The sequence below is a fragment of the Hemitrygon akajei genome, chromosome 8, assembly GCF_048418815.1.
Source record: "Hemitrygon akajei chromosome 8, sHemAka1.3, whole genome shotgun sequence".
In the NCBI taxonomy this organism is placed as follows: domain Eukaryota; kingdom Metazoa; phylum Chordata; class Chondrichthyes; order Myliobatiformes; family Dasyatidae; genus Hemitrygon; species Hemitrygon akajei.
Window position 1 is genome coordinate 153,163,861 of NC_133131.1, and position 144,179 is coordinate 153,308,039.

The following is a 144,179-nucleotide window of genomic DNA, read 5'->3' on the forward strand; positions in this document are numbered from 1 at the left end:
TATCTTGGACGCGATCAGAAACGTCCCGGACCCTGGCACCAGGGAGGCAAACTACCATCCGGGACTCCCGATCACCTCCACAGAACCGCCTGTCTGAACCCCTGACTATCGAGTCCCCTATCACTATGGTCCTCTTTCTTCTATCCCTACCCTTCTGAGCTACAGGGCCGTCCTCTGTGCTGGAGGCCCGGCCACTGTCACTTCCTCCAGGTAGGCTGTCCCCCCCAACAGTACTCAAACATAAGTACTTATTGTCAAGGGGTACAGCCACTGGGGTACTCTCTAGTACCTGCCCCTTCCCATTCCTGACCGTGACCCACCTATCTGCCTCCCGTGACCCCGGAGTGACCACCTGCCTGTAACTCCTCTCTATCACCTCCTTACTCTCCCTGACCAGGCGAAGGTCATCGAGCTGCAGCTCCAGTTCCCTAACTCGGTCCCTCAGGAGCTGCAGTTCGACACACCTGGCGCAGATGTGGACGTCCGGGAGGCTCGGAGACTCCAGGATCTCCCACATCCGACACCAAGAACAACAAGCTGCCCTCACACACATACTTCCCGAATAACTGAAAAATAACAAGGAGAACTAAAAGATAAGCCTACTGTGCCCTCTTCCGCCTAAGCCCTCTGAGCCCAAGCCCTACACTCTGCTCCCGGCTCACTCTGCTGCCCGCAAACAAAGCTGCCTGCTGCTTAAGGCTGCGTTCTTTTTATATCTTCCCTCCCTCCCAGGCCTCCTTCACGCGCCTGCGCAGTCCCGCCTCTCAGAACTCCGATCTGAGAAGCAATTTGAAAATGGCCGCCGCCGCACTTCTTCTCAAAGCCTCGCTGTCCACTTCCAAAAGAGCAACCTGCTACCTAACTTGTAGCAGGTACCTAACTGCTACCTGACTTGTACTCAGGTTGAATTTTTCTCTTTAATAGCAATGCTTGAGCTATTCCCAGTAGCTGCATTTGCTATATTATTTCTGTTTATAACACTTAAAAAACACAAAGCACTGGCAAAAGAAACCAGTATTCGGGAAGGTGGGAGCTGTTCCAATGGGATGGGCTCCACCTGAACCATGATGGAACCTGGATCCTAGAGAATCGCATAACTAGGGCTGTGGATAGGGCTTTAAACTCCCTGATGTGCCGCAGTGTTTGAAGCTCAGATTCCAGGTCACCAACTTTGAGCCTGAGTTCCTCGAGCAGCCAACACTTGCTGCAGATGTGGTCACCAGGAACCACAATGGGGTCCCCCAGCTCCCACATCATGCAGCTACATCACCTGATCCTGCATCTTCCTTCCTTTATTGAATTAGTTGTAGTTTGGTGACTTTTTATTCAACCACTACAAAAGCTTTACCTGCTACTCAACTGTGCCTCCTCACTGAAGCCTCTTGAGCCAAAGTTGATAAACTCCGCTCTCTCCACAAAGTCGACATACACTCTTTGCCATATTGAAGACAGCCACTCCTGTAGGTGTAACAGCTCCTGTGGGGTGCATTTTAAACTTCTTGGCATCCCAAATGGCTTTTGGCCAAGTCTTCAATCTGTTTATTTATTCCCAGCCACCACACATAGCTCAAATGAGACTCTTCATCTTGACTGTACCCATGTGTCCTTCATGCAGATTTTCTAACACTCTGGTGCGCAGTTTGGAGGGACCACAACACAAGATCCACACATCAGCACTCTTTGACATACTGACAGTTGGTCTTGTCTTGCTGAGAACTCTGGAAACATAGGATTACTATGAGCTGGTCATCGTTGCATGGTGATTTCATAGACTTTTGACAAAATCGGGTCATTCCTTGTTTCCCTTTGTATTTCAGATTTTGTTACCAGCAACTGGTCAACACTTCTGCTGGGTCACAGTATGAAGACTTCACTTCTTCAGTTGCCAACAGTAGAAGATGTGATAAGCAAGCAGCATTGTTGTGTTGTTTGGTGCCCTTGAACTCTATGTCATAAGAATGAACTCTTAGGAATAGTGCCTAATGTTGTAACTGGGTAGCAGCATCACTGGAATTCACCTCCTGGGATTGAAAATGGACACAAGAAGCTGGTGATCTGTCACTTTGTCTGTAGAGGTAACCATAACCATATAACCATATAACAATCACAGCACGGAAACAGGCCATTCCGGCCCTCCTAGTCCGTGCCGAACTCTTAATCTCACCTAGTCCCACCTACCCGCACTCAGCCCATAACCCTCCACTCCTTTCCTGTCCATATACCTATCCAATTTTACCTTAAATGACACAACTGAACTGGCCTCTACTACTTCTACAGGAAGCTCAGGTAGTGATGGAGATTCTTTGTTCCCCATATAGACTAAGGGCCTCTCAGTCAATCTGTACACAGTTGCATTCTGCATTTGTTAATGATCTTGAAATAAACACAATCAGATGTTCAGATCCATCTTCCATAGTATGTGGCAAACGGATCCAATACCGTAAAGGGACTCATCGCACACCAGTCTGATGAGCAGATTGGGTCATAATTGGTGAGCAGTTCATCAGATGTTATTACTCTCTTTGTTTCCTTGAATGCTCTTTCACATCCTACTGACCACTCCCACCTTGCTTCTGTCTGTAACAGTGCATTCAATGGATGCAGCACTGTAGCAATGTTTGGGAGAAACCAGTGGTAGTAGTTTACAAGGTCCAAGTATGACCTGAGTTCTGACACATTTTCCAGTTTGGATGCCTGTAGCATCATTTCAATCTTCTCTTGTTACTTCTGTAATCCATGCCTGTCATTGACATGGTCACAATATTAGATTTCATTCTTGAAAAATTCATATTTCTCTCTCTTTCCCTGCAGACCATACTCACTCAGCCTGGTAAGCACTCTACCAAGGTTCTGGAGGTGCTCTACATCATTTCTGCCAGTCTCAATAATGTCATTAAGGTAACATTGTGTTCCTGGGATATCTTGGAGCATTTGGTCTATTGCTCTTTACCAAATTGCTGGAGCCAAAATTGCTGTGACACCAAAACAAGATGATTATACTGGAACAGTCCCTTGTGAGTGTTGATTGTGAGGATCTTCCTGCTTGACTCCTCAATCTCCATTTGCAGATAGGTTTGTGAAAAGTCATTCTTTGAAAACCTTCCCCTGCCCATTTGGTCAGCTCAACCTTGGCAAGAATTTCAGATGGCTCCAAGCTCTGAAGTTCAGGACATGGTATGTAAGGCACTGGACAAGCTTTATGGAATATTGGTGTTGCTGTTTCATCCAGTTCAATTCTGGCCTTCACGACTATGAGTTTACCAATCCCCATCTCAAACACCTCATTAGCATTGAGCAGCTGTAACAGTCTCTGGTTAGTGCTACCATTTGGGCTGCAGTTGCCTGTTGATGCCACACTGAGAGCTTTGATTGAGTGCCAGTCTTATTGGATTTTTCCCAACCATTCACACCCAAAAAGTGTTGGACCTTTTCAACACATAAAGCTCAAACTGCAAACAAGAGAAAATGTGCAAAAGCTAGAAATCCAAGCAACACACACAAAATTCTGGCCAGGCAGCTTCTATGGAAAAGAGTACAGCTGACGTTTCAGGCTGAGTCCCTTCATCAGGATCGGGGGAAAAAAGGTGAGGAGTCAGAGTAGGAAAGTGGGGGAGGGGAGGAAGAACCACAGGGTGATAGGTGAAACCAAGAGGGAGGAGGGGTGAAGTAAAGAGCTGGGAAGTTAATTGGTGGAAGAGATACAGGGCTGGAGAAGAGGGAATATGATAGGAGAGGACAGAAGGCCACAGAGAAAGAAAAGGGAGAGGAGCACCAGAGAGAGGTGATAGGCGGTAAAGGAGATACAGTGAGAGAGGGAAATAGGAATGGGGAATAGTGAAGGGGGGGGGGCATTACCAGAAGTTCAAGTAATTGACGTTCATGCCTTCAGATTGGAGGCTATCTTGATGGATATATAAGGTGTTGCTCCTCCAATCTGAGTGTGGCCTCGTCACAACGGTAGAAGAGGCCATAGACTGACATGTTGGAATGCGAATGGGCAATAGAATTAAAATGGGTGGCCACTGGGAGATCCTGCATTTTCTGGACCCTGAATGGTAGTGAGGGAGGAGGTGTAGGGGCTGGTACAGCATTTGTTCCTCTTGCAAGGGTAAGTGTCAAGAGGAAGATCAGTGGGGAGGGACGAACAAAGGAGTCATGTAGGGAGTGGGGGTGTGGGGGAGATGTGCTTCGTGGTGGGATACCACTGGAGATGGCAGAAGTCACAGAGAATTATGTGCTGGATGCGGAGGCTGGTGGGAAGGTAGGTGAGGACAAGAGAAATCCTGTCCCTAGTGGGGTGGCAGGAAGATGGGATGAGGCAGATGTGTACAAAATGAAAGAGAGCTCTGACTGTTGAGTTTGGCCTGCAAATATCACATTTACTTTCAGTTTGCCTTAGGGAAACACTTTTTCAACTGTGCAGGACTTTAGTATCTCTGATGGTATCTTAAAAAAAAGTCTATTGTGGTCAGCCGCTGGAATTATAGACAAAGCTGACCCTGTATCCAGCTCCATTTTCAGTTTTACACTTGGCATATCTATTGTGATCCATATTATATTGTAATCTACTTCTGTAATACTATGCATTTCTAAGCATGACAGATCACCTTTGTCATACTCTATGTTGTCTGATTCTGTTTTACATTCAGTAACTTTATGCATTTGTTCAGTTTTGTGTTTGAGACTTTTCATTCAGTTGTGCTTTTGGTCTGCTTTGTGCACTCTCTATGTGACCTTGTCTGTGACACTCTCTGCGGGCTTTATCTTTGAACCAAGTCATTTGCATCATGGGAGAATTTGCCATATCGTTAACATTTTTGGCTTTTTGTACCATTCAGGGACATCCTGTGCATTTCGCATTCTAACCTCCTTTCATGCAGTTCTGCTGCATCCTTTACTGCAGTTTCTTTTTTTTTGTAATTTATTTTTTTATTGAAGTTCATCATCAAACAAACATTTCCATAAGATGTATTTCAGACATTGTACGTATAATCACATATATCACAAATCTCCACAAAGTATTTATCTGAGGTATAATGATTTTGCAATGGTCAATGCCTGTTGGACGGTTAGGTATCTTTCTACCAGTAGCTTTGTTTGAGTGCTTTGACAATGCGTGCCACATACAAGCCTGTCCCTTAATGCATTAGAAAGTCCATTTCAAAACTCACTGCAATGCATTCAGAAAGGCTATCATCTTTTGACTGATTTCTTCTGTAAAATCTAAATCTCCCTTAAGTGTAGGGGCTTTATTTTGCTCCTCCACGTTGTTCATGTTACAATACAGTTCAACCCTCTCAATATACAACTCTCAGCCTTCATTAGCGCTATCAAATTTGTCAACTTTCCAGATTGAAGCCATCGCCATGTTATTTTCACTTTAAATTCAGTGTGGCTTTATCACTATTACTCACACATCCTTCAGATTTCTTGGGCTTTTTCACTCTCACTGTTTTATCTTGCAACAGTTTGCGATATTCTCTGACATTCAGGTGTGTACTCGTCACCAATTTGTCGCACAACTACATAGCAATTAACTACATACCAAAGCTCTGCTATCTCCCATGTCGCTTTATTTTACTTTATAAGAGGGAAGTCCAGAACGAGGGGTCACAGTTTAAGGATAAAGGGGAAGCCTTTTAGGACCGAGATGAGGAAAAATTTCTTCACACAGGGAGTGGTGAATCTGTGGAATTCTCTGCCACAGGAAACAGTTGAGGCCGGTTCATTGACTATATTTAAGAGGAAGTTGGATATAGCCCTTGTGGCTAAAGGTTATCAGGGGGTATGGAGAGAAAGCAGGTATAGGGTTCTGAGTTGGATGACCAGCCATAATCATACTGAATAGCGGTGCGGCTCAAAGGGCCGAATGGCCTACTCCTGCACCTATTTTCTATGTTTCTATGTAAGAGGTGATAACACTCGAGCTCTGCCACAACTGCCATTGCACTGTTTGCTCTCTTGTGCACGTTGGTTGGTTGTCCGTCCTGTTGGGTGCAGTCTTTCATTGATTCTATTATGGTTTTTGGATCCACTGAAAATGCCCACAAGAAAATGAATCTCATGCTTGTATATGGTGACATATATGTAGTTTGATAATAAACTTACTTTGAACTTAATCTGCCCAGCACTTAAGTATCTTATGTTTCATTAAGATTTCTATTCATTCTTCTAAACACACCCAACCTATTCTACAATCCGTCTACACAAGATATCTTCTTGTCTGAATTGCTTATAATATCTTCCCTTCCATAACCAAAATTGTTAATAGATGTGACTTCACTTGTGTTTTCTTCTGTGATAATAAGACTTCCCCTGAACTAAAAGCCATCACTCCATTCATTTCCCGATTATCTATTTTACCTGTATGTCACGTTTCTTCATTTCATGCATGAAAATACCTAAATCCCTCTGTAGCATTTGCTCCTTATTTAAACAATACTCTGTTTTATCATTGTTTCTCCAAAATAAATCACTTCACATTTTCCCCACTGGCCAATGTTTTATTCATCTACTTGGCTACTAATATCTCTGTAAACTTTTGATATCTTCCTCAAGGTTGCCTGCTCACTTTTGCATTATTTGCAAATCCAAACCCAGCACTGATCTTTTTGGCACTCACCTGAAAATGACCCCCTTTCTACGACCCACTGCTTCCTGATGGTTAACTAACCCTCTAACTCTGTGAGCTGTTATCTTGTAAAGAAACCTTTTGTGTAGTACCTTATGGATCACCTCTTGAAAAATCTGAATGTATTTTATCTATGGGCTCCCCTTTGCCCACTGAATGATATTTCCTCATTTTGTCAGGCATGGCCTCCCTTTCATGAAGCCATGCTAACACCCTTGATCAGGTTACCTTCTGAAAACTGATTCTAATATTTTTCCAAAAAAATATGTTGTACTAACCAGGTTATTGTTGCCAGCTCTGCCTCCCATTCTTTGGAATAAGGGTTCCACAGTGGTTGTTCTCCGAACCTTAGCTGCTTTTCCAGAATGAAGAATTTTTGTAAGATTGCAAGCATCACACCCGGCACTGGCAGCTACTTCTTTTGGGATGCTTGGACGCAACTCATCACGTCCTGAGACCTTCAGCTTTTAACACCATTAGTCTTCCCAATATTGATTCTGTTGTCGTTGTCTGAACCCTTAGTGTCTAGGTGGCACATGGGGCCTCCAGAAGGGTCTTCCGTTTCTGCTGGTCTTTCGCTCTGTTCTGTAGCTGTTCTTTAATTCCATTCTTGTATTTTTTTCCCAGTCTTAATGAGGCACTCATAGTTTTTTCTACCTCAGCCATTACTCTAACTCTAACCTTTAACATTCTGCCTGCTTTCTCTTTAACTTCTGGTGAAATATCATCAGAAAAAAGCCACTAAAGCTGCACCTTGGGTAGATGGCAGGAAGCGAGCAGAAACCCACATCATCATAGGGGGAAAAGCGTGTAAACATCATACAGTCAGCACCTTAGGTTAGGATTGTATCTGGTTGCTGGTGTTCTGAGGTAGCAGCACTGCCTCCTCATAACTCCAGCACCCTATCTACCTCACCCTAACACTGGTAGATAAGGTTGTAAAGATAACTTTTGCTACATTGTGTTTATTGAGGACAGGATCTGGGATATTCGTTGCTCCTAATTGTTTCTATAGTGAATGGTATCTTATAGATACTGTGCATTCATAGGTGTAAAAGGCATAGCAAACTTTTTTTTAATTTTCTCTTGATGTTGACACGGAGCAGAGAAGTAATCATTTGAAAATCTGTCTGGCATGTTCAATGAGCTACAAAAAGTAGAGTGGATTCCAGTTAATTGGGACTTTGGGACCAGTACATTTTGACCCAATTAAGCGGCTGCCCCAAATAGCAAAGTTTCACAGAAGTAGTTAAAAAGGTATAAAAAAGACGAGGCTAATTTTAACTGAGTATTAAATTATGTATTTTAATGATATATAGGACAACTTGGAACGCTACCAACACTACAGCAGCACTAGAAAACTCTATTGGGTCCTGTGTATTGGTAACTGTGTAAAAGTTATTGACAGAGGAATTCATCCAGTGTACGCTGCCGTATTCTTTTGATTAACTGTAATAAAAACAAAACCAGCGCAGACACCTAGTGCATACTTCAAATCTTCATTTTCATTGTAACATTCAAGATGATTGTTGATACTTCTAAATTCTTTGTTGTTCTAAAGTAGTGAACTAACTCCTGGCCATTTCTGGCATCTCCAAGCCTGAATGCTTGAAAACACAGTGAGCAAAATAGCTCTGAATTGTCTTACTGCTTATCTCTCACCAATTATCAGTGATAAAAATAACTTTTTCCAACACACACAAAATTTAAAAACTGGTACCACTAAGCACAGTGTAGTGTCTAATGGCCACACAAGTGCATGCGACTGATATAGTTAGAACCTGTTCCGCAACAGTCTCCTGTCCCAACTAAGCAGCTGGCCCAATTAAGTGGAATCCAGTGTAATTTGCATTTCAATGGAAAAAGCATACAAGGCAAATTGTTTCATAAGTACTTTATAATTTTATTTGATATTTACTATAATAAAAATGTTTATAAATAACTTGTACAAAAATCTATAATTTTTACATTTACAAACCAACTGGAGAAATGCTTACCATTCAATGAAATGATATATTTCCTTCCATTGTTTGTATACAATTATACAGTTTTCTGCAAAAGATAGTGCAACGTTTCTAATTCATTGGCATGAGGTTCTGACCATTTCTTCTGTAGGTATTGCATCTCAATTGCTCCAGACCGCTTCGCCAACATGAGACCTGAAGATGCAGTAGGTTTCTCTGGATCACCTAGGATGGCCATGGCTGCAATTCTGGGGACAGGGGTGGGGGGTGGGGGACAAACGATAAGGAAAGGGAAATGGGAATATTTAATGGAAAAGCTTATTATTAATTATAAGGATACAAATACCATCAGCATGGACATCAAAGTATCATTGACATCTAGATATTCTGTCCAGGGTGTGGTTCATTTATTTTTCAATGTAGTATTAATTCAAATGAAAAATCTCAGATACAGAAATCTAAAAAGTATGTCATTTTTTGTTAAAGTTGCTATTTTCTTTTAAGACAATGAGTTTTATATGTTGGAAGAGTGGTTCATCATGAAAATACTGTTTCCAAGATATCAGCAGATCACAGATAGATTAATATACCACATAGCAGCATCAGATTTAAACAAAGTGACTGATATTTATTACTGTCATAATCTTTGGTATAAACTATTTTCAGAAGGAATACCATTAACTCATTTGGCCACATTTAACAAAGGTGTTTGGGAGGTGTCGACTTGTGGACATTGGTGAAGTTCAGTTCTGGTCATTATACTATTGAAAGGATGTGATTAAGCTAGAGATTTAAGCAGAAAAGATTTACAAGGATACTGCAAGGACGGGAAGGCCATAAGCTATAGGAGCAGAATTAGGCCATTTGGCCCATTGAGTCTGCTTCACCATTTCATCCTGGCTGATCCGTTTTCCCTCTCAGCTCCAGTCTCCCACCCTCTCTCCGTATCCCTTCATGCCCTGACTAATCGAGAATCTATCAACCTCTTTCTTAAATATATCCAATGACGTGGTCTCCACAGCCACCTGTGATAATGAATCCCACAGATTTGTCACCCTCTATGGCCTTCATGTATACCATACTACTTCTATGATTCCATAGAGGAAAAAAACCAATATTGATATCGGCTGCACTGATTAAAATCTGGATTGGGTGTGGTGACATCTTACCCCAGCTGTAGCTTTCCCATTTGCCTTTCACCACTTCATTTGACCAGATCATGAGATGATGAAATAAAGCACATAGACAGTCTGTCTCCCCACGTCATCTGCCAATTTCTCCTTCTTAAGGCATCCCATTTTATTCCATCCCTCTTGTCCCAAATTTAAAATCAGAGTCTTGAATTAAAAGGGAAGATTTTATAGATTGGGATTGCTTTCTCTGGAGTGAGGTTTAGAGGGATATGAGAGTGGCATGGCTTGAAGATTAGCAGGCTGACAAAGTGCGAGGTGTATGTTAATGTAAGACAGTGTAATGGTACTGGCACTATTATGCTGTCTTACATAAACAAGCACCTCACACGTTATGTTAATCTCCCGATCTTCAGGCCATGCCACTCAGGGACTTGTGCTAACATTGATTTGTGATTGTATGTGCTGTGTGTGAGAATTATGTACTGTAGAGGAATGATGTTTAATTTAACTGTATACATATACATGGGTGAATGACAATAAGCCTGAACTTGATGTGGTTCCAAGATTCCAATTACTTCTCAACAAATCTATGTCAGTTCTCAGAATAATCCCTTCAGGCTCATTCCCCCTCTTAATTATTTTTTACCTACTCTCTTTCACTTAGCCATCAACTCCTGGCTGAATTTTCTGCCATGCACCTACAACATCACACTTATCATTTCCCTCCTTGCTTTCCATGCTATCACTGGCATTCTTCATCAGTTCCTTCCTTTTCCCTTTCCCTGCATTTTACACTTTTTACCATAAACTTGTTCTGATAGACAGCTGTTGAATGAAAAATTAACTCTATTTCTCTCTGCAAATATACTGCCTAGCATGCTGAGTTCGTACATGACTTTCGTTTTTAGTTCAGATTTCCAGTAATTTTTCTTTTATTTAGTCTTGGGGAATTCCATTCTACAAAAACATCTATCTCTGAGGACAGCCATCGTCAGCAGGAGGTTATTACCTATTGGGGTTTTCTTTAAAGAAAGTTTTGTCAACCGCATTTGATCTCTTTGTAAAAGATTAGGAAGAGCTATGACAACCAGGCAAGAAAGCCGAATGTCCAAATCAACCATGATCTTACTGAAAGGCAAGACAGACTTGAGAAATTGTTTGGATTAATCCTATTCATAATTTTAATGCTCTTATGCAACAACATAAAGGGTAATTACCGTGCACACAAAATGCTGGTGGAACACAGCAGGCCAGGCAGCATCTATAGGAAGAAGCACTGTCAATGTTTCGGGCCAAGACCCTTCCTATAGATGCTGCCTGGCCTGCTGTGTTCCACCAGCATTTTGTGTGTGTTGTTTGAATTTCCAGCATCTGCAGATTTCCTCGTGTTTGGTAATTACTGTGCATTAGCTACTCAGGAAACATAGTCCTGGTGAAATAATTTTACTCACTTATCATGCTGAAGATTCTCCTCTGCAACCGGTTTAGAAACGTCTTGCAACAAGTCCCACACATATACATGTGATGCTGCATCAAGGACAAAAAACATTCCAGGTCGTGTTAAAGCCCACAACACGTTCTGGATTGGACTGGCCCGAGTACTGTCATTCCACTGCAGAATAGGGCACTCATTTGTCACTGAGTGCAGTCTAATCGTTCCATCTGAACACCCAACCTGCAAGATCACATGACAAGTTTTTGAAACTAACTGTGAATAAAAATTTACACTTATCTTTTTCTGCCACTTACTGACAGTTACACTAGCTGACATTTTTCAAAGGTCACGTGTCACTGAGTTTTGTTGGTGACTCTAATCAAAACTATCTCTGACACTCATAAACTACTGTTCATTAATTTCTGAATGTCAGAGTTATTAAACAGCATTAAAATCAATTATAGCTTTCACAGCTTGAAAAGATCTGCCCGTTGCTTAAAGGCAAAAGAGACAGGAAACACTGGACCTTTGAACAAAAATCAGAATACTAGAAGCGCAATTGTGGAGGCGAAAGGTGCCTTTCAACACTCTAGGTTGAAGCAATGTACAGGTCATGGGCCAGAAATGCATTAAGACAGAAAGAAAAGGAAAGTTTGACAGTATGAAAGGGGATGAGATGGAATCTGATTAGTGATAGGTGGAACCAGATGGGGAGTGGATGTTTGGTAGATAGAACAAGGCAGAGAGAGTGGGCAGGAGGATGTGAACAAAGGTAGAAATAAGAAGATAGACAAGTATATCTATACTTGCGTGCGAGTGAGGCAAGGAACAGAAGGATTATACAGATTAATACGTGGCTGAGAGGATGGTGCAGGAGGGAGGGCTTTAGGTTTTTAGATAATTGGGCTTTGTTCCAGGGAAGGTGGGATCTGTTCCGACGGGACGGTTTACACCTGAACTGGAGCGGTACTAACATTCTTGCAGAAAAGTTTGCTAGTGCTTCTCGGGGGGGGGGGGGGGGGGGGGGTTAAACTAAATTTGCAGGGGGCAGGGATCCAGAATGCGAGAGAGGATAGCGAGATGAAGAATAAAGGACAGGTGGGGACTACACGGTTCCGGAATATTAAGTGTGTAGTAGAGAAAGGTGAGGCGGAACAAGTGATAAGGAGGACACATGTACAGAGGGATGGTCTGACGGAACATGGAGTTAAATGTGCTGAAAGAATAAGTAAATTTAGAAAGGATAACAAAATTCAAGGGGCGTATAGCCCGAAGGGAGTTCGGGGATCTGGGTTAAGCACAATAGGCAGCGATTTAAACAGAGAGAGGAGAAATGGGCTAAAAATTCTATATCTGAATGCACGAAGTGTCAGAAATAAGGCGGATGAGCTTGAAGCTCAGGTGCGAATGGGTAACTATGATGTTGTTGGGAAAACGGAGACATGGCTGCAGGGAGATCAGACCTGGGAAATGAATGTACAAGGGTATACGTGCTATTGTAGGGACAGAAATGTGGGCAGAGGGGGTGGGGTGGCCCTGTTGGTGAGGGATGAGATTCAGTCCTTTGCAAGGGGGGACATAGGATCAGGAGAAGTAGAGTCTGTGTGGATAGAACTGAGGAACAGTAAGGGCAAAAAGACCCTAATGGGTGTTGTCTACAGGCCACCAAACAGTAGCATGGATATTGGGTGCAAGTTGAATAGGGAATTAACATTGGCATGTGGCAAAGGTAATGTCGCAGTAGTTATGGGGGATTTTAACATGCACGTGAACTGGGAGAATCAGGTTGGTGCTGGACCCCAGGATAGGGAGTTTGAAGAGTGCCTACGGGATGCATTCTTGGAACAGCTTGTACGAGAGCCGACCAGGGACAAGGCTATTCTGGATTTAGTCTTGTGTAATGAACAGGATTTGATAAGCGATCTTGAAGTAAAGGAGCCATTAGGAGGTAGTGACCATAATATGATGTTTTTATCTGCAATTTGAGAAGGATAAGGGCAGATCGAAGGTGTCAGTGTTGCAGTTGAACAGGGGAAACTATGGAACCATGAGGGAGGAGCTGGCCAAAGTTAACTGGACGGATATCCTAGCAGAAAAGACAGTGGAACAGCAATGGCAGGTATTCTTAGGAATAATGCACAAGGTGCAAAATCAGTTCATCACCTGGAGAAGGAAGGATTCAAAGGGGGGAAAGGGGCCACAGTGGTTGACAAAGGAAGTCAGAGATTGCATAGCATTAAAAAAAAAAGGAAGTATGACAGAGCTAAGGTGAGTGGGAGGACAGATGATTGGGAAATTTTTAAGGAACCACAGAACTTAACTAAAAAGGCAATACGGGGAGAAAAAATGAGGGACAAACACAAGCTAGCCAGGAATATAAAGGAGGATAGCAAAAGCTTTTTTAGGTATGTGAAGAGAAAGAAGATAGTTAAGAACAATGTTGGGCCCTTGAAGAATGAATTGGGTGAAATTGTTATGGGAAACAGAGAAATGACAGAAGAATTTAATAAGTACTTTAGATCTGTCTTCACTAGGGAAGACACAAGCAATCTCCCAGATGTATGGATGGGCCAAGGACATAGGGTAACAGAGGAATTGAAACAGATTGACATTAGGAAGGGAACGGTGATGAGTGGACTGATAGGACTGAAGGCTGACAAATCCCCAGGTCCAGATGGTCTGCATCCTAGGGTACTAAAGGAGGTGGCCCTGGAAATTGCGGATGCATTGGTAATCATTTTCCAATGTTCCTTAGATTCAGGATCAGTTCCTGAGGATTGGAGAATGGCTAATGTTATCCCACTTTTTAAGAAAGGAGGGAGGGAGAAAACAGAGAACTATCGACCTGTCAGCCTAACATCAGTAGTGCGGAAGATGCTAGAGTCAATTATTAAAGATGAAATAGTGGCATATCTAGATAGCAGTGATAGGATTGGGCCGAGCCAGCATGGGTTTACCAAGGGCAAATCATGCTTGACTAATCTATTGGAGTTTTTCGAGGATGTAACCAGGAAGTTAGACAAGGGAGATCCAGTGGACCATGCTTTTTATTTACTCCTCTTGTGCCTCCTTTCACCTTTCTTCAAGTTTTCCTGCTGTTGAAAGGTAGTCCAGCTGAAGCATTAACTTTACTTTAAGCAGACTTACATTTGTTAAAGTTTAACAAACTCTATATTATTTTTCTCATGCTGACCCAAAATGTTTCTCCTTAAAAGTACCTGTGCTAGCTGTCTCAACCATTCCAAGAATCGCTCAAATGGCCATACAGCATTTAATACCATGAAAGTCCAAATGGAATACAACTGAAATTCCCTATCATGAAGGTAAATTCTTTTGCATTTGTACAGGGCCCTGGTGAGACCACACCTGGAGTATTGTGTACAGTTTTGGTCTCCAGGGTTAAGGAAGGACATCCTGGCTATAGAGGAAGTGCAGCGTAGATTCACAAGGTTAATTCCTGGGATGTCCGGACTGTCTTACGCAGAGAGGTTAGAGAGACTGGGCTTGTACACGCTGGAATTAAGGAGATTGAGAGGGGATCTGATTGCAACTTATAAGATTATTAAGGGATTGGACAAGATAGAGGCAGGAAATATGTTCCAGATGCTGGGAGAGTCCAGTACCAGAGGGCATGGTTTGAGAATAAGGGGTAGGTCATTTAGGACAGAGTTAAGGAAAAACTTCTTCTCCCAGAGAGTTGTGGGTGTCTGGAATGCACTGCCTCGGAAGGCAGTGGAGGCCAATTCTCTGGATGCTTTCAAGATAGGTATCTTATGGATAGGGGAATCAAGCGATATGGGGACAAGGCAGGAACCGGGTATTGATAGTAGTTGATCAGCCATGAGCACAGAATGGCGGTGCAGACTCGAAGGGCCAAATGGTCTACTTCTGCACCTATTATCTATTGTATATGTGGTTTACCTGAAACTGGAAAATCCTATGAGACATTTTCCCTCCAATTTATGTTTGCCCTCTCTATGGCAATGTAGAACACCAAGGACAGACAGGATAGTGTGGGTGTGGAAGGAAAATGAAAACCATGTATAACCAGAAGCTCAATCTGGCCACTGCAGAGAAAGTGCTCTGCAAAATGGTCATCTCATAACACTTTGTTTCACTATTATAGAGAAGGCCAAGTTCAGTAGGTCATGTTGATATAGGTTCAGGTGAACCACTGTCTCCCTACAGACCATTTTTTTGTGTCTTTCTGGTCCACTCACACTTGGCACCCCACCCCATTCCACAGGCACTTTCCTGGAACTGAGGGAGGTATAATACTTGTCCCTTCACCTCTTCTCTCAACATCGTCCAGGGAACTAAGCACCCCTTCCAGATGAGGCAGAGGTTCCAATTTTCCAGTTTCACATATTCCACACCCCTGGTATTTTATTTGTACACATACCTAGTTTATTTCCTCCCTTTATTGACCTCTTCCTTTCCTCTCCTTTCACCTGATTCCATCTACCCATCATCATCTCCCCAAATGGTTTCACCTTTTACCTATCAATGTCTATTTTTTGCCCTTCCCCTGTATTATTATCATTCCTTTCAGAACACAGGAATAAGCCCTTCACAATGTCTGTGCTTACCATGATACCAATTTAAACTAATCCCATCTGCTTGCACGTAGTCTATATCCCACCGTTCCCTATCTGTTCATGTTCTTGTCTAAACGTCACTGGCTCTGGAAGCACTTTCCCAGCACTTACCACAGTCAATGTAAAAAAAAACACTTCCCTCGTAAATTTTCTTTAAACTTTTCCCCTCTCACCTGAAAGACATTCCCACCTTGAGAAAAGTGGTATTTACTACTCCAGGTGTCTCTTTCTTCTCGGTCCTGATGTATCGGCTCAGCTGAAAACACTAACCCCTTTCCCCTCTACAAATTACTGAGTTCTTTCTCTCAGCTTTGCCAGCTATAAAAGCCAACTGGTAGAACCATGGTGTGCTATATTACTTTGTCCACATTCTAGATGCCACTCAGAAGTTTCTATTGGATTGGAGGGTGCAGAAGGCCACCTCTTCATCCAGCTCAAGATGGGACATTATTTCTGGCATCGAGCTCAGTCCAATGTGACTTGGCTTAATGTTTATCCAATTACTTTTGATATTATTTTGTCATTCCCCAAACTGGAGAAAAATATGTAGCTTTATGGTATTTCCAACAGCAGAATAGCATTCATTTGTCATTAATTGGGGAAATGCACAGTTTAGTCTTTCGTTTGCATCCTGTATTGAATTATTATATATCAAGAATAGTAGATGGGCCATACTCACATCTTAGGGATAGTCAGCATGGCTTTGTGTATGGTAGGTCATGTCTAACCAATCTTATAGAGTGTTTTGAGGAAGTTACCAGGAAAGCTGATAAAAGCAAATCAGTGGATGTGATCTACATGGACTTTAGCAAGGCATTTGACAAGGTCCCACATGGGAAATTGGTCAAAAAGGCTCACTTGCTCAGCATTTAGGTTGAGGTAGTAAATTGGATTAGACATTGCTTTTGTGGGAGAAGCCAGAGAGTGGTAGTAAGTAGATGGTTGCCTCTCTGACTGGAGGCCTATGACTGATGGAGTTCTGCAGGGATTGGTGCTGGCTCCACTGTTGTTTGTCATCTATATCAACAATCTGGATGATAGTGTGGTTAACTGGATCAGCAAATTTACAGATGACACCAGTGAGTGTAGTGGACAGTGAGGAACACCATCATGGCTTGCAGTGGGATTTGAACCAGCTGGAAAAATGGGCTGAAAAATAGCAGATGGAATTTAATGCAGAAGGTATTGCACTTCGGTAGGACCAACCAGGGTAGGTGTTACACAATGAATGGTAGGATACTGAGGAGTGTGGTAGAACAAAGAGATCTGGGAATACAGGTCCATAACTCATTGAAAGTGGCATCACAGATAGATAGCGTTGTAAAGAAAGTTTTTGGCATATTGGCCTTCATAAATCAAAGTACCGAGTACAGGAAACAACAGACACAAAATGCTGGAGGAACTCAGCAGGCCAGGCAGCATCTATGGAAAAGAGTACAGTTGATATTTTGGGCCGAGACTCTTCAGCAGGACTGGAGAAAAAAAGCTGAGGAGTAGATTTAAAAGGTGGGGGAGAGGGGAGAGAGAAACACAAGGTGATAGGAGAAACCTGAAGGGGGAGGGATGAAGTAAAGAGCTGGGAACTTGATTGGTTAAAGAGGTACAGGGCTGGAGAGGGGAAATCTAATTGAAGAGGACAGAAGGCCATGGAAGAAAGAAAAGGGAAGAGGAGCACCAGAAGGAGATGATCGGCGGGCAAGGAGATGAGGTGAGAGAGGGTAAAGGGGATGAGGTATGGTCAGGATAAGGGGTGGGGGGAGGCATTATCGGAAGATTGAGAAATCAAAGTTCATGCCTCAGGTTGGAGGCTACCCAGATAGGATATAAGGTTGGAGGAACAACACCTAAGAGTGGCCTCATCATGACATTGGAGGAGGCCATGGATAGACGTATTGGTATGGGAATGGGAAGTGGATTTAAAATGGGTGACCACTGGGAGAACCCATTTTTTTTCTAGCAGACGGAGCGTAGGTGCTCAGCGAAGTGGTCTCCCAGTCTACGTTGGATCTCACCAATATACAGGAGCCCACACCGGGAGCACCAGGTACAGTATGTGACCCCAACAGACTCACAGGTGAAGTGCTGTCTCACCTGGAAGGACTTTCTGGGGCCCTGAATGATAGGGAGGGAAGAGGTATAGCACTCGTTCCGCTTGCAGGGATAAGTGCCAAGGGGAGATCAGTGGGGAGAGATGAATGGACAAGGGAGACATGTAGGGACCGATTCCCGCAGAAAGCAGAAAGTTGGGGGGAGGGAAAGATGTGCTTGGTGATGGGATCCCGTTGGAGACATCTTGGCCCAAAACATCAACTGTACAATACTCTTTTCCATAGATGATGCCTGGCCTGCTGAGTTCCTCCAGCATTTTGTGTGCGTTGCTTGGATTTCCAGCATCTGCAGATTCTCTTGTTATGGAATACAGGAGATGGGATGTTATGTTGAAGTTGTATACGATGCTGGTGAGGCCAAATTTGGAGAAGTGTGTGCAGTTTTGGTCACCTCCTTGCTGGAAAGATGTTAATAGGGTTGAAAGAGTACACAGAAAATTACAAGAATATTGCCGGGTCTGGAGGACCTGAGTTGTATGGAAAGATTGAATAGGTTAGAACTTCACTCCTTAGAATGTAGAAAACTGAGAGGAGATTTGATAGAGGTATTCAAAATTATGAGGGGTATAGATAGGGTAAATGCAAGCAGGTTTTTTCCACTGAGGTTTGGTGAGACTACAACTAGAGGTCAGCGTAAAGGGTGAAAGGTGAAAATTTAAGGGGGAACATGAAGGGAAACTGAGTGAGCTGCCAGTGAAAGTGGTGCATGCAAGCTCAATTTCAACGTTTAGTTAAGGTATAAGGATGGTAGGGCTATGGTCCCAGTGCAGGTCAGTGAGAGTATGTAGTTTAAATGGCTCAGCATGGACCTGATGGGTTGAAGGGCCTGTTTTTAACTCTATAAATTGCACAGAAACTACTACATCAACTTCTGTGAAATTCTCTCTCATTGCTCCCCCTCTATGTTCTCTGTTGCTCTCCAGCTCTTCACTGCTAGCTCTCCCTACACTCTTTTATTCTGGCCCTTTTCCTCTTCTTTTTCAGTCCAAAGCATCAACTGTTCATTTTCCTTCATAGATGCTACCTGACCTGCTGAGTTCCTCCAGCATCCTGAGTATGTTGCTCCAGATTTCTAGCATCTCCATTCTCTCTTGTGACCCCATTATAAAAATGTTGAGATTTATCTGTGTTGTGAAACTTGTAACTGAACCTGTGATAGAAGTGTATTAAGCAAGCAAAACTGGAATTACAAAAGGGATATCCTGTGAACCAAGTTTCTATTCAGCAAATACCAGATCATCCCTCCAGTCGACGGTAATACTACATACTTCTAACAAAAATCTTTCAACAGAATGGAGAATGAAAAGTACTATCTTTCCTGCCAGGCACTGTTGAAAAATTCTTAGATCGACTGTTTGTTATATGTAGTTTATCACTTAATTATCTGCTTGTATTTTAAGTAGTTCTTATATGTATACAACAGTTTAATATGCTCCTAGAGGCTATACAAAGTATAATTCTGGAAAGCTCTGGAAGCTTCTTTTCTCTGCATTATTTAAATAAGTGCTTTCACATTGGCTGACATTGGTTTATTCCAGCTTGAAATGGTGCCGGTAAGCCCCAGCAATTTCTGGCTGGTGACTAACAAGGAAAACCACTACTTTGTTATCACACTTTTTCTGGCAAAAGATCATTGTAAGTAATAGTCTGTAACTTCCCTTTGCACGTGGAGGCAATTCAGTGTGGTGAGACAGTGGGCCTGTCACCAAGAGCAAAGAAGACCCGCGGTTCGATTGGTATGAGCGCTAGGCTAAATTGGAAAAGTCAGGTACAAGCCAAATCGAGGAGGCGGGGTCCAGGCACCAGAGTATCAAAGTGATTAAACACGACGGTTAGATGATGATTTTAGTGCAGGGCCAAATTGGAAAGAGTGGGTACAGGCCGAACCGAAGCAGCGAGGTCTAGGCCCCACAGCTATCGAGGCAATTGAACCCAATATTTGGACGTTGATCTAGGCACCGGGCCAGATTGGTAAAGTCAGGGTATCGGGGCCCGAGGTTCAGCTCGCTGCTCTGCAACATTTACTCGGCTCTGTGCTGAAGTATGGGTCTCCATCTCTCTTTGTGGACTTCAGTTCAGAATGCTATTTGCTTGTGTTTATTGTTTGCATGATTTGTTTTTTTCTCTCTACACACTGGGTGTTCGATCGTTCTTTTTTATGGGCTCTTTGGGGTTTATTTCGCAGCTGTCTGTTAGGAGATATATCTCATGGTTGAATAATATATACATACTTTCATAATAAATGTTATTTGAACTTTGAATTCTGAATTTTTGATCTCAAAATGTTAATGAAATTTTCCTTATATCTATGGGTATAAAATAGCTAACCACAAAGCATCTTAGCTTTCCAGTCATTTTGTAGATCTGTATCACTGTCTGTTCAACTTTCCCTTGTTCTACCAGCATTTAATAATGGTTTTGTGCCTCCTTCCTGACTTCTGAAAGAACTTTGGATTAAGACACCAGAATCTAACCGCACCAAATTGACTGTGGGCAGCTGAGACCGGAATGTTACAACTGAAATCTCGGAAGAGCTTAAAAACAAAGTTCCCACTGTATTGCTAATCACTTTTCCTACTAGAACTACAGCTATAGAAGTCAAGTAATGACAAGACTATACTCCTGTGTGACACTATTAATGTCAAAAGACTGCTAGCTATTAGCTCAGACAATGAGCTAATGCATGCCAACAAAAAGTCAATGCTATGGGAAAGGGGGCAATAAAAACAAGGGGAAAATCCTTGTAGACTATAAAGTTAAAGACAAATAATTCATTTGATAAAATCAAACCAACTCTTACCAAGAACAGTGTTTTTCCAAAGTGACACAAGTCAATACAGGTGACTTGAGCAAATCTGGCATTATTAGTCTGAGGTTTGTATAGTCTAGGAGATGCTGGAAGGCCGTGACGTGTACCATGGCCCACAAGACCCTGTTAACAAAGCAGAAATGATTACATTAATAGTGTTATAATTTGTACCGATAAGAGATTTAGTAAAACATTTTATTTAGTAGAACAAAATTTCCCTTTTCACAGAGTGCCAGATTTTGTTATTATCAAACCAATACTGTCTTTTACCAAGAGAAATGGTCAGGGAGGGTATCTGAGTTAGACTGGAACAAAGAACACACCTCACAGCCAACAGAAAAGGAAGACATAGCTATGATTTGTGTGGAATTTCTCACTGACTGGAGTGAAATTAAGAAATTAAGAAATTAATTAATTAAGACCCAAAGGTCTGTAATGGCTCAAGAAAGTTGCTCAACATTGCTTTCTATAGTGCAGTTATGGCCAGGGATTAAAATACATGCCTCTTGGCTAAAGCAGGGCAAGGGTGAAGCCAAGATTGTTCCTGAGGACAGCATAAAGAAAAATGGGAAAGAACTAAAATTGTACTAAGGCATTAAGTCAGAAGCAGAATAGCAAGATTAATGAGGAGTGGCATCCAATCATCAAAGTTTATGATCCTTGTCACCTTTTAAAAATACTAGATATGAAAAAAAGACAAATCAGAATAGCAAATTAGGGCATTTATGAAATAATTGGTACTATTGAGGAAGAACAAAACTACTCAATATCATCAAGATCACTGTAGATTTGATGAAGGAAATGTGAAAACTAAACCAAACCCCCACGAGGCAAAGACAATTGCTGAGAAAAGAAGAGTCACTTCAGAAGGAGAATTAGCAAATAAATTATCAAACCAACACAACACAAAAATGAGGAAATCTGCATGATGAATTGATTTTTTTATTATTCTTTTCTATTTTTCTACATAGAGAGGAAGATTTCACTGAAAAGGCCTAGATTTTAATTCCCATCTCTCATTGCTGTTGAGAAGGTGAAACACTGCTATCTTTCTGATGAAGATGCTCCCCTAGTATTATTGGATAGAGTTTCAGATTTTCCAGTGATAATATCTGATCAGAAATATTGAACATGCCTTCAGATTTGCAAATGTAGGTAACAGAGTTATGGGTTCTTAGTGCCATAGTGTCAAATGCAGCTACTTTCACTAAAGCTTTTTGACCTTGCTTAGACTAGGGTTATAAGGGAATCAGGGGACGCGTGTCCCCTGAAGTATCCAAATTATGTTTGAACGAATAGGTTATTGAAGGCACAGCTTTGACAGCGTAGTCAATAATGCCTTCAAATGCTTTCCAAATGATTATGTAGATAGAATGGAAATTGGCCAGATCAAATCTTTTTTGATTTTTGTGGACAGATTCATCTGGATAACTTCCCACATTGGAGGTAAAGCTTGCACTGCTTGTCTGTTCAGCCAGTCAGGGCAGAAATCTCCAACAATATAGGCTTGCAGACTTAGTTTCAATGCTCTCAATTCCTTTTTGTTTAAACAAAGAATGGAGTGAGACAGTTAACTAATGGCTATGAACTGTGATGGTAGGAACATTAGGAGGAGGCCAGAATGGATCATCCACTTGGCATTGGGACTGAATGTGTTTGCTAACATTCCCGTCTCATCTTGGGCACTTGTGCTGACTTTGGCATTGACTGAGAAAGGGAATGTTTCCTGCACCTTACTTAGATATTGATTAGCATTCATGACAGGGCAACAGAACTTTGAAGTCAAATTGATGCAAAATCTGTTTCCCTGTTCACAGATGCTGCCAGCATGTTGTGTATTTCCAGTATTTTCTGTTTCTAGCATGTTGCTTCTTCTATTCAACAAGCTTACGGCTGCGTATTGTAGCTTCATCAAGTAGCCTTATTTGGGCCTGCTGCTGCACCTGGAATATTTTAAACTTGTCTATCTTATTTTAACATGAACTCAACCAGATGGAACATGATGACTAGGCCTGCATTTCTATAGGTTTTGATTTGTTTCAAAACAAAAGAATCAATACTCACAATATCAGTTCCAATAAAGAAATGATTAGGATCTGATGGCAGAAACTTAATATTCAGAGTCCGAGGACGTCCTAATTGTATGAAATTTCTTGGGAAAAAGCTGAAAATCCCAACAGAAAAGTAGAAACATCAAAAACATTACATATTAACATATCAGAAGACCTATCCTGGGCCTAGTGCATTGATGCAATCACGAAGAACAATTGCCAGCATCTTACAAAGAAATTCAGCATGTCATCATTGATTCTGACAAAAGTCTTCAGAGGTACAGTGGAAAACATTCACAGTGGTTATGGAAACTCCAATGCACAAAAAATGCAAGAGGCTGCAGAGAGTAAAGGACTCAGCCAATCCCATCAAGAGTACAGCTCTCCTCATCATATACAAGAGGCAATGTCTCAGGAAGGCAGCATCTTTCATCAGAATCCTCCATGAACCAGACTATGTACTATTCTCGATGCTGCTATCAGCATGAGGTACAGGAGCCTGAAGACCTCAAAGTTCAACACCAGTTTCTCCCCCACAGCAATCAGGTTCTTGAACAATATGAGAAACTAACACTACCTCAGACTACATTTTTTTGCTCTCTCTTTCTTGCCCCATGTTTTTATTGTTTATTTTTGTACACGGTAATGCATAATTTATGATAATTTAAGTTTGTTATCTTATGTTTATCACGTTTGTTTTGGACTGTCCTGCTGCTGTAAAAACTAATTTTCATGGCATTTATATCCTATATTTGTATGCCTAAGAAATCAAGTTTACATTTAGTTTTTTTGTACAAATTAGGTTATTGATCTACTGAATGGTACAAAAGCAGACCAAAAGGATGTTATCAAAATGCCATTAAATCAATTCAGTGAACCACATGATCCAAATCCAAGGAACTAAAAGCATGAAGGTATGTAGCCATTGTTAAGTCAAACTCTCAACAGTCATCCAAAAAGATAAAAGATAATCTTTTGAAATTATCTGTTTCATTTTTAAGTGAAATTATGTCTGCACTGCACATTAACTTGGGAAGTAAATAATCAATCACAAAAGGACTGCAGGATTATAGATCCCAAAGTAGCTTAGAAAAACTATAAGAAAAGAATGACAACGAAGAAGCAAGTGCCTTTCAATAGATAAGGGGAATTCAACAGAAAAAGAAATAAATTAAGCAGATGAGACATCAGTGAGTTCAACAAAATACTAACAACAGTCAAAGTGTTCAGGTACATAAGGAGCAAGCACATGATAAAATGAAGTACTGGTATAATTAGAGAATAGTCAATTAGCGAGTAATTATCTTCCATCTGTCTTTTTACTCAGCAAAGTAAAAACTGTTTTAGGAATGACACAGCAGGTAATGGCAAAAAGATTCCACGCTCTTAAATAGAGTCAGTTAGTTCAGACCATTTGTGTAAAAAGGCAGATAACCTATAAGTAGTACAACTTCAAGTAAAAGACAATAAAATTTACATCATAGAAAGAATAATTTGGTTCATCAAGTCTTTGCGAGCTCCATAATAGAATAATATGGACTACAAATAGCCCAAGTAAAGTCACATCAGCCCAATTTAGCAATTCCAATTATGGCTTAATTATAAAAATAAAAACAGTACTGGGTATATTATGTAAATGGCTGAGTATCTACAGAGCTGCAGATGGATTGGGTGTCTCACTGCACGATTCGGAGAACTAGTATGCAGGTAAAAGTAATTAAGAAAGCTCACAGAATGACATCATTCATTGCTAGGGAATCTAAATGCAAACAGGAAAGTTGTGCTTCATCGAAAAAGAGTATTGATGAGACCTCATTTAGAATATCATTAGAGTCTCATCGTACAGCAGTTGTCTCCTCATTTAAGGAAGGATTTAAATGCAGTACAGGCAGCTCAAAGAAGATTTACTTAGACTATGTCCACATTAGACCGGATAATTTTGAAAATGTCAGTTTCGCGTAAAAATGATAGGCGTCCACACTACGCGTTTTTAAAAAAATCTCTATCCATATTGAAACGGAGATTTTGGCGAATCTCCTCCTCCTGTGCAGGACACATCTACCAAAAATAAGCGACATGTTTGGTGTCAAATCTCGCCGTAAAAGTGCGCGTTTGTGTAGTTACAGACTAGAAAAACTTAAAATGATGGACAGCTGTTGGCTCTCGCGCAGGAGAACTTAAAAGTAAAAAAAATCAAATACTGGAGCATACGGAGGCAACCGACAGTGAGTTCACGGACATATTGACCCGGCTGATGACGAACACTGAAAAACTGACTAACTCTCTTGCATTAAAAAAGCACCTTGTTAAATGTATAAAACATGTCTGCATCAGTATTATCTTGTATTTCCATACTATGTTACATTAGGCTGTTACACATCTATTGTCAGAGAAGTACTTGCATAAATAGGTAAACCACCTTCATACGAGCAAGGACAGAAAACAGGGCAAAGTGAGTATACTTATTCATTCAGTAAGTTATGGGTCAAAGTATTTGGTGAATACATTTCTAACTCCTCTGGCATCAGTTTCGTTGCCGTCTGTTCTGAAATTGTTAGGTTGTGTTCAAGAAAACAATGAAATAGCGCGCTGCCGTCTGACAGCGTTTTCAGATTTCTCTGGTTACCCCGTCCACACTGATCCAACCATTCCGGCGTTTTCAAAAATACACACTTTGGAGAGTGTTTCTGAAAAGGTCCGGTTTTGGGGGATGAAAACGCCGTTTTAGTGTGGATGAAGGGTAAAAACGAAGAGAAAAAGCATCAGTTACGGATTTATCCGGTCTAGTGTGGACGTAGCCTTAGTTAATACCCGAATTGGGCTGGTTGTCTTGTGAGAACAGGCTAGCCTTTTGCTAAGAAGTCTTAAATTAAATGTAAAATCCTTAGGGGTCTTAACAGTCTAAGTATGGAAAGGATGCCTCCTTTTGTGGGAGATTTTTTTCTCTCGCAATGGGTCATGAACCTTTAAGTCTCTCTTGTTCAGAATGCAATGTAAGTATGATCTTTGAATATTTTTTAACAGCAAAGTGAAATAGACACTTGATAAGCTAGAGGGTGAAAGTGACCACAGGTGGAAAGGAATACAGAGTCCAGATAACAGTCAGATCTTCCATGACTATACTAAATGGCAGAGCAAGCATGAGAGGCCTATTCCTAATTCTAATGAATATATGTGTTGCTTGTCCATTAAGCCTGTTTTAAGTAAAAGTGAAGTCACCACCAAACACATCTTCCCCATCCCTCTCCTTTCAGCATTCAGAAGGGACCATTCCCTGAGAAATGATCCTGTTGATTTTTCCAGATCAATCAATCCCTTACTCATGGCACTTCAACTTAAGATATTCAACATCTAGCCTTTACATCCTTTCTTCCTTCTATCCAGGGACCCAAACTTTCCTTTCACATCTTTTGAATGCTTTTCTTGCATCGTACCACAGAGGTACCTCACTTAGCATTCAGGAAGCTTTACCAGGAAATAGAGGACAAATGGAATCAGCACTAAAAAGGACCAATTGTATACATTTTTATGGTTACAAAAAATTCAAGCGGTTGCAGGCTATTGAGCTTGTTACCATATTGCCATAATGCCTGGCTAGGGAGAGCTGTTCAGCTAAAATAAAAGTATAGATGGACAACAGCTTTCATCAGATACAAGAGGCGATGAGAGAGACTGCAGAGTGCAGGAAATCTGTTAACACATGAAGCAGGTACTATCAGTCTCCAGCAACATTTATCTAAGCCTTAATTATGCCCAAAGGATTTTTCCTCCCCAGCTGTTTGTGGATGGAATTTCAAAGACTCAACCCTGAGAAAAGAAATTTTTCCTCATCTCAGACTTAAATGGATGCCCTCTGCTTCTGGATGGAAACATCCTATTGGGATTTATCCCATCTCACCTCTAAGAATCTTATACATTTCAATGAAATCACTCTCTCATTCTACACTCTACTGAGCACACTATTCAATGTCTCTCCCTTCAGAAAACCACTCCATACCTTGATCATCCTACTGAAAGTTCCTCAAATAGGAAAACAAAATTGTTCACTCTAGATGTGATCTCACTCGTGCCCTGTACAGTAGCAACACACAGCACACTGCCCATAGCACAAATAACATATATGGTTACGATAGCAGAACAACACAGTCACAAAGAAAAAAAAAACTATCATCTAATTCATTGAGTGGCATAGCCTGTAGAATGATGGTAATTGTCCTGGTCTAGCTTGCTCTTCCATTGAGCAAACAATGGAGAGCAGCACCAATGGGAGGGGCCAGTCCCCAATGCAGAATGAATTCCAGCTTCCCCACAGAAACCTCTGCTCTCTCCCACACTGCCTTGGTGTCCCTTCCCCTGGGTGGCTGCAACAGGCGATTCTGTGGTCCAAGGGCCTAGTCCTCACGACAACTGAGGCAATGCAGCTCACCCAGCATATGTCTCGCCGATGAACCAGTTAACCGGGCTTGCCGTATACTAGATAACCAATGTCCAACAGGGTCTTGCATCCAAGACAAAAACTCACACCGTCTCGGCACAACAACTGTATGCAACAAGCCCAGGTGACAACATAACAATGGTATGCAATAAGTCCAGCTCCATCATTATCCTGTAAGTAGCTGATGGCATAGATCCTGCAGTACTTGATGTTCTTAGCATCCAACTGTGATGGTAAAAATGGCGTGAAGGATGAACAATTACACCTTTGATTGGGCTCAGAGTGGTCACTGCATCCGAGCATGCCACCATTCTACCAGAAGGTGAGATTCATTTGGCTCTTCCTACTTATTCTACCTGAAGGATACTCTTCACTAGTCATTTGCCATTACCACGTGGTTTCAGCTCACAATAACCCTATTGTATTACGCACTCTCTATTGGTCTACAATGCATCACAAATCTTTCCTTTATTTTCTCGCTTCCTGTCTCCACTTCCTCAGTAATTTTAAACGTGTTTTATCTCCAACATTTGCCAGTTCTAATGATAGATCATCAACCTGAAACACTTGCAGCTCTCTGGTCCGCTCTTTCGTCTCTATCAACCACTCTCATTCTTAAGATATTTTCCCATGCAACAGTTAGAAATGCAATGCCTTCCTTTCCCATCACATGGGGCAGACAGAGTTCTCCAGGTGATGCAGCAAACCATTTGTACTTCTTCCAATCTACTGTACCACATTTGGAATTCACGATTCTCCTATAATGGAGGAACCAATAGCATATCAGGAGACTTGGAGCACTTACATTTAACTGAGCTTTGTTGCCATCAGCACTGGCCAGTCCATCCGTAAGATTGGCTCAGTTTTAATTTTTCCATTAGCACTGTGTGATTGGCTGGGCATAATTTGCACTTCAATGTTTTGCAATCTTTAGCTCCTTTAGCCAATATTTCATAGCTTTTATATTCCTCCATTTAGGCTTTCTCTCTCACCCTCCATGAATCAACTAGATGACCTCATTTATAATTTAACCCCGTGACAACCCTGGCTTCCCTTTGTCCCCACCCCATCTTCTCTGCAACTACAAGTCAAATTCTTTTCTTCTTTTTTCTCCCATTCTGACAAAAGGTCTTCAAACCTAATGCTTGATCTAATGGTTCTTTTCCCACAAACATTGTCTGATCGTCTCAGTGCTTCCAGATTTTACTATTTTTATTTCAGATTTTCAACATCTACAGATTTTTTTAAAAAATCAACATGAATGTTTTGTCTGTTTCCTGCTCCATACAAGATACTTGACATTCTGGGTACTTGCTGCATTTTCTCTTTTTATTTCATATCTTTACAGTACTCCTTGTTGGATTACTATTTAAATCACCATGAAGAACACAAAAATATTATAAATAGAATCAGGAAACCTAACGTAGGGTTTCAACCCAAACTGTTGAAAATTTCTTCTCCCTCCCTGCATCGCAATGTAGATTCTCTTCAATTGCAGAATTTCTCCAGTAGATGGTAGGCTGCTCCAGATTCCAGCATCTGCAGCCTCTTGTATCTCCCATACAATCTTACCTGATAACGTCAATAGAAGAGCTGTGGATCAACTTCATCTTCCCACCAGGGATCAGTCCTGCAAAAAAGATAAGATTAACTTAACACAACCATCAACCATTTACGTATAGAGGTATTAATATATCAAGCTAAAACCATCCACATCTCTCCTAAGATTTCCAAGAGAGCTTAGATGAAACATGACTTATTTTCTTCACCATCACTTAATTTGTTAAGTTCTTCTCTTTGATTCCTCTGCCTTAATTGAATAGTAAATAATTTTGCAATCTTCCATTCTACCTTTTACCCTACTAATTTCCACTTAACTTTTGCCAGCAGTATAGTCTAAATGCTATCGTTGTACTATACAACATCAAGATCTCGATTTCATAGAGCCTATTATCAGTAAAATTGAAGCAATCTCTTTGCTTTAAAATTGAATTTAGATCCTCCTGTGCTAAATTCAGCTGAACAGGTGGAGACTATATCTTCATTTGCATTATAATGTTTCACACTCTCCATATGCATATGATTGCCTAGATTGAACCAAAGAATCTCATCCCTCATATCAAGTTCTTCCAAGACCTCACCTTACTACTTTATATTCCAGTTTTTCCTATTTTAAAGATATTTGTCGCATGTATATCGAAATGTCAAAATATACAGTAAAATGTCATTTTATCTGTTTTTTTTTAATTTTCAACATGAACTGTTAATCTGTTCCTCACTCTTAAGATGCTGCCTAACCTGCTGAGCATTTTAGTATTTTCTGTTTTCACTTCAGACCTCCAGTTAGCTTGTGTAGTGCTTATTCTTTAATCCTCTAACCGCAGATTCCTTGTTCTTTACTCCACTATGTGTTCAGCCAGTATTCTATAGCTTTACATTTCCAACACCTCAGCATCTTTCTCCCCTTTATTTCACAATATCATCTTCAAATCCCCGTTTTGAATGATCTTTGTTTCACTCCCCACATCCTTGTGTTTCTTTTTTGCTTTCTCATGTAGCAATTCATGTCCTTAAGACGCGAATGAACATACTTAAACACGTTTGCTCAAAACTTGTTAAGGGCTTCAATGTTTACAGGGAGAAAGCAGGAGAATCAGTTGAAAGGGGAAATCTATCTACCATGATCAAATGGTAGAGCAGACTCGATGGGCAGAATTGCCTAATTCTGCTCCTGTTTCTTATAGTCTATGGTTTACAGCCAACTAATTAATGTCAAAGTATTTCATCCCCCAAATACTCTGCAACTAATTTCTACCAAGCAAGGTCCCACAAACAAAATAATAACAATTATTGTGTCACTTCAAGGATAAATGTTGATCATGGATGAGGAGTAACTGTCCTTCTCTATTTGGTATGGTGCTTTGGAATTTTTTTTAGCCCCCTGTAACAGCAGATGGGGTTATATACTAACATCTTATGTTCAAGATGAGCTTGTTCTTCAACTGCATAAATTTAGATTTTGTGCTCACATCTCAAGGTTGGCCTTGGACCTGACTTCCTAACTCAAGGGACAAGAACTCTATCAAAACAGAAAGGTGGTATTTTAATCTAGTTTTCTGTTCAATTAGTTTTCCTATTGCATTATATGTATGCCAAACGTACCTAAATCAGTCAGAGAGCCAGCAACATCTGCCTTTTGAAGTTCAACCACAACCTGAAAGAAAGAATCTGCATTTAAAAAGCACATTTCACTTCCTCAAAGCAATACTTTGCATTTATACAGTGTCTTAATATAAATGAAGTATTGTACAGGAATATTACCAAACCATGTGGAGATACAAGCTCATACACAAAAGCTAGGTGGCAGCACAGGCTGTATGAATGTAAAAAGGTTTTAAGGGACATACAGGCTAAGTGAACAGGCACAGACATGGCAGATGAAATATAAATTGAACAAACAAGAAACCAACTTCGGCAGAATGGGGAATGGACAAAGAGTGAAGGGGCAACAAACTGGAAGTTAGAGAAATCAGGTTGGGGTCTAGCCAGACACAATATGTTGTGTTGCACCTCCAACCTGCAAGTGGTTTCATCATGGCACACCTCATAGCCCTCAATCTCTCCCCTTAAGACATGCTCTCCGATCCAGGCAGTATCCTGGTAAATTGGTTTGGACTTTATTTCCTGGCATGTGGGAGAATGAAAAGAGATCTTACAGAGGTATCAAAAGTATGAAAGGTAATAGCTAGGGTGCACACATGCAGGTTTTTCCCTCAGGCTGGAGAAGACTAGAACCACAAGTGTTTGGAGGGATACGTTTGGTACTGGTGCAGGTAGATAGGACCAAGCTGAAGATTAAGTCAGTTAGATGGACCACAGGACCTATTCATGATTCTATGAGAATGCACTCCCAATGCACTGGATAAAGAATCTGCTCATGTTTACAAGTCAAAACGCTGTTCATGTCGATATAGCGTATACTTAATAGAAAGTGTAAAGATACCCACTGCAGAGGCTGCAGGAGTGACAGCTAGTGTTGAAATTACCCTGGTGAGTTTCTAGAAAGTTGTAGAAATGATAGCCATTGCTGCCACCGTGTGCCAGTAACATTTGTCATGAATGGTTATAGAGTCAGAGTTAAACAGCACAGAAACTTGGTAGCATAGTGGTTATCACATTGCTTTACAGTATAGGCAACCAGGGTTCAATTCCCACCACCGCCTGTAGGTTCTCCCCATGACCATGGGGGTTTCCTCTGGGTGCTCCAATTTACTCCCACAGTCCAAAGACCTACCGGTTGGTAGGTTAATTGGTCATTATAAATTGTCCTGTGATTAGTCTAGAATTAAATAGGCTGTAAGACCCTACTCCGTGCTGTATCTCAATAAAATAAAAATAGATAAAAACAGGTCCCTCAGCCTAACTGAGATGACCCACAAAAATGCCCATTTGCCAGTGCCCAGTCTATAAACCTCCAAACCATTATAATCCATCCACCTGTCCAGGTGTCCTCCAAAAGCTGTCATTGCATCTTCCCTATCAACACACTTCACAAAGACATCATCTCTGTGTAAAAAAAAAGTTGACCCTCAAGTTCCTATCAAATCTTGCCACTCTCACCCCAGACGCATGCCTTCCATTTCCCAAATCTCGACTGAGTGTATTCATCCTACCTATGACCCATTCAAGGGGGATGTAGAGTGATAATATTCAACTTAATGACTTGGAATGGTGAAAATCATTCAGGGTTTACTCCCTGACCAGCACCAGTGATTTTAACTGCAAACATATTAGACAATGTGATCAATGTTCCTATGATCAGAAAGTCTTTTTACATTTGCTGACAGCTTGTAAAATGAGATTGGCTACTTCAGCTATGTACTGAAAATTGCTGGCTCATCTGAAATCAGAATCAATGAGTGGCAGTAAAATTGTTGGCACAGTAAGATAAATTAGATGGTCTTGCTATCTGTGTACAATTTTATATTCCACTTCTTCAATTATCTAATTCCTTTTTCATATTTAATGTAACAACTCATCTTGCATAAGTGGATTCTATTAGATAATACTCATATTTTTAAAATATTTTTCCTTCCAACGGAAAAGAGACCATTGGTCCCATTGAGTTCAAAGTCATAGCCCAGGCCCAGCTCAAGCCCAAGAATGGGGAACAAGCCAATGTCTAGCCATTGCTGGAGCGGACTTGGAGTTACTCGAAGTGGCAAAACCAAGGCAAGGCAGAATCAAGACAATCCCGCCTGGGCTTGAGAGCAAGGAATGACCTGCTGTTTAGCTGATTTAAGCACCGGGCCAGATTGGAAAGGTCAAGTATGGGCCAAATCAAAGCAGCAGAGAGTGAGGAACAACCTGAGGTTTGGCCTATCTAAGCTCCAGGCAAGATTGAAAAGGTTAGGGTGTTGGGGCCAGAGGTGAGGGATGGATCAGTGTTTCAGCTCACTGCTCTGGAAGGTGTATTCGTCTCTGCACTGAATTGAGGCCGTTGGCTGAAAATAACAGGCTCCTGGACCAGCTGCCACAGTGGTGACTGGCTTTTATGAACTTCAGTTCTGAATGTTATTTGATTACTTTCATTGTTTGAATGATTTGTCTTATTTTCTGCACATTGAGTGCTAGACTGTCTTCTTTTTTTAATGGGTTCTATTGGGTTTCTTTGCTTTATAGCTGCCTGTAAGGAGATGAATTTCAAGGTTGTACATGGCATACATACTTTGACAATAAATGCGCTTTGAGCTTTAAGCAAGCCATGGCGAGTTTAGCCCTCTGTGTCCATGCCAGCCATTAAGTACATATCTACACCAATCCTATTTTCTAGCACTTGGCCCTAGGCTCCCACATCAATTAGATACTTTAGTGCTGTGTGTGTACTCGAATCAACTATCACTTCACCCACTGCTTCCATATTTCCAGCATCCTGTGTGAAGAAAAAGTCAAATCCCCTCTCAATGCCACCTCACAAAAGCAAGCTCCTCAATCTCCTCTCCCTCATTATTTCTCTGTGACCTATCTTCATGCTCATGTGTTCCTATTTCTCACCTACCTCTGCAAAACGAACAATTTATAGTGGCAATTGACCTACCATGACTTCAGGACATGGGAAGAAACTGGAACACCAAAGGGAACCACATAGTCACAAGGCAAATCTGCAAACTCCACACAGATATCACTGGAAGTCAAAATTGAATCCATGTCACTAGTGATGTGAGGCACAACATGTTGCACCACAGTGCTCCCTTACATTTCATGACCTGAAAAATTGTTCTTTAAAATTATATGCTTCCTTAACTAAAATTAAATGAGGTTGGTGTAAAAACCTTCCAAAATATAAATAACAATGGAGTTTATCCAGAGTGTGATTGCCATAACCACATTCCAAACATCACCGTCTAAGTCAGTGGTTCCCAAAGTGGGTGACATTGGCTCACTGTGGGTGGTAGGAGTTTCTAAGGGGGCGATAAAGAAGGCAGAGGGGGTGCACGGTAGCAAGGGGGGCAGTGGTGGGACAACAGGTTTCATTTAGGAAATTAGTTACTTATTGAAAGCACTTAATGTTCATGCCTCGTAACTGATTACAATGATCACATAATCACCTCATCTCTCGCTAGCGCACCGTTCTCTTGGACTTTGCTTGAAGCATGTTATGTTTGTTAAAAAGCAATGTTAATCTTCTGTATTTGGCATATTGGGAGAAATCTGGACTGAAGAAGCCATATTATCTATGGGCCTGATGCCCCCATTATTGTTGTTCACTACTGTAGTACATACAGTGCTAGCTATAATGATTCCCATATTCTAGTTGCAAAGAGACTCATTTCCTGTGAATTACAGCATCATTTTCAATAGCGTATAAAGTTCAGAATCTACCCTTTCAAATGATCTTGACCACATTTCTCTAGCCCACGGCTAGAGATATTGCTGCCCCACTTTATGTACCTTCAGGCAGAGAGTCCAGTTTTGCCTGAGTTAGGATGATGTCATAACTTTCTCCTTTATTGATCAAAGTGCTTGAGAGATGACTTAAACAACAGGCGATTAGCTGTGGTCAATAATCCATAAAGAAAATGGCAGAGGCAGACCAAAAAATGTGCAGATGGTATCTGTAGGGTATGGATTTATAGCTGCACCAAACAACCAACAGCAGCCAATGTGTCTGTTGTGTAAAAAAGGTACTTTCAAATGAGGCAATGAAACCATCCAGGCTCCTTGAACATTTGAAAAGAATTAAAGCAAACTTGGCTTCTTTTCAGTCACTTTGTGAAAATTTGCAGAAACGGAAAGCACTGTAAAAACACACTAGTTTCTGCAGATGCTGGCAATCCAGGGCAACACACACAAAATGCTGGAGGAACTCAGTAGGTCAGGCAGTATCTATGGAAATAAATGTTTTGAGTTGAGACCTTTCATCAGGACTGGAAAGGAAGGGGGGAAGACATCAGAGTAAAAGGTGGGGGAAAAAGGGCTGGAGAAGGAGGAATCTGATAGGAGAGGAGAGTGGACCATGAGAGAAAGGGAAAAGGAAGGATCATAGCAGGAGGTGATGGGCAAATGAGAAGAAAAGGTAAGCAGAGTGGGAAATAGAAGAAGAGAGAAGGGGGAGGAGAAAAGGAAAAAAAAGAAAGAAAAAGGTTACCAGAACGAGAAATCAATGCTCATGCCATTAGGCCAGAGGCCGCCCAGGCTAAACATGAAGTGCCGCTCCTCCACCCCAAAAGTGGCCCCAACGTGGCAGAAGAGAAGACCAGGGAGTGACACATTAGAGTGGGAATGGGGATAGGATGAAGGCTTGGTTCAGGAGTTTCATTTCATTAAGCATGAAGGCTTGGTTCAGGAGTTCTTATTTGCAAAGGGATTACAAATAAATACAAAGTAGGAGTAAATATTTTGGGTTATTGAGCAATTTTTCTAAGACAAGGATATTCCACTCACCCACATTGTTGCTTATGCAACAGATGGGGCACCATCAAAGTCAGGACACCATCGTGGAGTTATGACTATCTTGAGCAAAGCTGTACCTAACATATTTACCATTCCCTGTGCAATTTAGACAACATCTTGTCACAAGAAACCTAAGTGCACAAATTATTAAATACAGTTATCACTATGTTAAATAAAATCAAGTCCCATGCTTGCAATTCTTGACTATTTCGAGAGTTTTGTATTGAGAATAATGAACGATTTGAAAGTTTGTTGTTGCACATATGAGTTGGATGGCTCTCAAAAGGAAACTGCTTGAGAAGATTTTCTGTGCATTTTAAAACAGTGATAAAATTCTTTGAAGACTCAAATGCTTCATTCAGTAATCAATTCAATGTGAATCTTATCAAAGTCAAATCATTTCTGCCCAAGTTAACCCTATTTAAGTTCAACATTGGCTGTCACGATGTTTTTCCGTTTCCGAGGATCTCTGAATTAAAAGAGAAAGCAATATATCAGATGGTGCTCTTCAAGAATACTGTACCCACCTGGGTGAGCTGCATAAAGACAAGTCACAAAGAAACTGCAGGATCAGAAATTCCAGATTGGGTAATAAATCCATTCCTGAACACGTAATGAGGAATTAACAGGAAGGATGGAGAAAGAACTGATCTCACTACAAAATGATTTTGAGCTGAGGTTCAAAAGAATCATATCAAGACTTTTGGGTTGCAGAAGGAAATCTATGAACACTATACTGCACTGTGGAAAAAGCTCAAGATGTTCTTTATTGCTTTTAAATAGATTTGAATATGTTTTGCAATTATTTCTCACTGCTTTGAATTTGTAGTCCTTGTTTTCTTTCATTCGATTCAGAGATTAGTCAAGATGGCACTAAACACAAACTCCTTTGCTTGCAGCTTCAGAAACAGCTCTATTTCCATCATTAATATCTTTATTTTTCCCTTTCAGGGCTCTTTTGAAGACCCTGACCTGGAGTTACACACTGACTTCAGTTCTTTGCGGGAATGGGGCCTGCTCTCGGGGTTTCACAACTGGCTGTTATTCGACATGTCAAGGACATGGCTAAGAGCTTAGCTCACCTTTGGAGGTCCGAGATATTATGGCTCTGGAGAAGGGCAGATCAAAGGTCGGTGTCCCAGCAGCAGATTGGTGTGTTGTGGGAGTCAGAAGATCTATGTCTGTGTGCCCAGAGACCGGAGATCTTTGAGCTTGGAGAAGTGATGCAACAGACTTTTCATTGTAAACCAGCGAGTTGTTTGTTGTCTCCTCTCTTGCTGTGGAATGGAGACACCTCTTTCTCCCTTATTAGGGAGAGAGAGTGTCACAACCACAGATTCGGCAGTGCGGTAGATATGGCAATTGCGCTTGTGAATTTGCACATGTCAGCTAATTATTATTCAATCATGTTAGTATTTAACTCCATATTTGTTGTCATAGTGCTTGTTGAGACTTGGACAGAGCATAGCAATGCTTTGCTGCTGTTTTGCAATTGGCCTTCCCTGAGATATTGGACTTTCAAGTTAACTGACTCTGAAGACTAGCGGTATTCGTTTAATGTTTAGATGTTCTTTTCAGCCACAGTATAGGCTTCATTTTCCTTTTGAAAGTTTTAGTTAATGGCCCTGTTTGGCCTAGCATTTATTGTTTTATTTTCCCTTTAACACCGTTCGTATTAAAGTTTGTGAACTATTGACCTGCTTCAGTTCCAATCACTCCACACTTGGGCAATATCCAAACCTGGTAACAGACAGAGCCTGTGGTATGTTGAATATCGGGTGAACGATAAGTCTTTGGGGTACTGCAAGTCTCTGTCTTTGCTGTTGCTTTGCTACACGCTTGAGTGCTCAGTGGTGGGTGCCAATGCTATTTTTTGTTGGTGGGGGGACAGGGGATCATTGCTTGCTGCCACTTACAAAAGGGAAGCACTTACACTGCACTTACACTGCAAGAGGGAAGCTGGGGAGGCGATTTTAGGGTTCCAACATTTAACTGTCATTCATTCTTTGGAGGCATTCCTGTGTTTTTGTGGATGGTTGCAAAGAAAAACCATTTCAGGATATATATTGTATACATTTCTCGGACATTAAAAGTACCTTTGAAACCTTTGAAAACCTTTCACTGCTCATCGTATATCAAAATTCTTTATAGCTATCATGTAATAGCCAGAAAGGGAGAGGCAGGCACTGGAGATGTGGTCTGGGAGCCAAGGGGGAGGTAACCCAGAAAAACTTTGGAACCACTGGCTTAAAGAACACCTGTTTTCTTTTTACCAAAGTAAAAGCATACAATGCCTATAAAAAGTATTCACCCCTTGGAAGTTTTCATGTTTTACTGTTTTACAACATTGAATCACAGTGGATTTAATTTGGCTTTTTTGACACCGATCAACAGAAAAAGACTCTTTCATGTCAAAGTGAAAACAGATCTTTACAAAATGATCAAAATTAATTACAAATATAAATCACAAAATAATTGATTGCATAAGTATTCACACCCTTCAAGTCAGTATTTAGTAGATCCACCTTTGACAGCAATTACAGTCTTGAGTCTGTGTGGATAGGTCTCTACCAGTTTTACACATCTGGGTAATGCAATTTTTCCCCATTCTTCTTTACAAAACTGCTCAAACTCTGTCAGATTGAATGGGGATTGTGAGTGAACAGACCCTTTCAAATCCAGCCACCAATTCTTAATTGGATTGAGGTCTAGACTCTGAATTGGCCACTCTGGAAATTAACTTTGTTGTTTTTAAGTATTCCTGTGTAGCTTTTGCTTTATGCTTTAGGTTATTGTCTTGCTGGGAAACAAATCTTCTTCCAAGTTGCAGTTCTCTTGCAGACTGCATCAGGTGTTCCAGGGCCTGCTACAGTGAAGCATCCCCACAGCTTGATGTAGCCACCACATGCTTCACTGTAGGGATGATGTCTTTTTGATGATGCGTGGTGTTTGGCTTATGCCAAGCATAACATTTAGTCTGATGGCCAAAAAGCTCAATTTTGGCTTCATCAGACCATAGAATCTTCTTCCAGATGACCACATGTCTTCTGGCAAACTCTAGCCAAGATTTCATGTGAGTTTTTTTTAAAACAGTGGCTGTCTTTTTGCACTCTTCCATAAAGCTACAACTGGCGAAGCACCTAGGCAACTGTTGTATGCGCAGTCACTCCCATCTCAGCCATTGAAACTTGTAATTTCTCCAGAGATGTCATAGGTCTCTTGGTGGTCTCCCTCACTAGTCCTCTTCTTGCATGGTTACTCAGTTTTTGAGGATGGGTTGCTCTAGGCAGATTTACAGCTGTGCCATATTCTTTCCATTTCTTGATGATTGACTTAACGATACTCCAAGGCATATTCAGTAATTTGGATATCTTCTTATATCCAGCTCCTGACTTGTGCTTTTCAATAATCTTTTTGCAGAGTTGCTTGGAGTGTTCTTTTGTCTTCATTGTGTAGTTTTTGCCAGGATACTGACTCACCAGCAGCTGAACCTTCTGGATTCAGGTATATTTTTACTCCAATCATTTTAAACATCTTGACTTCACACGGTGATCTCTGTTTAACAAATTATGTGACTCCTAAAACCAATTGGCTATACCAGTGATGATTTAGTATGGCATATTAAAGGGAGTGAATACTAAAGCAATCAATTGTTTTGTGTTTTATATTTGTAATTCATTGAGATAACTTTGTAAAGATCTGTTTTCACTTTGACATGAAAGAGTCTTTTTCTGTTGGTCAGTGTCAAAAAAGCCAAACTAAATCCACTGTGATTCAATGTTGTAAAACAATAGAACATGAAAACTTCAAAGGTGGTAAATACTTCTTATATCTAATGTAAATGCAAGGCCAACCAATTATTTAAAAATATAAATATCATACACAATTTAGAGTGCAGCACATGTACCAGCAAAGAATCAAGGTAATAAATGAGAAATTTTGGAGGGTAAACTTAGGATATCAATTCTGAAAGTTTATGTCCCAGAAATCAGATTTGAATTTGCACACATTACAGTAGTTTGAAAAATTAAAAACATATTTTAAACAATAAAGTATTAAATTGCAAAAAATACAATTCAAATATGAATAGCATGGAATAACTTTAAAACGATAAAAACATCTTTCATAGTAATAGTAATATTCTTGGCATCACAGATATGTTGTATATTTTATGTACTGGGCAAAGAAAAATTGCTCTTCTGAACTCTGAGATTTGCATTAATTTCCATATGATTGCAATATACAAGTTTAATTTCCTCTTTATGTTTCTTCATAAGTATTCTGATAATGAACAGAAGAGGTTTCACCACATAGTTCTTATGTTAGACACATAGAAACATGCAACTTCACTGTGAATGGACTTGTGTACGCAATTATTTCAATATAAAAAACAAAACACTCAAAAATTTAAGTAAAGTCTTAAGCTTACCCACAGATTAACCAAACCACTTTCATCCAGTGATGCCAACTGAAACGTTAGTCCAGAACTTCCTGCAATAGATAATAAAGAAAATCTTTATTTAATCCAGAGAAACAAGAAAGAAACTATCCAGGAAGTTCATAATTTTCGAAATGTAATAAGCTGAATTCCTCCGGTATTTATGTGTTTTGCTCTGGCCTTTACTCACTGTCTACCAATGCATACTTGACAGATAGACCTCAGTATGTGCGGTTGGGAGACTGTAGGTCTGACACGGTGGTCAGCAGCACAGGAGCGCCACAGGGAACCGTACTCTCTCCGGTCCTGTTCACCCTGTACACATCTGACTTCCAATATAACTCGGAGTCCTGCCATGTGCAGAAGTTCGCTGATGACACGGCCATAGTGGGGTGTGTCAGGAATGGACAGGAGGAGGAGTATAGGAAACTGATACAGGACTTTGTGATATGGTGCAACTCAAACTACCTGCGTCTCAATGTCACCAAGACCAAGGAGATGGTGGTGGACTTTAGGAGATCTAGGCCTCATATGGAGCCAGTGATCATTAATGGAGAATGTGTGGAGCAGGTTAAGACCTACAAGTATCTGGGAGTACAGTTGGACGAGAAGCTAGACTGGACTGCCAACACAGATGCCTTGTGCAGGAAGGCACAGAGTCGACTGTACTTCCTTAGAAGGTTGGCGTCATTCAATGTCTGCAGTGAGATGCTGAAGATGTTCTATAGGTCAGTTGTTGAGAGCGCCCTCTTCTTTGTGGTGGCGTGTTGGGGAGGAAGCATTAAGAAGAGGGACGCCTCACGTCTTAATAAGCTGATAAGGAAGGCGGGCTCTGTCGTGGGCAAAGTACTGGAGAGTTTAACATCGGTAGCTGAGCGAAGGGCGCTGAGTAGGCTACGGTCAATTATGGAAAACCCTGAACATCCTCTACATAGCACCATCCAGAGACAGAGAAGCAGTTTCAGCGACAGGTTACTGTCGATGCAATGCTCCTCAGACAGGATGAAGAGGTCAACACTCCCCAATGCCATTAGGCTTTACAATTCAACTGCCAGGACTTAAGAACTTTTTTTTTAAAGCTATTATTAATGCTTTTTGAGTTAGTGATTTAGATGCATATCATATTATTACTGAGTTAAGTATTGTATGTAATGAGTTTTTGCTACAACAAGTGTATGGGACATTGGAAAAAATGTTGAATTTCCCCATGGGGATGAATAAAGTATCTATCTATCTATCTATCTACTCTGAGTTGATAGCATTTTGGTAGTGTTTGTATGAGACCATTTTGTTGGAAATGGGCATCATTTAGACAGTTTAATCTTGACACTGGGATCATGGTAAGTTTTATAAGTTCTTTCTTATCTTGGAAAGTTTTGCCGCCATATTAATGTAATTTCAATACAGAGAACACGTAATCTGCTATTCATGAATATTTGGACTACCATAGAACCCATATGTGAAAATGATACATGCGATTGCTTGGGTATTGATAATCTACTTTATCAATTTTCTAATACAGATCTACAAGTTAATTGTGAAGCTCTTCTTACAAACCCCAGCTGTGATTAATTCAGCACAAACCAGGGATTAAAAGCACGCATCTCAGTAAACTTTTTTGACAAAATATGGCAAATTAAAAAGTTTCTCATCAATTTCAGCCTTGCCATGGAAAAATAACAATGTGTCAAGTTGAGACTCAGCCATAATGTCAAAGTGTTCAATCTAAAGAAAACAGAATAATATAAGAGCAGTCATTTTGCATTTCCTTCTGTAACTCCAAGCAGGATCCATTTCTGGGCAGAGATAAATTGTCAGCTGTGTTGCCCATGAATGCTGAAATTGGCAAGGTGAAAATGGAGGTAGAACATTTTTAGCTGGCACTATATTAAATGTTTAGAATGGAGTAATCTAATTACATCATTGCAAGTGGTGATGGCCATTATTAAATAGCCAGTATAAGTCTGACATGATGTTCATATGGCAAAGACTGGGGAAGATCATAAAGTACCATTAACAGATAACGATTTGAATTCTTAGAAATATTTTTAAAATATTCAAACATATTATATTATACTCTGTATAAATAAATTATAACTGTCAGGCAAGACATTAGAAAACACCCAACACCAAAAAAATGATAAGATTACATTGCTAAGTGAAAGCCTACCTTGCTGGGATGTCAAAAGTGAAAGCCCAACATAATCATCATAGAAAGCCGATGATACTGGATCAATAGCCTTAACTGCACATGCGTGATTTGTAGCTGTCAGAATTCCATCTGAAAGGAAAGTTCACTTAAATAACAGTCTAAGATTTTTTTTCCCACAGTTCCTTCATGACATAATGACATAACATCACCTGTACCATTTTAATGTTTTGGCTGATTGCACATTATTATGTCATATGGGCCAGGTTTTATCAAAGCTGCATGCCATATGAACTTTTTCCCTGTTATATCTCTGAATATGAACTCAGCAATACACACTTGCAAAACCTAATTTCTGTTCTCATCTTGGCTTTAGCTACTAATCTGCTTATTTTTAAACTTTAGTGTCTGGAGGAGAAATACGCAGGGGGCAGCATGTTGGCTGTTGTTAAAATCCATTCATCATCAGGAAATATGCATTACATTAAGTCTATACTACAGAAGCAGGAGATCTGGTTCACACCACTGTTCATCCTCTATGTGAGCCTCCTCCCAACTTTCCCATTATGAGAACAAAGCAAAAATGAATAACCTTCATCAGATGTCTGACATCTTTAAAAAGTATCATAATGGAGAGTGATTGTTATCTCTACAATTTTCACTGTTAACACAACCTTTTTAAGCCCAAGGTCCCCTACCTCGGCCTTAGTGAAAGGCAAGATCGACTCCAAATCGATTAGTTACACGCATGCGCACCAGGGCAGAAAAGACCGGCAGTAAAACCCCGCAACCCGGAAGTCAAAATAATATATGAACACCAGGGGGTCACCACCCTTTATTTTGCACTGCGGACCGGTTTAATATTGACAATATTCTTACGGACCAGCCGACGGGGGTGTTAAACGCAACTGGAATACAGTGATACTCGAAGCAGGTTCCTTATGTCCAGTCTATTCTGCAATTTAGTTTACGTGGCTCTCAGCTGCTGTCCCGCTTGCTCATGTTTTTTCTGCTGGAAAAAAACTCAAACGGGTTTGTCTTTAAGTGTAGGGTGCTTGGACTCAAGGTACCAAAGCAGTTTTGAGGGCTTCATTGCTTCATTAGACAGCCTCCGGGCCCGAGCTCCAGCCTCCTGCCCGCCCGCCACCAGCTGCCTTGGCCAGGTGCCGGGGCCGTGGCGGTCACAGTCCGGAGAGAGCGATTGACCGAGTGAGGAGTGCAACAGGGCGCACATCTGCCCCCCTTGTAGGATCTATCGGCCGACAAAAGTTTGTTTCAGTAGATCGCAGCGAGGTAGCTGCTCTACTGCTTACAGAACCCTGAGCCCGAATTAGGTCATCTGTTTTAGCACCGGGTTCCCCACAAACATTTGGTGTGCTAAACAGGTTTAGAGGCGGCGCCCATCTGTCCGCGCTCCAGGCCAGTGGCAATGGCACTTCTTGCTGGCCGCTCAGAGCGGCCAGTTACCCGAGGCCAACCAGTGATCCCTGATACGTTTGGGTAATGACCTCGTGTGTATTCAAGTTCAACAGTGGGCGTGACAGGGAATGAGGAAAGGTGCAGCTGACTCATATCATTTCCTCGTGGCCCGGTGGTTGGGGACACTAAAGTACACCGTAGTGCATGGCGGGGGAGCTACACCCATGCGCACTGGGCAGAAAGAACGTAACTAAAACCCCGCAACCCAGAAACAATCTCCCAACAGATTTGTGCATTCATTTTTCTTTTTTCTTTTTGGGATCTACTGGGAAAGTCTCAAAGGTCGACTAATCGATCGTGATCGACAGGTTGGCGACCACTACTCCACGTGAGCCTCCTCCCAACTTTCCCATTATGAGAACAAAGCAAAAATAATTAACCTTCATGAGAAGGACATGGACAGGAGGAGGAGTATAGGAAACTGATACAGGACTTTGTGATATGGTGCAACTCAAACTACCTGCGTCTCAATATCACCAAGACCAAGGAGATGGTGGTGGACTTTAGGAGATCTAGGCCTCATATGGAGCCAGTGATCATTAATGGAGAATGTGTGGAGCAGGTTAAGACCTACAAGTATCTGGGAGTACAGTTAGACGAGAAGCTAGACTGGACTGCCAACACAGATGCCTTGTGCAGGAAGGCACAGAGTCGACTGTACCTCCTTAGAAGGTTGGCGTCATTCAATGTCTGTAGTGAGATGCTGAAGATGTTCTATAGGTCAGTTGTGGAGAGCGCCCTCTTCTTTGTGGTGGCGTGTTGGGGAGGAAGCATTAAGAAGAGGGACGCCTCACGTCTTAATAAGCTGGTAAGGAAGGCGGGCTCTGTCGTGGGCAAAGTACTGGAGAGTTTAACATCGGTAGCTGAGCGAAGGGCGCTGAGTAGGCTACGGTCAATTATGGAAATCTCTGAACATCCTCTACATAGCACCATCCAGAGACAGAGAAGCAGTTTCAGCGACAGGTTACTATCGATGCAATGCTCCTCAGACAGGATGAAGAGGTCAATACTCCCCAATGCCATTAGGCTTTACAATTCAACCGCCAGGACTTAAGAACTTTTTAAAAGCTATTATTAATGCTTTTTGTGATAGTGATTTAGATGCATATCATTTTTTTTTTACTGAGTTAAGTATCGTATGTTATTAGTTTTGCTACAACAAGTGTATGGGACATTGGAAAAAAAGTTGAATTTCCCCATGGGGATGAATAAAGTATCTATCTATCTATCTAAGTCCGACATCTTTAACAAGTATCATAATGGAGAGTGATTGTTATCTCTACAACTTTCACTGTTAACATATTGCCAAATTTATTTATGCTTCGTTTAATTCTATGACAATGATTGGAAATAGATACACACAAGACTTGTATCTCAGAAATACAGTTCAGGCTTAGGTTTCACTAAGCTGTCATACTACCTTAATTTTTTCTGACAGATTTGAACATCATTCAACAGCAAGTAGTTCTGCAGTATTTCAGCAACATTCTCCTGATCTTCCACCATAAATTTGGACAAAGGATCATGGAAGGAACCTTGCTGTAATACCCATTTACACTGTTTCAGGTGAGTTTTCACTTATTTTATGGTGAGATATTGAGAGGTCCTCACAAAAATTACAAGCATGTTACAAGCATGGCAGCAGCATTTTTAATAACTATCCTTAAATCAATTGTAGACTGGCACAAGCATTTCTGGATTTTTCTTTATACAGCGTTGCATTTATATTCTATACTACAGATTGTCAGGGATAGTGAGTGGTGGAAACAGATATAACAGATTAAGAGGTTTTTAGATAGACATATGAATTTGCAAGAAATGGAGGGATATGGATCATGTGCAGGCAGAAGAGATTCAGTTTAATTTGACATCATGCTGATTATAAATATTGCAGGCCAGAAGGCTGGTTTCTGTGCTGTATTTTTCCATATTTGATTACTAGTTGACTCTGAGCTAGGCTACACCAGACTTCAGATTTACTTTGCAAACTTGAAAACACTTTGCACTGATACTATAGGTGAGTGTCCATCACATCTCTTTTTCATGTTGATTCTGTGAACAACATTGTACATATCTTTCTGATTACATTTGGTACATTTAAAATATATTTTAGCAAGATCTACATATTGATTAAAATCCTGCACATCTTTTTCTATAAAGCCTTGATGAGAAACAAACCCTTCAACCTCCCAGACTGCGGCAACCATTAAGCACCTAATTAACTTTGTTCATTCACTTAACATACTGTTTCCTTGTGATTTTATAGCCCCATCTACCCTTTTTCCCCCAATTTTTTCCCAATTGCTTAAGCACCAATTGTGCTGATATTTCTGGAGAATAGTCAAAATCTTAGCTCATTCAGGAAATCACTGGTTCGTTCTTTCCAATTTGAATATATATCTATGACACCAATTTCCTTGCCAGTTCATAATCATTATTTGACTTCAGATCCGTGACCATTAATTTTAGCTAACAGTCTTTCATATGGAATCTTATCAAAGAAACATTCATGTAATCTATATCCCCTGTCTTATTTCTCTACCAATTTTTTTTTACCTTCCATCAGCCCTATTTTAATCTCTGTTGGATATTTGACTTACCAGTGGTGAAAGTTGGCAATCTGAGTGTCCATTCCTGTCCTCCAATCTGAAGATTGTGATGGATACTGGAACATTCCCGAAGATCCCAAGCCACTACTGAACCATCCGCTGTTCCAGCAAACACAGATAACACATTACCTGGGCCAAAGCAACAAGATTGCACCTGTCGTGGAATGGTATACGTCAGCATTTCCTTTATTCAACAGCTATCAGTATGGTCACTTTGGTTTAAAATATTAGAAAACAGAGAGTAAGTAAACTGTAATTGGGACAGTGACAAGCAGAATAACCTTGCAGAATGTAATATCTGTCAATGCTGGAACATTTGCTGATTTTTTTCAAGGATTTCATTTTTCAAACTGAGCAGGAAGTGAACAACTTAAGCCTTGTTAAAAGTAAGTAAGGATTTCATTTTTTTAAGGATTCATTTGTAGATGTAAGTATTGCTGGCCCATCCTTAATTACCCTTTGAAGTTGATGATGAAGTGTATTACTCAGCTGCTGCAGTCCACATGGTGAAATTACTCTATGCCCATGATAACTGTGACTTCACTAACTTCCCCTTCAAGTTACACAATATTCTAACTTGGAAATATTGTGCTGAAACTTCATTGCAACTAAATAAACGAACTCACTACAGAATCATGGAATCAAACAACACAGAAACAGGTCTTCAGCCCATCATTTCTATGCCACCCAATCAACTACACATATATACTAACAGCATTTGGTGCATAGCTGTTCACACCTTGGCAATCCAAGCACTCAGAAATAAGAAGCTAAAATCAAATACTGATAAAAAAAATTTAATGATTATCTGGATAAGACATAATATGATATAAAAATGAATTTATTTGTCTCCAACTATTTGCCAGAATTTGCTGGAGAAGGGTTTTTCATGCCCAGTTAATTGAGACATTTCGCCCGAATGCACTACCTCAAACATGTCTGATAAATTTCAGGAAGGACAACTAAATAACAAAGAAGCTTGAATAATAGAGCATCTGGGACAATGATTGATAGAAAAATAGATAATGGGATGGTGGGTAATTCGGAATGGTGAATTTAATGACAATTCAATTTAATGTCAAATGGAGAAGGGAAAATATATACTAAGGAAGAGAGAAAAAGAGATAAACTGAGAAAAATATATTTTATATATTTAACATCTCTGATAATTCACTGCTTGAAGAAATGAGAATCCACGTAGCTCAGAAAAACTTCATACTGGTCTGAATGTGGGCTTCTATTTATGGCTCATAAATTTATGGCCTCATAAATTGTGTAAAATGTCAATGAATCAGTTACAGAAAAATTATCCAAATAAAAGCAATTAAGTTTTCACAAACCTCTGATTCACAGATAAGGACTTTCTGAGGAAATGATGGTTCCCAAATATTCCAAACACAAATTATGCAACAGTTGGCGACTTGAACCATTCCAGACTCTTTAGGAAGACTGTGAACTGAAAGCAGTGTTTGCCTTTGGGCCCGTGAGAAATGTAAGGATAACACCTCTCGACCTACAAAAACACAAATACATATGCTAACCACTGAAACTATAATATTGCCATATTTGTAGAACGGCTATACATAATCTATAAAATTTTAGTGATGTAGCTCTTTCAGGAGACTTGGCCCCAACAGATCATTTTTAATAATTCAATGCAAGGTAAAATGCGATATTGTTGTTTGAGGACTGAACACTTGCCAGGCATAAAACTGGAAAGACTTTGTGACATGGACAGTGTTACTAGACAAGCCTAATGTGAAACTGGCAATTGAATAATAACAACAACTCGGCAAGGACTTGTATTGGAGCATGAGCGCCAAAGCAAGATTCAAATGAATAATATATGCATGCATTTCAAAGTCAAAGCATTGTACTGAAAAAGATTGCAAAGCAAAATTTCTAAGGAAAATAAGTTGCACTGATAAGCAAAGTGTGCAGCAAAGTCAATATGTTAATACAATTTATACTGTAACATATTCAAATTATTTATTACCATGTAAAAAAGGCAAGTTTGTATTCAGCTGAGAGCATCTGTCACTGACTGACAAACTGGCTGCTTTTGATTGAATGTTACTGCTGGCTTGGTCCTCTGCTTGATCTTCTTCAAACAACACCGCAATTACCTGCCATAGTGTTAGAGTGATTAGTCATCCCAGTCACATAAAAATGATAACTTTTTCATTAGTAGGTCTATAGAGTAATAATTTGAACTCAGAATTTATTTCAGTGGTACTTGGGCCTATGTTCAAGCATTACACATAAGAACTCATGACAGATCTTTATAGAGCGTTGAATCAGCCACAACTGGAGCACAGCGTCCAGTTCCAGACATCACAACTTAGGAGAGATATAAAGGCTTTGGAAGGGTACAATAAAAACTTCACACAATTATTTCAAAAGAAGGGAAATTAATGGAGAAGCTAAGGTTGTTCTACCCGGACCCAGAGGGGGAACTACAAAAATATGAGTGGTATTTAAACTCATAACGAGTATAGATAGAAGGTCAGTAGATAGGAGACAAAGCCTTGCACAGGAAAAGTTATTTTAAAAATGAAAAACTATTGTTAGTTTAAGAAGTCTGCAATCATCTGGGATTTCAGTGGAAGATTGTAAAATGGTTTATTTTGCAATCACAAGCATGACTAAACAATGCCACATTTAAACTATTTCATATATGTGTGTAAAGCACTACATGAAAGTTACACTGAAGACTTACGTTTCAAATTTTGATCAACCATTGCTAACTAAAATATACACTGTTACGTATTCAGGCAACAATAAATATATGTGAGTTAGGCAAGGGTTTTTATAACAAATAACACGTTTATTAAACACTGAAAACAAACCCCCCCAAAAGTAAACAAACACTAACGTAACCGGAAATCAGCTGCTGTGCGGCAGCTTAACAGTTCTTAAAGCGATGCAGCTCAAACAGTTCTTAAAGCGATGTTGCAAAAACAGTTCTTTAAAGCGGTATTGCCAAAAGTTCAAAATGCTCACAGTCCATTTAAAAGGAGAGACTTTTTAAGGTGATTTAAATTCTCCTCCACGTCGTTTTTCTTCTGTTTCCAAAGTCGAACTCTTCCCACGAAGAATTTTATGAAACAAAACGGCTTAAAGGCACTGACCTTCTCTTCCACACTATTCTCAATCTTTTCTGGTATTTCCCAGAGATTAACATGAGAATAGTCAACGAAATCCTTCCGAATAAGGATCAAACAAGGTCGAACCTGTTTCACCGTCGAAATTCGATTCTCCTCGATCTTTAACTCCCGAACTCCGATCTTCACTCTCCACTGATTCTCAAACTAGCAGTATTGTAAAAAACCTGCTGGCAATGACCTTTTAAACTTTAGGCATTAGATAAAACTTAATCTTTCAACTAAACTGCGTCATCACATTAAATCACGCAGTGGCATGAAGTCAACATGGCAAATCCAGCCACGACTGCCCCACCTCACAGGGTGGGGTCTTCCTTTTATAACCTGTAAAAAAAATCTGTCACATGACCTCTACTGGCGGGAAAATGACGTCACTCCACCATCACAAGACCATTACCTCAAGTCCAGTATAGCTTCAACCCCAGTCATGTGACAAGAATACCACTGTCACATGTCACGAGTACGTAACAACACAAGCAATAAACTTTGACTTAAAAAGAAATAGATGGGTGGGCATCTTGCAAAACCTCCACAGCAAATAAATACAACTTTATTTTGCACAGTTTTAGTGAAGTGAAATACAACACCTGACAAGCTGATCTTAGGAAATTGATCAGTCTCCGAGAGTCAATATTCTTAATTGATGAATCAGAGGAAAAGGCATCACCAACATTTGCCCCTGTTCAAAGAAAGAAAACTGCATTAATATAAGATTTAGTTGAAAAAGTTTCAGTTTGTATTTGGGTTGATTTAACTTAATTTAATGCAATCAATGGAGTAGAACATGAACTAGTAAAGAAAGTGAATATACCCACCAGGTTTATGAAGTCCTGAAGAAGAAGCATGAAAGTAGCAAACAATTAAAATCAAATATAGGTCTTTGCTTTTCTTACTGAATGTTGTTAGCAGCAAAAAAGAGTACTTCAATATATACACTGTGACATCTTAAAATACTTTATGTTCAGTGGAAGGTAATTTATTCCAAATATACTAAATGTTATTAAAGTACGTATGCAGTATGCAACCCAGAGATTTGTCTTCCCACAGACAGCTACAAAACAAAGAAACACCATGGAACCTGTTCAAAGAAAACATCAAACATCCAATGCGCAAAAAAAGAACAAATTGTGCAAATGGCAAAAAACAAACAAAACGCACAAAATATAAAACTTCAACCATTGAAATGGTCTAGGAATGTTCAGTTTTGTACTTTATGTTAGTATATGCTAATATACTAATTATACAAAGGGCAGCTTAGTGGCTAGTGTAACACTTTACTCTGCCAGTGATCGCAAGATTGGCATACAATTCCCGCTACTGTCTGTAAGGAGTTTGTACATCCTCCCCGTGACTGCATTGGTTCTTTCCGGGTGCTCCGGTTTCCTCCCACATTCCAAAAAAGTCAGGGTTTGTAAGTTGTGAGCATATGCTGGAAGCATGGCGACATTTGCGGGCTGCCCCAGCACACCTTTGGGTTGTGATGGTTTTCAATGCAAATGATGCAGTTGGATCATTGCACTTCTATCTCAGTCACTGATTTAATAAGGTTGCTTCTGTGACATAACTCAAGACATGCAATTATCACTGAACATTAGGATCTCAGAGCATTGAATGTTAGATGCTACTAACCTTTAAATGAATAATTCCATTTCTCAAATTATTAAAAACATTTGGGTTAACATTTCAGATTTCTGATCTTTCATCAGTACTGGAAAAGTAATTTGAGGTAGACTTTGGTATCATTCAGATAATCCTAGATCCCAGGAACTCTTTTGCAAATTATTCCTCTATTCCCATGATATTTGATAAACTTAATAAGTGACAAGTACAGCACTTGGTTAATAACTAAACAACAAATGCATATTTTTATGCTAAGTAAGAGTGCTTATGGGATAAAATGCACATTCCTGACCAATCACAGAAAAGTGGATGTTCATAAGGAGCAGATACAAGAAAAATGAAAAACATAATATAACAAGGCCAAGATATGAACATCAAGTTCTCTAGTCAGTGTCATGGTTTATGTGGTTAAACACACAGATGCAAGTTCCTTTATAAAGTTAGAGTTTTATAACTTAAAGCATCAAGATTTTAGAGTTGCTGACCTCCACACACCAGGACACCCTCTCCAGGATGCTGCGTCCATTTATCAACTGTTTCAATCTCGTCTGTTTGGACATCTCGGTCTACATCATCCTCGTTGCTCTGAACAAAGGCCTATAAGTTAAAAAAAAACACAAGTAAAACTACAAAAATACAATACTGCTTTTTTGGATGAAAAACAGGAACCCCACCTAAATAAGTATCCAAAATTCCAGACAACATTTGGTAGAGTTTATACTGTATACTCAAAGAATAAGTGGTTTGGTTAATAAGACAAATAAGTTCTTCCTAAATTAAGACAATAAACAAACTGCAAGAGGAACTCAGCAGGTCAAGCAGCACCTGTGGCGGTAAGAGGATGTATGATGTTTCAAGTCTTGATCCTGCATCAACATCCACTGAAATAATGGGCTTTCCTGCTCAGTCTTGAAGCTTATTTAATAACATATTACATGATACACAAAGCTAATCCACAGACCTGTTTAGTGTTAGTGCGCCCAAAGCTTTTGATGTATACATCATACTCATTCAATGGAGGTAGATCAAACATTGAAAAATGAACCGAGAAATCCAAGTCAATCAATCTGAGAAGCTCGGAACTGCGCTTTCTGCAAAACACATCAAACAGATCTTTTAATAACTGCATTAACAAGAGAAAAGCAGGCCTAATTCTAAACATTTCATGATGAAAAGATATGCAGAAAGAGCCATTATTAATTTTTTAGCTGCAACAGATGAGATGAAGAGTGCAGAAATATCCATTAGTTATTTGTGAATTTTTGATGAGTAGGTCATACCTTATGGGGCTGTTTAAATTTTTCAAAATGATGACAAAATCGGACAAAAAATGACTGTCTATTTATGACAATTACAATGACTTCCATTAAGCAATTAGTAAAGTTCCTCATCACATTCCATCAACTGAAGTTGAAATTTATTAAATTAAAAGCAAAACAAAGAAGCAAACATTCTAATAATAATCCGTATATATAACCAAATGATGATGATGATGATGTCGACTCAGGCCTGAGAGGCCAGCGTTGGGCATTTTCATGCCTTACAAGGTGCGGAACGAAAGACTGTGTGGCGTGCCACTCCTCACACAGACAATTCGCAGTATTTTTCTTTATCTTACGAGGTCGAGTTGTAAGCTCAACACTCAACCCAGCACGGATGGAAGGCGTACTCAGGAATGGACCAATTGGATTCGAACCCGGGAACCTCCGTTCCGGAGTCCGGCGCTGATGTCACTGCACCACCAGCCGACCATATAACCAAAAGTCACTGTAAGCCTTGGGTAGGGAAGCAGGTAAAAGTTGTGTCGGGTTTGAAGAAGGGCCAGAGGAGGAAGGAGCATTAAGATCAAAATAACATTTGGTGACATGTAAAATTATGAGTGATAATCACTGATGTGGAAGTTATGAACAGATTTAAGGAACAACTCAAGAAGAAAAGAATTGGAGATTTTACAAGGAGCAGTACACTACTCAAAACCACAACTAATCACTTGCATAAAGCCCAAAAAATACTTTCATATTCAAGAATTATAATTATCTTTGCAACATGCATTAATCTGCTGCCATTTAACTATTCTATTTGTAATAATTTCAATGCATCCATATTCTCTGTAATCATTCTAAAACAGGGGTGTCAAACTCATTTTAGGTCACGGGCCGGATTGAGCAAAATGCAGCTTCATGCGGGCCGGATCAGTCGGACGCGTGCGAACGCAGCTTTCGTTGCCTCCGTTTTTTCAGCCTGCTCTCATGTGTCTCAGTCTCTGCTATAACTACAAAGTGTTTCACTTTACAAATTCCGTTTCTTATGAAGAAGACTGCCGAGCAAGACTGCCGAATAAACACTAAAAACCCTGAAAACCTGGTACCTGAATAAACTCAGCATTAGCCATATCATACGCCATAGGCGCTTCGATTACTGGGGCCAGCTTTAATAGTAATTAGATATTATCTCGCAGGCCAAAGATAATTCCACCGCGGGCCGGATTTGGCCCGCGGGCCTTGAGTTTGACATACATGTTCTAAAAGTTTGCAAAATCTGTCCAAATACTTCAAATCTTCCATGACAGCACTCCCAAATACCTATTCCTTAATCATTTAGTATATAATTATTCCATCAGTGAAATTATTCCTACAAAGTGTATTATTCTGAATGTAAACTATAAAGTTATATTTTCAGTTACTCACTTTTGCTTATTGGCCACCTTAGAACTGATCTCTCGCTGCTTTGCTGCCACAAAATCAATGCATGTTCCACGAACAGGCACTCTAGACTTTGGTTCTTCAAAACCTAAATCAACAATTGACATTAAACAAAATAATCAGCATTGTAAAAGCGAAAAGTATTTGACAAAATCATGTGTAAATTTGTCAAGAATGTTCTTTCCATAAAATACAGGAAAATTTGAATCACTCTCTTTATCAATCATTAGCAAGGAGATTATGCTATTAATTACTTCATCAGTAACCTGTATGCCAATATCAGGCTAGCTTTGGCCAAGAATACTCAGATCCAGAATTACTATATCTTTGGTCCAAGCATCGGCAGAGTCTGAATTCCAGAGACAGGGTGAGTGATTGACATGAATATCACAGCAACATTTGCCAAAGAGTGCTATCAAGGGGCCATGGTTAAACTAAAGTCAATGTGCATCAAGTACAAAGTAAGATGGTTGCAATTGTTGGAGATCAATCATCCCTACCCTACAGAATTCCTGGGCACATAATCATTTTCAAGTTTCATCACTGACCTTTCCTTATCAGATGTGGGAATGCACACTGATGATTGTACAAAGTTTAATTCTATACACAACTCCTTTAACAAATAAATCCATTCTTAGAGTACAGTAATTTATTTAGCTATTGGTAATACCTTTTTTTGGTTCTTCCTCATATGTCTTTTGATTGCTTCTAATCAATGTTGAACTGATCTTTTCATTTTCTGCAGTAATTGCTTTTTGAATTGCTTCAATTTCAGCTCGCTGTTGTGCTGGAATTACCTCCTTTTCCTGTCCTTGTTCCTCACCTTCCTCTTCATCCTCCTCCTCACATTCCCCTTCCTCAAAGTCATCTTCATAGTCCTTAAGGTGGAGGAGCATAAAAGCTTTGTACTTTATAATGAAGCTTCAAAGTACTCTTCATTTGGAACATTCATTTAATTTTCCCTATTGTACAACTTCCAATTACTTGTCTTGCTTTAATACAACACATTGAGAAGATCAGAAATTCACTCTGTATAAAGATAGGCATGTACAACTTAGTAAATGCTGAAAGATTTAAATGTACAATCAATTGCTGTTACAAAATACTTGAGCTTAAAGTTTCTTTTTTAAATAAAGAAAAATCAAGAGCATTTTATTTTGTTTCCTTATTTAAGAGCTTATTGCCCTGTGTTATTAAATGAATGCAATAGGAACACAGAACACTACAGTAGAGGAACAGGCCCTTTAGCCCACAAGGTATGTAATCTCATCTGTCTGCACACAGTTTATATCTATTTCCTGCCTGTTTATCTACCTGCCTTAATGCCCCTTAAGTCCTTCATAATGGGAAAAATAATTGCAGGAAATTAAACATTTTCTGGGAAAAAAATGAACAATTAGAAGACACACTACAATATTCTCAAGAATCATTGGATGGGTAATAAGGTGCTTAAAAATGGTCCTGAGAATTAAAAAGCAAACTGATGAATTTAACAACAGCCACACATAAGGTCTCAATTCATCATATGAACAGAGTTAAGAGATAAATACTTAATATGACATTTCCTCTAATTTAATATTATTATTTTAAATTAAACTTTTTAAACCTCCTTCAACAGTAAAGCAGTAATTGTCTATAAAGATCACTGCAGCACTTGGACTGCTAACTAACTAAGAATAGAAATTGAACCATCCACACACAAACACACATCTAGTCTCTGCACCCCAAGTTTTGATTAAAATCTCATTACTTGTATTCATGTTTTTACAGGGACGATGCAGGAATGCTTCTACCAATTTACTTCTTCCCTTTTTAACCTTAATCATACCATGCAGCACTTTCCACCAGTTAGTGGATAGAGGATATGTAAAAACAGCTCACCTAACATTTCTATTCTTTATCCCCTGCCAGAGGATTTGTAAAAACAGCTCAAGGCTAGTGTGAGCACTGATAAGCCCACTGTGTTCAATTACCAACCATTTACAATGCAGCATATTGGTACATACAATTCAGAAAGCCTGCTTTACATTACCTTTTCCTGTACATCAGAGTTGATCAGCAAAAAGCAAGTGAAATGACATGAGAAAATGAAACTGGCATGCAGTGTTAGAAGAGCAAAAAAAAAGTTAATAAGTCCAAGAGTACGCAGTAAAAGTAACTCAAAATTAATAATAAATGAACAAACTTCATCAACTGTAACAAAGTCACACTTTCTTGACATTACAACTATTATGTTCTGCATTTTTTTTTACATTAATGTAGAAATGATATACCTATGCCCCTATTGGTTGTTTGCAGTTACATAAATGCTAATAGAAGAATAATACATTGGAATAAATTTAATTTCAGTTTAATGTTCCCTATTCCAATCTTATTTCCATTTCTCATCTGTGAGCAGCATAGAGATAGGTACACACATAAAGTTTTAAATAAGCTTTGGCCTTCTTCTTTCACCTGTTCTCAGCACTGTTGTCATCCTCTATCAAATAGTTCAGTGTCTTACAAAACCACAAAAAATTTCAGAATTAATTAACATGAAGTTTTGGACTTTATGGTTAAACAGCCCACATTTCAGTTTCCACAAATTACAGTTACACTAAAATAGACATTCCTTTCCTATATTGGCACATGAGTGAATCTTGTGAATTAAGGTACTCCACTCCTAAATGCCAAAACCCTGCAGATCACAAAATTTATCTAAACTGTCCAGTAGTGGTTGCATCAACGCATACTTCCTGTGAAAACCTGTTTTGACTAACTGACTAGAATAATTCAGATGTGATTGCTTTCTTTAAAATAAATTAAAAGGAATATTTATTGCGCATGACTTGGCTAAATGTGATACTATTTAAACAAATTGCTACTCTAGCTACTAAAATAAACACATGTACAATAGAATTTCTTGCTGTGCATTTCAAATCAGTCATGCATATTATCTTTATATTGTAACGTTATTGGCTAAAGAATGATACCTCAAAGTCATCTTCATAGTTTGATGATTCAAAAGTGGTTCTGCTTTCTGCTACAATTTCCTCTCCTTCAACCAACTGTAAGAAATGCAAAGTCACTTAACATACAACTCCAAAAGAAAACTACTTTTGCATTTCAAGCATTAAGCAAAGCAGTTACAGATTAATTCATAGGCATTGCCACCAATAGAGGCGAAAGATAAATCTGCTTCTTTGATACTTGATTCACTTAATTCTGCCAAGGACAAGGAAGAGTGAATCAAATAACTGAGTCTGTAGGTAAAGCTTTAAACTAAATGCTATTACCTTGTCAATATTTCTACCATGGGAAAAATACCCTGATTACCTCTTTAAAAGAGATGTCTTCCTTGAAACAATGGGATTTCCCTTCCACCATCATTGATGCTGCCCTCAAAAGGATTTCCTCCATTACCACACATCTGCCCTCACTCCACTTCTTAACAGGGATAGGGATTTCCTTGTCCTTACCTACCAACCCCAGACATCCCACCTCTCCCAGAAGTTCCGAGAGTCTTCTGCATATTAACAGTGACCCCTTAACGCCCGCAAATTATATACAATATCCTGGAAATCGATTTTTTGGAGAGTGAGCAAGCAAAGGGGGGGGGGGGGGGGACAGCGAGCGGGGGAGAGGGGGAGGGGGAGGGGGAGCATCCTGATTGGTCTCTCTTTGTGCTGAGTAGACCTATCAGTTTTCTCTGTGGACGGGCTTTACAGTTGACCTCTCTCTCTCTTTCATTGTCCATCAGTTCCGTTTAGTGTCCTGCAGCGCCATGGAAGAGTGTTTCAAAAAAATATATAAAATGTACCTCACCCCAGACTATACTAAAGTGTACCCCTGCCTAATAGGGGCCTAAAATATTAACAGTGTTGCTCGCTACACTGTTTGCAACTGTGACTTTTCTATTGCCCATGGTGGGTTAAATGACTGTAAAAGACATGTTGAGGTGAGTTTAACAGGTGCCATTTGTTTATTAGCATAGCTAATGTTATTTAAACTAGCTGGCCAGCTGCTAAGGAGCTACTCTATTGATGTCCTATGTGATGAGGCCAAACTCCCTGTAGACTTGCTTAAAGCTGTAACAGAATAAAAAAAGACTCCATGATAATATAAGTATATTAAGACAGAATTCAGAAGTCAGCTGTCTCACAAAACACTTGTGAATCTGATGTCTTGCAAAATTAACAAATTCATTGACACAGTCTGCTATGAGGTTGAGACTTCCAGCAAAATGCTCAAATGTGCCAAGCAAGCCACATCACAGTACAAGGAAAGGTTGCAAAAGAAATAGAAAAGCTATTTGCATTAGCATTTAGCTATTAGCATTGAGAATGCCAACAAAATACTCAACAAGAAATGTGTGTGTGTGTGTGTATAAATAGTTTCAATATGTGATCAAATAAATTGTTGCGTTGTTTCATAATCAAATGTCCTGTATACATACAACCTGGGGGGGGGGGGGGGGGGGATACAGGGTTCCGGGGGGCGGAGGTGGTGGTATCTCCCTGAAATGAGTTTTTGCAGGGTGGGATGTCTGCAACCCTCAAACCTCCATGTCCAACACATCTTTCTCCATAACTTCCATCATGTCCAAAAGGGTCGTATCACTAAGCACAACACCCTCCTCACTGTGCTTTCTATTGAGAATGCTTTCTATGCGAATCTTTGTCCACTTGTTCCTCCCCACTGATCTCTCTCCCTGGTGTTTATCCCTCCTACCATGATAGGTGCTACACCTGCCCCCTCACCACCAAAGGGGACCCAAAACAGTTCCTCTTGGTGAAATGGCACTTTACCCGCATGTCCTTATATGTCATCTGTTGTACCCATTGCTTTAGTGGGTCCCGACCCATATGGGGGAACAACTTTGTTGAGTACCTTCACTCTGCCTGCTGCAAAAGGCAGGATCTTCTGTGGCTATCTATTTCAGTTTGGCTTACCAATCCCATTTTGACACATCTGTCCATGGCCACCTCTACTGCTATGATGAGGCCAAACACAGCAGCATATTTTGCCTGGGCATCCTCCAAGCTGATGAGTTGACACGGATTTCTCCAATTTGCAGTAGCTTCTTCCCACACCTTCTCTTTTTTTCTATCCCCTATTTTAGTCATGCTGTTACCATTTCTCTTCTCACCTGCCCATCATGTCCCTCCGAATCTCCTCCTTCTCTTTCTTCATGGTCTACTGTCCTCTCCTACTAGATTTTTTCTTCTTTAGCCCTTTACCTTTTCCATCAATGATTTGGAGCAGGAGATCAAGAGTAGTGATGTAAACTTACAGCTGACATAAAGGTAGCTAGCTATGTGAGAAAAATGCATGGAGGTTTCTAAGGAATACATAAAGAGCAAGTGGATCGACCAGCGTCTGCCAAATGAAATATAATCTGGAAGAATGTGAAGTCTTCCACTTCAGCAGGTGAGTAATTGAAGGGTGGTAGTGGTCTGAGGGATTGCCTTGTACAAATAGCCCTGATAATTAACATGGAGGCTCAGCATGAAATTGGGAAGGCAAACAGAACAATGTCCTTTATTACAAGATAACTCACATAAAAAGAGTGGAGTTGTCTTGTTCCAATAATATTAGGCACAGAGGGATACCCAAGAGAAAATATTGTGTACATCTGATTTTTCCACCTAAGAAAGGATATATTTGCAGTAGAACATGCACAAAACTATGCAAAATTTTGAGGAACAACCAGAGGGTAGTAAATATATGGAATGAGCTGCCAGAGGAAATGGTTGAGGCAACTAAAATAATTTTTAAAAGATAGTTGGGCAGGTACATGGATTGGACAGGTTTATAAGGTTAAGGGCCAAAAACTGACTAATGGGACTATTTTAGACAGGGAATGTTGGTCAGCATAAATGGATTGAAGGCCCTGTTTCCATGCTGTATAACTCTGAAAAGGAGTTCAGCAGGGTTCGCCAGGTTGTTTCATGGGATGGAAGACATATTTTATGAGGAGAAACTAAACAGCCTGAAACTATATTCTCTTGAACGTATAAGAACAAGAAATAATTTCACTGATGTAGGGTTGTTGTTTCCCTGGGTTTTGTATCTAAATCAGAGCATCAAAAAATGGTGTCAGCCTTCCAGGACAAAGATGAAAGAAATTTATTCACCCAGAATGTCATGACTCTTTGGAGTCCTCTACCCAAGAGGACTTTGAAGGTTCACTCACTCAATTTACTCAAGATAAAAAATGCAAATTTTTTTAGATATTAAAGGAGTCAGAGGTTATGGTGTCATGACAAGCGACACTGAGGTAGAAGGTCATCCACAAATTCAAAGCTAAGCAAATAAAGAGGGATCGATTGCCTGCTTGATTTCTGTTCTTATAACATTGATGATATTTGTATTCAACTTTCATGATGTAATGAATTTCAAATGGAATTTTGAAAATGTATTTAGTTTAACAAGCTGCTGAAAGAAAGGAAGGGAAATAACATTTTAAATCTTGGGATTCAACTCAGTTAATAAAACCTTTTTGTACATTTTGAAACAAACAAATTATCCTTTTTGCTTTCAACAGTCTACTGCTTAGTATCTCGTTTTCTCTATGCCAGTGGGTTACAGAAGTTCAACATTTCAAGTAATTTCAAAGCTGACATCCAGAAGGACCAGGGGAATCAAGGGGAATGGAAAACAAATGAGGTACTGTAATTAAGGTCAAAGGTTAGCCATGACATAGAATGGCAAAGCAGACTCAAGAGGCTATTTGCTTCTATTTATCATGTAAGCATTCTAATAAAAAATCTAAACATTAACTTAAATCAACTACTTTACCAAGGATCAAATTCTTACATCATCATCGCTTAATGTGACCTGACTGGACCGCCATGTTGATTGAAGTCTACCTGTACCCTGAGATTGTGTCTGAGATGGTGTTGAGCAGACAGATAAGAAGCATTATCATCAAACATTAAAGAGGAAAATGTGATAGTACTGCAGACAAACTTCGATAAAAACATTTAAAAGAAAGCTGGTATAAATTTGAGAGAATAGCCTACCACTCAGAATATGCCCCTTGACCTAACTTACCTCTTACTGGCCTGAAGCCTCCTGGCTGTAGGAACCCAAGAGGTATTGGGGTTTCAAACAACATAATGCTGTGATAACGACTCTCAAGGAATGACCCACTCCTGAAGCTCCTCAGCAAATCTTTCTTAGCTGGCATAACCCTGCCCTAGATGTGGCAACTACCAAATGTGTCTCAGTGTCTCTGATATTCAGATACATTTAAAAACTGTTAAAAGTGGAAAAAGAAAGCTAACAATTTTAGAAGTGTAAATGATAAAATGAAAACAATGAAAAACACTTCTAAATAATAAACTACAATAAATTAACCATAAATGTAAAAGCAACTTACTTTTATTTCCTCCCATTCTTAAAATCCCTACCGAAGGTAATGGGCACAGAGATCTAACCTCATGTATGATCCCAGAGTTGATTTTCAAGGATAAGTATTGTGGAATATTAGAGCTCCATTGATGGACTGTATGATGATTCCAGCAATGAGGTACTGCTGAGAATTGATGAAATGGATCTTCACTAGTAAGTCTGGGCCAAGCACATTCCCTTAATCTTATTGGCAATTATGCTTGGGCCAAACCCTAGACCATTGATTAGATTTAATTTCACCTACCACCCCACCAGCCTCCGGGCCCAACATATAATTCTCCGTAACTTCCGTCACTTCCAACTGGATCCCACTACCAAGCACATCTTTCCCTCCCCGCCTCTTTCTGCTTTCCGCAGGGATCGCTCCCTATGCGACTCCCTTGTCCATTCGTCCCCCGCCATCCCTTCCCACCGATCTCCCTCCTGGCACTTATCCTTGTAAGCGGAACAAGTGCTACACCTGCCCTTACACTTCCTCCCTCATCAACATTCAGGGTCCCGGACAGTCCTTCCGAGTGAGGCGACACTTCACCTGTGAGTTGGCTGGTGTGGTATACTGCGTCCGGTGCTCCCGGTGCGGCCTTTTATATATTGGTGAGACCCGACGCAGACTGGGAGACCATTTCGCTGAACACCTACGCTCTGTCTGCCAGAAAAAGCAGGATCTCCCAGAGGCCACACATTTTAATTCCACATCCCATTCCCATTCTGATATGTCCATCCATGGCCTCCTCTACTGTCAACATGAAGCCACACTGAGGTTGGAGGAACATCATCTTATATTCTGTCTGGGTAGCCTCCAACCTGATGGCATGAACATTGATTTCTTTAACTTCTGTTAATGCCCCTCCTCCAATTCTTATCCCATCCCTGATTTATTTATTTCCCCCCCTCCTTTTTCTTTCTCTCTCTGCCCATCAGTCTTTGCCTGTTCTCCATCTCCCTCTAGTGCTCCCCTCCCCCTTTCTTTCTCTCTAGGCCTCCTGTCCCATGATCCTTTCCCTTCTCCAGCTCTGTATCCCTTTTGCCATTCACCTTTCCAGCTCTTAGCTTCACCCCACCCCCTCCTGTCTTCTCCTATCATTTCAGATTTCCCCCTCCCCCTCCTACTTTCAAATCTCTTACTATCTTTTCTTTCAGTCTCGGCCCAAAACGTCGACTGTGCTTCTTCCTATAGATGCTGCCAGGCCTGCTGCGTTCTCAGACCGGTTGTGTTTGCTAAACCAAGGCTCAGTTAGATAAGAGATCAGAGAAGATTAACTTTATTTGTCACATGTACATCAAAACATAAAATGAAATGCGTTGCTTGTCAACGAAGAACACAGTCCGAGATGTGCTGGGGAAAGCCTGCAAGCATTGCTATGCTTCTGGCACCAACATAGAATGCCCACAAAAATGACTCACTGAGTTTACATGTTCATTATATGCATTGGATTATGAAGCGACAAATTTTTCAGTGTTATAATAGTCAAATTTAATGCAAAATAAAGATTTTATGATTTTCTTTCTGAGTCCTCTGTGCATTGTATGCAATAATGCAGTTCTCAGTCATGTACAGTGGCATCCAGTGCATGTCTGAATAGTGAGAAAGAGAGAGAAAATTTCCTTAATGTCCAAATGTAGTAGTGAGTTATGTTCATGGCTTAGTCAGATGGGTAATCTTGCTAAAGAATACTAGTTGTAGAGGCAAGATGGGTGGTAGAGCAGTAGATGTTGGTGGATGCAGATAAATATAAAAGTTGACATAAGGGGCAGGTTTGATAAAGCTGTGGTTTTTAATTACCAGTTTTGGTAGAAAGGTTAAAACATTTTACTATATTGAAGAGTTTAACTAGCTGATTCTTCATGTGAAGAATCAAAATAATATACAGGTATATGTATTAGAAATGGCAATAACCTTATAAGTAAGCTCAAACACTTCATAACCAATAAACATTTAGAAAATTAACATATCATGGAAAGTTACCTCTTCTGCGTGAGTTACTGCAAGTTTTTCTTGATCCCCTGTAATCCTGAAAAAGAATACATAGTTCAAATGTAAATTTAGAATTACAAACATTAATGAAGAAATATCACAATCAAAATCTTTTTTAAAAAATAATTATAATTATAGACTTCATTTTTACAATTTAACACAGCACCATGTTCTTAATAATTAAAGACAGGTACTGGAAATGAATTGACTGAAATTATAACTTCTTCACAGACATCGTTCTTTACCATATTCAGGAAATAAATTTCTCATATTTTCTTCTGATATTTGACACATTAAATCAAAATTAACTCCCACAGCAATTCCATGAATCATATTTTCTGAAATACTTCACTCTGAAGCAATTTTCTAATACTTGCCCCTTAACACCCCATGGTTCTTCTACTACTCCCTTATACTAGTCACAATTTACAATTGCCTACCAATCTAACCACCATGGCAGATTTCAACCCCCAATTAATGCCCTACTTTGAACAACAATGTTCAAAGTACAAAGTACAGATATGTCACCATCTACAACCCTGAGATTTGTTTCCTGCAAGCATCCAAGAAACATAATACAGTCGATGATTGATTGCACCCAAAGGGCAAACAACCAGTATGAAAAACAGAACAAACTGTAGAACTAAAAAAGTAAACAAAATAACAATAATAAATAATTAAGCAATCAGTATTGAGCACATAAGATGAAGAGTCCTTGAAAATTAGTCCAAAGGTTGTGGAATAGTTCTGTGATGGGGTGAGTGAAGATGAGTTACCTCCACTGGTTCAACAGTGTGATGGTTGAGGGGCAATAACTATTCCCGAACCTGGTGGCGTGGATCCTGAGGATCATGTACCTTAGTCCTGATGGCAGCAGCGAGAGCAGAGCATGGCCTGATAGTGGGGGTCCTTGATGATGGATGCTGCTTTCCTGTGTCAACACTCAATGGGGGGGTGGGGGAAGAGGTGGCTTTACCCATGGTGGATTGAGCCATATCCACTACTTTTTGTACGATCTTCTATACAAGGGCATTGGTAGTTCTGTAGCAGGCTGTGATGCAGCCAGTCAATGTACTCTCCACCACACATCTATAGACATTTGTCTAAGTTTTAGATGTCATACTGAATCTTTGGAAACTTCTAAGGAGGTAGAGGTACTGCCAAGCATTTTGCATAATTGCACTTGTGTGCTGGGCCCAAGACAGGTCCTCTGAAATAATAACACTGAGAAATTTAAAGTTGCTCGAACTCTCATCCCCTGATGAGGACTGGCTCATGGTCCTCCGGTTTCCTCCTCCTGAAGGCAATAATCAGCTCCTTGGTCTTGCTGACATTGAATGAGAGGTTGTTGTTATGACACTACTCAGCCAGGTTTTCAATCTCCCTCCTATGAGCTGATTCAACACAACCTTTGATTCAGCCAATGACAGTGGTGTCATTAGCAAACTTAAATATAGCTTTGGTGCTGTGCTTACCCTCACAAACATAAATAAAAAGCATGTAGAGTAGGAGCTCAGTATACAGCCTAGTGGTGCACATACGCTGATGAAGATTGTGGATGAGATCCTATTCCCAATCCGATCTGACTGGGATCTGCAAGTGAGGAAATCAAGGATCCAATTACACAAGGACATATTGATGCCAAGGTCTTGAAGCTTATTGATTAGTTTTGAAGAGGTGATGGTATTCAATACCAATCTGTAGTCAATAAAGAGCATCCTGATGTATGCACCTTTGCTGTCCTGATGTTCCAGGGTTGAGTGAAGAGCCAATGAAATGGCATCTTTTGTGGACCTGTTGCGGTGCTAGGCAAATTGGAGTGGATCCAAGTTGCTTCTCAGGCAGGAGCTAGTATGCTTCATCACCAACCTCTCAAAGCACTTCATCACAGTGGATGCAAGTGCTTCTGGACAATTGTCATTGAGGCAGGTTACCAAGTTCTTTTAGGCACTGGTATAACTGAAGTCTGCTTGAAGCAGGTCGGTACCTCAGACTGCCAAAGCAAGAGGTTAAAGATATCAGTAAACACTCCAGCCAGTTGAACAGCACAGGTCTTTAGCAGGCTGAGGTACCCCATCTGGGCTGGATGCTTTCTGTGGGTTCACGCTCTAGAAGGATATTTTCATGTTGGCTGCAGAGACTGAAACCACAGCATCATTGGGGGCTGTGGGAGTTCATAAAAGTTCCTCCATGTTTTAATGGTCAAAGCAAGTAAAGAAGGCATTGAGCTATTTAGGAGTGAGCCTTGATGATATCTACGTATGTCGCCTGGTTACACTTTGTAGGAGGTAACAGCATTCAAGCCCTGCCACAGCTGTCGAGCATCCTTCAGTGATACAAGTTTGGTCCAGATTTGCCACTTTGCACATGAAATGGCTTTCTGGAGATCATAACTGGACCTCTTGTATCTTACTTCTTTGCCAGACCTGAACACTACTGATTTGTCCTCAGCAGACTGCTGATCCAGGGCTTCTGATTGGGGCAAACGCTGAATGATTTTTAATGAAGTCCACAACCACTGTGGTGTATTCATTCAGATCCTTTAATGAATCCTAGAGCACAGCCCAGTCCACCGATTCGAAGCAATCCTGTAGCCACCTCTCTGCTTCCTGCAACCACACTTTGTTGTCCTCATCTTTGGAGCCTTGCTTTTCAGCCTCTGCCTATATGCAGGTAGAAGGACAGCCAAGTAATCAGAGGTCCCAAAATGTAGTCTAGGCATGGTGCGTCAGGCATTCGTTATTGTAGTATAGCAGTTTTTGAGTGTGTTGGAATTCCTGGTGCTGCATGCTATATGTTGAAGATAATTGGGCAAAGATTTCTTCAAATAAGCCTGATTGAAGTCTCTGACTATGATTTCAAATGCGTAAGAGCAGGCTGTTTCTTGTTTGGTGATGGCAGCATTCAATATCTTGAGGGCCTGATTCACTTTTGCTTTGGGCAGTCTGTAAACTGTAGTCAGGATCACGGCGGAGAACTCTCATGGTAAGTAAAACAGTCGGAACTTAATTGCTAGATGTTCCAGGTTGGAGGGACTTGAGTACGACAAAACCACCACATTGGAGCACCACAAAGAGTTTATCATGAAACACAGACCCCACCTTTTGCCTTCTCCAAATCAGCAGTTTGGTCTATCCTGTGAATTGAGACTTCTTCAGGTCTTACTAACACATCCAGCATGTTCGGAGTGAGCCACGTCTCCATGAAACACAGAACTCAGCAATTCATTTCCCTCCAATACAGCCACCTTGCCCTTGTTAACAAGATGCTGGGTAGAGGGAGTTTCATCCCTCTGTGTCTCAGCTTGGTTTGGAGTGAGAGTAATTCAGAAGAGGTATATTTAGAAGTTTTATAAGCAGCCCGCAACATGTCGCCATGGTTCTTAGTGGCATCTTGTCATGGCATAACCAAGAACATCGGAAAATACAGTGAAATGTCTTATCAGCGTTAACAACCAACACACCCAAGATGTGTTGGGAGCAGCTCGCAAGTGTCACCACACATTTTGGTGCCAACATAATATGCCCACTATATTCAGCAGAACACAAGCAGCAACAGCAGCAAACCAAGCTCCTTTCCCAACATCCACCCACCCACATACACTGACATACCCAAAAACCCCAGGATAGGCTACCTCTGTGCCTCCTGCCCTTGACCCCAGACTTTCAGACATGGGGCCTCCAAATTTGGACTTCAGAAAGAAGTTGGAGTTATTCCCCAATTCTCATATCCCTTGATTCGCTTACTATTCAAGCATTTGTTCAAGTTGCTTTCATTGTCATTCTGACCATAAACTGCTGGTACAGTACACAGTAAAAATGAAACAACATTCCTCCAGGACCCTGGTGCTACATGAAACAACACAAAACTACACTAGACTACGTAAAACAACATAAAAACTGCACTAGACTACAGACCTGCACAGGACTACATAAAGTGCACAGAACAGTGCAGGGCAGTACAATAATTAATAAACAAGACGATAGGCACAGTAGAGGACAAATTACAAAGTCAGTCTAGAGTCTGAGTATTGAGGAGTCTGATGGCTTGGGGGAAGAAACTGTTGCACAATCTGGTCATGAGAGCCCAAATGCTTCGGTACCTTTTGCCAGATGGCAGGAGGGAGAAGAGTTTGTGTGAGGGATGTGTGGGGTCCTTCACAATGCTGTTAGCTTCGCGGGTGCAGTGTGTGGTGTAAATGTCTGTAACGGCGGGAAGAGAGACCTTGATGATCTTTTCAGCTGACCTCATTATCCGCTGCAGAGTCTTACGATCCGAGACGGTGCAATTCCCGAACCAGGCAGTGATGCAGCTGCTCAGGATGCTCTTGATACATCCTCTGTAGAATGTGGTAAGGATGGGGGGTGGGAGATGGACTTTTCTCAGCCTTCGCAGAAAGTAGAGGCACTGCTGGGCTTTCTTGGCTATGAAGCTGGTGTTGAGGGACCGGATGAGATTCTCTGCCAGGTGAACACCAAGAAATTTGGAGCTCTTAACAACCTCTACCGAGGAGCTGTCGATGTTCAGTGGAGAGTGGTCGTTCCGTGCCCTCCTGAAGTCAACAACCATCTCTTTTGTTTTGTTCACATTCACAGACAGGTTGTTGGTTCTGCACCAGTCTGTTAGCGGCTGCAACTCCTCTCTGTAAGTTGACTCGTCGTTGCTGATGAGACCCACCATGGTCGTGTCATCGGCAAACTTGATGACGTGATTCGAGCTGTGTGTTGCAGCACAGTCGTGGGTCAGTAGAGTGAACAGCAGTGGACTGAGCACACAGCCCTGGGGGGTCCCCATGTTCAGTGTGATGGTGTTGGAGATGCTGCTCCCGATCCGGACTGACTGAGGTCTCCCAGTCAGGAAGTCTAGGATCCAGTTGCAGAGGGAGGTGTTCAGGCCCAGCAGTTTCATCTTTCCAATCAAGTGCGGAGGAGTGATTGTGTTGAATGCTGAACTGAAGTCTATGAGCAGCATTCGAACGTATGTGTCTGTTTTGTCCAGGTGGGTGAGGGCCAGGTGGAGGGTGATGGCGATGACGTCGTCTGTTGAGCAGTTGGGACAATACACAAACTGCAGGGGGTCCAGTGAGGGGAGCAGCAGAGTCTTGATATGCCTCATGACGAGCCTCTCGAAGCACTTCATGATGATGGATGTAAGTGCAACGGGACAGTAGTCGTTGAGGCAGGACACTGAAGACTTCTTCGGCATGGGGTCGATGGTGGCAGCCTTGAAGCACGTTGGAACAATAGTGCTGCTCAGGGAGATGTTGAAGATGTCAGTGAGAACATCTGCCAGCTGGTCTGCACATCCTCTGAGCACTCTGCCAGGAATATTGTCTGGTCCAGCAGTCTTCCATGGGTTGACCCTGCATAGGTCAGTTGTGGAGAGCGCCCTCTTCTTTGTGGTGGCGTGTTGGGGAGGAAGCATTAAGAAGAGGGATGCCTCACGTCTGAAAAAGCTGGTAAGGAAGGCGGGCTCTGTCGTGGGCAAAGTACTGGAGAGTTTAACATCGGTAGCTGAGCGAAGGGCGCTGAGTAGGCTACGGTCAATTATGGAAAACTCTGAACATCCTCTACATAGCACCATCCAGAGACAGAGAAGCAGTTTCAGCGACAGGTTACTATCGATGCAATGCTCCTCAGACAGGATGAAGAGGTCAATACTCCCCAATGCCATTAGGCTTTACAATTCTACCGCCAGGACTTAAGAACTTTTTAAAAGCTATTATTAATGCTTTTTGAGATAGTGATTTAGATGCATATCATATTTTTTACTGAGTTAAGTATTGTATGTAATTAGTTTTGCTACAACAAGTGTATGGGACATTGGAAAAAAAAGTTGAATTTCCCCATGGGGATGAATAAAGTATCTATCTATCTATCTATCTATCTATCTATCTATCTAGAGTTTTCCTCACACTGGGCATGGTAAGACACAGCACCTGGTCATTGGGAGGAGGAGTGGTCTTCCTTGCCACCATGTCATTTTCTGCCTCGAAACGAGCGTAGAAGTTGTTCAACGCATCTGGGAGGGAGGCATGACCAGCACAGGCGGGTGATATTGTCCTGTACTTGGTGATGTTTTGAATATAGACTTCCTTGACATCTAAGCCCAGCGAGGGAATAGAATTCCTAAGATCTGCAAAACTCTGACCAAAAAAAATTCTTATGACAGGCCTAATTGGGCATCTGCTTATTCTGAGACTACATAATCACCTGCTATTCCACTGTGCAACAAAGCAGCCTCTAAGGAACTGTCCAGACAATCAATTTCTAAATTGTTTCTGCTTCAGTGGAACTACCTCTCATATTTCTACACTTCAGTGAGTGCAGACCAACCTCTACTCAAAGGAAAAGCACTCATCCCTATACAATTGAATCTTTATCCAATAGTACAAACACTCACAGCTGCATACACCTCAAACACAGCCACTGCATACTGATGTGCTGAGAACCTGATGCATTCCCTTGCCCACTGAAGCTTGTTCAGCGAAAAGGTGATGAATTTTTCATCCCACAGCTATGTGCAGAATTAACTATGGAGCCAATGTCCAGAGACTCGCAACAAGTTGTCAGCTGAACAGTGCTGAGCAGCAGGAAGGGAAGGATTGATGCAAGATTCCATGCACAACACAATTGTCAGTAACCTATAGCAACTCCTCTTAAGCTGATTCTATTTGTGCGCTCAGTCCTGGGAATGTTTCCTGAGTGTTTAGCATTCTGAATTGTTTTTACTGCACATTAATTTTAGGAGTTTCATGAACTATAATACTAAAAACATAACACTTATGAGTTTCTTACTACTTACAAACTAATCTGTCTTTCTGTTCAGGACAAGTCATTGGATATATTTAAAGTGGAGTTTGAAAGGTTCTTGATTAGTAAGGGTGTCAAAGGTTACGGAGAGAAGGCAGGAGAATGGGGTTGTGATGATGGAATGGTGGAGGAGACTTGATGGGGCAAAAAGCCTAATTTTGCTCCTATATACTATGAGTTATGTGTACTATGACTAAACATTAACATTGATTGTAGCATGAAAATAAGTATACCAAAACAGAAAGCCAGAGTGCAATACTTGTTTTCCATTTATCATTTTCTCTCTTCTTGTTTGGCAATGGCTTTATTTGCTGAAGAACACTTCCAATACTTAATTCAAGAAATAATAATTGAACTGAGCCTTAACAAAAAAATATACTTCATTCTGTGACCAGATAGGACTACAGCATAACAAATTAATTCAATTTTCTTGTTTCAATTCCAACATAGGTCATTGGACAATAATCGGGAAAAGCTTTATATAATTCCTCCCTAACCCAATGGTGCCAGAGCTCTTTTTAGTGTTCCTGGATGTGTTAGCTAATTTACCACTGACTATGAATCAACTGATATGAACAACACAAATGCACGACACATTAACCAAATCATCTACAACTGAGTGATTCACAATTCTCCCTTTTAAACACAATTCTGCAATAATTACTTAGAATGTATAATTCTACTACAAACAAAAAAGTGTTTTCAAAATTCAAAGAAATTAAATCATCATAGTATAAATTAGAAACAAATGCATAATTCACAATGTGAAGAGTCTCCTGATAGTTAGCAATATATAGTCATTTCACAACAAGCTAAAAACAAAAATGACAAATGGGTCAGTGCTAACCATTGGATCATGACATTGACTGAAAAATATCTTCAGTTCAGAAACAAACTGGTTCAGACAAAAGGACCATGCTTTTTATTTACTCCTCTTGTGCCTCCTTTCACCTTTCTTCATTTTCCTCAAGTTTTCCTGCTGTTGAAAGGTAGTCCAGCTGAAGCATTAACTTTACTTTAAGCAGACTTACATTTGTTAATGTTTAACAAACTCTATATTATTTTTCTCATGCTGATCCAAAATGTTTCTCCTTAAAAGTACCTGTGCTAGCTGTCTCAACCATTTCAAGAATCACTCAAATGGCCATACAGCATTTAATACCATGGAAGTCCAAATGGAATACAACTGAAATTCCCTATCATGAAGGTAACATTGGACAATATAGTTTTCATTTATTAAGATTCTAATCACAATCGCTATCTCCAAAATGAATGAGAAAAGCAAGGATAACAGGTTCATGGGAATACCACCTGTAGGTTCCTCTCTGAGTTGCAAAAGATCCCAAATCAGAAATGCATCGTCCTTCCATCATTTATCACAGTCACAATCTTGCAAAAACAGTATTACAGATGTCCCTTCGCTAAGAGGTGACAACATTTCAAGAAGACTCACCACCAGTTACTCAAGGACAAATAATGAGCATGTTATCACTAATGATCAGTTCCCACAATATGAATTAAAAAAATTAAATTATCAAGTGGATCAAAGATGTACAACTTTACCCCTTTAATATGCTTTCAACTGTAGATTCAGGCACAGATCTTTGTTCCCTTTTCCTCCTTCCAGAATGTTCCTGGAATTAAAAATAACAGAGAGTCTACGTTAATAACATAAATGCATTCTACGTAATTTCTCATGAGCCGAAGAATGACATCTATAACAGACAGATTTTTGTCTGTACACTAACAAATTTCCTCAAGCAGCCAAGCCTGCATAGAAGCAACCATGAAGCAAAGAGGATCCAAACGTTTATGGGACTGTGGGAAGAGAATGTGCACTGGCCAGATAGGGAACACCAAAAGGCTGGGTACACATTTGGCCTGCTGAACTTAATGCCAGGACTTCATTTGAATTTTATCCCCTAGTAACAAGCTTGATAGAAGGTTTTGGATTGGAGCCTAGAGATTGTGGAGTGAGGACCCCTGGAGGACTTAAGGGTGGGGGTCCCTAATATAGAGTAATTCAGTTGTAAAGCACAAAAATGGACCCTTTGACTCACCATGTCCCCATCGACACTAATCCTATTTGCCACATATCCTTCTATGCCCCATCTATCCAGGTACCTGATTAAATTTCCCTTAAACATAATGATTATAACTGATTCCATTCCTTTCTCTAGCAACAAGTTCCAAATATTAATCTCTCTCTAGTAAAAAGCATTCCCCTCTTATCCCTTTGAAATTCCTTCCTTTTACCTCAAACCTATATACATTTGATTTTGATACTCTCACTTCAGGAAAAAGATTCTAACTGTTTATCTTAACTATGCTGCTTAAAATTCTCCTTCTATCAGGTCACTACTTCAGAATCAGAATAGGGATTTAATATCACTGTTAAGTCTTGTAATTTTTTGTTCTTTGGCAGAAGTAGCCAAAGAACTACCATAAAAAATAAAAATAAAAAATACTATAATTTACAATTTAGAAATATATATCTGATTAAATAAGTAGTGCAAAATGAAAACAACAATAATGAGGTAGTGTTCATAGGCTGGTTCATTGATTGTTCAGAAATCTGATGCTGAAGGGAAAGAAGCTGTTCCTAAAGTGTTCAGTGTGTGTCTTCAAGCTCCTGCATCTCCTCTCTGATGGTAGTGTTTGTGAGGAATCGCCTTTTGAAGATTTCCTGGATGCTGGGGAAGCTAGTGCCCATGATGAGTTTAAAACCGTTTTTCCGATCTTGTGCAGTGACCCCTCCATACTAGACAGTGATGCAACCAGTTGGAATACTTTCTACAGTACATCGATATGTAATGCCCTGGTTTATATTTTTATTGTTATGCTGTATGTATTTCATTTTGGCAGTTCTGTATGAGCAGTCTGTTCTGTTTTCATGCTTGTTTGGGTTACGGTTGAAGATAAGAGAGGAGAAATGCGTGCCATCCAATTAGGATGGTCAGATTAAGGGGAGGTTTCTCTGGCAAGGGACACTTAGGTTGGGCTTGGGGCTTTTGTTTGAAAGGAAATGAAGAGAGAAGACGCTGGGGAGAACTGGTGGGAGACTCGTTTGTTCGAGGTGGATTGCGAGCAACGTTCAGCAGGTGGTGTGTGCTTTCACATTACACTACTGGGAAGAAGGGCTATCTTATTAAAATGGAAAGATATTTCTTCCCCTACATTAATTGAATGACCTGAAAATATTGCAAAAAATGTGTATGAGCAAGAGAATATTTGTTAATTAACTCCTCAAAAGTCATCAATCGACCATCACAAAATAAATCTGTAAAAGAATGAATTCTTTTACTTTTCCATAGAAGGAAAATGGGATCAGTTGTTGAAGGTTTAAATGAGAAGTTTTGATATAAAAAACTAGATAACTTAAATTGTTTAAAATTTAAAAAATTACAAAACTGAACCCAACTCCGTAAAGTTTTTTTAATAATCAGGATTTAAATTTGGAATTTTAGAGAGCTATAAAGGTAATGGAGCTCCTAAAATTGCATATTTTTCGATTAAATTGGCTGCACTGGGCTGGATGATGAGCATAAATGAGGAACTGTGTGGTTCACCCAGTCAAAACCAGACATGTTATGGCCTGGGGAAGTAGCGATGGGAAACCCCAAATTTCCAGGAATGCCTGAGGCCAACACCCTCTTGGTGGATACTCCGGAAGACCCAGAGGAGGAGTCAGGCTTACCTGCTGGGATACTGGTGAGGCCCGAACTGCAGAAGTCTTCGGTTGTACAGGAGAACAGGATGACAGTGAGTGTCTACAATATTTTGGGACGGGAGGTCACCCTCAGGCGGGGGATGCCAATGGCGCACCTCTTCCCGGTGACGGTAATGTCTAGTATCCCTGGGAGACAAGCCGGGGAGAAACTCTCTCCGAAAAGAGGAAAGATGACTGCTGAGTTATTCAAATTTGGAGACTCCCCAGTACCTGGCGGTTGGTAAAAGAGGTTGACAGAGAAAATGTTGAAGCTGGAGGATGTCTTTTCTACTGACGGGTTTGATTTGGGTTGTTCCTAGAGCACTCGTCACACCCATCCGGGTGGCAGAAGACACTCCATTCAGAGAAAGGTCACGGCGACTAACACCTGCAGAGGTAGAGGACGTTTGGTAGCATCTGTGGAAGCTGAAGGAAGTTGGGACTATCACTGAGTACAGAAACCCTTATGCATCTCCACTATTAGTGGCCAGGAAGAAGAAAGAGAAGGTACAGATGTATGTCGACTATTGGACACTGAACAAGTGTACAGTTCCTGACCAGTATACAGTCCCGAGAACCAAGGATGCATTGGCATGCCTGAATGGTGCAATGTGGTTCAGTGTGCTGAACTTGAGGAGTGGGTATTACCAGATACCCATGAGTGAGGCTGATAAAGAGGCTCATCTGAAGTATGCATCTGATATGAGAAGGGAGCTGAAAAATGCTTATTAATTAGCTGAGGTCTCAGCAGCCAAGCAGAATCAAGGAAATAAGAGGATCAAAAAGTTAGGTTCTCCTAACTCATGCCCGGAGACCGAGTCCTCATAAAGAATTTGGGATTACCTGGGAAGCATAAGTTGGCTGACCGCTGGGTGCCTACGCCCTATGTAGTGGAGAGTCGGATGCTAAATGTACCAGTTTTCCGGGTGAAACCAGAGGATGGGAATGGGCCTGTCAAGATTCTCCATCGGAACCACCTTCTACCTCTTGGACAAGAGGTGCATGTTGACCCAGAGCCTAAACTGGACCCTACACCTAGTAAGAGGACTCTGCGGCGACGTGGAGAGACTGAAGGAAAGATTAGACCGGCCCTCGTCCCTGAATGGGATACGGATTCCGAGGATGAGGAAATGGGGATGTGGTATATGCTGCCTTTTGCTAATTCCCCACTAATTGAGGAAGAGATTCCCAACCTTTCTCACGCTAAGGCAGGTGAAATCGGGGGTACTATCTGTGGACAGATTTGCAGCTGGACCACGAAGGGGGTTGGGCTCTAAAGTAACTGGGAATGAAGCTAAGCTCAGCCAAGTGGCAAAGGGAGCTGAGTTGCCATAAGACACAAGTAATAGACACGGGGAGGCCTCGACATGTAGACTAGAAGTATCCCAAGGAATGGCTGAAACTAAAGACGTAGATGATGGGATACAAGGTATTAAAGAGACAGGAGACCCTAAATAGACTGGCCTTTGTAGCACCGGGGGAACAGAGGGTTGCTACTATCCCCCTAGTGAGATATGTCACTAATATTTACAAATGGATTGGAGGTTCTGACATCACGAAGTTCCTTTGAAAACAGTGTTATTAATAATAGGATGACAAATTATTTCAAAAGTCATGAGGACATGACTATTTCGGTGGGGGGGGAAGAGTATAATGCTTTGGTTCATACTTTTATTGTTATGCTGTATGTATTTCATTTTGGCAGTTCTGTACGAGCAGTCTGTTCTGTTTTCATGCTTGTTTGGGTTACTGTTGAAGATAAGAGAGAGGAGAAATGTGTGCCATCCAATTAGGATGGTCAGATTAGAGGGAGGTTTCTCTGGTGATGGACACTAAGGTTGGGCTTGGGACTTTTGTTTGAGAGGAGATGAAGACAGAGATGCTGGGGAGAACCGGTCATTGCATATGATCCGGTGGGAGACCAATTTGTTCGAGAAAAATTGCAAGCGATGTTTGGAAAGTGCTTTTTGCTTTCATGTTGACGGAGGGCCCAGTGCATGAGTGACAGAGAAGTTCAAGATGAGCTCCAACTTGTGGACATTTGACTGTTTAGTTAGAATGGGTCCTACTCTTTTTGTTATTCTTTACTAAATAAATACAATTTCTTTAATTGTGTGAAGTGCACTGTCTGTTATTTCGTGGCATTAATTTGTAAAAGGGTAGCAAATGGCACAGCATCCACACAAACCTGGGTTTGGGGTGGGATCGAGGATGCCTCAATCTCATGAGTTTGGTAAGGCTGAGGTTGTCTTCCCTAGACTTATGCAGCCAAGGAAACCAGGGTGTTTCATGTAGAAATATCAAATTTCCTCAAACTCCAAATGAAATATAGCTGTTGACATGCCTTCTTCATAATTGCATCAATATGTTGGGCCCAGAATAGATCTTCAGAGATTTTGACACCCAGAAACTTGGAACTGCCCACCTTTTCCACCATAGATCCCTCAATGAGAATTGCTGTATGTTCCCTCAACTTCCCCTTCCTGAATCAAGTCCTTAGTCTTACTGACATTGAGTGCAAGGTTGTTGTTGTGACACTACTCAACCATCAACCATAACTGCTACATGCCTCCTCATCACCACATGAGATTCTGTCATCAGTAAATTTAAAGAAAGCATTTGAGCTGTGTATCGCCACGCAGTCATGGGTGTAGAATGAATAGAGCAGCTTGCTAAGCACACACCCTGGAGGTGTGCAGGTGTTGATTGTTAGCGTAGAAGAGACATCCTTTGCAACAAATTTCTTTCATAACATACCGATTTTTATATTCCATCACCTAACCTATGGAAGCAAGCATAGCTTCTTCAACATCTTATCTAACTGTTGCTGGTTACAAGGAAACATGAACTTGATCCCTGAGATATTGTATTTTGTGGCCTTGCCAATTTCTTTCTTCAGTTCCCTTCTGCACACAATATTCTCAAAGAGACTATCTTGCTTCCAGTTGCCTACATCTGTCATCTTTTCCTTTTCAATACCCCTTGTCATCCAAGGTTCACTAATCATGCCATCTGATAAGCTGATAAGCTGATAAGGAAGGCGGGCTCTGTCGTGGGCAAAGTACTGGAGAGTTTAACATCGGTAGCTGAGCGAAGGGCGCTGAGTAGGCTACGGTCAATTATGGAAAACCCTGAACATCCTCTACATAGCACCATCCAGAGACAGAGAAGCAGTTTCAGCGACAGGTTACTGTCGATACAATGCTCCTCAGACAGGATGAAGAGGTCAATACTCCCCAATGCCATTAGGCTTTACAATTCAACTGCCAGGACTTAAGAACTTTTTTTTTTAAAGCTATTATTAATGCTTTTTGAGTTAGTGATTTAGATGCATATCATATTATTACTGAGTTAAGTATTGTATGTAATGAGTTTTTGCTACAACAAGTGTATGGGACATTGGAAAAAATGTTGAATTTCCCCATGGGGATGAATAAAGTATCTATCTATCTATCATTGCTTTTCACCATGATTGGGATATACTGATCTTAAACACTTTTATTCAGCTGTTGTTTGACCCACAAGCATCTGCTCTGTTTCTCCATTGTATTGAGTATTTTCTGTATTTTTATTTGTCTCAAGATTCAGTACCCAAATACAGTGGGTAATTGTTAACAGGGGCACCAGAATCCTTCCCATCCTCCAGAAGCTTAGGCTCTCACCCAAAGGAAAATTATGTTGTGTTTACTTTCTCAGTTGCAATTCTCCAGAATGAATTGAATGGAATTGATTTTATTTTTTGCATCCTTCACATACATGAGTAAAAATCTTTACATTACATCTCTATCTAAATGTGCAATGTGCAATCATAGTAATTTATAATAAATAGAACAGTCAATCTAATGTGGAGTACGCTCAAATCAGTATAAGTTCATCAGTTCATCTGGTGGAAGATGCTGTCCCAGAGTTTGTTGGTCCTGGCTTTTATGCCATAATTTTCACCATAATTTTCAAATAAGACCTAAGACCATAAGACATAGGAGTAGAATTCGTCCATTCATCACATCGAGTCTACTCTGCCATAAGATCACGGTTCATTAATGATCCTTCTCACAGCATTTTCCTGCCGCCTTCTCATAATCTTTGACATATTTACTAATCAAGAACCTTATCAACTGACACTTTAAATATATATAATGACTTGGCCTCTACAGCCGTTTGTGCCAATGAGTTCCATAGATTCACCACCCTCTGGCAAAATAAATTCTTTCTCATCACTGTTTCATTCTGAGGCTGTGCCCTCTGGTCCTAAACTTCCCCACTACAGGGAACATCCTTTTCATGCCCACTGTAACTTGTCTACCAAACTTTCTATAACTTGCTGCTTCCACCAACAGAACTTAATGTTCTGTCTGACAATACCATCTAGAAGTACATATACAATTCTCTAAACCTTCATCCAATTCATTAATATATTTGATAAGAGCTACACATTGTTCAGATTTTTAGGAAACGTTACCTGAGATTACAAAGAAACTCCTTTTTTCATCTCCCACTGAATTATATCCATGTTCAAAAATTACTTCCACATTGAAGGTGATTCAATCTCATACAAAAAATCCCTCACGAATTAATGAATACCATTCATCCAAAGGACTCTAAAAATTCAACTCAATTAGTCAGATAAGTTCTGTGCTTATCAATGTACGCTCTCATTTTCTGATACTTATTTCGTGGACTCAGTCTTTCATGGAGCCTTAGAAAAGTACAGCATGGAAACAGGCCCTTCGGCCTATTTATTCTATGCTGAGTCAGTTAAACTGCCAAGTTCCATGACCTGCACCCAGTCCATAGCCCTCTATATCCCTCCGATCCAAATTATATCCAAACTTCCCTTCCACGTTGAAATCAATCTCGCATGCGCCATTTGCACCGACAACCTACTCCACTCACGACGTTCTGAGTGAAGAAGTTTCCCCACATGCTCCCCTTAAACATTTAAACTTTCACCCTTAACCCATGACCTCTAGTTGTAGCCCCACCCAACCTCAGTGGATAAAATCTGCTTGCATTTACCTCATCTATACTCCTCATAATTTTGTATGCCTCTGTCAAATCTCCCTTCAGTCTTCTATGTTCTAGGGAATAATGTTCTAACCTATACAAACTTTCCTTCTAACTCAGGTCCTCTAGTCCCTGCAACATCCTTGCAAATTTTCTCTGTACTCTTTCAACATTATTCACACCTTTCCTGTAGGAAGGTGGTCAAAACTGCACACAATACTCCAAATTAGGCCTCACCAATGTCTTATACAACTTCAACATAATATCCCATCTCCTGCATTCCATACTTTGATTTCTGAAGGCCAAAGGCTTCCAGCTTTCCTTAGGACCTTATCTACCATCAGGAATAAAGTCCTAACTTACTCAGCCTTTTCGTATAACTCAGGTCTTGCAGTCCTGGCAACATCCTTGCAAATTTTCTCTTATAACTTCTGGAATTGACCCTAAATTTATCACTTTAAAATTTGGTAAACACCCACAAGAGAAAAATTAACTAAAGAATGGGTACTAGAATGCTAAATGAAATGGTATATTGAAACAAATAGGCTTGGTTTCTATCAAAATAAGGCATAGGTCATTTCTAATCATTGCTTCCCGCAGGATATTTGTTTGATGTATTTGCTAATTCTATATAAGACACACAAATTCTGCCAAGTCTTGTTTTATATTTCAAATAGCAATTTTTAGTAAACAATATCAATAATATGACTAACCTTAATATATTTTCCATGACTTTCTTGTTCATCCTTTCCTTTTTTTAATCTATGTTTTCGCTCTCCATCTTCCCTTCTTTCCAAATCTCTCTCCTCCTTGTGCTCTCTATCTAGGTCCTTAATACCTTTATAATGATGCTTTCTCTTATCATCTTTGGATTCCTTGACTTTTCTCTCTCTGTGTTTCCTTTCCATTTCTTCAACTCTGGCTTCTGAACCGGGCTCTTGTTTGTCCTTGTGTCTCTTTTCCCGATGTCTGTCATGAAGACCATGCTCTTTGCGCTCTCTGTGTCGCCATTCATAATCATCGTCTTTAAAATCAGAAGATCTTCTTTTCTTCTCTTTGCCATCTTCGTTACCCTGTCAATACAAGCATGATGCATTTTATTTGCTGGAAAACCTGTTAATTTAATCCTAAGGAATCACCTTTGCAAACCTAAGCTACTATTTAAACTGTGACAAAATATTTAGTTTATACACAGTGCTTTGGTTTATATACAGCACTGCATTTTCATGTTTTGATGCCATGACAGTTTACTCCTTTTAGATGGCACTGTGTACGGCAGCTGTGTTGTGTACTGTGCTGGCATTGTAATTTACTGCTCATCTCTCTACTTCTTTCTGCACTTCTCTTACAAGAAGCTGAAAGTCACATCAGGTATGATTGATTGACTATTTTGAACACCGGAAAGAAGGCATTCAATCATAACATGCTGCCCTTCTACCACTGGGACCCCTGCTCACATGAACCATGGGAGGTTCATTCACAACCCTGGTATTGCTGAGCAAGCATTGCGGGGGGGCGAGGAAGAACAGCAGGCATCTTGGTTAGGTTAAGATGGTCCGCAAATCGGCCGCCGCTCCCTAGCATACTCCTGGCCAACGTACAGTCCCTGGACAACAAGCTGTGAGAGCCGAGAGCCAGAATGTCCTACCAATGGGAAACAAAGTGCTGTAACATTGTATACTTTACTGAAACCTGGTTGTTGGAGGAAAATTCCAGACCAAACCATCAAACTCATTGGGTTCTCTGTAATCTGAGTGGACAGGTCTAAAGACCCCTCTGGGAAAAGTAAGGAGGGGGGGAAGTAGGTTTCATGGTGAACAATGCTTGGTGCGACCCAGGTAGCGTGCACACCCTCAAATCCTTTTGCTTCCTGGATCTGGAGTACATAAGCTGCCGCATCAACTTATCTGACTGCCTAGAGAATTCACATCTGTTATTATTACAGCTGTGTACATCCCACCACAGGCCAATATCAACTTGACTCTCAATGAACTTTGCGAAACCAACAATATCCATGAAACCACACACCCAGAGGCTACTTTCATCTTCACTGGAGATTTTAACCAAGCTTTGCTGACCAGAGCTTGTCAGAAGTTCTGGCAACACATTGAGGTGAGCACAAGGAAGGAAGCATACTTGACCATTTTTACTCTCCTTTCTGCAATGCCTACAAAGAACTTCTCCGCCCTCCATTTGGAAAGTCTGATTATTCCTCCATCTTGCTCCTACCTGCCTACAGGCACAAGTTGAAGCAGGATGCAGTCATAGTGAAAACTAGTCAACCCTCCTTATCCGCGAATTCCGCATGCGCAAATTCAACCAACCACGAATCGCGAAAACCCGGAAGTGCTCTTCCAGCACTTGTTGTTCGAGCATGTGCAGACTTTTTTCTTGTCATTATTCCATAAACAATGCAGTATAACAACTATCTTACATAGTATTTGCATTGTATTAGGTATTATAAGTAATCTAGAGATGATTTAAAGTATACGGGAGGATGTGCGTGGGTTATCGTGGATCGGGATTGAAAAAAATCGTAAGTTCTCTTACTAAGTAAGTCCAAACAGGTACATCTGGTATTATTTAGCGTTAGTTAGTCAAACATTTGTCTTAGTATATAGTATATATTTTACCTTTCTATGCATATAAAACACTTAACAACGTATGTTTCAGCGCCGGGCTCAGGAACGGAAGTTCTCGGGACTCGGCACAGTCCGCTCCCGAGTGCACTCTCCACTGTGCCGGGTTGATGTGGAGGATCAAAAACCCAAAACCCAATAATTAAACCACTGCATTGCTTAGTAATAATTGTAGCTTTCATTGGGGCAGAGCCTTTCTCACTTTATCCTTTAAAATTGTTCCGATCGTTGACCGACGTAGACAAACACTTTTCCAATGACCAATGGTGTTTCACCTCTTTCCGATCACTTTATTATTTCCACTTTATTTTCAATCGTGTTCGTGATTATTTTCGTGAACAGAAAACTACGGATTCAGATCTCTACCGCCCGGTCCTAATGTCCACCGCACTGAGATAGGTTAAATAAGGTCTCTGGTTCCAATGGGTCATAAGGTCCACTGCATTGAGACAGGTTGAATAAGGGACTTGAGCATCCGTGAATTTTGGTATCCGCGAGGGGTCCCGGAACCAATCCCCCGTGGGTAAGGAGGGCCAACTGTATTCACTGCTGGTCCAACCAATCAGACCCAACGTTACAAGACTGTTTTGACAGCGTCACCTTCGAGCTGAGAACATCTCTGAATACACAGAGTTGGTCACAAGCTACATTTGGAAGTGCATTGAAGACACTGTTCCCAAAAATCAGTCCGGGTCTACCCAAACCAGAAGCCTTGGAAAATAGTTCAGTACATATTGCTCTCAGTGCAAGGGATAAAGCCTTCACCTCCGGAGACCAACAAGAGCTCAAGAGATGTCACTATGATTTATGTGGAGTCATCCAGGTGGCAAAACGGCAACACAGGGACAAAAATCTAGTCACAACTCTGCGACAATGGCATACACAGTGTATGGCAAGTACTGCACACCATTGCAGATTTCAAGAGAAAACAGCAGTAAAGCCAACATTGCGGCCTCACTCCCGGACGAGCTATATGTTTTTTTTTACACTCGATTCTAGGTTGATAGGACTGAACCCCTGAGGAGAGCCGCCACCAAAACCTGTTGCAATGAAAGAGGCGAACCCAAGCGCAGGACACAGGCACGGATGTTGCGTTAGGATGTAGACATGGGCATGAGCATTGAACAGCAAACAGGAGAGAGTGCAGGAAGGCAGGAGACAAGCAGAACTGATCTTGACACGGAGTGTAGAAAAGAAAGCAACAGACAAAATGCTTCTTAGCTCAGAGAGATGGAGTTACACAAGTAAACCTTGGTGCTGAAGTAAAACTTAAAAGACTTATCTTGACACGGAGAAACCGAGTTTCACAGGTAATTCTCGGTACTGAAGCAAAACTTAGAACACACAGTCCTAAGCAGCCAGGAAACATTAATTACCACACTGGCAAAACCAATGATCTAGCAACTAGTGGGTGCAAGGCCGGGGTTGTTATGCTGCAGGTCTTGATGAAAACCAGGTGTGCCGCCATCAAAGGAAATTAGGAGAAAATGGGGAATTAACAGTCGGGACCGTGACAAAACCTGCAGCTTGGTCATCTCTGAGGTTGAGATATGTAGAACAGTCCAAAGCGTCAACAGCCACAAGGCAGCAGGGCTGGACGGCATCCAAAGGCGCGTCCTTGAATTGTGTTCTGAACAGCTGGCTGGTGTATTTATGGACATTTTTAATCTCACCCTCTCCGAGTGTGCAGTCCCCTCCTGTTTCAAATCATCCATCATTGTCCCTGTACTTAAGAAAACCAATGTAGCATACCTGAATGATTGGCATCCTGTCGCACTCATCTTAATTATAAGCAAATACTTTGAGAGGCTGATTAAAGACTACATCTGCAGCATGCTACCACCCACACTGGACCCCCTACAATTCGCCTACCAACGGAACAGGTCTACTAATTATGCCATAGCCACAGCACTATACACCATCCTCACTCACCTGAAGAAGAGGGATACATATGTTAGAATGCTGTTCTTGGACTACAGTTCAGCATTCAACACCGTAATTCCCTCCAGACTTGACGGGAAGCTCAGGGACCTCGGCCTGCACCCCACCATGTGTAGTTGGATCCTACATTTCCTATCGGATTGTCGACAGGTGGTAAGGATGGGCTCCCTCACCTCTGTCCCGCAACACAGGTGCCTCCCTAGTTGTCTTCTGAATCCCCTTCGCTACTCCCTTTACACTCACAACTGTACTGCCACACACAGCTCCAATCTGCTGATCAAATTCGCAGATGTCATGACTTTGATGGGCCTTATTTCTAATGGTGACAGAGGAGAGGTTGACACAGTGGTGCCAGGAAAACAACTTCTCCCTCAATGTCCAAAAAACAAAAGAGCTGATTGTGGATTACAGGAGGAACAGAGTCAGGCTCAGCCCAATCAACATCATCGGGTCTGCAGTTTAGTTTCAAGTTCTGCGGTATTCACATCACCGATGATCTCACCTGGACTATTCACACCGGCTTTGTGGTTTAAAAAAAGCACAACAGCATCTCTTCCATCTCAGGCAACTGAAGAAGTTCAGCATGGGCCCCCAAATCCTCAAGACCTTCTACAGGGGCACCATTGAGAATCTTCTGACTGGCTGTATCACTGCCTGGTACAGGAACTACACCAACCTTGAGAGAGTTGTGGATCTATGGAATGCTCTGCCTCAGAAGGCAGTGGAGGCCAGTTCTCTGGATGCTTTCAAGAAAGAGTTAGATAGAGCTCTTAAAGATAGCGGAGTCAAAGGATATGGGTACTGATTGTGGATGATCAGCTATGATCACATTGAATGGTGGTGCTGGCTCGAAGGGCCGAATGGCCTACTCCTGTACTTATTGTCTATTGTCTACTGATTACCGGGCACTGCAGAGAGTGGTATGGATAGCCCAGCTCATCTGTGAATGTGAACTTTCCTTCATTGAAGAAATTTATAGCAGCAGGTGCAGGAAGAAGGCCTGGAAGATTATCAGGAACACCAATCACCCCAACCATAAACTGTTTCAACTGCTTCCGTCTGGCATTAAAGCATTAAAGCCAGGACCAACAGGCTATGGGACAGCTTCTTTCTACAAGCCATTAGACTTATAAATTCACATGTCTGTACATTGCAACAGAGTCATAACGCAAAGATTTTTACTCCCTCACGGTGTGGGTGGAGGTAAGATTTAAATAAATTCTAATTCTAACATTATTATCATAATAGACCTTTGATATATTGCGAGGGATTGGAGTAAAAACGCTATTTCCAATGAACCCCAATCATTACAAGATCTCAAAAATTCAATTACAGAATTAAGCAAAATCAGAGACAAAGAAAATTGCAGAACAAGTATCCGCTGTCAGAATAAAGGTCAATCTATAATAAATATTCATTTATAACATATACAAATGACTTGGCTATTTGTGACATATATGAATGACTTGTATGTGGATGTGGGAGGCATGATTAGATGCCACAAATAACAACAAAGTTGTTAATACACTCAGACCCTGCTTAACACTGAGGATGTGTTCCTCGGAGCTGGAGTGCTATGTGGGGTCACTATAACATTACATAAATGGACATGTGTGCCTGATAAAGAAATCAAACCCAATAAATATATTATTTTATGCATACACAATAACCTGTGGAGTAACAACCATGCAAATAGGCCTAACCTGTACATCTGTGGAGCAGTGACACATTGCAGCAGCAGGGGAGGGAAGTGGGTGGTGGTTACATCTTAGAGGAGGGACCAGGCTGTGGGTACTCCTCTAACTTTGGCTTCTTCTTCAAGTAGGCATCAAGATTTGACTGCCTTTTCTTAAGTTTCCTCTCACAAAGCAGTTCTCAGTAGCAGGAAATCATGTCAAGTACATCTCCCATTGCCTTATTGCTTCGCTCCCAGTTGGTCATTATCGATGAACAGGTCCACGATATGTGTGATCGTGGTGAGGCTAGTGCTAAATTTTTACAGTGCGGTTTCTTGCTGGCGTCTCCTCTTCTCAACCCATGTCCTCAGATTCACCCAGGATGCGTTGCTCTGCCAATTCTCCAAGCTCTTTGTTATTAAGGCTCCCACAACGAGAATGTAGTAACTCTTCAACATCGCCATGATAAACATCCTCTAATACTGCTTCATTAGCCAGTTCAGCAATGTTTTGGATGACTGATTCTGCCTGAAAACCTAGGATGTCGTTGCATGCTTCTGGCCATTGCTTCTTCCACACTCTGTTCATGCAGTTTGAATTTGCAGGCCATTTTCCAGACATTATGGGTGAAAGCAATTGAATAAATTGGCGAGAGAGCAAAAAGATTTACGCACAGGAGATGCAGAGACGTGACTGGCTGTGAGTGGCTCAGAGCGCATGTAAAGTGTCCTCGTTGGCTGATTGAATGTTTACTGTAATGGCGGCCACTCGGGAAGTTTTAAGTGTTATTTAGAAAGATTTTTTTTTAAATTTCAATGAAAAATTAAATAACAACTGTAATGAATCAGCGCTATATGGGGTAGTGTTATGCAGGGTCTGAGTGTAGTATGGAAGGTAGACAGGTTCAGCGATGTATCAATCAATGAATTAATCAATTAATTTATTTATTGAGATACAGCGTTGAACAGGCATTCCAGCCCTTTGAGCCACACCACCTAATAATCCCATGATCTAACCCTAGCCTAATCACAGGACGGATTACAATGACTTACCAACCAGTAATTTACCAACCAGTATGTATTTGGAATGTGAGTGAGAACTGGAGAACCCAGAGGAAACCCACATGTTCATGAGGAGAACGTACAAACTCTTTGCAGGCAACGCTGGTTAATGAACCTGGGTCACAAGTAGTGTAAAGCATTCTGTTAACCACTACACCATTATGCCTGACGGATGGCAGATGTAGCTTGATCCAGCCTATGTGAGCTGATGTATTTTACAAGTACTAATGAGGCAGGTATATACCTATTGTGGTATTAGGAAGTATTGAGGAACACAGGGAACCAGGAGTACAAGTGCACAGAATCTTTAAGGTAGGAATACAGCATCAACACCTGGATAATAAAAATGTCTACATCAGGGTGCTCTTCACTGACTACAGCTAGGTATTCAACATTATCCCCTCAAAACTCATCACTAGTCTCCCTGTGCAACTAGATCCTCAATTTCCTCACTGGCAACATCTTCACCACGCTCACCTTCAACACAGGTGCATCACAGGGCAGTGTTCTTAATTCCCCTCTTTACTCACTTTATACCTATCATTGTGTGGCTAGGTACAGCTGCAATGCTATTTTGCAGTTTGCTGATGACACCACTGTTATTAGCCAAATTAAATCTGATGACAAATTCACATACTCAAGATCAAGATCGGGATTCAAGATTGTTTATTGTCATTCTTCAGTACAGAAGAATGATATAATTGTTATTCTGGATCCGAAGTAGCATTCAAAAAATAACATAACAAGCATAAAGAACACAATAAAATACAAAAATAAATGAAAGCAATCCTATAAAGCACAATATACAAGTATCTGTCATACACAGACTGATTGCATGTACATAAAGTGATGCTAGGTGATGAGTATGTTGGGGTGGTGGTATGGGAGGAAGACTGAAAATTCGGTTGAGTCATGAATGCTTTGGTAAACAATAACCTCGATAAATCTTCCTCAACTATATCAAGCTCTCAAGAATCTGCTTCCAAAGCACTTAACCTCCTTCTAACGGATTTAAATTTTACTGATGTGTGGAGGGTGCATAATCCATCTGCTGAAGACTATACCTTCTTCCCCACAAGACATAACACTTTCTCTCGGATAGATGACATTCTTATATTCTCTGGTTTGCTGCCTCTGGTACACTCACTCAATAGAATTTTTGCCCAGACATCTATCTGACCACTAACCAGTCATATCTACTTTTAATTATGGTAGCATTAAAAATAAGGCTACTAGGTGGAGGTTTATCTCCACCCTTCTAAAATACAACAAATTTCTAACACAACCGAGAACAAAACTGACGGAATTTATAAATTTAAATAAAAATAGTGTCTCAGATGTGACAGTGGTTTGGGCCACCATCAAGGTTTTCTTAAGAAATAACACCATATGGTTCAGTTCTCACCTACATAAAAGCTGGCTTCAAAAGATTTCCACCCTAGAAGAACAAGGTAAGGTTTTGGAGAATGATCTCAAAAGGAGATACGCCATAACAAAAGAAAATCAGCTCAAAACAAAACAAACAGTATTAAATGATTTATTAAGAAGCAGAGCAGAATATATGATCCATATAACCAAACATAAGTATTACGCAGAAGGAAGCAGACCGAGCCATCAACGCTCAAACAACAGGAAGCTAAAAGATCTATACCAGCGATTAGATGTGCTGAACATGGAGTCATATCTTCAACAGAGGAAATAAATGAGACATTTAAGAATTACTGTGAAGAACTGTGTATAAGTGGCTCAGTTCCTTCTGATAATGACTACAAGTTTTTAGTGGATTAGATCTCCCTATGTTGTCATTAGAGGACAGCAAAACTCCTATTACACTGGATGAGCTACTCAAAGCAGTCAAAGCTACAAATAAAGGCTATATGCCAGGTATAGATGGCATACCTGTGGAACTTCACCTACCACTTTGAGATATTCTTGGACCAGTATGGCTAGAAACATTAAATTAAGCTATTGGAAATGGCGCTTTCCATAAAGATCTAAACACAGCCCTGATCACAGTTATACCTAAGCCTGGTAAGGACCCCTTGAAGTGTGCAAATCACCGTCCAAACTCCTTGATAAATGCTGACCTCAAGATATTTTCCAAAGTCTTAGTCAGTAGACTTAAAACAGTAGTTGGCAAAATAATTAGCCCAGATCAAATGGGCTTTATCAGGGGCCATCTTGTATCTGATAATATTCACCGAAAAGCATTCGATTGCCTTGAATGGCCGTATCTTTGGAGAGTTCTAAAAGAATTTAAGTTTGGTGATAAATTTATCAATATGATTCAAACACGGTATGCTAATCCTTCAGCCCGGGTATGTGTGGGAGGAGGTTTCTCAGAGTTATTTGACATAGGATGGGGCGCACAACAAGGGGACACTCTGTCTCCTTTAATTTTTACTATATCTATATAGTTAGATTTCTATTTCTATTTCTATTTAGTTAGAAACTCTCCTCAGATCTCCCCTATTACAATAGGTACAACATCACATTCAATATCACTTTACACACACAACACATCAGCTCGGAGTCCTGCCATGTGCAGAAGTTCACTGATGACACGGCCATAGTGGGGTGTGTCAGGAATGGACAGGAGGAGGAGTATAGGAAACTGATACAGGACTTTGTGATATGGTGCAACTCAAACTACCTGCGTCTCAATATCACCAAGACCAAGGAGATGGTGGTGGACTTTAGGAGATCTAGGCCTCATATGGAGCCAGTGATCATTAATGGAGAATGTGTGGAGCAGGGTAAGACCTACAAGTATCTGGGAGTACAGTTAGACGAGAAGCTAGACTGGACTGCCAACACAGATGCCTTGTGCAGGAAGGCACAGAGTCGACTGTACTTCCTTAGAAGGTTGGCGTCATTCAATGTCTGTAGTGAGATGCTGAAGATGTTCTATAGGTCAGTTGTGGAGAGCGCCCTCTTCTTTGCGGTGGCGTGTTGGGGAGGAAGCATTAAGAAGAGGGACGCCTCACGTCTTAATAAGCTGGTAAGGAAGGCGGGCTCTGTCGTGGGCAAAGTACTGGAGAGTTTAACATCGGTAGCTGAGCGAAGGGCACTGAGTAGGCTACGGTCAATTATGGATAACTCTGAACATCCTCTACATAGCACCATCCAGAGACAGAGAAGCAGTTTCAGCGACAGGTTACTATCGATGCAATGCTCCTCAGACAGGATGAAGAGGTCAATACTCCCCAATGCCATTAGGCTTTACAATTCTACCGCCAGGACTTAAGAACTTTTTAAAAGCTATTATTAATGCTTTTTGAGATAGTGATTTAGATGCATATCATATTTTTTTACTGAGTTAAGTATTGTATGTAATTAGTTTTGCTACAACAAGTGTATGGGACATTGGAAAAAAGTTGAATTTCCCCATGGGGATGAATAAAGTATCTATCTATCTATCTATCTATCTATCTATCTATCATATGGCAAATGTTCAACAAACTCTCCCCTATGTTTTAAAAACACTGGAGCAATTTGGATTTCTTTCAGGATACAAAGTCAACCTGTCAAAATCAGCACTGATGCCAATTAATACAGAAAAAAGTAGGGTGTCTCTCCCTCCCCAGATTAATGTTACAAATGAGGTCCTCTACTTGGGTATTAAAGTTAATACTTCCCTATCGTCTGCCGCTAAAACAAATTACTCTTTAATTTTGAAAAAAAATAGAAGAAGATATTAATAGACGGAGACACCTGCCAGCATCAGTCCCAACCCGTATATCAGTCATTAAAATGAACATCTTACCCCGCATTAATTTTATCAGCTTAATGATCTCTTGAGCTGCACCTCCAGCAGGATATTGGCAAAAACTGGACTCCTTAGCTATTGGATGCAGGAGGATAAAGCTTCACCATGGAAAAATATAGAACAACTCTTGCAAACACAAGGAAATCTGCAGATGCTGGAAATTCAAACAACAACACACAAAATGCTGGTGGAACACAGCAGGCCAGGCAGCATCTATAAGGAGAAGCACTGTCGACGTTTTGGGCCGAGACCCTTCGTCAGGACTAACTGAAAGGAAAGATAGTAAGAGATTTGAAAGTAGTGGGGGGAGAGGGAAATGCAAAATCATAGAAGACCGGAGGGGGTGGGATGAAGCTAAGAGCTGGAAAGGTGGTTGGTGAAAGTGATACCGAGCTGGAGAAGAGAAAGGGTCATGGGACGGGAGGCCTCGGGAGAAAGAAAGGGGAAGGGAGCACCAGAGGGAGATGGAGAACAGGCAAACAACTAAATATGTCAGGGATGGGGTAAGAAGGGGAGGAGGGTCATTAACGGAAGTTAGAGAAGTCAATGTTCATGCCATCAGGTTGGAGGCTACCCAGCCGGTATATAAGGTGTTGTTCCTCCAACCTGAGTTTGGATTCATTTTGACAATAGAGGAGGACATGGTTAGACATAACACAATGGGAATGGGACGTGCAATTAAAATGTGTGGCCACTGGGAGATCCTGCTTTCTCTGGCGGACTGAGCGTAGGTGTTCAGCAAAACGGTCTCCCAGTCTGCGTTGGGTCTCACCAATATATAAAAGGCCACACCAGGAGACCGGACACAGTATACCACACCAGCCGACTCACAGGTGAAGTGTCGCCTCACCTGGAAGGACTGTCTGGGGCCCTGAATGGTGGTGAGGGAGGAAGTGTAAGGGCAGGTGTAGCACTTGTTCCGCTTACAAGGATAAGTGCCAGGAGGGAGATCGGTGGGAAGGGATGGGGGGGGGGGGAGGAGTGGACAAGGTAGTCGCGTAGGGAGCGATCCCTGCGGAAAGCAGAAAGGGGGGGGAGGGAAAGATGTGCTTGGTAGTGGGATCCCGTTGGAGGTGGCGGAAGTTACGGAGAATTATACGTTGGACCTGGAGGCTGGTGGGGTGGTAAGTGAGGACAAGGGCAACCCTATTCCGAGTGGGGTGGCGGGCGGATGAGGTGAGGGCAGATGTGCGGGAAATGGGAGAGATGCGTTTGAGAGCAGAGTTGATGGTGGAAGAAGGGAATCCCCTTTGTTTAAAAAAGGAAGACATCTCCTTAGTCCTGGAATGAAAAGCCTCATCCTGAGTGCAGATGCAGAGTGCAGATTTGCTATCCCCTTCTCACAATTCCTCTGTCTCCGCCGCACCTTATATACCGGCTGGGTAGCCTCCAACTGATGGCATGAACATTAACTTCCGTTAATGCCCCTCCTCCCCTTCTTACCCCATCCCTGACATATTTAGTTGCTTGCCTGTTCTCCATCTCCCTCTGGTGCTCCTCCCTCCCCCTTTCTTTCTCCCGACCGGCCTCCCGTCCCATGATCCTTTCCCTTCTCCAGCTCTGTATCACTTTCACCAATCACCTTTCCAGCTCTTAGCTTCATTCCACCCCCCTCCGGTCTTCTCCTATTGTTTTGCATTTCCCCCTCCCCCCACTACTTTCAAATCTCTTACTATCTTTCCTTTCAGTTAGTCCTGACAAAGGGTCTCGGCCCAAAACATCGACAGTGCTTCTCCTTATAGATGCTGCCTGGCCTGCTGTGTTCCATCAGCATTTTGTGTGTTGTTGTTTGAACAACTCTTGCTTCGATTTTTTTTAAACGAAGCAAGAGGCTGAGAGTGAAGGAGTAGAGGAATCTCAGAGAGAAGTCTTTTTTTTACACTGCTCGGGGAAAAGAGGCTAGACTGCGCAGGCACATGACATAGAGCGCCAAAGGTTTAAAAAAAAAGACCACCATATACAGCAGACAGCGTTGAGAGCAGGCAGTGGAGTGGGAGGGAGCAGAGTGGCTCAACAGGCTTCGACGTGAACAGGCAGAGGTGAGGGTATGTTCCGGGTAAGTTTTGTTTTGTTTGTTTAGAGTAGAGAGAATGCCAGGCACGATTTTGGAATGCTCCTCTTGCAGGATGTGGGAAGTCAGGGAGACCTCCGGTGTCTCTGACTACAATACCTGCAATAAGTGCATCCAGCTGCAGCTCCTAACAAACCACATTAGGGAACTGAAGCAGGCGCTGGATGACCTCCGGATCATTCGGGAGAATGAGGAGTTTACAGATAGTAGTTTTAGGGAGGTAGTTACGCCAAAGGAGCAGCGCACAGGTAATTGGGTTACCATTCGGCAAGGAAAGGGAAAAGGGCAGGCAGAGCAGGGCTCCCCTGTGGCCATTCCCCTCAACAACAAGTATACCGATTTGGATACTTTTGGGGGGGTGGGGGAAGGAATGACTTACCTGGGACAAGCTGCAACAGCCAGCTCTCTGGCACTAAGTCTGGTTCTGCAGTGCAGAATGGCGGGTGGAAGAAGAGGAGAGCAGTAGTGATAAGGGACTCGATAGTTAGAGGTACAGACAGGAGGTTCTGTGGCCGTGGCAGAGACTCCCGGATGGTTTATTGCCTCCCGGGTGCCAGGGTCAGGGATGTCTCTGATCACATGCACGGAATTCTGAAGTGGGAGAGTGATCAGCCAGATGTCATGGTACACATCGGTATCAATGACATAGGAAGAAAGAGTGAGGAGGTCCTGAAGAGTGAGTATGGAGAGCTTGATAGGAAGTTAAAAAGCAGGACCTTGAGGATGGTTATCTCAGGATTGCTACCTGTGCCACATGCCAGTGAGGGTAAGAGTAGGATGCTCTGGTGGATGAACACGTGGCTCAGGAACTGGTGTAGGGGGCAGGGTTTCAGATTTCAGGATCATTGGGACCTCTTCTGGGTCAGGTGGGACCTGTACAAGAGAGACAGGTTACACCTGAACTACAGGGGGACCAATATCTTTGCAGGGAGGTTTTTAGTGCTATTGGTGGGGGGGGGTTTAAAACTAGATTTGCAGGGGGATGGGAACCAGAGTGCCAGAGCAGATAGTAGAGCAGGGGTGAAAATAAATTATGTTAAAAGTTCATGCAAAGTCACAAATAGAAGGGTTGTGTGTGGTAATAATCTTCTAAGGTGTGTCTATTTCAATGCAAGAAGTATTGTGGTGAAGGCTGACGAGCTGAGGGCGTGGATTGACACATGGAACTACGATATTATAGCCATTAGTGAAACTTGACTACAGGAGGGGCAGGACTGGTAGCTTAATGTTCCAGGGTTCCAATGTTTCAGACGTGATAGAGGCAGAGGGATGAAGGGTGGGAGGTTGGCATTGCTAGTCAGAGAAAATGTTACAGCGGTGCTCAGGCAGGACAGATTAGAGGGCTTGTCTACCGAGGACATATGGGTGGAGCTGAGAAACAGGAAAGGTATGACCACATTAATGGGGTTGTATTATAGACCACCCAATAGTCAGCAAGAATTGGAGGAGCAAATCTGCAGAGAGATACCAGACAACTGCAGGAAACATAAAGTTGTGATAGTAGGGGATTTTAATTTCCCACGTATTGATTGGGACTCCCATACTGTTAAAGGTCTAGATGGGTTAGAGTTTGTAAAATGTGTTCAGGAAAGTTTTCTAGATCAATATATAGAGGTTCCAACTAGAGAGGATGCAATATTAGATCTCCTATTAGGAAACAAGTTAGGACAAGTGATGGAAGTGTATGTAGGGGAACACTTTGGTTCCAGTGATCATAACACCATTAGCTTCAACTTGACCATGGATAAAGATAGATCTGGTCCTTAGGTTGAGGTTCTAAACTGGAAAAAGGCCAAATTTGAAGAAATGAGAAAGGATCTAAAAAGTGTGGATTGGGACAGGTTGTTCTCTGGCAAAGATGTGATTGGTAAGTGGAAGGCCTTCAAAGGAGAAATTTTGAGAGTGCAGAGTTTGTATGTTCCTGTCAGGATTAAAGGCAAAGTGAATAAGAATAAGGAACCTTGGTTCTCAAGGGATATTGGAACTCTGATAAAGAAGAACAAAGAGATGTATGACATGTATAGAAAACAGGGAGCAAATAAGGTGCTTGAGGAGTATAAGAAGTGCAAAAAAAAACTTAAGAAAGAAATCAAGAGGGCTAAAAGAAGATATGAGGTTGCTTTGGCAGTCAAGGAAAAAGATAAAATTGTACAAGGCATTGGTAAGGCCAAATTTGGAATATTGTGTACAGTTCTGGTCACCGAATTATAGGAAAGATATCAATAAATTAGAGAGAGTGCAGAGACAATTTACTAGGATGTTACCTGGGTTTCAGCACTTAAGTTACAGAGAAAGGTTGAACAAGTTAGGTCTCTATTCATTGGAGCGTAGAAGGTTGAGGGGGGATTTGATCGAGGTATTTAAAATGTTGAGAGGGATAGATAGAGTTGACGTGAATAGGCTGTTTCCATTGAGAGTAGGGGAGATTCAAACGAGAGGACATGATTTGAGAGTTAGGGGGCAAAAGTTTAAGGGAAACACGAGGGGGCATTTCTTTACTCAGAGAGTGATAGCTGTGTGGAATGAGCTTCCTGTAGAAGTAGTAGAGGCCAGTTCAGTTGTGTCATTTAAGGTAAAATTGGATAGGTATATGGACAGGAAAGGAGTGGAGGGTTATGGGCTGAGTGCGGGTAGGTGGGACTAGGTGAGATTAAGAGTTCGGCACGGACTAGGAGGGCCGGAATGGCCTGTTTCTGTGCTGTGATTGTTATATGGTTATATGGTTATAATCCAAAGAGCTTCTACAGGTATATTAAGAGCAAGAGGATAGTAAGGGACAAAATTGGTCCTCTTGAAGATCAGAGTGGTCCGCTATGTATGGAACCAAAAGAAATAGGGAGATCTTAAATGGGTTTTTGCATCTGTATTTACTAAGGAAACTAGCATGGAGTCAATAGAAATAAGGCAAACAGGTAATGAGGTCATGGAACCTATACAGATTGAAGAGGAGGAGGTGCTTGCTATCTTGAGGCAAATCAGAGTAGATAAATACCCAGGACCTGACAGGGTATTCCCTCGGACTTTGAAGGGGACTAGTGGTGAAATTGCAGGAGCCCTGGCAGATATATTTAAAATGTCGGTATCTACAGGTGAGGTGCCGGAGGATTGGAGGACAGCTCATGTTGTTCCGTTGTTTAAAAAAGGGTCTAAAAGTAATCCGGAAAATTATAGGCCAGTAAGTTTGACGTCGGTAGTAGGTATATTATTGGAAGGAGTACTAAGAGATAGGATCTACAAGTATTTGGATGGACAGGGACTTATTAGGGAGAGTCAGCATGGCTTTGTGCGTGGTAGGTCATGTTTAACAAATCTATTAGAGTTTTTGAGGAGGTTACCAGGAAAGTGGATGAAGGAAGGCAGTGGATGTTGTCTACATGGACTTCAGTAAGGCCTTTGACAAGGTCCCACATGGGAGGTTAGTTAGGAATGATTCCGCGGTGCAAAAAAGGTTGGTGATCACTGCAATAAGCACCTTCTAACTCCTTAAAGCCTATTCACCAGCTATAGTTTAAGTTCAAGAGTCTGGCAAAATATTCTTCACTTGCTTAGAAACAGTGCAGCTTCATCAGCACCCTAGAACTTAAACATCATGCAGCACACAGCAGCCCAATTCATAAGCACTCCATCCACAGCCATTCACTCACTACAACACCAAAGCAGAGCAGCAGCAGTCTGTATCACCTATGGAACTGACTGCTGCAACTCACCAATACTCCTTTGACAATGCCTTCCAAGCCCATGACCGCTACCAAGTAACGGGTAAAGCAGCAAATCATGGATGTACTACCTTCTGGAAGTTGCCATCCATACCACAGATGATCTTGACTCCTTCACTGTCACTTAATCAAAATCCTGGAACTCCCTTCCTGACAGCATTGTGGGTACACCCACATCTCGAGCATTGCAATGGTTTAAGAAATCAGGTCACTACCATATTCTCAAGGCCAGCAAGGAACAGGCCATTAAATGCTGGCTCAGACTACGAAGCCCACATCCCTTAAATGTATTACAAACAGAACAACTGCAGTGAACCTGTGGGAAGATAACTAAACAGCGTAGGTATAAATTGAGGGCAGGCTGACCCAGTATACGTTCCCAGTTTTATCTCCACCACCAGGGGACTTGCCAAATCTAACTAAGAAATAGTAAAAGTGGAATTTTAATGTTTTCTCTTACGTGATGGTAACTTTAGCCAAGGGTGAAAATAGTCTGATAATTAAGGAATGTCTGATACACTGTGAAGGCAGAATAGCAGATCTAATAGAGCTAAGAAATAAATTATAAACATATAAAAAGAAAAGAGCTCACTTCAGTTGTTCTCCCTTCCTTTTCTTTTCGCTCCCTGTGTCTTCTCTCATTTTCTTCATATCTATCATGTTTTGACAATTCCAAATTCCCTGAAACACAGATGGACATAGTTGCACAAGTTTCAACAACTGATCACCATTTTAGTTATGACTTTAAAGGATAAAGGTAACGCTATACTGATGTAATAACAGCCACAAATTCAAACCATTCCAACAATCTTGACAGTAAGACAGTGCCAACTAAATTCATGTGGCATATATCAAAAAGAATTTATCATTGCAAAAATAAGCACAACATTTTAATTTGATCAGATGATACGGCCAATTTTACCTTAAAAAGCACAATATGCATTGAAGATAGTGAGATTAAAGACGGAGTATGCTGATTCTAAGATATGTTGATATCAAGGAGGAAGCATTTGGTCTCCTGAAGAACATTAAGGATGATGTCCCCAGGGCCAAATGGCATCTATCCCAGGTTATTGAAAGAGGCAAGATTGCTGGGGCCTTGACAGTGATTTGTATGCTCTTTATCCACATGCAAAGTTCCAGAGGACTGGAGAATAGCCAATGTTGTTTCCCTTGTTTAAGAAGGGCAAAATGAACAACCCATGACAGTGCAGACCAGTGAATCTTACATCATTATTAAGGAAATTATTCATGAGGATTTACTCACAACTGGAAAACCATGGATATATTAGTGATCAACATGCACAAAATGCTGCAGGAACTCAGTAAGTCAGGCTTGACCTATGGAGGGGAATAAGCGGTTGTCAGGACTAGACGAAGGGTCTCGGCCCGAAACGTCGACAGTGCTTCTCCCTATAGATGCTGCTTGGCCTGCTGCGTTCCACCAGCATTTTGTGTGTGTAGTTTATTTTTTTGCTCATTTTTGACTAATTCATAGACACTAATTCAATGACACAGAAATGGTAAGAGTTGAGGATAGTGAGGAAGGTTATCAAAGGATACAGCAATATTTCAATCAGTTGGAAATAGGGGCAGAGAAGCTGCAGGTGGAGATTAACTTTACAAGAGAGTGAGGTGTTCAAACTACAATTAATATCAAAGTATGTTTTCTATACACAACATTGAGATTTGTCTTCTTGCAGCATCCACAAAACAAACACATTAGAACCCATTAAAAAAAACACACACAACAGAGACCATCAAAGACCCAATTTGTGAAAAGTAGAACAAATCATGCAATCAATAAAAAAGTACACAAATAACACACGTAACATGAATCGCGGAGCCCCTGAAAGCGAGTCCATAGCCAAAGAGCCAGTTGAGCACTGAGGTGAGTGGCAATAGGTGCAAGCCACAGAGACATAGCCAGTTCAGCACTGAATTGAGTAAACCTCGCACAGTAGTGAGCTGAACACTGGTTCGTTCTTTGCCCTCAGCCCTGACACCTGGATCGTTTCAGTTTGCCTCAGCATTTAACTTGGCCAAACATCGGTTTGTTTTTCATTCTCAGGCCCGCCACTTCAATCCGACACCAAGTTCACTCCAGCATTGGCCAAACATCAGTTCATTACTTGTTCCTGTGCCCGGCCACTTCGATCCATCTAAGTCCACTCCAGCAATGGCCACCATGGCTGTACCTGCATTCTCGAGAGTCCAGTTCATCAAATCCTTCAGGATACTGCAAAATACCAGGTCATACAGGTGGTTCAAAAGCACAACACCCAAAGGGAAATTACAGATTGTGGATGGCAGGGATCGTAGTCCAGAAAAGTGTGATTAACAGAAGAGCTGGAGGTTTTACTTGCTGCCTGTAAACTGTTGCCATGTCTTGCCAGTGCTATTGCTGCATTTTTAATAGTTAAAAGCAGAAAATCGCAGGAACCTTAGAAGCACTTGTGTACTGAAGGACCTTAAGAGAATGTCCATAGCTTGCGAAAAGTGGCAACACAATAGGTAGGATGGTCACACACCCACGCACGCGCGCGCGCAGCGCACACACACACACACACACACACACACACACACACACACACACACACACACACACACACACACACACACACACACACACACACACACACACACAACACACACACACACACACACACACACACACACACACACACAATCAATGCTGGAGAAACTCAGCAGGCCAGGCAGCTTCTATGGAAAAGAGTAAACAGTCCACATTTTGTGCCAGGACCCTTCACCAAGACTGGAGAGAAAAGGATGACAAATCAGAGTAAGACAGTGGGGGAAGGGGAGGAAGAAATACAAGGTGGTAGGTGATAGGTTAATCTGAGGGGAGGAGGAAGGGTGAAGAAAAGAGCTGGGAGGTCAATAGGTGAGAGATAAAGGGCAGGAGAAGGGGGAATCTGATAGGACAGGACAGACAGCCATGGAAGAAAGGGAAGGGGGAGGAGCACCAGAGGGAGGTGATGGGCAGTTAAGGTGATAAGGTGAGAGAAGGAAATGGGAATAGGGAATGGTGAAGGGTGGGGGGCAATATACTATCCCTTTTATCAAAGAGCGATAGGTACCTGGACTGCACTGGCAAGGAAAGTTGTGGGAGCAGATACAGTAGCAATAGTTAAAAGGCACATAGACAGGCACATGAATAGGCAGGGAATAGAGAGATGCAGACTATGTGCAGACAGATGGGATTAGTTTAAATTGGCATTAAGAAATTTAGCTGTGATCGCAGAGAAGAAAATAGAGCCATAAGAAGAAAAACTGAACTTCTAAGCCATTATGGTAAGAAATTGTCTTAAAAGTAAAAGGGCAAAGAACTTAAAATTATAAAAAATGCAACCAGTTTCAAAACAAAGGACCAACACAAATGAGTCATACATCACCACATATATCAGCCTTGCTCAATTATTTTCAAGCAAATGGAGGACCAAGATAACTTAATTCATGCAACACAGCATTACTTAAAAAGATTTGATCTTTGGAGACCAAAAAATGGTAAGAGAAGAATGGATAGTTATTAAGTACCACATGAATCAAGTTTAAGCAATTTCATTCTGATGGCTGTTGGAGCATTTGATATGATACAGTCTTAGTACTGAGGAAACAGGTCCATATTTTCATCATGAATGTCAGATCATTTTTCTTCAATCTATGTAAATCAAAGTAGCAAAATAAAATGAAAGCCTCTTTAAGTGATAAATGTTAGTCCGCCACCAGAAGAGTGTCGTGGAATCTCTCACATCTCTCTCAGGAGTCAAACAGAGCTTTACTTTACCACATGAACAAAAAGATTACAGATACAAATAATAAATGGAGCACCGGCATTAGTACAGATTTTATGATAGATAGATAGATAGATAGATAGATACTTTATTCATCCCCATGGAGAAATTCAACTTTTTTTCCAATGTCCCATACACTTATTGTAGCAAAACTAATTACATACAATACTTAACTCAGTAAAAATATGATATGCATCTAAAATCACCCTCTCAAAAAGCATTAATAATAGCTTTTAAAAAGTTCTTAAGTAGTTTACTTAAATACATTGAGTCCTAACCCCGGCACTTTAACCTATCTTACTCCTGGTGGTTGAATTGTAAAGCCGAATGGCATTGGGGAGTATTGATCTCTTCATCCTGTCTGAGGAGCATTGCATCGATAGCAACCTGTCGCTGAAACTGCTTCTCTGTCTCTGGATGGTGCTATGTAGAGGATGTTCAGGGTTTTCCATAATTGACCGTAGCCTACTCAGCGCCCTTCGCTCTGCTACCGATGTTATACTCTCCAGTACTTTGCCCACAACAGAGCCCGCCTTCCTTACCAGCTTATTAAGACGTGAGGCGTCCCTCTTCTTAATGCTGCCTCCCCAACACGCCACCACAAAGAAGAGGGCGCTCTCCACAACTGACCTATAGAACATCTTCAGCATCTCACTACAAACATTGAATGACGCCAACCTTCTAAGGAAGTACAGTCGACTCTGTGCCTTCCTGCACAAGGCATCTGTGTTGGCAGTCCAGTCTAGCTTCTCGTCTAACTGTACTCCCTTCTTTACAGTGTGACCAACTCTCATGGTGTCTTTGAAGGAACACCATGTCAAAGTGATAATCTGTAGAATTTCTCTCACCTAGAATACCAGAAGGCATTTGGGAAAGTTGTTCATTAAATTCAGAGCTGTGATTATTCAGTGCAAATGAATAAGAAGTTAATTGAAAGTTTGCAAAGAGAGAGAAATTGGTCTTAGGAAGCTAATTAATGCTATTCTTCAGGGTCAGTGCATTCAATTCTAATTTACATCAGTGATTTGGTTAAGAAATTCAGTTAAATGGCCAAAATTTACAAATGACCTCATATTTGAACAGACAATGAATTTGGAGTGGGCAACTCAGAATCATAACATAAACCAGTAATTCAATGTAATTTAAAAGAATCCAGCATTTTTTGTTTTGTAAAGGCAAGCATAAAGAAGTACACATTTGTAAGATGAACATACAACATTCATTTTGCAAATAGTTCAATTTATAGCTATTCATCCTTGGAATGGTGTTCCTGGAAAATCATTATGCAGAATACAAATAGTATGAGAAAAAAATTACAGCAAGCCAGCACTTGCAACAGGAAGACTGTTCAGTGATTTAAATCAACATCAATAAAATTTCAAGCTAATGTTGGGAAGATAGTCTTTCCAGAGTATTCAGCACTTGGATTGATTTAGACATATAATGGAAGACACAACCTTGTCAAAAATAAACAGAATGTTGCAGTGGGCAACCTGACAATAGTTCTGGATAAACAAGCTGGAAAAAAGCTGAATTAACTATTTAATCAAAGAATAGGTGAACCAAACACAAAACAGGTAGCTAGAATTCTCCCATTTTTATTCTTAATTTGGACAAATTCCCCCCCCCCCCCCCATTCCACAATCTGACCTTTTATCTCTTCTCACCTGCCTATTACTTCCTCCTGGATCCCCTCCTCCTTCCCCTTTCTCCTATGGTCCACTCTCTTCTACTATCAGATTCCTTCTTCTCCAGCCCTTGATCTTTTCCACCCACCTGGCTTCACCTTTCACCTTCCAGCTAGCCTTCCTTCCCTCCTCCCCCTTCTTTGTATTCTGGCATCTTCACTCTTCCTTCTCAGTCCTGAAGAAGGATTTTGACCCGAAACATTGACTATCTATCTATCCATTTCCATAGATGCTGCCTGACCTGCTTCGTTCCTCCAGCATTTTTTGTGTGTTGCTTCAGATTTTCAGCATCTGCAGACTTTCTCATAGTTATAGGTTGTTAGAAGGTTGGGACAACTCTAAAAGTAACTAAACAAATGATTTTTTTTTCAAATAACAAGTTGGCTCAAAATATAACAGTTGCACAGTTGCTTTATGGCATTCAAAGGCATTCATTAAAAATTGATTATTTTTGTAATGAAAAGTGTAGTTTCTTAAGTTTTCATTAACTTTCCACATTAAACATAAAAGTACCTTTATCTTTTTTCTGCCTATGTTTAGATCGTTGTTCTCCATTTCCATCATTTTCTCTCCCAGTTTCTCGGTGTTTGTCTTGTTCTTTTTTCCGGTCTCTTTCTTTATCTCTGTGCCTCTCAGGTTCATGTTCCCGCTTTGTAGATCTCTCTATATTAAGATCCCATTCCTTACCCTCGTCACGAACTCTACGCCCTGAATGTTTCTCTCCTTCTTGATAAGCGTCTCTATCTCTGTGTTTATGTTTCTCACTTTCCTTTTCTTTTTTCTTTCTCCTGTCTTTATCTCGTTCCTCATCATGAACTCTTTTCCGTACTTTTTCATGTTCCAGGTCTTTATGTTGGTCCCCATCACTCTCTTTCTCTTTGCTTCGCACTTTATCAATATGGCGTTCCTTTTGCCTGTCTCGGTCCCTATCCCTATGTCGACGCTCCTCTGACTCCTCCTCGTGTCTTTTCCTTGCTCTGGACTTTTTATCACGATCATCCAGATGATCTCCTTGGGCAGCCTGGAAAGAGGAATTAACAGTCAAAATTATAAATGAAAAGGCTTGTGAAGGCAGACTGCATTTTCTATTAATTTTACACATATTGCATAAGTGAATGGTCAAATACCGTAATCAAAAGCAAACTCTACTCCGAATTTACAATTGATTGAAAAACTAAGTGTCAGTCTAAATTAATAAAAACATTATATAACACATCTTCCACATCCCAGTAACTGACCCCTGTGCACATAATGGTTTCCACTGAAAGGAACTTGAGAATTACGAATCATGCTGATGACTAGCAGTGATTCTGTGGAGGAGCGGAATCGGTTACAGCATGTCTGCTTTCCACACCTTCTTACCATTAGGTGGAATTTAGAAGCTTGCTAAATGATGCCAAAGCATCTGAACTTTCACTGAAGCACTGGAGCTCAATTCTGTGGAGCTATTATACCAGAGGTGTAACCATTGCAAGAGTCGGTCGTTTTTTAACTTTCATTCTACTGATCAACAACTTTCAAAATCAATTTCTATAATTTAGATGTTTGAAGTAAATAAATGATATTCCAGCATTAGTTGTGTTTATTAACTAAATCCATTTCAGTTGGTTTTAAAGGTCTTTTATTATTTAGAAACTGAATAAATCTTCAGCAAACTACCTGGAACCCAGTTGCCACAAGCAGATCATTCTACTTCTTCAAAAAGCCTAGCAGAAAGACCTGTATTTCAATTTGAACGAGCTGTAAACATAAGCATAGTTAAGGGAGTTACACAGCAGATGAAGTGCAAGGAGCAGTACAGTAAAGCATAGTCTTGCCCATCAGTTATGTTCAGCTTTGCTGGATAAGTGATAAATATCGTCCAGGACACTAGGTCACAACTTTCAATCAACATTCACTATGAGCATAAGTAACCAGAGGACCACAGCCTGAATGGAACATTAATGCAAAATAAAATCCCAATTGCAAACATAAAATTGAAACTAATATAACAACAGAATACCAAAATCTCAAGTTGTACTCACTTATGTTTGGAATCTTTTATCCCTTAATTTTTCATTGCTTTGTAGAATTAAGAGTTCAACTTTCACATATCTTATCTGTCTACAGAACATGAAAAATTTCCACAGATATTCACTACTATCACATTGTTACAGTAACTCCACCACGGATGTTCCAAGCTCAGCTACAAAAGAGCCAGCAAACCCCTCTTGTAAAAACCTAAAGCTACAGAAACCTAGCTCCAAAGACCTCATGCCTGGATCTTCAATAGGCTACACATGGGAATAACTTGAAAGACTGGCCCAGGACAGAGGACTGTGGCGAACTGCTGTCAGCAGCCTATGTCCCAATAGCAGTGATGGGCTTAACAACAAGATTGATAGCAGCTTCAGAAACAACTGTGCACTTCTCATCATTTAGCAGATCTTTGTTCCTCTCTTAGTGAAATCATATAAATTAACATGGACTTGGGCCACTTGTGAAATATTCTGAATATGTTACACAGTGTTCCATGAGGTCTAATGAGTTTTAAATGCTGTACTGCTTAATGGGCATCATCATCCAAAATACAAATAATATTTATTCACTGGGATGAGTATTTTGAAATAATGGAATTTAAAGATGTCTTCTAAAAAATGTAAACTATAATTCATCTTCAACCTTAACTTACAGTCCTTATATAGCCTTCTGTAAAATGCTTAAAGTGTAACTAAAGATTATCTTTGTCTTTCTAATATATTGACAGCTTGAAACTATGCAATGGGATACTACAACTTCACTTAACCCGACATCAGCTTCAAAAAGTGGAGGCCTACATAAAGATAGCAACATACTTAAGTTTCTACAGAAATCTCTTCCAAATATGGACCCTACATCATCCAACATGAAAATGGCTAAAATTCAACTATTTCTACTTTTGATAATGTTCTATACAGTATATTTTGCAAATAAAATAAATTACTTTAATATGCTTCAGCAATTCTTCTGTTTTCCAGGTATCTTCTTTGGTTTTCCCCTAAAGTAAAAGTAAAATTGAACAAGTCTGAGACAATAAAACCTACAAATTCCAAAAAGGAATACTACACCAAATTTTCTAATGAATGATACACAGGATATCACACACTCTCAGTCCACTCATCAAGATCACAGTTCCCATACTCCCTTCAATTCACCAGAGCCCCAGTTCCTGTGCTCCATTTACCTGGTTCTGTTGGACATACTCTCCTTAAACCTACTCATTCACTGGGAAAATTATTATTTTACTGTGTAACATCTAAGAAAAGACTATTAAAAGTATATTGGAATATAAATGGCAAAACACCTGCTCATCCAGTACCACCAAAACCCCAAGTGTGGCAGAGTGACGGAGTTTTATTGCATTTTCCAATCAGTCACCTGCCTTAGCCATTCAATCACCACTGTCATTCCTAGGTTCAAATATTTCAATGTTCAGCCATTCCATCAAGCATCCATTGTAGACATCAATTCATTCAACATCCTGCTATCCATCTCTCACCCCCAAAGCAATCGCCATTACATTGAGTTGACAAAGCTACACGTTTAAGTTTTTTTGCATTTTCCTTTAAAACTTTTTAAAGATTAGACCAATGTACTATATTCACCACATACCATATATATAGTAAATTACACCATATCTTTATCCTCTCACAAATGTTGCATTCCTCTCATTTCAGAACATAAGCAGTACGTGCAGAATCAGCATTTTTAACTTCTTACCCTTCGCCCATTTATTTCCTCCTTCCCTTCCATTGCCAACAAAATCTTGAACTTATCTCCTGAAATCTTTCTACAAGTTCCTCTGCTGTTTAATCCTCCTCCCAGATGATCCTTTCATTAAATCCACAATATCTCCTCCACAGCCTTAGCTTGACTTCCAATTTGCAAATGCACCTGGATGTTTTACTGCATAAACTTAAGCTAATGTGAAAAGGAAATAAATACAGTATACAGCCTGTTGCTACATTCCACAAGTATTCCATTAAGTTAGAGAATGAATTGCAAACCATTCCATTCACAGAAGATAGATGCTACATTTTTGATTGTGTTGCCTGAGCAATAATAACAGTGCTTCATTGGCTAAGCAAGGGTCAAACCACCAGAATGCATTTGGCAATTGGAATTCTTGGCTCTGCATGTGGTAACTACAGCAAGAATACTACCCAACATTTGGTTAATGTTTAATAATACCATTTACTTAGTTTTCACTGTGGCAAATCATTTATTTGTAAGTCTGCATAAACATATCTTCTACACTACACATCTACCTGCAAGACTGCCAATTATTGATCCTGAATATTTAAAAATTTGAACCTCCACTTATGTTTGTCTTTTTAAACAAAGTCACCATCTCACCCTGTTTCCAAGTATTGCAAAATCAAACATACCATTTTCAAAAGTTGCCAATGCATAAGATAGTAAGAAAGGCATCACCTTCACTTCCTTAGGAATTTGCAAAGATTTGGCATAACTTCTAAAACCTTGACAAACTTCTATAGATGTTTGGTGGACAGTATATTGACTGGCTGCCTCACTGACTGGTATGGGAACACTAATGCCCTTGAACAGAAAATCCTACAAAAAGTAGTAAATGTGTCCCAGTCCATTAAGGGTACAAGTCCTCCCCAGCAATGAGCAAAATACATGGAGTGCAGTCACAGGAAAGCAGCATGCATCATCAGGGACTCCCACCACTAAGGTCATGCTCTCTTCTCAGTGCAGCCATCAGGAAGAAGGTACAAAAGCCTCAGGACTTACACTACCAGGTTCAGGAAATAGCTATGATACCTCTTGAACAAAAGGGGATAACTTCACCTACACCACCACTAAACTGTTCCCATAACTTATGGACTCACTTTCAAGGACTCCTCATCTCACATTCTCGATATTTATTGCTTATTGACTTATAATTATTATTTCTTTTTCCTTCTTTCTGTATTTGCAATTTTTTGTCTTTTGTACACCGTTTGTCTACCCTGTACGTGCAGTATTTCATTGATTCAATTATGGTTAGTGGATTTATTAATAATGCCCACAAGAAAATGAATCTCAGGGTGATATTTATGTACCTGGATAACACATTTACTCAGAACTTTGAAGACCTTCAATTGCTGACTTAAACCATATGCATCATCATGCATCTTGTTTTCTAGTTGGGGGATGGATTCGGATTTATTTATCACATGCACATTGAAACATACTGAAATGCACCAGTTGCATCAACAACCAACATGTGTTGGGAGCAAAATGCAAGAGTTGCTACACAGTCTGGCAGCAACATAACATGCCCATAATGTAGTTGCAGCTTGTGTTGTTCACCCACTCACACACACAGACCTCTTCTGACTTGGTGCATTGCAGATCAATGTTCAGCACCAAATTTGAGAATTTCACACAATGAAAAATAACCAGTTTTAAAGAAGGTGAACATCTTGTTTTCTCTCATCCACAGATACCATCTGAGGTACAGATTATCTCCATTTAAAATTTCACATTATTTTCCACTTTACAACATCTGAAACATAATCGATCAGATCCTTGATCAGTTTCAGAATCAGAAATCATTAACTGTTTACATCTTACAAAGTCCACAGAGATTCATCTGAAGGTTCAGACATACTGTCAGGTAACCTGGAACAAACAACCTGCTGGATGAACTCAGTGGGTAGATGAAGAATATGTTGACATTTCTGGTGAACACCTTGCATCAAGGATTGTCGGACGGAGGAGAACTTATTCCAAGTCAGCAGAGACTTAGCAGTGAAGTACTACAATATAATGACACAAGAGACTGCAGATTCAGGGTTTTGACCTGAAACGTCGAAACATCCATCCCTTCCGCCCCACACAGATGCTGCTCGACTCGCTGAGATCCTCCAGCAGATTGTTAAATCTTTTCGATTAGTTAAAGAGACCGGTTATTAATCCTAGTGGATTCACTCAGCGGGACTGCGAGAAATCGTGAATAAAAACTCTTTCAAAATAACTGGGCTTAGGAAAACTCCATTCCTAACAGAGAGACGGAACAAGATAGCAACTGCTAGGCATCTATTCAGGGAAAAAAGATTGCAGACAGAGATGAAACGGGGCGGCAGCTGCTAAGCTTTTATTCGGGAAGGAAGGGTTGAAATCAGGCTGCCAACCAAATATAGCTCCGGCCTGCTCCCCGGCAGCGACTCTCCCTCCACCCGACGCTCACTGCAGCTGCAAAACACGCCGCTCAGACTCGCTGGCTTCTACCTATTGATTGGTCTCCTTTTTACCTTACTCGGCTTCATAGTACCAGCCACGGCCGACGTTACTATGGCGCCAAAGCGGCACCCTTAGTTACCAGCTGGCCGCCATCTTGGTATGGTCGCGATTTTTTTTCAAAGGCGCATGCGTCAAGTGAAGAGGCAACTCCGGCAACTGCGTCGGGTGGGGTACCCATGACAACTGAGATGAAAGAGTTTGCAACCATGGCAACTCCGCGTTCTTGCCTCCCTCCCACCCAGATATAAATGACGTCGACGGGGCTAAGCATGCGCGTTTCTGGGTATCATATCGAGTTCCGCTGTGTGGCGCTGGAGATGTGAGTCATCCTGTCCAGATACATTAAGTAAAGGTAAAGTGCACATTTAGAGTCAACTAAAACCTAGGCACTTAAAAATAACCCAGTAACTGTGCATATTGTCAAAATGCAAATTTTAAAAATCCATCAATATTGATCTGAAGGCAAACTTGGGAAGCGACAAATATACCAAAATAAAATTAACATTACTTATACATCCTTTTATACAGTAAATTAGTGAAACTGTTGTTCATTAAGTATCTGATTTGTCATTATCCAAAATAAGTCTGCTTTTCAGAATATGGTTTATTATTACTGACGTATATTGTGAAATTTGTACAGTGCAAGACCTAAAACGTTAATAAATGGTGCTAAAAAAAGAATGATTTATGTTCATGGATGCATAGATCGTTCAGAAATCTGATGCCGAGGGGAAGAAACTAAAGCATTCACTGTGTGTCTTCAGTCTCCTGTACCTCCTCCCTGGTGGTGGCTAAGAGAAGAGGGCATGTCCCAGATGGTGAACACCCTTAATAGTGGATGCCCCCTTTTGATGATGGCTTCTATGGTGGGGAGGGCTGAGCCGATGGTGGTGCTAGCTGAACCTACAATCCTCTGTAGCCTCTTTTGATCCGTTTAAGTAAGGATGACCTTCTTAGATAGCTTTTCAATAATGTTCTTCAGTTGCTATTTAGTAGGCTCTGTGGTGGCTGACAAAGCCAATGTTAGAATTGTGGACTTCTCCACAAATGGGGGAGGTGGTTGGTTCGTTTGTGAGATGGTGCACTCCTTTCATTCTTACATAAGGTCTCCATGTGCTGCTGATGCTTGCCATCAAGGTTCTCCATACTAGGCCAAATGGTCCTTCTCTGCTTCAAATGTTCAAGGGGTAAAGTTTGAAAGAAGAGTCAGTGCACAAAAATACAACTGCAGGTGCTGTGGATCAAAGAATACGTACACAACGCTGGAAGAACTCAGCAGGTCAGGCAGCATCCGTGAGAAAAGAGTAGCCAACGTTTCGGGCCGAGACCCTTCATCAGGAATGGGGGGGGGGAAGAGAGGGCTAAAGCCCAGTAATAGAGATAGGGGAGGAGGTAGGGCCTAGAGGCACCAGGTGGAAAACCAATCAGAGGAAAGAGAAAGGGGGGGAGGGGGAGGGGGGAGGGGGAGGGGATAAGCATGAAAGAACTGTAGAGATAAAGCAGAAAGTTGAAAAGGGAGAGAGGCAGAGAGGGACCTGGGATAGAGGAAGAGGGAGGGAATTACTGGAAATTGGAGAATTCAATGTTCATACTCTGCCTCTCATTCCCATCTAGATATGTCCATACATGGCCTCCTCTACTGCCATGATGAGGCCAAACTCAGGTTGGAGGAGCAACACCTCATCTACCGTCTGGGTAGCCTCCAGCCTGGTGGTATGAACATTGAATTCTCCGATTTCCGGTAATTCCCTCCCCCTCCCCCCTTCCCTATCCCAGGTCCCTCTCTGCCTCTCTCCCCTTTCAACTTTCTGCTTCATTATCTCTACAGTTCTTTCATGCTTATCCCCTCCCCCCTTAATCTTTCCTCTGCTTGGTTTTCCACCTGGCACCTCTAGGCCCTACCCCCTCCCCTATCTCTATTACTGGGCTTCGGCCCTCTCTTCCCCCCCCCCCCCCATTTCTGATGAAGAGTCAATGGATGCTTCTTCAAGGAAACCTCAAGAGCATCTGTGACTCTTCTCCTACATCCACTTGGTAATCTCTTCCCATGAATACATTTCAAATGGTTATGCAGTCTCAGGAGTTTGATGTCACAAGGCCATGTCATTCACATACCAAATTGACTGACTGTAACTAGACCTCAGTACAAGAGAGATTAGCACAGGAGAGAACACAGATATTAGTTTACTTACACTTCCAGTAATCCTCTGCAGGATTTTGCAGAGACAGCATTAGTGTTTTTTCCCCCTGGTACCCTGAGAAGTTTCCTGTAGGATTTCCAGGTCTCAGAAATATATGAGAGACATGGATCACTGCTATTCAAGAGATTCTGCAGATGCAGGAAATCTCGAGGATCACACACAATGTGCTGGAGGAACTCAGCATGTCAGGCGGCATTGGCCATGTTTTGTGTTGGTTTGAGGTCATGATCTTCAGTTTTTTTCCCCCCGATCAGCCAAAGGCTACGTGTTAAAATTTGTGGTGAATTTTGTTGTCAAGGTCTGCCTTCACCAGGAGATGCCTCGCAAGTTATGGGAAATACCACACACTCTCTAGGATCTCACATTGAGATCCTAGACTCACAATGACTCACATTGAGTCAGAGGGCAGGGGTACTGGCGGGTGGGGCTGCAGTTAGCAGATTTTTGTCTTGCAGATATTTAGTGTAAGGCCCAAATTAAACATAAACTCAACTTTGATAAGAAAGAACACAGTTAGTACAAAAAAGTCCACTTTCGTGCTAAATGATCAAAATGGTCATAGTGTTGCTAAATTTTAGTGATAAGAGTTGTGCTGGTTAGTACAGTGGTTCAATACAATATACAGAGAATGTATACAGTGTACAACCTGAAATCCTTGCTCTTCACAGACATCCACAAAACAGAAAAAAAAACCCGAAGAATGAATGGCGGACAACGTTAGACCAGCAGCTCACTGTTTCAAGAACCAAATGATTGAAGGAAAATAGCATGTTATTTCAGGCTTTTGCACCCCTTGCCTAATGACAGCCAGGAGAAAATAGTATATCTCGTATGGTGGGGATCTTTGATGGATTTGCCTTCTTGAGACAGTACCTCTGGTAGAAACTGCTTTTGGTAGGGAGAGATGTACCCATGAGGTATTGGGCTGAGTTCATCACTCTCCGGCAACACACACGTAATGCTGGAGGAACTCAGCAGGCCAGGCAGCATCTATGGAAAAGAGTACAGTCGACGTTTCGGGCCAAGACCCTTCATCAGGACTTGGCCCGAAATGTCGACTGTACTTGTTTCCATAGATGCTGCCCGGCCTGCTGAGTTCCTCCAGCAATGTGTGTTGGTGTGTGTTAGTGTGTATTGCTTGGATTTCCAGCATCTGCTGATTTTCTCCTGTTTGTTATTACTCTCAGGATTGTCTTCAGAGACCATGGGAAAGGGATGCTGAGGCCAACATTGGTCTGGTAAAATGCAATGCAGCCTTGAGGAGCTCATTGTCCCCCTTTTGCTTCCGTTTCTTATGTTCCCTGTGAAAAGTTTATACAGCCAAAATATTCATTCAATAAAGTTAAGAGCATTTTTTTACACAATGTTCAACTGCTGCATAATTTATTGTCATGAGGCCCAAGGCAATGTGTCCAATAGGATAGGCTCTACAATTAACAAACTCTCCTTTGTTATGTCTGATGAAATACCTTTAAAGCTTGGTAATTGTACCTGATACCGCCTCCTCCTCTGGCAGTAAATTCCAAATACCAACCATTATTCTCACAAAAAACTTGCCCCATAGATACCCTTTAAAATTCCCCATTTTCACCTGAAATGACACTCATGGTTTTATGTAGCATGGGAGTAAGATTTTAATTGCCTATCCTTTCCATAACATATATAATCTTCGATTACGGTCACTACTCAGATTCCTCCTCTCCAGACAAAGCAAGCCCAACCTGTCCAGTTTCTTTCCATAACTGAAATCCTCCATTTGTGGTAACAGCCTGGTGAAACTCCTCTGTACTCTGTCCAGTGCAACCACATCCTTCTTATAGTGTGATATCCAGTTTGACACATAGATTGCTGAATACAAATGGTATGATACTAACAGAAGAAATTCTGCAGATACTGGAAATCCAGACTAACACACACAAAATACTGGAGGAACTCAGCAGGTGAAGCAGCATCTTCGAAGAGGAATAAAGAATTGATATCTTGGACCAAACTCCTTCATTAGGTCCTGATGGAAGGTCTCAACCTGCAAAGTGGACTCTTTATTGCTCTCCATAGATTCTGTTTGATATGTAGAGTTCTTCCCGCATTTTGTGTGTGATATGCTCAAAACCTTTTTTGAATTACTCTCTGCCATCTTCTCAGACTGCACATCTGTTTGGAATATAATGCCTTTTAGTGTACTGATTTTAGAAATACATTTTAAGTGTGAGCCAGAAATTTGTATGTCACCAAAGCCACTAGCAACTTTTTACAGATGTACCACAGAGAGCTTTCTGACTGTTTGCATCACCGTCCAGTGTGTAGGTGCCAATGCATACGATCAGGAAAGGCTACAAAGAGTTATAAACTCAGCCAGCGCTATCAGGGGCACCAGCTTCCCCTCTGTTGAGGACATTTTCAAAAGCTGACGCCTCAAGAAGATCAAACACGAGGAAATCTGCAGATGCTGGAAATTCAAACAACAACACACACAAAATGCTGGTGGAACACAGCAGGCCAGGCAGCATCTATAGTGAGAAGTGCTGTCGACATTTCGGGCCGAGACCCTTCGTCAGGACTCTGTGTGTTGTTGCCTCAAGAAGAAGGCATCCATCACGAAGTATACCCCGTGTGGTGTGTGTCTTTGATCAATGTTGCCTTCTTGAGACAAGTCAAGTCAAGTCACTTTTTATTGTCATTTCGACCATAACGGCTGGTACAGTACACAGTAGAAACGAGGCAACGTTTCTCAGGACCATGGTGCTACATGAAACAGTACTAAAACTACACAGAACTACGTGAAAACAACACAGAAAAAAAAACTACACTAGACTACAGACCTACCCAGAACTGCGTAAAGTGCACAAAACAGTGCAGGCATTACAATAAATAATAAACAAGATAATAGGCATGGACAACAGACAGTACCTCTGGTAGAAACTGCTGATGGTAGGGAGAGATGTACCCAAGAGGTATTGGGCTGAGTTCATCACTCTCTGGCGACACACACAAACTGGTAGAGGAACTCAGCAGGCCAGGCAGCATCAATGGAAAAGAGTACAGTCGACGTTTTAGGCCGAGACCCTTCATCAGGACTTGGCCCAAAATGTCGACGATTTGTTTCCATAGATGCTGCCTGGCCTGCTGAGTTCCTCCCTCATTTTGTGTGTGTTGCAACTATTTTGCTCTCCGTTTGCACTATTTTATTTATTTTTGATATATTCTTGTTGTGATTTATAGCAATTTTTATGAATTGTTCAGCTGCAAAACAGCAAATTTCACAACATACATCAGCGATAATAAACTCGATTCTGATTTCAGTGCAGATCAGGTGCAGTGTTTTACTTCATATTTTCAATACCTCATATTCCGTGCCACTTTAATTAGTGAACTTGGAACTGTGCTGTTCAGACATGTCCGCAAGCATTATCTTGCCTCTCAATACTTGCTGGGCAACACCAGTTGTCATGCACAAAAAAGAAATCAAAGAAGGTTGCGTAAATCTGAGACTGAAATATTCAAAATGGAACCTGGCTTTCAAGATGTTGCCAAACCGACCCTTCCATAACATCAAACAAATATACAATATTATACATCATTGTCACAAATAAGAGAAAATCTGCAGATGCTGGAAATCCAAGGAACACATACAAAATGCTGGAGGAACTCAGCAGGCCAGGCAGCATCTATGGGGGGGAAAAAGTGCAGTTGATGTTTTGGGCCGAGATCCTTCGGTAGAACTGGAGGGAAAAAAAAATCTACTGCTCATCTTTTTTTTTTCTCTCCAGTCCTGCTGAAGGGTCTCGGCACCAAAACATCGACTGTTCTTTTTTCCATAGATGCTGGCTGACCTGCTGAGTTCCTCCAGCATTTTGTGTGTGTTGTTATGTATCATTGTGCTCATTTTGTGTGCTAATCATCTTTTACAATAACGTTGTTATGCAGCCAAAGGACCTTTGAGATATGCAACCACTAAATCCTCCTTCAATTTATACTTGTACTTGCCTAATCCCTATAAATGTATTCTACCGTTGTTTGTCTGCAAGACTTCCCCCTTTTATTAGTTCATCAAAGGATGAGCCAACATGGTCACAGCTCATATTGTGTCAGCTGCAAGTGAATCATTCCTTCTCTGTGTTCATCTTAATTACTATTTGTATCTCTATCATATTTATCCGGGCTCTGTATCCGGGCTTGGAGCTCTGTGTAAAGATATGAACATTAATAATTTACTTCCTTCTGAATTAATGTGAACAAGTCATCATCCTGTCATAATATCTGGTACTCAGTCCATAAGGTACATTCTGCATGGCCATTTATTGGAAGCTAGATGGAAAGTTTAAGTACTTAATAACTATTTCTATAATAACCAGCCACTTCCCTTCCCTCAATTTTGCAACCCTGTCAAAGTTTCAATTGTTATCAAAGCATGTCTCCATTTACAGCTCTGAAATTTGTCTTCTCCAGATAGCCACGAAACAAAGAACATTGAAGTCATTCAGAGAGGAGCATCAAACCCACTCCTCTCCTGTACCTTAGAGAATGGCATCCTGATCATCAACTCCCAAAACCCTCCTCCCCCCTGCACAAAGTGGAGCAGGAATATCGACTCAAAAAAAACACCCCTACCCCGCGCAAAAAAACTAAGAGCAAAACCTCAACCTCCAAACGCCCTCCCCTCGCACAACTAAGTGGAAAAGGAACTGGTAATGAAAAACACAGAATGTGCAAACTGTAAGTCTGATAATGTCCACAGTCCATAAATGCTGAACCAGGATACCATCCTCCGATATCACCTACATTCATTGAAGGCGAGGGACACCACAGGAGTGCAGAGGCCTACCCGTCTGCCACAGCAAGCCACACAGCGATAGGCCACTTACAGATTCCTACTCCGGCAGCGATCAAAAGGAAGGCAGTCAGCACTGGAATCTCACTCGCCTTTCACATTCTTCTTGATGTCTCAATCTTCCTCGAGGGGAAAATGCAAGTTTGCACAAAAGTGCTGCCCTTTCTACAAAGAAGCAAAGTGCAGTGTTCTAATTCACCCTGGCTTTTCAAGATAGTACAATTAATCTTAAAATAAATTTTTCTGCCAAGCTTCATGTAACAATTTATTGTGCCCGTTGTTTCCCAGTACATTTTATTCTGTACTCAAATTTAAGTATGCACAGTTCTGAAGACTTTTGTGGAAATAATACCAGACGTCAGTCAACAATAAGAATCTGAATGTGAGCTATGATTTGCATGGTTAAGTATGTCATTAATCTGCATGGCAATCTTCAATTATATTTGTTCTGATGATGAAGCCATCTGCATAGGTACCTCTTAAATGCCTTCCTTCTACCTGAACCATAGTTTGTCCTGTCCTGTAGCAGACAAAGCTGTTGACTATATCTCATATATTTCTCACGTTTCTGTTTTAACCCTTTCTCCCCCATGACAGAGTAATAAGGGGACTTTGTTTCCCTCCAATGATGCTGCCTGACCCACAAGGTTCCTCCAGTGCTTTTGTGTGTTGCTGCAACCCTGTCAAAGGGCAAATGTACCCTTGAGATCAAGAAACAAATTGGGATAATAAGGAGCAAAATGAATCCTAAAAAGACAGCTGTTTCATTTTCCTTCAGGGGATCATACAGTTTAGCAATATTCAAGTTGAGGCACTTCATAAAAGTTTATAAAGATTAAATATTTTTGTCTTATATACAGTGAAACATTGAAACAAGCAGAGAATTATACCGTTTGTGTCAATGACCAACACAGCCTGAATGTCTGCCTTGGGCAACCACAAGTGTTGCCATGCCTCTAGTGCCAACATAGCATTCCCATAACTGACTAAACCCTACTAATCTGTATGTCTTTGAAACGTGGGAGGAATCCAGAGCATCCAAAGGAAATCCACGGGTCATGGGGAAAATATACAAACTCCTTACAGACAGCGGCAGGAATTGGACTTCAGTCTCTGGCGCTATAAAGCATTACACTAACTGCTACACTATGCTTCACGAAGTTCATCCGGCACTCTTCCTCTGCTGCCTTATTAATTTGCCTATTTTTGTTCTGCTTCTCTTCATCTTACCTGCTTTTAGCATAAAATGGGTTTTCTAATGGAGGGGCCATCATGTTGATATTTTTTTCATTATCATGCTCAAGTATCCATTCTTTGTATAAGTTCAGGAAGTCAGTTTTGTTAAGATATTGCTCTAAGAGCCAATGAGGCAGAGCTTGTCCCTGCCCATCCCTTATACCATACGTGCACCCTTCTAGGAAGCCGCTGATACCTCTTAAAAATTAGAGACATACCTTGTTTCCCTTTCCTGTTCAATCTTACCCATCTTGTAATTAATTTGTATACTATTTAGCTCTTTGGTTTTGCTGACATTGAGAGAAAGGTTGTTGATGTGGCACTATTCAGCCAGATTTACAATCTCCCTCCTACATGCTGATTTGTCTCTGCATTGAGATCTGTATAATATTTAATGATACAGACCAGGTCCAATCATAAATAGCCATTAGCGTGATTATGAACTGACTAATTCCGCGTAAGAAAATGATCTTATTTTGAGTAAATATTGAGTAAGTACAGCACCCAAACTGCGTTTTTTCACACCAATGAGTTCTTGCTCTTGGAGCTCACCGACTGACTGGCCATTTTCCGACGTTCTCCAGGCGCGGCACGGAAGGTGCTGGGGCGAGGCCCTGTGCGGCCCTTGGATAACCAAATCCAGACTGCTTTGGGTTACTGACACATTGCAGAAGAAGGAATATCAGGATTTCCTGGTGGCAGATGTGTGGACGGAGGCCTCCGTAGTTGAGCGATCTCTCTCACTCTCTCTCTCTTGATGGTGGGGTGAGTTTGCCGCCTATTCTTGAGTCGGGGAATCTCAATAAAAAGCGATGCGGCAGACTGTAACATCGTAATAGCAACTGTTTGTTGGTCTCCCCTTTTGCCGTGAAATGGGTGACACCTCTCTGTTAGTGAGAGAGCCTGTGGCATGTCAAACTGGGGTAAACAATAGTTTTTGTTAACTGCAGATCATGGTCTCTATTTGGAGGCTTTCCTGTTGCTTGGTGGGTGATGGGTGCTGATGCTTTCTGCTGAAGTGGGTGGAGGCAAGGGGGAGGTTTATGCTTTGCTGCTGCTTGCTCAGGGGAGAGGGGGAGGTGTTCTAACGATTTTTTCTCGTTCATTCTTTCTCATTCTGTTTTTTGTGGATGTATGCAAAGAGTAAGAATTTCTGGTTGTATACCGTCTACATTCTCTGATAATAAATGGAAATGGATCCATTTTTTCTGTTTTGGATTAACATTATAAATTATTTTTGAAAGCTCTTACTTTGTCACTGTTGTTCGGCATTTTATGTGTTATAATTAGATTCTTCTCTGCAAATCATTCACATTTTCATTATGGAAATTAACTTTCTTGTTATTAAATATTAATTCCTATTGGAAATTCTTATTAATTTTAAATTAGTCTGACTTCAGAATCTCTTATTGTCATTTTTCCATGGGATTTCATTTGTTACTCTTCTCCAGGATATTCAAGGCTAATGGAACAATGGTTTATCAAAGAAATAGCCATTTTCTGAGTGCAATCAGGTAGTAAAGGAATGAATGATCTGGCTGTTCCATGGTAAAATGCAGTCAAATTCTTGTCAGGATCTAAACATACGCAACCATGACACGTGGTTGGCATTGATTGAGTGCTTAGGATTAAAAATAAACTTTTTTAATGTTTATTAATCCAGGAGTGGTGAGTCCACTCATTGACCCCAACATCTCTTGCCCATTCTCTTCATTCCATCAACTCGAGGTAAAACAGATGACACACAGACATGGTAGATGACCTGGGAAATTCTTAAGCTCTGTGGAGTATAAAAGCTGCATAAATACCAGCATGTATTTACAATTTAAATAGTATTATTAAAAAGCTGGGTGGGAAGTGTCGACAATGCTCTTTCTTGCCCGCTTCTTTGTCTTGGACACATTCTATTCCTGCTGTGATGGTAGGCTGCAGCCAAAGACCTTTTCTGCTGACTGATAGTTCACTGTAGTTCCCATTTATTGTAAGAGGATGCTGCACCAAACCAGACAGGCTGATGCAGTTATGGCTGATGTGAGGAGGCTCTCTGATGGCAGTGTAGAATTGCACCAGTATGTTAATCTACTGGTATGTTATATTAATCTACAATTTGAGAGGGAGAAGGGAAAATCAGAAGTGTCAGTATTACAGTTGAACAAAGGGGACTATGGAGCCATGAGGGAGGAACTAGCCAAAGTTGACTGGAAGGATACCCTAGCAGGGATGACAGTGGAACAACAATGGCAGGTATTTCTGGGATTAATGCAGAAGGTGCAGGATCAGTTCATTCCAAAGAGGAAGAAAGACTCTAAGGGGAGTAGGGGGTGACCGTGGCTGACAAGAGAAGTCAAGGACAGTATAAAAATAAAAGAGAAGTATAACATAGCAAAGATGAGCGGGAAGCCAGAGGATTGGGAAACTTTTAAAGAGCAACAGAAGATAACTAAAAAGGCAATACGAGGAGAAAAGATGAGGTACGAAGGTAAGCTAGCCAAGAATATAAAGGAGGATAGTAAAAGCTTCTTTAGGTATGAGAGGAGGAAAAAAATTGTTAAGACCAAAGTTGGGTCCTTGAAGGCAGAAACAGGTGAATTTATTATGGGGAACAAGGAAATGGCAGACGAGTTGAACAGGTACTTTGGATCTGTCTTCACCAGGGAAGACACAGACAATCTCCCAGATGTAATAGTGACCAGAGGACCTAGGGTAATGAAGGAACTGAAGGCAATTCACATTAGGCAGAAAATGGTATTGGGTAGACTGATGGGACTGAAGGCAGACAAATCCCCAGGACCTGATGGTCTGCATTCCAGGGTACTTAAGGAGGTGGCTGTAGAAATTGTGGATGCATTGGTAATCATTTTCCGATGTTCTATAGATTCAGGATCAGTTCCTGAGGATTGGAGGGTAGCTAATGTTATCCAACTTTTTAAGAAAGGAGGGAGAGAGAAAACAGGGAATTATAGACCAGTTAGCCTGACATCAGTGGTGGGAAAGATGCTGGAGTCAATTGTAAAAGATGAAATAGCGACACATTTGGATAACAGTAACGGGATTGGTCTGAGTCAGCATGGATTTACGGAGGAGAAATCATACTTGACTAATCTTTTGGAATTTCTTAAGGATATAACTATGAAAATGGGCAAGGGAGAGCCAGTGGATGTAGTGTACCTGGACTTTCAGAAAGCCTTTGATAAGATCCCACATAAGAGATTAGTGGGCAAAATTAGAGCACATGGTATTGGGGGTAAGGTACTGACATGGATAGAAAATTGATTGGCAGACAGGAAACAAAAAATAGGGATTAACGGGTCCTTTTCAGAATGGCAGACAGTGACTAGTGGGGTACTGCAAGGCTCGGTGCTGGGACCGCAGCTATTTACAATATAAATTAATGATTTAGATGAAGGGATTAAAAGTAACATTAGCAAATTTGCAGATGACACAAAGCTGGGTGGCAGTGTGAAATATGAGGATGATGTTAGGAGAATACAAGGTGACTTGGACAGGTTAGGTGAGTGGGCAGATGCAGTTTAATGTGGATAAATGTGAGGTTGTAGCGGTGTGCTACACGCAGCGCTAAAATAACGACACGGAGTCGGGAAACTGCAGTCAAGGATAAAGTTTATTCCAACTTAACAGTCTTGCTTTAAACTCTCGCTCCCCCGCCGGATGCCTCAAGAGGCACGTAACTGAAACCCCCTCAGGCTTTCTGCCTTTGTCCCGGATCTAGCCTTTGTGCCTGCTCGCTGGCTAATTGTCAGCCGGTTCGAGTGTGCTAGTAATTGGGTCGCCACAAGGTTATCCACTTTGGTGGCAAGAACAGAAGGCAGATTACTATCTGAATGGTGTCAAGTTAGGAAAAGGGGAAGTACAACAAAATATAAGTGTTCTTGTACTTCAGTCACTGAAAGTAAGCATGCAGGTACAGAAGGCAGTGAAGAAGGCTAATGGCATGTTGGTCTTCATAACAAGGGGAGTTGAGTATAGAAGCAAAGAGGTCCTTCTGCAGTTGTACAGGGCCCTGGTGAGACCACACTTGGAGTATTGTGTTCAGTATTGGTCTCCAAATTTGAGGAAGGACATTCTTGCTATTGAGGGAGTGCAGTGTAGGTTCATGAGGTTAATTCCCCGGATGGCGGGACTGTCATATGTTGAAAGATTGGAGCAACTGGGCTCGTATACACTGGAATTTAGAAGGATGAGAGGGGATCTGATTGAAACATATAAGATTATTAAGGGATTGGACACGCTAGAGGCAGGAAACATATTCCTGATGTGGGGGAGTCCAGAACCAGAAGCCACAATTTAAGAATAAGGGGTAGGCCATTTAGAACAGAGTTCAGGAAAAACTTTTTCACCCAGAGAGTTGTGGATCTATGGAATGCTCTGCCTCAGAAGGCAGTGGAGGCCAATTCTCTGGATGCTTTCAAGGAAGAGTTAGATAAAGCTCTTAAAGTTAGCGGAGTCAAGGGATATGGGGAGAAGGCAGGAATGGGGTACTGATTGTGGATGATCAGCCATGATCACATTGAATGGCTGCACTGGCTCGAAGGGCCGAATAGCCTACTCCTGCGCCTATTGTCTATTGTCTAAGATGGAATTTCACCAACAGCTGCAAGGAGCACATCCTCTGACAAGTTTTTTTGTTAATGAAGGGAATATGTTTTTTCCACATGAGGTCCTGCAAAACAATGATGCCCAGGAACCTGAGTGTTGAATGTTTTGTTTGTTCCCTGGACAGGCAGCTGTGCTCAGGTCAAAAACCCATTCCTGTTCTTCCTCCAGTTCTATATTTAGCGGCAAGCTATAGTCCGGCTGGTGGCGCAACGGCATCAGCGCCGGACTCCGGAGCGAAGGTTCCTGAGTTTGAATCCAAGTCGGGCCATCTCCCAAGCACGCTTTCTATCCATGCCAGGCTGAGCGTCAAGCTAGCCACGGCCTCGTAAGAAATACAAGGGTCGAGTCAGGAATGTTCATATCGTGATCCGGTTAATCCGAAAGGAGACCAATCCTGACACCACGCGCCAGACATGAGTGGATGACTGTCTGGTGTGACACGCTTAAATAAATGCAAGTCATGGAGAGCAGTCAGAGTCAAAGTTTTTTCTCATTTTCTCTTATGTCTTCAACAGTAACCATCGACAGACTGCTCTCTGTATTTATTGATTCAGACACAAAATGACTTAATTCAGGCTAATGGATTAATTTCATCCAGATTTAATAGTGTTTATTTCCTTCAGCCAGATGCAAAATTCGATTATTTGACTGATGAAATACAAGTCACTGGTGAAAAATAACAGTGTAATGAGAAACCTGTTTACTATATTCCTATTGATCTTAGATGATCAAGCTAAAGTTATATGACTGATGATCACACAGGAAGCAAGTAGGATCATTCACTAGTTAAACGGATGTCATATTCTGACTGGTTAGCTTGCAACCTGACAGCATCTGCATTGAATTTTCCAATTTCCATAAACTGCTCCTACTCAGTTCTTCCTACAATCACCCCAGACCACTTAACCCTCCTCCATCCACTCCAACATGAGGAAATCTGCAGATGCTGGAAATTCAAGCAACACACACAAAATGCTGGTGGAACACAGTAGGCCAGGCAGCATCTATAGGAAGAAGTACAATCAATGTTTCGGGTCGAGACCCTTTGTCAGGACTAACTTTTACTTTTACATAGTGTGGACGCCTATCGTTTTTACGCGAAACCGGCATTTTCAAAATTATCCGGTCTAGTGTGGATGTAGCCTGAGTCACATCCTCAACTGAACCCAGCTAGACTAGTGCTTGGTTGGATCTGAGTATGCCTGATGAAGGGCAAGACACATCCATGTAGCCATTTCCCTAATGACTTGCAATATATGGGGATGAATTTGTTGATTCCAGTACTGAGTGAGGCAATCCCCTTGTCGCAATTAGCTGTAGTCAATTCAGGCATCAATACTCAATTCAGAATTTCTATGTTATCAAGAAAGACAAAGTTATGAGGGGAGTTCCTCAAACAGAAAGGAGAACTCCAAAGGTTTAGTACCCCCAAATGAAGAAATTTCCCCTCACCCTAAATAGCCTGTCCTTTGTTCTGAGACTGTGACCGCGCCTGCTCAGCAAGGTAGATGTACTTCCTACATTCAGTCTGTCAGGCCCTGTGGGAATTGTGCGATTTTGTCATTGTTCTAAATTCTAGAGAATGCAGGCCTAGTTTAGTCAATCACTCCTCATATGGCAAACCCCTCAACCTTGGAGCAACTCCAGTGAATTTTTACTTTGTTCCCCTTGTGGCAAGTAAATTCTTTTCTATATATGGACTCTAATGCCATGCATAATATTCATATAATGTATGGCCATATTAAGACTTTTTATAATTGCAGTAAGACCTCTTGATTCCTGTACTCAAATCATTTCACAATAAAGACCTATATACCATTTGCCTCCTAACTTGCTGTAGGAAGTTTCCACCATTGGTTTCCACCAAAATCCACAATAGCATTAACATCCCTTATTGTTACAAATTCACTGAAGCACACAGAGTCATATCAAAGTACAGCACAGAAACAGGCCCTTTGATGAGTGCCTACTACCATCAACCTGCACAGAGACCATAGCTCTCCACACCCCTGCTATCCAAACTATCCAAACTTCTCTCAAATGTTGGAATCAAGCTCTCATGCAACACTTGTGCTAGCAACTCCTTCCACATTCTCATTACTCTCTGAGTGAAGTTTCCCCTCAGAAATTTTACACTTTTCACCATTAACACACAACCTCAAGTTGTGCCACCAAAAATCCTGCTTGAATTTACCCTATCTATATCACTCATAATTTTGTACACCTCTCTCAAATCTCCCCTCAATCTTCTAAATTCTAGGGAATAAAGTTTTAACCTATTCAATTTTTCTTTATATCAGGTCTTCCAGTCCCTGCAACATCCTTGCAAATTTTCTCTGTACTCTTTCAACATTATTTACATCTTTCCTGTTGGTTGGTGGCCAAAACTGCACACAATACTCCAAATTAGGCCTCCCCAATGTCTTATACAACTTCAACATAATATCCCATCTCCTGTATTCAATACTTTGATTTCTGAAGGCCAAAGGCTCACCGGCCAGATTGTATTTTATAATAAATGTACTTTGAAACAGAGGAACAATATTAGCTATCTTCCAATCCTCTGGAACCTCTCCTGTCGCTAAGGATGATTTAAATATCTCTGCTTGGGCTCCAGAATTTTCTGCACTTGCCTCCTGCAGGGTCCGAGGAAATACTTTGTTAGGCCCTGGGGATCTATCCACCCTGATATGGCTCAGGGCACCTCCTTCTCCTCTGTAATCTATTTGAGAAGGGATACACTCAGACCGATGGTTTGAGATATATCTATTTTAATGCAAGAAGCATCATGAACAAAGCGGATGAGCTTAGAGAGTGGATCAGTACTTGGAGCTATGATGTTGTGGCCATTACAAAGACTTGGATGGTTAAGGGGCAGGAATGGTTACTTAGAGGGCCAGGTTATGGATGTTTCAGAAAGGACAAGGAGGGAGGCAAAAGAGATGGGGCATAGCAATGCTGATCAGAGATAGTGGTAACGGCTGCAGAAAAAGAGGAAGTCATGGAGGGATTATCTATGGAATCTCTGCGGGTGGAAGTTAGGAACAGGAAGGGGTCAATAACTCTACTGGGTGTTTTTTATAAACCAGTCAATAGTAACAGGGACATAGAGGATCAAATAGGGAGACAGATTCTGGAAAGTTGTAATAATAACAGGGTTGTCTGGTGGGAGATTTTAATTTCCCAAATATCGATTGGCATCTCTCTAGAGCAAGGGGTTTAGATGGGGTGGAGTTTGTTAGGTGTGTTCAAGAAGGTTTCTTGACACAATATGTAGATAAGCCTATAGGAGGAGAGGCTGTACTCGATCTGCTATTGGGAAATGGACCTGGTCAGGTGTCAGATCCTTTCAGTGGGAGAGCATTTTGGAGATAGTGATCGTAATTCTATCCCCTTTTCCATAGCATTGGAAAGGGATAGGAATAGACAAGTTAGGAAAGCGTTTAATTGGAGTAAGGGGAAATATGAAGCTGTCAGGCAGGAACTTGGAAGTATCAATAGGGAACAGATGTTCTTGGAAACGTACAGCAGAAATGTGGCAAATGTACAGGGGATATTTGCGTAGCGTTCTGCATAGTTGCATTCCAATGAGATAGGGAAAGGGTGGTAGGGTACAGGAACTGTGGTGTACAAAGGTTAGTCAGGAAGAAAAGAAAAGCTTATGAAAGGTTCAAAAAACGAAGTAATGATAGAGGTCTAGGAGATTATAAGGCTAGCAGGAAGGAGCTTAAGGATGAAATTTGGAAAGCCAGAAGGGCCACGAGAAAGAAGGCCTTGGCAGACAGGCTTAAGGAAAACCCCAAGGCATTTTACAAGTTTGTGAAGAGCAAGAAGATAAGACATGAGAGAATAGGACCAATCAAGTGTGACAGTGGAAAAGTATGTATGGAACTGGAAGAGATAGCAGAGGTACTTAATGAGTACTTCAGTATTCACTACGGAAAAGGATTTTGGCAATTGTAGGGGTGACTTACAGCAGATTGACAAGCTTGAGCATGTAGATATTAAGAAAGAGGATGTAAAGAGGACTGGATGTTGGATAAGTTTCCAGGACCAGACGAGATGTACCCCAGGCTACTGTGGGAGGTGAGGGAGGAGATTGCTGAGCCTCTGGCAATGATCTTTGCATCATCAGTGGGGATGGGAGAGGTACCGGAGCATTGGAGGGTTACAGATGCTGTTCCCTTATTCAAGAAAGGGAGTAAAGACAGCCCAGGAAATGATAGACCAGTGAGTCTTACCTCAGTGGTTGGTAGGTTGATGGAGAAAATCCTGAGAGGCAGGATTTATGAACATTTGGAGAGGCATAATAGGATTAGGAATAGTCAGCATGGCTTTGTCAAAGGCAGGTCATGCCTTATGAGCCTGATTGAATTTTTTGAGGATGTGACTGAACACATTGATGAAGGTAGAGCAGTAGATGTAGTGTATATGGATTTCAGCAAGGCATTTGATAAGCTACCCCATGCAAGGCTTATTGAGAAAGTAAGGAGGCATAGGATCCAAGGGGACATTGCTTTGTGGATCCAGAACTGGTTTGCCCACAGAAGGCAAAGAGTGGTTGTAGACGAGTCATATTCTGCATGGAGGTCTGTGACCAGTGGTGTGCCTCAGGGATCTGTTCTGGGACCCCTACTCTTCATGATTTTTATAAATGACCTGGATGAGGAAGTGGAGGGATGGTTTAGTAAATTTGCTGATGCCACAAAGGTTGGGCATGTTGTGGATGGTGTGGAGGGCTGTCAGAGGTTACAGTGGGACATCGATAGGATGCAAAACTGGGCTAAGAAGTAGCAGGTGGAGTTCAACTCAGAGAAGTGTCAGGTGGTCCATTTTGATAAGTCAAATATGATGGCATAATATAGTATTAGTGGTAAGATTCTTGGCAGTGTGGAGGATCAGAGGGATCTTTGAGTCCAAGTCCATATTACACTCAAAGCTGCTGCACAGGTTGACTCTGTGGTTAAGAAGGCATATGGTACATTGGGCTTCATCAATCGTGGGACTGAGTTTAAAAGCTGAGAGGTAATGTTGCAGCTATATAGAGCCCTGGTCAAGCCCCACTTGGAGTACTGTGCTCAGTTCTGGTCATCTCACTACAGGAAGGATGTGGTAACTATAGAAAGGGTATAGAGAAGATTTACAAGGATGTTGCCTGGATTGTGGAGCATTCTTTATGAGAATAGGTTGAGTGAACTCGGCCTTTTCTCCTTGGAGTAGTAGATGATAAGAGGTGACCTGATAGAGGTATATAAGATGACGAGAGGCATCGATCGTCTGGATAGTCGGAAGCTTTTTCCCGGGGTTGAAATGGCTAATACGAGAAGGCACAGTTTTAAGGTGCTTGGAAGTAGGTACAGAGGAGATATCAGGGGTAGGTTTTTTACGCTGAGAGTGTTGAGTGCACAGAATGGGCTCCTGGTGATGGTGGTGGAGGTGGATATGATAGGGTCTTTTAAGAGACACTGGATAGGCACATGGAGCTTAGAAAAATAGAGAGCTATGGGTAATCTTAGGAAATTTCTAGGTAAGTACATGTTCAGCACAGCATTTTGGGCCGAAGGGCCCGAATTGTGTTGTAGGTTTTCTCTGTTTCTATGTATAGAGTCTCCTTTGCCTCACTTCTGTAGGCTCTGTGTCTATCTCCTGAGCAAATACAGTTGTAAAAAGGCCATTTAAGATCTCCCCCATCTCTTTTGGCTCCATGCGTGGATTACCATTCTGATTTTCCAGAGGACCACTTGTGTCCCTTTCAATCCTTTTGTTCAACGTAGCTGTAGAATCCATTAGGATTTTCCTTCACCTTGTCTACTAGGGCAATCTTGTGCTGCCTTTTAGCCATCCTGATTTCTTTCTTAATCTCTTACCATCTTTCCTTTCGGTTAGTCCTGACAAAGGGTCTCGGCCCGAAATGTCAACAGCGCTTCTCCCTATAGATGCTGCCTGGCCTGCTGCATTCTGCCAGCATTTTGTGTGTTGTTGTTTGAATTTCCAGCATCTGCAGATTTTCTCGTGTTTGTTCTTTCTTAAGTGTTCTCTTGTATTTTTTGTGCCCTTCAAGTACCTCATTTGTTTGTACTTGCCAATACCTTTTATGAACCTCCTTTTTTTTCTTAACCAGGGCCTCAATATCGCTTTTATTCTGACAGGAACATACAAGTTTTTCTACTGTCAAAATTTCACGTTTGAAGGCCTCCTACTTAGCAAGTTCATCTTTGCCAGAAAACAACCTGTCCCAGTCTACACTTGCCAGATCTTTCTGATACCATCAAAATTGGCCCTTCTCCAATTTAGAATATCAAACCGCAGACCGGACCTTTTTCCGTATTTACTTTGCAACTAATGCCATAATGATCATTAGATGCAAAGCATTCCCCCACACCAACTTCTGTCACCTGCCCTGTCTCATTCCCTAATAGCAGATCAAGTTTCACACACAGTCTCATTTGGGACTTCCATTTACTGATTAAGGAAACTTCCCTGAACACATTTGATAAACTCTATCCCATCTAGTCCTTTTACAGTATTGGAGTCCCAGTGAATATGTGGAAAATTAAAATCACCGATTTTACAACCTTATGTTTCTTGCAGCAGTCTGTGATCTCTACAAATTTGTTCCACTAAACCTCACAGAATGTCGGGTGGTCTGTAATATAACCCCATTAACGTTGTCATACCTTTCTTATTCCTCAGTTCCACCCATAACATCTCTCTAGATAAGGTCTCCAGTCTGTTCTAACTGAGCACAGCCGTGACAGATATATTCCCTGCTTAGCAATGCCTCCCCTTTAAACCCCTCTCGGCCTGTCACATCTAAAACAATGGAACCCCGGAATATTGAGCTGCCAGTGCTGCCTCTCCTGCAACCAAGTCTTACTAATGGCTACAATATTATAACTCCATGTGTTGGCCCATGCCCTGAGCTCATCTGCCTTTCTTCTTACATTTAAGTATATGAAGGTCAGGACATAAGTCACTCCATGCTCAACCTTCTGAATTCCTGACTTTGAGGTCTTAACAATATCTGTCTCCACAATCTCTTCTCTATCTGTTCTGGCACTCTGGTTCTTATCACCCTGCAACTCTCGTTTAAGCCCCCCCCCCCGCCACCAAGCGAACAAGAATATTAGTTCCTCTCCGGTTCAGATGCAAACTGTCTCTTCTGTTCATTCACCACTTTCCCTGGAAGAAAGCCCAATGATCCATAAAATCTGATGCTCTTCCTCCTTCACCAAACGCCTTAGCCAAATGTTAAACTGTATAATCTTCCTATTTCTGGCCTCCCTTACATGTGGCACTGGTAACAAACCTGACATCACAGCCCTGGAGGTCCTGCATTTAGCACCTAACTCCCTGAACTAACTTTCCAGAAACTTGTCACTCTTTCTGCCTATGTCATTGGTACTGACATTGACCACGACCTCTGGATTTTCACCGGCCCACCTAAGAATGCTGAGGACTCAATCCAAGATGTCCTGGACCCTGGCACCCGGGAGGCAACATACCATCCGGGAATCTCATTCTCGTCCATGGAACCTCCTTTCTATTCCCCTAACTCATGAATGCCCTATGACCACAGCTTTCTTCTTCTTCCCCTTTTGAGTCACAGATGCAGACTCAGTGCCAGAGACCTGACTGCTGTGACTGTCCTCTGTTAGGTCATTTCCCCCCCCCCCCCAAGTGGTATACTTTTGTTGTGGGGATGGTCACAGGAGTACTCTGAACTGGCTGTTTAAACCCTTTCCCCTTCCTGACTGTCATCCAGTCTCCTGTGTCCTACAACTTGGGAGTAACTACCTCTCTGTATGTCCTATCTATCACCCCCTTTGCCTTCAGAATGATCCGGTGGTCATCCACTTCCAGCTCCAACTCCTTAACATGAAGTGTTAGAAGCTGCAACTGGACGCACCTCTTGCAGGTGTAGTCATCAGGGACACTGGAGATCTCCCTACTTTCCCACATCTCACAAGAGGAGCATTCAGCTATCATGCCTGATATTCCTACGGTTCAAACTGAGCAAATATGAAGAAAGAAAACCTGTAAATAAACTGTGAGAAGAAAAATCTTTTCACCTCCTCTCACAGAAGCCTCTCCTTGCCAAAGCCTCCAAGAGCTAAAGCCTCAAAATCCCTACTCTAATACTATCCACTCCAAGAATGGCCGCTCTGCCTGCCCAAGGAATTTACTGATAGGTTTGAAGGGATTGTGGTATTAAATATTGAGCTATAATCGATAATGAGCATCCTGATGTACGCCTCTTTACTGTCCAGATGTTCCAGGGTTGTATCAAGAGCCAATGAGATGGCACTTGCTGTAGACCTGTTGCTTTGATAGGCAAATTGGAGTAGATCCAAGTCACCACTCAGACAGGAGCTGTTCTGCTTCAACTCAAGCCTGTCAAGACACCATCACTGTGTATGTAAGTGCCACTGGGCAGTAGTCATTGAAACAGTTACCACACTCTTCTTGGGCACCGGTATGTGGTTGAAGCCTGCTTGAAGGTTCACTGCACTGAATGCTTCTCCGAGTCCTTCACACACAGTCCTTTGCAATGGTTGTTCTCTGGAGTTACTGTCATCACTTGTCCCATGAGTCAGCTTTTTGTATATTACTCCACGTCCCCCAGACATAACCTGGTTCCTTACCGCCAGTTGCATGGCTATAAGTCAGCTCCATTGCATGTGCATACCTGTTTCCTCATGTTCTTCAAATTTTCTGTTGGTGTCATTCTATAACCACTTTAACCACCACTTCTGCAGTTATCAATGTATCTGCTATTTATTGATTATACTATGTCAAAGAATGTTTACTAAAACATCTTTATCTTCATGTTCTGTGCTCAGGACCAGCTCACAGAGTTGGGTCCACACAGCTCTACTTTCTCACATAGGTGCTAATCAAGCGTTAATCACTTTGAACATGCTTCACCATTTGTTCCTCACTGTTCGCTGTCCTTTGAATATCAACATTTCCCAGTCTCTCACCATTTAAGAAATGTTCCGCTTTCCTGTTCTGTTCATCTAAGTGGATGACATCAGACTCTTACGACATTATATTCCATCTAACATGTTCTTATTCATTCATTAAGTGTGCTTATACCTCACTGAGGCACTTTATATTCTCACCAACTCCCTTGATGCAGTCATCAGGAGCATTCACGATAGTCTTGAGAAACTTAAAACTATGTATTGAGAGGACACAAAGGTGGAAGAAGGAGCGGACCCACTCACCTGCCCCAGCAACCACAACCTGTCCTTTTGTGGAGGAATCTGTATTCCCACCATCTCAAAATAACACAACCTGAATGGAAGAAAGTTGTGTTCAATACCAAGGAACAGTTCAAGATACTTACTGAGTTGATAAAATATTTTAAAAGATCTAGCTGTGTCTAAAGACAGGGTTTATTACGTCTGTTGCCCACAGTAAAATTAGATGCTTCTATTTTCAAAATAATATTGAAAAGTGATCCAGGTTAAATATTTCATATGCTATCTCTTATCCAAAAAGTAATTGAACTTAAGACACTCTGAACATCATCTAGATCAGAAGTTCCCAACCTTTTCAATGCCATGGACCAATACCTGTGGATCTCAGGTTGGGAACCCCTCACCTAGACTCATGTTGAGACAAGACCAGTTTAAAAGATGTTTTAGGTGTCTTCCTCAACCAATTCAATTGACTGATTAGTGTTGACAGGCAGCTGATGATTTCAGGGCATCCACATCACTGTGAGGCTCACCCATTGCATCCAGTGAAAGCCAGATAACTCGTACAATTTGTGTATTTTGAGTGCAGCTCCCTATTTAATATTTGAGTAATGTTGTAAGTATATTGTTTGATTAACCACTGTTGTTCATTTAAATAATTCATTAAAGTTATAAGTAAAAGTACATAAATAGCATAGATCATTACACCACCACATGATAAGTGCAATCCACGCTAAAAGTAAAAACGAAGAGTACACACTTATCCTGGTCTCCCCATGTTTTTCTTTTGATTAGCTTTATGCTTTGGAGATACAAAACCTAACAGTAGCAATGAGGAACTTTTAAACGAATCCAGGATGACTCCCTCCCTGTTGAAGCACAGCAAGGAAAGGTCAGGTAAAAAGAACAATGCAGAAAGTAAAAAGAACAATTCGGGAAGCGACAGACATGGTTGAGCTAAAATAAAATGCAAGTTCACAGTGAGTGTCAGGTGATAATAGAAGCATAGAAAACCTACAGCACAATACAGGCCCTTCGGCCCACAAAGTTGTGTGGAACATGTCCCTACCTTAGAAATTACTAGGATTACCCATAGCCCTCTATTTAACTAAGCTCCATCTACCTATCCAAAAGTCTCGACTGTCGTATCCGCCTCCATGACCATTGCCAGCACTCCATTCCACGCATTCACCACTGTCTACGTAACAAACTTACCCCTGACATCTGCTCTGTACCTACTCCCAAGCACCTTAAACCTGTGCCCTCTTGTGGCAACCATTTCAGCCCTGGGGAAAATGCCTCTGACTATCCACATGATCAATGCCTCTCATCATCTTATACACCATCTTATAATAATAAGTAAAAAATGTAGAAATGACTGGCTTCTTTGGAAAGGTAGACAGATTCAATTGCACAAGCAATAACTGGATATTGTATACTGAGTGAATTGAGCAGTAATTTGAAGCAAATGTAATAGTCAATGAAAAGAGAGTGCCAGTTTTACTGAGTGCATTGGGTGAAAAAGCATACAGTTTGCTCAGAAGTTTGACTGCTCCATTCAAACCAGCCAAAATTAGATTTGCTGATATTGTGAAAGTTATGCGGGAACATTTAGAACCAAAACCATTGTCGATTGCAGAATGCTGTAGGTTTCATAAACGGAATCAAAGGGAAGGTAAGTCCACTTCAGCATATGTGGCCGAATTGAAGAGATGGTCTGAGTATTGTCAGTTCAGTGATGGGTTTAATGACGCACTGAGAGATTGTTTAGTTTCTGCAATCTTACAAAAATGCATTCAAAGAGAGCTCTGAACTAAAGCACAACTCACTTTTAAAAGAGCAGTTGAAATCACTGTATCAATGGAAACAGCAGACAGAGATGCAATTGAGTTGCATTCAGAAATAAAAATGAGCATAAACAAAATTCTAGTCCAAATAGAGTCCATCTTGGCTGAACAAATTGTGTTACCGTTGTGGCAGGGGCTCACTTACAACAGACCATGCAGATTTAAAGGAGAAACTTGCAGGAAGTGTATCAAAGTAGGACACATAAAAAGAGCATGTCAGTCAGACAAAAATAAATAGACTGCACAGGGAATAGAAAAAGATAAAAAGTCAAGTTGCAGTTTCAAAAAGACTACTGATCTGTATGCTGTTGATGAACAATTCAATAATGATGAGAGTGACACAGGACTGGGTAGTGTTGAGATTTATAACGTGAAAACTAACAATAGACAAGCAATATGGCTTACACCAGAAGTGAACAGCAAATTAACTAAAATGGGATTGGACGGTGGCTCATCTGTTCCAAGCATTCCCGAAAAGGAGTTTCAATGGCATTTCAAAGAAACTGAACTGAAGCCTGCAGATATCCAATTATGAATTTATGCTGGAGAAAAGATAACTTGGAATGACATTCGTAACAGTGAAATATAACAACCAACAAGCCGCATTGGGCTTGAATGTCATAAAAGCAGGAGGGCCAGCATTGTCAGGTTGTTACTGGTTGAGACTACTACAACTTGATTGGTGCTCCATCCACCCTTTGCAACCCACATTCCCTGCAAAAGAGTCAACTGAATGTGAATTAAGAAAGCTATTATTTGATGCCACAGCAGTGTTCAGGGATGGCATTGGAAAACTTAAACACAGATTACAGAAGGAACAGGCAGGAGATTAGGCTTAATCACAGCCAGTGGCATGAGTTACAGGGCAATAGAGGTGTGGTGCAGTTAAAACAGAAAGCAACAAATAGTGGACTGAGAGTGAGAGTGTTATATTTGAATGCATGCAGCATAAGGAATAAAATGGATGATCTTGAAATTCAGCTATAGATTGGGAAATATGATGTTGTGGCCATCTCTGAAACTTGGTTAAAGGACGGATGCCATTGGGAGCTGAATATCCAAGGATATACAGTGTGTCAGAAAGATAGGTTACTAGGTAGAGGTGTTGGTGGAGCTCTGTATAAGAAATAATATTAAATCATTAGAAAGAGATGACATAGGATTGGAAGGTGTAGAGTCTCTGTGGGTTGAGTTAAGAAATGACGAAGGTAAAAGGACCCTAATGGCAGTTGTATACAGGCCTCCAAACAGCAGCCAGGATGTGGATTACAAATTACAGCAGGAGATAGAAAAGGGATGTCAGAAAGGCAATGTCATGATAATTGTTGGGGATTTTAACATGAAAGTGGATTGGGAAAACCAGGTCAGTGCTGGACCTCGAGAGACAATTTGTAGAATATCTAAGGGATAGCTTTTTCAAACAGCTTGTTGAGTGCAGTAGGGGATCAGCTGCGCTGGATTGCGTGTTCTGCATTGATCCAGAGGTGATAAGAGAGCTTAAGGTTAAGGAACCCTTACGGAAAAGTGATCACAATATGATCAAGTTCACATTGAAATTTGAGAAGGAGAAAATACAATCCAATGTGTCGGTATTTCAGTGAAATAAAGGAAATTACAATGACATGAGGAGAACTGGCCAAAGTTGACTGGAAAAGGGCACTAGCAGGAAGGACAGCAGAGCAGCAATGGCTGGAGTTTCTGCAAAAAATGAGGGGAGTGCAAGACAGATACATTCCAAATAAGAAGAAATTTTCGAATGGAAGAAGGACACTACTGTGGCTGACAAGTGAAGTCAGAACCAAAGTAAAAGCAGAAGAGAGGGCATACAAGGAAGCCAGAGCTAGTGGGAAGATAGAGGATCGGGAAACTTTTAAAAACTTGCTGAAGGAAACTAAGAAGGTCATTAGGAAGGAAAAGATGAATTATGAAAGGAAGCTGGCAACTAATATCAAAGAAGATACTAAAAGCTTTTTTAAGTATATAAAGGATAAAAGAGAGTTGAGGGTATACAGTATGTAGGACCAATACAAAATGACGCTGGAGATATTGTAATGAGAGATGTAGAGATGGCAGAGGAACTGAATGTGTATTTTGCATCAGTCTTCACTGTGGAAGACGTCTGCAGTATACCAGACATTCAAGAGTGTCAGGGAAGTGAAGTTCGTGCAGTAAAAATTATGCTTGAGAAGGTGCCCAGGAAGCTTAATGGTCTGAGGGTGGATAAATCTCCTGGACCTGATGGAATGCACCCTCGGGTTCTGAAGGAAGTAGCTGGAGAGATTGCGGAGGCGTTAATGATGATCTTCCAAGGATCGATAGATTCTGGCATTGTACTGGATGACTGTAAGACTGCAAATGTTACTCTGCTATTTAACAAGGGCTGGAGGCAGCAGAAAGGAAACTATAGACCTGTTAGCCTAACATCATTGGTTGGGAGATTGTTGGAATCGATTGTTAGGGATGAGATTATGGAGTACCTGGAGGCCAGAGCCAGCATAGTTTCCTGAAAGGAAAATCCTGCTTGACTAACCTACTGCATTCTTTTTGAGGAAATGACAAGCAGAATAGACAAAGGAGATGCAGTTGATGTGCTGTACTTGGATTTTCAGAAGGCCTTTGACAAGGTGCTGCATTTGAGGCTGCTTAGCAAGATAAGAGCCTGTGCAATCACAGGGAAGTTACGAGCATGGGTGGAGCATTGGCTGGTCAGCAGAAAACAGAGAGTGGGAATAAAGGGATCCTATTCTGGCTGGCTGCCGGTTACCAGTGGAGTTCCACAGGGGTTGGCGTTGGGACCGTTGCTTTTTACAATGTATGTCAATGATTTAGACTGCAGTTATTAATGGATTTGTGGCTAAATTTGCTGATGATACAAAGATAGGTGGAGGAGTGGGTAGCATTGAGGAAACAGAGAGCCTGCAGAGAGACTTAGATAATTTAGGGGAATGGGTAAAGAAGTGGCAAATGAAATACAATTCTGGAAAGTGTATGGTCATGCACTTTGGTGGAAGAAATAAATGGGCAGACTTTTTTTTAGATGGGGAAAGAAATCAAAATGCAGAGATGCAAAGGGACTTGGGAGTCCTTCTGCAGGCCACCCTACATGTTAACCTCCAGGCTGAGTCGGTTGTGAAGAAGGCAAATGCAATGTTGGCATTCATTTCTAGAGGTATAGAATATAAGAGCCAGGGATGTGATGTTGAGGCTCTATAAGGCATTTGTGAGACCACACTTGGAGTATTCTGTGCAATTTTGGGCTCCTTATTTTAGAAAGGATATTCTGACTTTGGAGAAGATTCACGAGAATGATTCCAGGAATGAAAGGGTTACTGTATGAGGAATGTCTGGCAGCTCATGGGCTGTATTCCTTAGAGTTCAGAAGAATGAAGGGGATCTCATAGAAACATTCAGAATGTTAAAAAACCTGAACAGATTAGATATGGCAAAGTTATTTCCTATGGTAGGGGATTCTAGGACAAGAGGGCATGACTTCAGGATTGAAGGATGTCCATTTAGAACAGATGTGAAAAAATTACTTTAGTCAGAGGATGGTAAATCTGTGGAATTTGCTGCCACAATTGGCTGTGGAGGCCAAGTCATTGGGTGTATTTAAGGCAGAGATAGATAGGTTCTTGATTAGCCAGGGCATCGAAGGGTATGGGAAGAAGTCATGGGAATGGGGATGACTGGAAGAATTGGATCAGCCCGTGATTGAATGGCGGAGCAGACTCAATGGGCTGAATGGCCTAATTCTGCTCCCATGTCTTATGGTCACATCAGGGGTAAAATGGTGTTAAATGAAAATGCCACACCCAAGTTTTACAAAGCCTGTCTGGTTCCTTATACCATCTGTATTAAAGTAGCCAGTGAGCTAAATCGCACGGATGCTGGAGGAAAGTTTTCCAAGATTGGGTGGTGTCCGTGGGTAATGCCAGTGGTCTCAGTAGCCAAGAAGAATGGGTCTGTCAGGACTTGTGGTGATTTTAAGGTCACAATCAACCCAGTACTGTAAAAAGATCAATACCCTTTGCCCAGATTAGAGGATATCTTTGCAAACCTTTCTGGAGGAAAATTCTTCAGCAAAGTGGACTCAGCTGAGGCCTACCTACAGGTAGAAATGGAGGAAGAGTCCAAAGTGTTTCTCATCATAACCACTCATAAAGGGATTTATTGCTACAATAGGCTTTCTTCTGGAGTAGTATCTGCATCTGCACCTTGGCGGAAAGCTATGGACCAGAAGCTACAAGGCTGTCCAAGCACTTAGTGCTACTGGGACAACATCATTGTTACTAGTGAGGATGAATAGGAACATATCCAAAATCTAAAGACAGTTTACAACAAGTGTGAAGTCTTTAAACCAAGCATCACTTACTGTGGTCTCATCAGTTCATCAGAGATGCACAAGCATTACACAAGTGTGCTGAGAAAAATTCAAGCAGTGTTTGGTGACCCAAGTCCAAAGGGCATCTTACAGTTGCAGTCCTTTTTAAGATTTGTCAATTACAATAGCAGGTTCCTGCCAAACCTAGCAACTGTGCTCCACCCCTTGAACCCATTACAATGTTGTGTTAGGTGGCTTTCCAAAAGGCAAAGGAAGACTGATGACAGACACTGTACTCACACATTACGATCCACAGCGTCCAGTGAAGCTTGTCTGTGACGCCCCACCTTATGCTATAGGTGCAGTCATGTTATATATTATGAGTGATGGAAGTGAACACCCATAGCTTTTGCATCATGTTCCTTATCGCTGCAGAGAAAAGTTATGCACAGATTGACAGGAAGGCTATGAGTCTGATTTGGGGTGTAAAATGTTTCAACCAGTACTTGTATGGGAGAGAGTTTACCCTCATTACTGGTTATCAACCACTAGTACATTTTCAATCTACGGAAGGGCGTTCCACTGACAGCAGCAGCATAAATGCAGAGATGAGCTCTGTTTCTTGGAGAACACAATTATCAAATTAACATTGGCAATGCTGATGGATTGTCCCATTTACCCTTGGAAAAGGAATGCCTGAAAAATATACAAAAGAGGACACTCCTCGGCGTATTCTATCTAAATTGAATCAGAAGTCCCCATTTTACAGCAGAGATGATCCAAAGGGAAAGCAGAAAGCACCCCATACTTTCTCAGGTTGACATGGTGACCGAAAATGGCTGGAATGAGCAGCAGAAACTCCAGTTCACCAATTTTTACCAGTGCTGGAATGAAATTGCCTTTGATGGGGGTTGCCTTATGTGGGGATTGAGGGTTGTTGTACCATCCAAGCTGAGAGCTAAGGTGTCTGATAGGCTATATGCCAGTCATCTAGGCGTGATAAAAGTGAAAGTGTTGGCTCAAAACTTTGTCTGATGGCCTGGGATAGATCAGCAAATCTAGAAGCTTGCCATGCACTGTTCAGGATGCCAACACATCCAGAAGGTGCCAAAAGCTGTGCTTCTTCATCCCTGTGAATGGCCAGCATTGCCCTGGCAGAGGATTCATAAGGATTTTGCTGAACCATTCATGGGCACAAATTTCTCAATAGTAGTGGATGCAGCTGTGAAGTGGCCAGAAGTGTGCCCGATAGCCTCCGCTACAGCCTCTCACACTGTTGATGTGCTGAGAAGCCTCTTCTCAAAGACTGGTGTTTCAGCACACTAAGCCAGTGACAATGGACCACTGTTCGTTGCGAACATTTTCAGTCATTCCCGAAAATGAGTGGAATAAGACATAATTACATCTGCACTGTACAACCCAGCTACAAATGGCTTGGAGGTAACATTTGTCCAGAATCTAAAGAACACACTGCGAGCAATGCCAGCAGGACACACTGCACTAACATTGAATCAGAAGCTCACCCATTTCCTCCTTGCATATCACAATGCAACACACTCCACAACCAACAACCCACCAACTCTACCATTCCTGGGTGATCTCTTGCACTCACGCTTTTATCTCCTCAAACCCAATCTCAGAATGAGTGTGCAGGACAAACAGCTGGGACAAATTGAGAGCTCCTCAAACAAGGAGTTTGATGTTTTATTCCTGAACAATCATTCCCTGTGAGGGACTACTGAATTGATCAAAAGTGGGTACTTGGCAAGATTAAGGACTGAACTGGACCACTCTGCTACACAGTGGTGATTACATCTGATATCTTCTGGAGACAACACATCGATCAGTTGAGTACAGCAGAAACAATTGTTAGAGAAGAAGGATGTCCAGAGCTGTCAGAACTACTGCCTGGAGTCCCAAAGTCAGCTCTTGCAAACACCACGGAGTAGGCCCCAGAACCTGAGATTATTTCATAGCCTGAAGTCTGACTCACCAAGCAGAGTGACCCATCTTGTCAGGAAAGACATTATCCCACAAAAGTAAGAAATCATCCACAGCAATTAAATCTTTAGGCCTAAACAGGACAATTTAAAATTTACTATATGTCTGTATCATAGTTGTATCATATAGTTACTGTGTATTCAATATTTTATTAATATTTGAGTATATTGTAAATATATTGTTTGTTTATATAGTAGTTGTAATATATAGTGGACTTTGTGCGTGTGCGTGTGTGTATACACACAGAGATGCATTCTATTTTGAGTTGGAGTTTATAGCTAAGCAGGGAGCAATGTGTATTTAGTATTTCAGTAATACATGATTAATATTGTAAATATATTGATTGATTAAGCATTCACATTTGTTTAAGTAATTCATTACGTGTTATACATAGAAGTGCGTGATTGGCATACATCATTACATGCGCTTGCTAGAATAAAAATGAAGAGTACACGTTTGCCCCAGTCTTTCAGTGTTTTTCTTTTGATTAGCTTTGATATTTTGGAGTTACAAAACATAACATTTATAGCCCTTCACTTTTCCATCTGGGGAGAAGGCTCATGCACAGACAATGAACCGATCTGTTTGAACAAGATTGCTGACTCTGAGGAAAGGGAAGAGCTTTAGTTTATTTTAGTTATTTGTTAGTACTTTAATGTTTTACTTTTTAATCTTTTTAAAAACGGAATTCTATGGGAACTGTTTTCAAATGTTTAGATTAAATAACACTGTTTAAAAGGTTTTGACAGCTGAGAATGATTATTAGGATGTTCCAGAGGATGAGTGCTAGTCACTAGTTGGAGCCCTCTCCCAACCCCAAGTCTGGCATTTGGAGGCTAAGGTCAACTGAAGGCACAGATCACTAACCAGATAAGTGGTCGGTGTGGAAAGCGTTTGAAATTGAATTCAGCTGAATCAAGCACAATTATCTGAACTCTGTCACCTCACTACAGGAAGGATGTGGATACTAGAGAGAGAGTGCAGAGGAGATTTATAAGGATGTTGCCTGGATTGGAGGGTGTACCTTATGAGAGTAGGATGAGTGAACTTGGCCTTTTCTCCTGGAAGCGACAGAGGATGAGAGGTGACTTGATAGAGGTATATAAGATGATGAGAGGCATTGATCGTGTGGATAGCCAGTGGCTTTTTCCCAAGGCTGAAATGGCTAATACGAGGGGCATAGTTTTAAGATGCTTGTAAGTTTTTCACGTAGAGTGGTGGGTGGGTGGGTGGAAAGCACTTCCAGCAACAGTGGTGAAGATGGTTACAATAGGTTCTTTTAAGAGACTCTTAGATAGGTACATGGAGCATAGATGAATAGAGAGCTATGAGGTAGGGAAATTCTAGGCAGCTTCTTAAGTAGGTTATATGGTCGGTACAACATTGTGGGCCGAAGGGCCTGTAATGTGCTATAGATGTCTGTGTTCTATGTTTTAATTACTACAATTAATTTTAAAATTATTAAGCCTTGTATTGATCATACCAAGTTTTATCTGCTGTTATTCTGTTTGATTGAATACATAGCTCAGTCCTTAAATAAATGTCAGCTGCTTCAATAATATCTATATTGGCCTGCAATGCCCCACCCACTCAAACTCTGGATATGAAACATTATCTCAGTTTCTCTTTTCACAAATACACCTCAACCTGTTGAGATTTTTTTTACCATTTTCTATTTTTGTTCCTAATACCTGCTGCTTTCCCTTTCAACCATTTCCTTAATTTAGTTGTGAAATATTAGATCAGAAATACTCCTTTTAGTCTCCTGACTCTATTCCTCAATCAATAAGACTTTGGTTGATCTGCACAGCAGCTCTGTTTTCTGCCAACTTCCTGTATCCTCGGGGTATAAAAATCTACTAATGTCAGTCCAGGGAATTTCATTGATCCATTTTTGTGACAGTGTGTGCCTGATTTAGACCAACCCTTGTGTGAAAAGTTGCTTGCTCGTCTCACTCTAATAAATTTAAATAGCTCTAATTTAACATTTCCAACCCGTTGTTTTTGATCCCCCATGAGAGGAACTATTTTCTCCATGTTTAACCTGTTGCAGCTGTTAAACATGTTAACCGCATTAAACATTAGATATCCAACTAGCCTGCCTGAGGCTGAAAAACAATTTGATTTTGCTCTTTCAACCACCTGAGGGTAGGAATGCAGTGTGGTGATACTAGACCAGGGGTGGGCAAACTTTTTGACTTGTGGGCCACAAAGGGTTCTAAAATTTGACAGGGGGGCCGGACCAGGAGCAGATGGACAGAGTGTTTTGGTAATACACCTCATAAGAGAAAATAAAATATCATGGGATATGTAGAAAACATGTGCTTTAATTTCAATTGAAAATGAACAAATGCATTACAACAAAATATCTGTCTTTGAAGTCCCATGGTATTTAGCTATTTATTGAAATGACTTTTAAAATACTGAAAATTAAATGAATAAAATACAGCTTTTTTTAATAGTAACAGTTATTATTTTAAAGCACTGAAAATTCTGTTATCCTTCAAGATATTATCATCATCACTCTCCTCCTGACTGTCTTTATTTCAAAAATGGTAGGAGATGCAGGTCTACTTGTCCTGCTCCTTCTTATTCAATTGTCCCCTGTGCCAAAACTCAACAACGACCAGCACAAGGACAGAACAGTGACAGCGCGCCAGGATGTGGAGCACGTTATTTGATCTGGAGCGCATTTTTTATTTTGAGAACGTACGTGCACCTGCGCACTACTCATGTCCATCACTTAACAGAAATGACATGTAACATGTAAGACTTATTGAAAAAAATATTTTCAAATGCATTTTTTACATAACACAACGAAGAAACTTATTTTTAATTTCAGTGGGAACAGTGTTGTTGGTCTCCCTTTTTAGCCAGCGCATCAAAGTCTGGATTTAGTTTTGTTGTGGCGAAAACGCCAGAATTGCGGGGAAAAAAACGTTAACAAGGTTTATTAATATAATTTCATCAAGTTCTGCGGGCTGGATTAAAAAGCTTAACGGGTCGCATATGGCCCCCGGGCCGTAGTTTGCCCATGCCTGTACTAGACCAACAATCCACAGGCAGGGATGGAATTTAAATTCAGTTCATGATATGGAACAATAACCAGCCTGAGTAATGATAGTTACAAAAACTGTTGAATTGTTAAAAATTTTTCATCTGGTTCACTTCATATGAAGAAATCTGTCACCTGACTTGTATGTCAATCCAGCCCATGTAGTTGAACAATATGGTTCCATCATGCTCTGGTATCACAATTCCAACATGCAAGAACACAACTGGCTGCAGGGAGTAGTGAGCGTAGCCCAGTCCATTATGGGGACAACCCTTCCCCACCATCTAAGCATCTACATAGGTTGCTACCTCAAGGGGGGGGGGCGGCATCTATCATCAAGGATCCCAACCAGCCATGCTATACCATCTTCTCACAGCTACCGTCAGACAAGAGATGCAGACGCCTGAAGTCCCCTACCACTAGGTTCAGGGACAGCTACTTTCCTACAACCATCAGATTCCTTCCTGATCGTAATTCAGCAATGGAACACTATGGACACCTCTTGCACTTCCATGTTTCTAAATGTGTTTTTGCAGTAATGTCTTGTTTTCCATGGTCTTTTTCTTCACTGGCTTATATAACTCATGAACAGTTTATGTAAAATATTATTTTTCAGTGTGTTGTCTAAATCTATGTACCCTGTAATTGTAATCTTACTGCAAGCAATATTGTTACCTGTACCTCACCGTACTTGTGCATGTGACTATATAAACTCAACATAAAATTAATGCTAGCTCTCAGATCAATTAAATCTACCCATTCATTTCTCTACTATGCCTATCCACTCCATCCTGAATCCCTTACCTACCACCTACTCTGGAGGTAAATTATAGTAGCCAGTTAACTTACTGGTAAATCATTGGAATATGGTTGACTCTGCAATGGTTTAGCAATAGTTAAATTCCTGGTGGCTCACTATTGCCTTCCTAAGGGCAATTGGGGATGGGCAATAAATGCCACCATGACCCAGATCCTAAAAAATGAATTTAAAAACACTTATCAGGCTCATTCATGAGGACTGCCGCACCAGTTCTGAATGGAGCTGTACTCTTTCAGAGACAAAAAAAATCATCAAATATTGGACATGTGCTATGAGTCCCGGACTTACTGCCAGATATCAGAGGGGGAGGTGATGAGTTGAATTTGTCACTATGCTCGGTCATCAGCCACTTCATGGAATTCAACAGCAGATCCAGTCCTGCTGAGATTCCCCAGCATTGTGACTCCAGTGATTTCAGTGGAGGTTATGAAACAACATGTTTCTCTTTAGTCTAACAACTTTGAGATTTTATTAGTTTTTCCATATGCTTTTTACTTAGCTTTGAATATTTTTTAAATTTACTGAAGTAATTTTAAGTACCTGAGATATTTAAAATGTGTTCAGTTTAATTAAATCTTTGATAGAAGATTATCATGGTGCCATTACCCCTTTTCTTTCCTTTCCCCTGCCCTTACAACCTGTCCATCATCTTCACCCTTCTCCCTCCAGTTTCTCATCTCCTTCTCTTTATTCCATGTTAACTGTCCTCTCCTATAAGATTCCTTCTTCTTCAGCCTTTTACTTTCGGCACTGATCTTCACCCAGCTTCTCACATTATTCCCTTTCCCATCCTCCTGCCTTGCCTCTCTCACCTGAATTCACCTGTCATTTCCTGCTCCTCTCCCATCCCCTTAATCATTTACTCTGGCTTCTGCACCCTTCCTTTCCTGTACTAATGAAGGGTCCTGGTCCAAAAAGTTGATTGTTCATTTTCATCATTGATGCCTCCAGTCCAGCTGAGTTTCTACAGCAGGTCTGGTGGCATCTTGTGGTTTATTTGTTCAGAACCTGGTGCTTGACACAAGCCTAGGGAGATAACAAGCCCTCCACTTCTGTGCTTGATAAGTGGAGATTGCAGGCGACAATACCAGGTGATGTGCCTGGTCCAGCATGACCGAGCCAGTCATTTCATCCTCAGTCCAATGCCAATGTTGGAGAGCAGTGAGGAGGAAAGGCTATATGTTGCCAGCGGCCCGCGCAGAACTGTTCTGTTACACACAATCCAAATAAAGCAACTGAACAAAGCCTTGGTCAGAGGACAGTCACTAGAGTGTCCAAATCTTTTACAGGGCTCCCGGGTAGGAACATGTGCTTCTTGTATATATCGGTCAGTTGTACAAGATTAAACCTGAACAGAGCATTGAAATGCTCTGACTTTGTCCTTGGGAGCTGAGGTCAAGGCGTAACTTAATCAAATGATTTAAAATTATGCAGCATTATAATAATGTAAACAGTGAACTACTTTGTACAGTCTTACAGTTGTAGCACAGCTGATAGAGCTGCTGCTTGACAGCTTCAGTTACGCTCGTTCAGTCCTGGCTCTGTGTGTATGTGTGTAGTTTGTACATTCTTCCTGTGGGGTTACCTCAAGATGTTTCAATTTCCTTTTGCGTCTCAAAGGTGTGCGGGTTGGAAGGTTAATTGGCGACTGTAAATTGCCCCTAGTGAGTGATAGAATCTGGAGGGAGGAGTTGAGTGCAATGTGGGGAGAATAAAAAGGGGTTAGAATATGATTAGGTAAGTGGGTACTTAGATATCAGCTTAGCCTTGGTGTGTTGACAGGCCTGGTTCTATGCTGTGTAAGTCGATGACTGTTTTGTAGAGTGTCAGTAGATGATAGATCTACGTTAAGAGTAAGAAGAAAGGGATCAACAGAAATTTATTGACACAGTATTCTCAGGGAACCAATTGCATTAGAGACCATTGTATAATTTAAGGAAATAGTAAATTAATGTTTGGAGAAAGTGGTGATTTAGCAGCATTGTGAAACACAGAACAGTATATATATTTTTTCTCACATTTACCTGAATCAGAAGTTTGTTATCTCGAGCCTAATTTCTGAAACATTAGGATGATGTTCAGAACAATGTTGAGGGACTCCTGCATTGTTGCAAGTGGCATCTTTCAGACCAAGTCCCCCTCTTCCTTCTCAGGTGGACGTCAAAGGTCCCTTGTGCACCTTTTAATGAAGTACAGGAATATTCTTCCTGGAATTTCCAGCTAGTCTTTGTCCCTGAGCAAACATGACTGAAACATTGCTATTTATGGGGCCTTATCAGGGAGATCTTGACTGCTACATTTCATGTGTTATAAAAATGATTAGTGTTTGAAGATAAATAGTTGTAAAATGCTTTGATACATTCCAAATGTGAAAGTAATAGAGAAATACAGTGTAGAAGCAGGTCCACTGAATTTAATCTCCCCACATTTTCAGTAACTCTCCCAACATTTCCCATAACTTACAACCAAGGGGCAATTCACAGAGACTGCAGTGCCTACCAGCTTGCATATTTTTGGGATGTGGAAGGAAACGAACGAGCAGAGGAAATTCATGGTCACAGAGAGAACATGCATACTCCACACAGACAGGTGGGGTTAAAGTTGAACACTGGGTTTCTGGAACTGTGAGACTGCAGCTCAAATTGCCCTGCCGATGTGCAGCCCAATAATCATAAATACATAAGAAAATGTGTACTACACAAAACAAGCATTCCTTCCTTTAATCACTGTGATTTCTACATACACATTGTTGAATGTATCCTGATAGAATAGAAGAGACGGCAGAGAGTACTGACATAGCCCAGTCCATCAAGGGAACAGCTCTCCCCTCCATTGAAAGCATCTGCCTCAAGAAAGCTGCATCTATCATTAAGGGTCCCAACCATCCAGTCCATGCCTTTTTCACCGATACCTTTGGGAGGAGGTGGAGAACCCTGAAATCCCACACCACTAGGTTCAGGAATATTTTCTTTCCTACAAGCATCTGGTTCTTGAACTGACCGACATAACCCTGATCCTACATCAATAACAAAACACTATTTGCCAGCTCTTGTGCTACTATGGATTTGTCTCTGATTCAGTTTTCTTCACTGTCTTGTTTAAGTCCTAATTGTTGTCTTGAACCTGCATGCCTGTTATGCTGCTATGTGAAAAACATTGTGCTTGTATCTTACCATATTTGTGCATATAGCAATAAACTTGACTTGATTTGACTGACAAAGCCTATTC

General features: G+C 41.1%; 1 protein-coding gene and 1 long non-coding RNA gene across 4 annotated transcripts; one reads left to right on the forward strand and one right to left on the reverse strand.

Annotated features, from left to right (window-relative positions):
* Positions 1-8,520: 8,520 nt before the first annotated feature.
* dync2i1 (dynein 2 intermediate chain 1) lies at positions 8,521-106,933 on the reverse strand. 3 transcript variants are annotated; one of them, XM_073054865.1, is made up of 26 exons: positions 106,831-106,933; positions 103,512-103,565; positions 101,063-101,570; positions 95,639-95,727; positions 78,887-79,246; positions 71,024-71,094; positions 62,640-62,685; positions 60,077-60,148; positions 56,251-56,325; positions 53,949-54,156; positions 53,264-53,366; positions 51,538-51,667; positions 51,062-51,173; positions 49,772-49,786; positions 49,544-49,635; positions 47,789-47,918; positions 47,133-47,305; positions 45,784-45,946; positions 41,726-41,836; positions 39,547-39,608; positions 30,327-30,378; positions 28,737-28,794; positions 22,743-22,842; positions 20,670-20,801; positions 11,180-11,403; positions 8,521-8,843 (listed from the first exon to the last, which is right to left on the reverse strand). In XM_073054865.1, the coding sequence occupies exons 1-26, from the start codon at positions 106,843-106,845 to the stop codon at positions 8,672-8,674; spliced, it is 3,327 nt and encodes a 1,108-aa protein (XP_072910966.1). In that variant the 5' UTR covers positions 106,846-106,933; the 3' UTR covers positions 8,521-8,671. The 3 variants fall into 3 exon arrangements, with proteins under 3 accessions (XP_072910966.1, XP_072910964.1, XP_072910965.1); XM_073054863.1 differs by lacking the exon at positions 106,831-106,933 and adding an exon at positions 104,288-104,399; XM_073054864.1 differs by lacking the exons at positions 49,772-49,786; positions 106,831-106,933 and adding an exon at positions 104,288-104,399.
* A 125-nt stretch (positions 106,934-107,058) lies between these two features.
* LOC140732351 (uncharacterized) lies at positions 107,059-116,141 on the forward strand. The gene is made up of 3 exons (XR_012100054.1): positions 107,059-107,171; positions 108,434-108,560; positions 115,669-116,141. It is a non-coding gene; the product is annotated as an uncharacterized lncRNA (long non-coding RNA).
* The last annotated feature ends 28,038 nt before the right edge of the window (positions 116,142-144,179 follow it).

Bases quoted from the DNA above. Each gene is read 5' to 3' on its own strand.
- dync2i1 (XM_073054863.1), bottom strand. From the start codon at position 104,320: ATGGAAGGGAAGGAGGAAATAAATGGGCGAAGG. The intron at 95,728-101,062 runs GTACTTTTATGT...TCTGTGTTTCAG, and splicing joins TAGGCAGAAAAAAGATAAAG to GGAATTTGGAATTGTCAAAA. The intron at 11,404-20,669 runs GTAAGAGTTGGT...GTGATCTTGCAG, and splicing joins TTGGAAAAACACTGTTCTTG to GTTGGGTGTTCAGATGGAAC.